Source organism: Gopherus flavomarginatus, chromosome 4, assembly GCF_025201925.1.
Source record: "Gopherus flavomarginatus isolate rGopFla2 chromosome 4, rGopFla2.mat.asm, whole genome shotgun sequence".
NCBI classification, from domain to species: Eukaryota; Metazoa; Chordata; order Testudines; family Testudinidae; genus Gopherus; species Gopherus flavomarginatus.
The window spans coordinates 204,581,677-204,725,855 of record NC_066620.1 but is presented as its reverse complement, the minus strand read 5'-3'; the positions used below and the strand labels follow the sequence as shown (position 1 = coordinate 204,725,855).

General features: G+C 44.3%; 4 protein-coding genes across 5 annotated transcripts; 3 read left to right on the top strand and 1 right to left on the bottom strand.

The window, feature by feature from the left end:
- Positions 1-1,562: 1,562 nt before the first annotated feature.
- On the top strand, positions 1,563-17,643 carry LOC127048872 (serotriflin-like). 2 transcript variants are annotated; one of them, XM_050948947.1, is made up of 9 exons: positions 1,588-1,633; positions 1,903-1,965; positions 6,881-6,939; positions 9,342-9,461; positions 10,804-10,894; positions 12,678-12,823; positions 13,563-13,657; positions 15,542-15,630; positions 17,389-17,643. In XM_050948947.1, exons 3-9 carry the CDS (start codon positions 6,883-6,885, stop codon positions 17,514-17,516), a joined length of 726 nt encoding a protein of 241 aa, XP_050804904.1. In that variant the 5' UTR covers positions 1,588-1,633; positions 1,903-1,965; positions 6,881-6,882; the 3' UTR covers positions 17,517-17,643. The 2 variants fall into 2 exon arrangements, with proteins under 2 accessions (XP_050804903.1, XP_050804904.1); XM_050948946.1 differs by lacking the exon at positions 1,903-1,965 and having other exon boundaries at positions 1,563-1,633.
- A 45,209-nt stretch (positions 17,644-62,852) lies between these two features.
- Positions 62,853-88,076, top strand: RHAG (Rh associated glycoprotein). The gene is made up of 10 exons (XM_050948881.1): positions 62,853-63,062; positions 72,505-72,688; positions 73,614-73,764; positions 74,946-75,093; positions 75,904-76,067; positions 77,379-77,516; positions 79,148-79,269; positions 82,627-82,712; positions 84,283-84,356; positions 86,632-88,076. The coding sequence occupies exons 1-10, from the start codon at positions 62,915-62,917 to the stop codon at positions 86,707-86,709; spliced, it is 1,293 nt and encodes a 430-aa protein (XP_050804838.1). The 5' UTR covers positions 62,853-62,914; the 3' UTR covers positions 86,710-88,076.
- Positions 88,077-89,188: 1,112 nt separating this feature from the next.
- Positions 89,189-96,951, top strand: LOC127048856 (uncharacterized). The gene is made up of 2 exons (XM_050948919.1): positions 89,189-90,622; positions 96,088-96,951. The coding sequence occupies exon 1, from the start codon at positions 89,513-89,515 to the stop codon at positions 90,434-90,436; it is 924 nt and encodes a 307-aa protein (XP_050804876.1). The 5' UTR covers positions 89,189-89,512; the 3' UTR covers positions 90,437-90,622; positions 96,088-96,951.
- Positions 96,952-100,586: 3,635 nt separating this feature from the next.
- LOC127048826 (cytochrome P450 2K4-like) lies at positions 100,587-143,929 on the bottom strand. The gene is made up of 9 exons (XM_050948848.1): positions 143,640-143,929; positions 140,119-140,281; positions 137,423-137,572; positions 131,397-131,557; positions 121,033-121,206; positions 115,033-115,174; positions 110,981-111,165; positions 110,606-110,747; positions 100,587-107,056 (listed from the first exon to the last, which is right to left on the bottom strand). The coding sequence occupies exons 1-9, from the start codon at positions 143,823-143,825 to the stop codon at positions 106,869-106,871; spliced, it is 1,491 nt and encodes a 496-aa protein (XP_050804805.1). The 5' UTR covers positions 143,826-143,929; the 3' UTR covers positions 100,587-106,868.
- Positions 143,930-144,179: the final 250 nt, after the last annotated feature.

The following is a 144,179-nucleotide window of genomic DNA, read 5'->3' as shown; positions in this document are numbered from 1 at the left end:
CTAGCTTGATTTCAGTAAACTGTTCCTTGATTAAAGATAGTTCTTTTTAAAAGAATGCTGCACTATGCTGATATATGTCATCATGTGCCAGCAATGCCCCTCTGCCATGTACATTGGCCAAACTGGACAGTTTCTACGCAAAAGAATAAATGGACACAGATCAGACATCAAGAATTATAACATTCAAAAACCAGTCAGAGAACACTTCAACTTCCCTGGACATTCAATAACAGAGTGGCAATTCTTCAACAAAAAAACTTCAAAAACAGACTGTTATCAGATGCTACCAGTGTGGTGCTCTGCTCTATTCAATGTTGGTATCACTTGGCTGCGTGCGTGTGTTCCCTCTGTGTGCTGCCCCAACTCTGCAGATAGCTGACACAGCAGACCCGAAGAGAGCCCCCAATGATCAGAGTCTAGTAAGGTGCAAAGGCATGTCAGCCAGGTTTATTGCCATATTGGACACAATGATAGTTCCCTGTAGATTTTTACTCTAGTTCAGGGCATACTACAAATATTTGCCCACGGTAAATGGACTCAGCTCAGCCAGTGGCGGGACTTTCCACTGCCCCCTTGGCCAGACATAGACACCACCCCAGAGATACCTTCTTATACACAGGTACAAACAAGTTACACATCACTCCTGACGTATTGAGGTGCAACCCCTCTACGTAGCCAGGTACAACCCCTCTACATAGTCAGGTGCCGCCTCTCACCTTGTACATGTTGGTTCGAACAAAACAACTCTATCCATCATATTCCCCTTTTGGCCTTGTCATTGGGATGGGTCAGCCTGTTCCTTGTTATCTGTGGAATGTTCCAGTACAGGGTGTTCTGGTACCGTGTTTATACTTCACCACACTAGGTAGATATATGTTTATGCAGCATCAGCCCTTTCCTTGCCAGCTTCTGTGAGTAGGGCCTGCCTCTAGCTCACAGCTTAACTTTGCTTTATGATAACAAAGTCTTGACCATTACTTTAGCTCAGGCCTCAGGCCTCATACTGGGCCTTTATCAGGGCTTTACTTACTACACAGACGACAATAAGAAACTGCAGAACTGGAATTAATTTGCAAACTGGACACCATCAAATTAGGCCTGAATAAAGACTGGGAATGGCGGGTCACTACAAGAAATTTTAAAAAACCCCTAATTTCCCTATGCTAATTTGCCCCTACTGTTACTCACACTTTCTTGTTAATTGTTTGAAATGAGACACCCTGATTAACACTACAAAAGTGATTTTTCATCCTGTTGATAACAGCCCACTTTAATAGATTTCTCTCGACCCCCACTGGGCAAGGCAACTCCCATCTTTTCATGTACTGCTATATCTATCTTCCTACTGTATTTTCCACTCCATGCATCTGATGAAGTAGGTTCTAAACCACGAAAGCTTATGCCCAAATAAATTTGTTAGTCTCTAAGGTGCCACAAGTACTCCTCGTTGTTTTTGCTGATACAGACTAACACGGCTCCCCCTCTGAAACCTATGGTGATATTGTAATTGTTTTTAAAACCACGTGTTTATAAAACAGGAAGTAGGCATGCTATATATACACTTCTAGAGTGGAGATAACTTCAAACACTTACAGCCTTTCCAAAGATACAGAAAGACTCAGGCTGGAGAAAGGTAACAAATTCTTTTTTTTACAGAAATTATATTGGAGAAAACACTTATTCAGCACTGTCTCACAATGGCTATTTTATTCAGAATCTGAATAGTAGCAAAATGTCTTTACTTTTAATTGTACAATTTTAATGTACTAATCCCACAGGGAAATTATACTAATAAATAATATTGTCTGTCTATATTATTTGATCTAAATTGCACTGGTGTAAATAAGAAATGACTCCCCTAAAATCAATGGACTTAATCTGATTCCCACCATTATAATTTAGATCCAAATCTGGCCCATAATCTCAAGGCATTTTCCATGCAAGGGTCTTAAAGCATTTTGCACAGTGGGTATCTATTATCCCGCTTTGCAAATGGTTAAGCTCAGTCCCTGAAAGACTGATTCTTCTCTCTTGTACATTGATTTTATGCTGGTGTAATTTCAGTGGAATTATCCCTGATTTAAACCAAGGTAACTGAGCATAGGTTTTTCTTCTCTAGAGAGACTGAACAACTTGCCCAAGGTCTCATGCATACAGTATATTAGACTGTATATTAAATATTTCAGTGAAAAACAGGTTACTTGTATATTCTTAGTGAATGGGGGAAAAAAACTAAAAGGCATAAATATAAAACATATAAAAAATAGAAAATGTATTACAATGTAAACTGAATAAACAAACCCTACCAATGACTGTTAGTTACAAAATTAACAGAAAATTCCCAGCATTAAAAACAGGTCAGAAAAATTTCTCAGTTAAGAAAAAAAATAGTGTTGGGTTGTAAAAACGCAAATGTATGAATTTGTTTCTAGCTTTGTCGTTTAATAGATTTTTTTATAATTAGGAATTTTTAATATATAATTACAATTTGCATAAAACAGCTACAATTTTCAAATCTGGGTACCTGATGTTAGAGTTCTAGAGCTGGAATTTTCAAGACCACTTAAGGCTCAGATCCTCCAAGGTGTTTAGGCACCTAACTCTATTGAAATTAATCCCATTTACTTGGTATAAAATTGTATTTGGGAGCACAAATATCTATTTAAGAATCTACCTTCAATGCCCACATTTCAAAATGTTGGATAATATAGTTTGATAAGGACCTATTTATTAATATGGGTGGGCTTGTCAGATCTTATTGAGTGCAAATGTATATTAGTATTTTAAGTTTATGAAACAAACATGTGATTCAAATCTACTGCTAGAAATGTTTTGTATTCCTTGCCATACATTTATCTGGGGAATTTCAAACACTATGCACTAACATGTTAGAATGAACTTTGTATCAAGCCTTGAATCATCACAAAAATTCAGCCTCCTTTGTTCATCTTTTTAAAAGTGTAGATAATGTGTGTACTTAGAGGGAAATCCAGACAACACCTCTGCACCCAAAGATTTCCCTCCCTCTGCAGGACTCAGACTTCAGCCTGCATTGTACGTCAGCTTTGCCACTAGCTTTATTTAGCATAGTCCCAAATCCCTGGTGTGGTTTTCTTATGTAACAAGGGGGGAGGGAGAGCACATGGGCTATGCATATGAGAGCGACAGGGAGCCCTGTTTGGTGCTGTGTGGGCTCTGTGTAGCAAGATACATGGAATATGGAAGGACAGAGCATGCCAAGGCAGAGATTCCGACAGTGTAGTCCCTCCTCAGCATAGCCAGGCTAAACTAGAGGTGCATGTGGGAAAGTAGCCTCCATGAATGGCTCCATGAGCATACCATTGGCTGGTAGGGAAGGGGACAACATTTCCCCAGTGCCTAGACCCTGGCTACTCAGTGTGGGCGCTGGGCAGATGATGGAACATCTTCTCATTGCTAAAAAACAAGACCATATCCTGCTTGCCTCACCCACACAAACTGAGCCTTTGACTTCAGTGTAGCTACTTCTGCATACGCAGCAAGCAGAGCTTCTCCTGTGAGCAGACTTTAATATTAGAAATGCACTTTAAACCAAAATAATGTAAAACCTTTGCCTTCCACTTGGTCTGGCATTTTCTGTGCTACAGGTAATGGGATCACTCATGCCTGCAGTGCAGGGAACTGTAACCATCATACTGATTGTACTGTTGGTCACATCATGAAACTGTAGAATGGGAAACAGAGAGTCCTGTGGGGCTGGACTTCAATCTTGGCAGGTAACAGGATGCTCCGTTCACATTTAAAAGCTATTTATTGGTAATTCCTCTGCAGAAGTTGGACTCCTTTGTCACATCATAATCATTCACTGCAGCAGTTATAGATTCCTGGCAGGTCAGACTAGAAGAGATCCTTATCATCTGTTCTGATCTCCTGTTTACCACAGGCCATAGAATTTCTCCCAGTTTCCCCTGCATTGCATCCTAGCTTGTGTTTGACTAAAGCATAGCTTATGTTTACTTATTGATTTTTATGTTGACTAGTAGCAATTTGTGTTAATAGCAATCTGGGGGTGTTCCTCACTTACACTGATGTAAATCAGGAGTAACTCCACTGAAGTCAATGGTCTCAATCTAGTTTAAGTGAAAATCGGGCCACAAAGATACAAGAAATTTCAGACTTTTTAGACAGGAAATTGCTTTCTGCTGTATATCAGGATCATATAAATATCAGAGCCTCCCACTCCTGTTTCAAGGAGTAGGAGAATACCAGTTGTCCACACATTTAAAGTAGATTGTTGTGTAACCCATCTTTGCGGTGTAGTGTTAACTTGCCGCTAGCTCTTTGCCAGACTGCAGCAGCAGAACTCAGTTCACATCAGGGGGGAAAGTTACAGCTTTTCCTAATTCTTGCTTCTTACCTGTTATCAATAGGTGTAGTTCATTTATTCATCTGCTAAGAATTTACATGTCTGTTTTCTACTTTCTTCTTATGTTTACACCTTTAATAGGCCTTAGAATCGTAGCATCCAAGTCAAACAGGGTTTCTCAGATCTCTGCCATATTCTTGCCCTGCCTAGTTTTTGTGATTATACAACAGGCTGAAGCTCATATTTATTGTTATGTATAATATTGCTCTATGAGCTGAAATTTTCTCTCAATTGGCTATTGTCCTGTGGAAGTCACTTTATCAACCCAAGGGGCAATAGTCTGTTTTCATAAGCTGGGCACTGTGAGGGCAAGCGTCATCTGCTATTTAACTCTCAACATCTGGAGCAATTTTAGCTCATGTATATGTTCTGGTATCACAGTGACCTTGTACTGAGTTATCTGTTTGAAGTAACCTGGTCTTATGACCCAGTTTCAATCAAGAGTCACAACAAATACATTGGCCACCTAAAAAAGCAATAGTGCAAAAATAATCTCACATTATGTATGTATGTATGTATGGTACAAATGCACAGAAGGAATCATCGTTCCATCTGAAAGTGAATAGAGCTTTATTAAATCCTGCAAAAACACGTCTGTGAATATTCACTCCAATTCTGGTCACAACAGAAAAACAACAAACTAACAAGCACACAGACACATGCACATTTGGTTTTAGCACCATAATGCAGAAGTTATCAACCCCACACCCAGCTTCCCAGAAAAGTCTGAACGGCTGCTCTGCAGGAGCCATGAAGAAACCTGACATCTCCAAGAAGTCAGCTGGTGTGAAAAAACAGATTAATAGGCAATGTTTCCTAACTTGGTAACCTCTGCTACTCATTGCACCTGCATTCAGGGTATCCCTACTCAGTATTAGGAATATATTTTTAATGTGTGACTGTAGCAGGGCTGATCAAATCTAGGAGATGGTGGGATATTAAGAGCTTGATTTTCCTTACACAAGTTTTACCTTTCTGTATCATCACTGACTTCAGTAACATTAGAGTGAGAGCAGAATCAGGCCCATAGAGTCTAGACATGGAAAAGATTCAGTACGAGTCATGCAGCCAGTCTCCCTGTCAGTGCAAGCTAATTAAGGGATCAGGGAAAATATCTAGTAATGGGGAGACAATGAGTGTAGAGACCTGATCTGCTTGCCTGCTTTCTGATATGACACCTTCTTCCCCAACACATGACTACAGCTATGTGAGAATTTTTTGTGAAAAAAAAATGACAGAAAATGCAGTTTTCACAAAATCAACATTTTCTGCAGGAAAATATCAGTTGTGTCATATTTTTTTTTCAGTCAGGAAAATCAAAGAAGTATTTTGTTTTGAGTCAGGTTGACCCCAATCAAAAAATATTGCTTTGTCAAATTGAATCAAATTGTTTCATTTCAGGTAAATTCAACATTAATTTATGTCCACTTAAGATGCTGCACTGCCTCGTGGGGGTTATAGTTTGGGTGCCGCATGCACCCAGTCTCTTCTGTTGATTGGGCTCCCTGGCTGGATTACATCTTCCATCATGTATCCCAATGTCCCCTCTGAACTACCATGGTCTATCATGGGAGGTGTAGTCCCACCAGGGAGCCCAGTCCATAGAGGAGAATCTGGATGAAACACCCTAGAACTAAAACTTACATGAGGCATTGCAAAAGCTCAGATGGAGTTAGTTCAGTGTTGAACTAAAATGAAATGTTTCAACATTTCTGATTTTTTTTAACTTTCTGTTCAATAAGAAATGTTGATATTCTAAATTTTCTACCCAATTCAAGGTGGGGGGGGAATCAAAATATCAGAACTTCCCATAGGGAAGAAATTATGTTTGTTTCTGTTTTTGTTTTTTACCAGCTCTACACCTCACCCACCTCCCTGCTTCTGATTTCTGACTTCAGAGTTAGGGAAGGCAAGTCAGCCATGATGGCATAGGGCCAAGCTAGGAAGCAGTGGGGAGTTTGAGCAATCAGCAGTAAGGAAGCAATACAGAAAAAAGGCAACTAGCAGAGCAGGAGAAGGGAGTGGAAGAACATTAACAAGGAATGCAGTGCTATGTGTAAATTGGTGGAGGACTGGGTCACCTGTGGGAGTTGATATGGGAGAGGAAGAGCAAGGAACCAAGGACTAGTATATCCATCTCAGTGCAGCATGCGTTAAAACAGCCCCTCTCTCCTGCACACAGATGCTCAGTGCTATGTTCTTTGAGGAGAGCAGTGGTGAGATCCTGATCTACTGCATCAATGAACGAAGGCGCCTTTTATAAAGTGAAGAGACGACAGGCAGAAAACTGCTGCACATTCAAGTTATTTCAAATAAGAGAAATGGAGACAAAAGAAGATTTTTCTCATTAAAATGTTAGAACCCAAGTTACCTTCATCCCAAATCACCCTGTCTTGCTCCAGAAATATATTCCACTAACAAAAATGCTGCTTCAGAAAAAAGACTAAATGACATGGTGTTTATTTTTTTCCTCAGAGATGGGTCTGCTAACTATGATCATGTGCCTTGCTGCACTGCACCAAGCTGTTGGACAGGTATGAACCTTTATTTCTATGCAGAGGAATAGAAATGGGCTGAGTTTTGTACTAAACCACCTCCAAAATAGTTAGTTGCCCTGAGTTCCATAAGTACAGATGGCATTTGACCACCAGTACCCATTACTTCAGCATGTACTCTAAGCATCTCCACATTTTTCCCTACCCTTATTTATTTAAATACTTTCCACAGCTAAGGTCTGCTTCTCCTCTCACATTTGTCTTATACTGGTGTAATTCCACTAAGTTCAATGGAATTATATCTAATTTAAACTGGTGCAAGCAAGAGGAGAATCGAACTTTGTCAGTATGGAAATGCTGATGCAGTTGTGATCTCACCAGGAACCACTGTTTTCTGGAACTCCTTCCTAGCACTTTGCCATCCTAATGGAAACAAGCAGGGAAGCAGATAGCTTACTGCTGGCTGCTTCTAAAGGCACTGCTTGTTCACAGAAGACAGACACTTCATAGCTATTCACATATGGAGCACCTTTATTTATCTGAATCTCAGCTATCCAAAACTCCCTATTGTCCGTCTCCCCTGTCATATCCTCTGACACCTATTAATAACTTTGGAATTTCCCACAATGATCTGTGTCATAAACAGATAGCTAAGGGTTAATGTCTCTTTCACCTGAAGCACCTGACCAGAGGACCAATCAGGAAACCGGATTTTTTCAACTCTGGGTGGAGGGAAGTTTGTGTCTGAGTCTTTGTTTTCTGTCTGGCTGCTTTCTCTGAGCTTTGGAGAAGTAGTTTCTGCTTTCTAATCTTCTGTTTCCAAGTTGTAAGGACAAAGATCAAATAGTGAGTTATATGATTTCTTTTCTTTGGTATTTACATGTCTATAGTTACTGGAGTGCTTTGATTTGTATTCTTATTGAATAAGGCTGTTTATTCAATATTCTTTTAAGCAATTGACCCTGTATTTGTTACCTTAATACAGAGAGACGATTTTTATGTATTTTCTTTCTTTTTTATATAAAGCTTTCTTTTTGAAACCTGTTAAAGTTTTCTTTACTGGGAAATTTCAGGGAAATTGAGTCTGTACTCACCAGGGAATTGGTGGGAGGAAGAAATCAGGGGGAGATCTGTGTGTGTTGGATTTGCTAGCCTGATTTTGCATTCCCTCTGGGTGAAGAGGAAAGTGCTTGTGTTTCCAGGACTGGGAACGGAGAGGGGGAGTCACTCTGTTTGGATTCACAGAGCTTGTGTCTGTGTATCTCTCCAGGAGCACCTGGAGGGGGGAAGGGAAAAAGGATTATTTCCCTTTGTTGTGAGACTCAAGGGATTTGGGTCTTGGGGTCCCCAGGGAAGGTTTTTCAGGGGGACCAGAGTGCCCCAAAACACTAATTTTTTGGGTGGTGGCAGCAAGTACCAGGTCCAAGCTGGTAACCAAGCTTGGAGGTTTCATGCTAACCCCCATATTTTGGACGCTAAGGTCCAAATCTGGGACTAAGGTTTGACAATCTGAAACATCATTTGCATGCATTCAGCATCTCCATTGAGTGCTGATCCAGATGTGAGCTTTTCCAAAGTAGGGCAGTGTTTGGGCCCCAGCATTTTGTTCAGCCCAGTCTAGAGACAGAGACTAGTTGCAAAGTTTGATATTGGATCCATATCTGTGCTTTCCAAACATTCAGGGATGTTTGGATCCGGGGATGCAGTTCTGGCCCATCTATGCATTCCAAAAACCAGCTCTGGGATTGAGAGGGGCAGTTAAGGAGGAAAGGGAGAGGGGCAGGACTTCAGTAACTGTAGGAACAAAAGGGAATTCACCAGCAGGTGAAAACAAAATGGGTCACCACTGACTGGTGAAGTAGAAGAGGAGATATCAGCAAGACAGGGACCACTGAAAATAACACACTAAGGGACTGTGAGGGAAGGTACTAACTAGTGGGAGTGGCAGACAGAGGTGACTAGATGGATGGTATAGGAAAGAAACAGTGTAAAGGAGCCGGGGAGCAGGGAGTTGACTAAGTGGTTGAATGGAAGGGAAGCAGGAGGTAGAAGGAGCCAAATATGTGGGTATTAGGATGGACAGTGGGAGGGGGCAGAATCAGAAGAGATTGACTGGGGCACCAAGAGACAGATAGGGAGTTTGGGAATCTGCTGACTGGAGAAGCAGAAGGGAAGGCACTAAATGGAGGAGATGGGTTTTCTGCTGCTCATTAAAAAGACAGAGGAAAGAGAGCCATTTACTGACAGTGCCCCATAACCCAAGGGGATGCTTCCATCACCAGTGTGAGCCAGTTAAACAGAGCCTAAGAACATTGAGTACAGTATAATCATCAAACAGTAGTTAAAATAGTCAACTGGGATTATAGGTTAATGCATCGAGTGTGGTGAGATTTGGCAAACAAAAATGTGACAATTTTTCCTGTGATTTTTCTCTTTATAAGCCAGGTCCGGGATTTCCCGCTTTGTCTCATCTCAATGTGATTAACCAAAGAGTGATTGTCAACAAGCACAATGACCTTCGGCGTGCAGTGAATCCCACTGCCAGAAACATGCTGAAGATGGTAAGCTACATGGCATTGCTTTTCCTACAGATCTGAAATGTTTCCCTTTGTCACAGAGTGGCAAACTTGGCCATCAAAATCCTTCCATGATAAGGTGCAGTTTTCGCGCTAAGCTGGGGGAGTTTAAACCGAGTGGGAGAGAAGCATGTCCTTGTGGTTGGCCATTGGCCTAGGCACTGGTAGGCCAGAATCTACTCCTGTAATTGACTTGCAGCAGAGCAGAGGAAGTTTTTTCAAAACCACTGAAGTGACTTAGGAGCCCAAGTGCTATTGAAAACCCTACCCTTCAGCTCTGTGCCTCAGTTTTCCCATCTACAGAACTGAATTAATAATATTCACCTACCTCCCAGGGGCACCGGTAGGATGACCGGATGTTCCGTTTTTAAAGGGACACTCCCAGTTTTGGGGACTTTTTCTTATATGGGCGCCTATTACTCTTAGAGTGACCAGACAGCAAGTATGAAAAATTGGGACAAAGTATGGAGGGTAATAGGTGCTCATATAAGAAAAAGCCCCAAATATTGAGATTGTCCTTATACAATCGGGACATCTGGTCCCCCTAATTACCCCCCACTCCCTGTCCTGTTTTTTCACAGTTGCTGTCTGGTAATCCTAGTCACCGGGAATCTTACCTCAATAATATTTCTATATTGCATGGAGATCTTTGAATGGAAGGAGCTGTAGGAGACAAATTCCAGTTCTTGTGCAGGAATCTAATACATGGGTTCTGCATCACTTATGTCCCATTTTAAGCCCTCAGAATAAGGCCTAAGTGGTGCCTAGGAATGGAATAGCAGATGCTGTCCCTCCAGAACCCCTTTACAGGGATTACCAGCTCCTGGATCTTTGTGTGCTGCAACTGTACAAAAAAGGTTTGCCTCATCATATTTCTAATGTACAATACAGGTTTCATGTCCTTTATGACTGCCAAACTGTTATCAAAGCAGGCTGGAAACTGGTTTACAGACCTTTCCATTGGACTTGGACATTGCTACAATCACAAACCATGGCACTTTTCAGGGCTAGGCTCTAAACTATAGAGATTTTGGTTTATTCATCCATAGTGACAAGAGGGTCCCCTCTTAGGCTGTGGGGCTGAGGAGTTTTCCTCGAAGGGAACACTCCACTTCAAATAGATAGAAGAAATCTTCAGGATATTATAACATTCAGGATCCCCAGCTAATATAAACTAGCCTAGCTGCAATGACTTCCATGGGGCTGTTTTGACTGACACCCCCTGAGTAGCCAGGCCATAATTTCCAGATCTGAATTTAGTTTTACGTTCACTATTGGATTGGTTTTACCAAAAGGTAAATATGATATTTCTCCTTGTTTCCTTAAGAAATGGAATCCTGAAGCTGCAAGCAATGCTCAGAGATGGGCAGATCAGTGTAAAATGTCCATCAGTCCTAGAAATGAGAGAGTTGCAAATGGTAAGTGAAGAGTAACTATAAAATTATGAGTGATTGAAATAACCATCTGGAGACTTACAGGTATAACCATTTTACTGCAAAAGTGTTATTTTAGCAGGGCAGGAGCACTGATATGGGACAAGTTGAGATTTCACTTCCAGATCCATATAAAAAACCCACCTGAGTTGAAACTTGACACACACAATCTCAGCCAGAGAGTGAATGTTTTCTTCACCATGGAAAAAATTGCTTCAAACTTTTTTTTCTTCCCATTTGCCCCCACCAAAATCCATCGGGGAGAGGAATCCATTAATTCTGTGGGCAGTGTCTTGACTGCTGAGACATGAAGCTCTTTGGGGAAGAGACTGTCTCTTACTATGTCATTAGAGTGCCTAACACAATTAAACCCTAATCTCTGTTAGGGCCTTTAACTGCTATTGTAATACAAATAATTAGTAAAGTGGGACTTAGAGTGATGCACAAGTTTTGAGTGAGTCTTCTGCAGAGGGATGAATTTTACAAACAAAGAAATTTGCACAGGTGGTACGTGCATTATAATCAGTTATTGGAGGGGGGAGATTATTTTAATCTAATATTTAATGGTAGCTTGTTAATCCAAGAACAGGTGGTATCTTTTAACTAGAAATTGTTGTTATTTTTAATCTGCTCTTCTCATCTAGTATTTTAATGAGGTGCTTCTAGTTTAAACAGTCTGCAAACGAATATCTCTGCGTATACAGGGCCTGCTCCAAAGCCTATGGAAGTTAATGAGACGCTTTCTGTTGTCTTCACTGAGGTTGGATCAGGTCAATAATTCCCTTCTTAGAGGTACTGGCTTATAGGTACAATCAAACCTCGCAATAACGCGCCCCACTATAAAGCAAAATCGCATATAACGCGATCGTAGGTTGGCTCCCCTTTAAGGCATAATACAGTACTGTACCAGTCGTCCCCAACACCACGGCAGGGGAGAGACGCTGCAGCCCCGCCTCTGCCGGGGACAGAGAACTCTGAGGCTGTGGGCGCCAGTGCTCTCTGTCCCCAGTAGGTGCGGGACCCCAGCTTCTCTCCGGCTTCTCCAGGGCTGTGGACGCCGGTGCTCTCTGTCCCCTGCAGGCGAGGGGACCGCGGCTCCTTTTGAAGCCGGAAAGAAGCCGCGGCCCCCCACCTGCCAGGGACAGAGAGCACCGGTGCCCGCAGCCCCGCAGTTCTCTGTCCCTGGCAGGCAGGGGGCCGCGGCTCCTTTCCCTTGGTGGGCACTAGGCACTAGAGGCACTAGGCGGTGCACATCAATGCACCACGTTGGGGACCACTGACAAACTGACTGGTTTGAAACCCTGCTATACTGCAAGCCCCCATTTAGCATGATGGAAGTTTTTGGACCCCAAACATCACGTTATAGCAGGGTTTCACTGTTCTGCTTTGTTCAGACTGGAAATAAGGTGTACATTTTCAACAGTGAGGTTAATTAAACTTTGGTACACTTTACCAAGATTGTGGTGGATTTTCCATCTCTGAAAATTGTTACTCAAGATGAATTTTTTTTCCCCTAAAAGATCTGTTCTAATTCAAACAGGAATTACTGAGGGGAAGTTTTCTGGCCTGTGCTATACAGGAAGTCAGACTGGCTGATCACAATGGTCATTCTGGCCTTGGAATCAATGAATCTCTGATTAGACACAATGTGTAGGGTGGAAATATGGTGGTTAACCTAACTGTAGGGTGCAACTCACATCTCTGCTATTCCTACAGTCTCTCTACTTGTCCTCACACTGTCTTGAAACTGCCTCATTTCTATTTTCAGGTGTCTTCTGTGGTGAAAATGCCTTACAGGCAACTTATCCCCAGTCTTGGTCTGATGCAATCCAAAACTGGTATAATCAAGTGGCTAATTTCAAATATGGTACTGGAGCAATCAAAGACAATGCCTATATTGGTAGCTACACTCAGGTATGGAGATTAATGACAGATTTCCAGCTAATGAAATATTGTTTTAGGAAGAAAAGTGATACCGTCTGGAAATAAAATATATTTATGTGAGCACCCATATGTCCCCATCAAAGTCAATGGAACTGTGTCTGTGTAATTAAGGAAAGTTAGGAGTCTGTACCTTTAGAAACTTATTACTATCTGTCATTCCCTGCCTGATCCAAAGTCCACTGAACTCATTCAGAGTCTTTCCATTTACTTCAAAGGGCATTGGATCAGATATTTAATAAGATATATTCCAGCAGAAAATTATGATATTTTGATATTTTTCTTCTTCCCAACATGGGACCAAATGTCAAAGTATCTTAAATTACTAATAATATACTGAATTGTGGAATGACAATGTCTGAAAAATGTTGATTTGGAAATGTCAAAGCAACACATTTCAAAACATTGATTAGAAACAAAACATTTCTTGTTTGAAAAAATCATATAGGTGCTCTACAAAAGATGGTTGGACATATATTTCAGTCTCCTCCTTCTCCCAACTGCTAAATTGCATTTTTCAAAAAGCTAAACATACAGAAATATTTCCTTGTTATTACTTTTCCAGGTAAGCAATTGCTACAGTTCCCACAGTGATGTTATGAGTTCATGAACTGAAAGGCTGCTGTTCTGGGAGCTCATGAAGAGGCTCTCAAATAATCCATGATTGAAACGAAGCCTTGCTGATTGAATGTACTTATTTTCATGCCTACAGATGGTTTGGTATAATTCTTACAAGATTGGATGTGCAGTTGCCTACTGTCCTCAGAATAAGTGGCAGTACTTTTATGTTTGCCACTACTGTCCCGCGTACGTACCAATATAGATTTCCTTTAAGTTGAAACACTTTGTAAGATGTTTTGAAACCTTCTAGGCAGGGCTGTCAATTAACTGCTGTTAACGCGTGCGATTAACGCACAGCAAAATTAACGCGCATTTTTTTAAAGCACATTAATCGCAAACCATCTGGGCAGGAGGGCAGCATGAGCGGCCTTGAAGCGGTCTGGTAAGGTACAGTAACGCAAGGTGCCACCAGGGGTTGGGAAGAGAAGAGGTTACAGAAAGTAATATAGTTCTCATCCCTGCATTTTTAAAGTAAAAACAGGACTGCCAGGGGCTCGCCAAGCCGCCTTCCTACCCCTTGCAGGGCTCTCCTGAGCTGCTCTCCCCATGCCTCCCAGGGCTGGGACTAACTGCCCCCCACCCTGTGCCACTAGGGTGACCAGATGTCCTGATTTTATAGGGATAGTCCAGATATTTGGGTCTTTTTCTTATATAGGCTCCTATTACCCCCCACCCCCTGTCCCATTTTTTCACACTTGCTGTCTGGTCACCCTATGTGCCATCCACCTCTGGGGCTGAGCTCCATGCTGCCCGCAGTTGGGGCTGTCCCGCTCAAGCTCGGCACTGCCCATGGTGGGGTCTCCCCTCCCAGCCCTGTGCCACCCACAGCTGGACTGACCCCTCCCCCCCCATGCTGCCCAGGGCTGGGAGTGTCCCCCATCCCGAGCCCTGTGCTACTCGCAACTCAGGCAGAACCCTCCCCCAAGCTCCGCACTGCCCATGGCTGCAGCTCAATCCCCCCTGCCCTCTAATCCTGCACTACCCCTGGCTGAAGCTAATCCCACCCCCAAGCTCCACGCCTCCCCTGGCTGTGGCTGATTCCTCCCTCCCCATCTCTGTGCTGCCCAGGGATCAGTTCTGAAGCCAACACTGCCTGCCAGCAGCAAATTTCTCTGCTTTCCTGCTGGCAGGCAGTGTTGCCTTCAGATGACACCCGCCCCCAACACTGCCGCCTCAGGACAAATGCACAGTGTTGGCGAAGAAATAGGGACGGCTGGGACAGAGCTTAAAAAGAGGCCTGTGCTGGCCAAAACGGGACATATCGTCACCCTAGCCAGCCCGGGCCCTATTGTTCCTGGCCAGCCCCTCATTCCCGGGACCAACCCCCCTGCATCATGCCCCATTGCCCCTAGCCAGCTGCTCGCTCTGGGGGCACCCCATAGAGAATGTGGGCCTGCCTCTCCTGCTCCTCCCCTGAAGTACGATGAGTCCCTGAGGTAAAATCCACCCTTCCTTGCAAGCAAGGGCTCAGTCAGCTGAAGGGAGCCCAGCTAGCTCAGTAAAAGGAGGTGAGCCCAGTACCAGAAACCACCCTTCCAGAAGCAGCAGCAAGACACCTCCCTCCCCCTCCTCCTGCACAAGTTATTACTTGCTCCTCCCTGTTGTCAACCCCTGTCCTGCCAGACCCTCCTCCCACACAAGTTATTGCTTACTTCCCCCCACTTTTGATTTAGTTATAAATGTATATTCAGAGGAAGAAGGGGGTATTTTAATATTTGTACACTTCGAATACTGACCTACCCCAAAGGGGTGCTGTAAGGGTTATTTCATTCCTGCCCACAGCATATTTGGAGGTCTTTGAATGGAAGGTGCAGAGGATTAATTGTGTTACTGTATATTCTATACAAGGACCAAATTATTATATTGAATTAAAAAAGAATTATAACCACAGAAATGTATGTCTTTCTTTCCTTTCAAATAGACTGTCCTATATCCAAAGCATCATTTGAAGTAAAACAGGATTGTTTAGGAGCAGGTTTCACACAATCTGGGGAGTTAGTTCTACGTTATACAATACGTTAACTTTATTTTAAAGGGATATTTCATGTCTGAGTTGCTTTTTAATTTCAGAGGAAATAATGCAGCAGACTTATCTAAGCCATACAAACAGGGCCCAACATGTGGCGATTGCCCTAATGCCTGCGACCAAGGACTCTGCAGTAAGTTAATGGGTTTTTTGTTCTTTCCATATGTTTCCTGAAGAGAGAAATACAATGCTAGATTACCTTGGACAATAACGAAGGTTAAGATTGTCACAGTTATTTTTAATAAATGACTGTACAGGTCACCGGCAACAAACAAAAATCACGGGAGCCTGTGACCTATCTGTGACTTTGCTAAAAATAACCAAGGGGCACAGTTAGGTAGGAGGGAAGAATGACAGCTGGAGTCCCATGGGGGAAGACTGACAGGCCCAGCCCCACAACCATGCGGGTGGACAGCTTGCCCCCGGCTCCAGCAGCCTCAGCCATGGAGCAGGTGCACAGCCCTGGCTCCTGAGCTGGTGGCAGCTGTGGGGCAGGGGCACATAGTCCCAGCTCCAACCCCAGCCACAGGCACAGAGCCCCAGCCCCCACCGCAAACCGTACAATAAAACCCTCTGGTATCTCTCAGACTATACAAGTAGCTATTCTGGACAATATTTAATAAATAAGAGTCCCTTTAAAACAGTCATGGGTAAAGTAAATCCCATCAGCTCTGTCCTAGCGCTAGACACGCATCAGTGGGCCATGTAATCTAGATAGTGCTAGCAGTGCCCTCTGTTGGAGACCTCAGTACCCTATATTAAGTATTCAGTATAAAGTTTTTCAGCCCTGTATACTTAGGGAGGGACACAAACACCCATTATGCACACGAGCTGGTGGGTTACACATATGCATAGAACTCTGCATAGGTACTAGAGCTTTGCAGGCTGCAATTAAGTGTGAGCAAAAGTGTGTATATGGTTAAGTGTGCAAATAGTTTCACCTTCCAGTTTGCATCCACCCCCTCCCTCCAGTCTCTGAAACTGAGAAAAATAATAATTCTCTACTTCACTGTACCTTGCTGTGGAGCTTAATCTATTAAAGCTTAAAGAACACTTTGAGATCTTCAGAGGAAAGGTGCTTATTATTATACCAACGACGATTTGTGTTCAGAACAAATTCCTAATAAAAAGGAAAATAAACTGTCCTATTCTTGGTGCAACCTTATAGTCAAGTCCTTTTGTATCTCCACTAACTTCAGTTGATTTGTAACATGGTTAATTTTGGCTTGTTACACTGTATGATATGGCTGATCTTCTGTTTCAAAGTGATAGTCAGTGAATGCCAGTGACTAAAACCTACCTTGGCCTAAGCACAACTTTGATTCTACTTTCACTTACATCAGTGTAATTCCACTGAAACAAGTTTAATGGAGCGCAGATGAGGCCCACCAGGTTATTGTGGGTACAAAAGCAGAGAGCCAAACAAGACTACATAGGTTTATGAAGACAGTGGATTGAAAAATACATTTTGAAAGGGAAACAATTAATGGATCAGGGCCAGCTTTAAGCCGATTCCCCTGAATCCCTGGAATTGGGCCCCACACCTAAAAGTTAATTTAAAATTTTTTTTTACGTGCCCGGCGGGGGGGAGGTCTACTGCGGGGCTTCTGGGGCATTTTGGTGGCGGTAGGGGAGGGTCCACTCCGGGATTTTGGCGGCGGGAGGTGGGGGATCCATTCCAGGTCTTCAGGGGCATTTCGGCGGCAGGCGGTCTTTCATTGCCGTAGAAGACCCAGAGTGGACCCCTTACTGCCGAAGTGCCGCCAAAGCCCCAGACCGCCGCCGGGTATTCAAATCAGGCCCCGTCGTTCATAGAGCCGGCCCTGTAACTGATTTAGGACTGACTTATCCATTTATCATCTAACTCTGTTTACCATTTGGTTTATTTCAGCCAACCTTTGCAAGTATATGGATACATACACAAACTGTGCCGTCTTAAAAGAGCTCTTTGGCTGCACTCATTCTCTGGTGAAGGAAAAATGTCCAGCTTCCTGCAAATGCACCAATGAAATAAAATAATATCCTGCTATCCATCACTTTCTCTTCCTTGAGATTGTTTTATTTGATAGAGAAGAGAACCCAGGATAAAACAAAAACAAAAACATTCCCAATATTTTCATATCCGCTTGAATTCTGGATAAAACAATGATTAAGTTGTGCTCTGCCTTATGTGTTAGATATCCTGAATATTATTCAGTAGTTGAAACTATTTCCATAATTACTTTAGATTATTCAAAAATCTTATTTTAGCTATTAATGGGCATAGGTCTATTCCAGGAGTAGGTGGGTGAGGTTCTGTGGCCTGCAATGTGCATGATAGGTCCCTTCTGGTCTTAAAGTCTATATGAGTCTACTTCAAAGCATGGAACGGTCGCTGAATTTTATTCTTAAACAGGAAATAGAGTCATAATCTACTTGACTATTTTTTTGTATTGCACATTAAATTTCAGTTGATTTGCCACTGACTTTTTCTTTAGTTATAAAATGAATGTAATCCTGCTAAATAAAAGCATTGTTTAACACCCTCATTGCAAAGTAATTCTTGCCTGTAATTCTTTGCCACTGTGCGTGTAATATTCCACAAAAAATTTAAGCCAAAGAATGCTTTCAATTAAGCTTTACTTATGCAAATTACCTCTCCTTCATAACAGCAACCGATTCACCGAAAATATTATGTGACGCCATTGAAAAAGTAGCAAACAGGACAAATACATGTATTATTCATATACATTTAAATTATAATAAGGATCAGACTTCAATGTTTCATGTTCTTTGTGCACCTTCTACAGGGCTGGTGCAACCCATGAAGCAACCTAGGCGGTTGCCTAGGGCGCTAGCATTTGGGGGGCAGCATTTCTGGTCCTTCGGTGGCTACTGCGGCGGCCGGATCTTTGGCCACCCCACTCGTCATCGGCATTTAGGTGGAGGGACCTGGGGCAGGGGGGCGTGGGGAGGGCCGCCTGCAGGAGAACAACTCCCCGCCCCAGCTCATCTCTGCTCTGCCTCCTCCCCTGAGCATGCCACCCCGCTCCGCTTCTCTGCCTCCCAGGCTTGCTGCGCCAAACAGCTAATTGTCAGGAGCAACTTCACTGACCTCAATTGAATTAAAACCAATGTAAGTGAGAGCCACCTTGTCGGATAAGAGGCCTAGACTTTCAAAAGCAAGTCATGATTTGGAGTGCCTCAGTGTTTGGCACCCCCCTTCTGTACCCTCAAAAGGTTTTAATGTTCAGAAAGACTGAACCCCTGTCCTCTGAAAAATCAGACCCCTTCAAAGTGACTCAAATTGAACACCCAACAACTGATACACCCAAAATTGCTAGTCACTTTTGAAAATGCTGGCCAGAGTCTAAGATTAATATCTTAAATCTGATAGCAGATTTGTCCATCCAGCTGGTTTTAAGGGCTAAAAGGAACATCGGATCCAGTCATATGAAAAATCTCATCCCAACATGATCAGGGCAGAGATCATCCCCAAAGGGTGAGCAGTAAGGTACGACACAACACCGTCCGCTTTCCATATTAAAGACAGGAGAAGAGACTTAATCATTAAAATAAAATCTCACGGGAAAATTTGTTGAGACTTAATCACAGACTTGCAGAAAGATGGTTAATGGGAACAAAGGAGGGATATTCACCCCCCACCCAGTCTGTTCAACCCAAAACAGAGGGAATATTACATTGATCCCAATCTAATCATCTTTATTACTCTGTTACTCGCCTGCTCAGCTTACCACGTCACTGAATAGATCTTTTGGGAGGATACAGTACCGAAGATATTCAGAAATCTTAAGGCCAGAAAGGATTATTATTAGTTCATCAAGCCTGACCTCCTGTACCATACTCTGACAAAGCCTGAAGCAGACAGAAAAGCGTTAAACACCAGATATGCACTTGATTAGCTCTGTTCTGCTCCACCTGTGCTGGGCATTAGGCCTAGGAGATTGACTTAAAAAGAGGGGAGGCCACTAGCTGGGGCCTGATGGGGAAGGAGGGCAGACAGGCTGCTCCTGTGTGGGGCAAGAAACACGGCTGGGTCTAGGAGCTTTCTAAAGATTGCAGCCTGCCAGAGCCCCTGCGTAGAAGGGTGGGCCTCGCCAAGATTCACTGGAGTCCAGGAACTTGTTAAGTGTTAGGACAGGCTGTTGCAACTGGGGGCCTGCCTGCCACGAAGGGGGTTGAAAGCTGAGCCAGGCTGGGCTCAAGATTCTTTTTGCCCGGTGTCTCAATTGGTTTTTGACTGAGGGACCCAGATAATCTGCAAGGGGTTGAATTCTCTGAAGCAACTTGGCTGGAGGGCTAAGCCACTTCTCCAGTGCAAGTGGGCTGAAGACTATGTAGAGAAACTGAGGCAGATCTTCTGTATCACCACTCCAGGAGGGAGCACATTAGGCTGGCATCTCTGCTACACACTCACCACAGAACTTTGCTATTCCTGTACGGAATTCAATAACCTGTGACCGACTAAAGCATATCACCCAGAAAGGCACCTCGTCTTGATTTGAAATAGGGTGGAATACAAAATGTGGTTGGTGAGTAGGAAACTCTCTCTCTTTCCCCAGCTCTATTCATGTACTACCTCTGAGAGTGTACATTTACCAGTAGGATCCCTGGTAGGGAGCTGTGTAGGATAAGGGTTATGTGCAGGATGCACCACGTTTCCCAAATTTTGTCAGACATGTTCCTGCTACATGCAGTGCCTGATAAAGTTACCCCAATGCAAAGCGTTTAAGATTCCAAAAGTGGATGGGCCTCCTTTCCTCACAAAATATCATAATTAAATTTCTGGAAAATTAGAATAATTACAAAGGAAACAAGACATCCCCAGCAAAAATTGGTTCAAATTTTAAAAAAAACACACAGAAGAATGTGAGGGTCCATTAGCAGACTTGTGAAAATGGGTAATTAGGAATGAGACTGAATATATGCTCGTGGCTCTAGGTAAATCTAAACAAATAAAAAATATAGAGCAGAATTTTGGGACCTAGTATAAGGCTGGTGGGAAAAAAATGAGACAATTAGGAATGAAATAGAATAGTCCAACCACCAACAAGTTAGGGTCCAACAAATTCTCATCCAGCAGACTGTGACCACCCACTTCTAAAACATTAGTTCTCCATTTTATCCTGTGTCATTGAGTAAATCCCCTGGTTGAGTGCAAGTGCAGACGATAAATAGATATGTAGGAAACACAACACAAATCCCAACTCTCTACATCAGGGATCGGCAACTTTTGGCGTGCGACCCATCAGGGAAATCTGCTGGGTGGGCTGGGATGGTTTGTTTACCTGCAGTGTCCACACGTTCGGCCAATCGCAGCTCCCACTGGCCGCAGTTCACCATTCCAGGCCAATGGGGACTGTGGGAAGTGGCCCGGGCCAAGGGATGTGCAGGCCGCCGCTTCCCGCTTTGAACCTTGGCTGGCTTGAGCGGGGAAGGGCTGCAAGAAGGAGCCATGTTGCATTAGGAGCCTCTGGGAAACTCCTAGCTGACACAACCAGAGTTGTTCCTGAAGCTGTGGGGGCAGCATACACCGTGTTTCATTAGCAAACAGTGAAGCAGAATGCACTTTGTGTTGAACAAGTGAAACTTTATTAAAAGCTGTGCACTACTCTGTCCATGTGGCCAAGTTAGTTCCAGCTTAGCTACACCCATTCCCCTGGTGTCCCATCAAATAACAGCCCCTCCAGGGAACATGGGCTTTCTGACTCCAGTTCCACAGATCATTGTACAGGTGGCAGCAGAAGGAGCTCTTGCAAGACTGCAGCATGCATTCTCCCTCGGCTCCAGGAAGAATTCCACCGAAGCCAACATGCATCTCCCATGAATTTCTGCAGCCATAAGGCAATTCTTTGTCACCCTCCAGCACAATCAGCTTCAGAAGGAGGAGCCATGGCCCCAGTTGTTTTATGTACCACATGCTGGGTAATAACATGAGAGGACTCAGTATTTGTTGAACTGAACTGGCTCTTTATTAAACAAATGACTTCCCAAGCTGCTGCAGCTGAACATTGTAATTATCTGCATGCAGACTGATTTCTTGGTGCCTTTTCTAAACTCTTCCATCCAAGTTCCATGTGTAACTTACACACCTTTTGAGTGTGGTGTTCTGTCCCATCTGTTGGAGGGGCTCTTAATCTCACCTGTTGGAGCTGTTGCACTCTATAACTCATTATGTAGTCATTAGAATAGGGACTTGACGTGCGGTCTCTCACTTTGCCAGTGAGGGCCACAAACACCAAGTTAAAGTAGTTCTCACTTGTGTGCTCTGACCCAGTGACTATTCATTGTCATTATAAATGACTATGAATTGCTACTATGAATGACAGTGAATAGTAACATAAGAGATATCTTTTTTAAACCACAAAGTGTGAAAAAATGCCAAAACATCTGTCCCACAAAAAACACATTTCCTCAACCCAGTCATGATGAAACAAATACAAAAACATCTAAGAGGGTGAGATCCAGGTTTCATCTCCACAGCATCTGTCTATGCCAGTACTCTGAAATTCCTACTACAAGCAGCTGGGGGCAGATTATGCACAGAGAGTGAACCTTGTTGGAATTCCCTGACTGGCATCTTAAAGAAGGCCCTTCCTATAATTTAGAATTGCAGGTTTATTGCTAACTGATTATAATACTTTGTGGCATTGAATTACTTAATTAAAACTACATCAATACAGCATAATCTAATCAGTGCGGAATCCTTTGTTCCATTTCATTATTTTCATTCCCTCTTCTTGATCAAATTTAGCTATTTTGAAGCTAGTGTATCTTCTATCAAGGGTGCTGAAGGAGTTGGCTGATGTGATTACAGAGCCATTGGTCATTATCTTTGAAAAATCATAGTGATTGGGGAAAGTCTCAGATGGTTGGAAAAAGGCAAATATAGTGCCCATATTTTAAAAAGGGAAGAAAGAGAACCCAGGGAACTACAGACCAGTCAGCCTCACTTCAGTCCCCAGCCAAAATAATGCAGCAGGTCCTCAAGGAATCCATTTTGTAGCACTTGAAGGAAAGGAAGGTGATCAGGAACAATCAACATGGATTCACCAAGGGCAAGTCATGTCTGACCAACCTGATTGCCTTCTATGATGAGATAACTGGCTCTGTGGATATGAGGAAAGTGGTGGATGTGATATATCTTGACTTTAGCAAAGCTTTTGATACAGTCTCCCACAGTATTCTTGCCAGCAAGTTAAAGGAGTATGGATTGGTATGTATGGCTAGATTGTTAGATGGCTAGATGTCTAGAGAAATTTGAGGATTGGGCCAAAAGAAATCTGATGAGGTTCAACAAGGACAAGTGCCGAGTCCTGCACTTAGGACAGAAGAATCCCATGCACTGCTACAGACTGGGGACCAACTGGCTAAGCAGCAGTTCTGCAGAAAAGGACCTGGGGATTACAAGTATCAGAGGGGTAGCCATGTTACCCTCGCCCACAGGCAACCTGCCAACCTGAAACACATTCTCACCAGTAACTGCACACCGCACCATAGGAACTCTAGCTCAGGAACCAATCCATGCAACAAACCTCAATGCCAACTCTGCCCACACATCTACACCAGCGACACCATAACAGGACCTAACCAGATCAGCCACACCATCACCGGTTCATTCACCTGCACATCCACCAATGTAATATATGCCATCATATGCCAGCAATGCCCCTCTGCTATGTACATCGGCCAAACGGGACAGTCACTACGGAAAAGGATAAACGGACACAAATCAGATATTAGGAATGGCAATATACAAAAACCTGTAGGAGAACACTTCAACCTCCCTGGCCACACTATAGCAGACCATTCTGCAGCAAAAAAACTTCAGGACCAGACTTCAAAGAGAAACTGCTGAGCTTCAGTTCATCTGCAAATTTGACACCATCAGCTCAGGATTAAACAAAGACTGTGAATGGCTTGCCTACTACAAAACCAGTTTCTCCTCCCTTGGTTTTCACACCTCAACTGCTAGAACAGGGCCTCATGCTCCCTGATTGAACTAACCTCATTATCTCTAGCTTGCCTGCATATATATACCTGCCCCTGGAAATTTCCACTACATGCATCTGATGAAGTGGGTATTCACCCATGAAAGCTCATGCTCCAAAACGTCTGTTAGTCTATAAGATGCCACAGGATTCTTTGCTGCTTTTGCTGGGAATTACAGTGGATGAGAAGCTGGATATGAGTCAGCAGTGTGCCCTTGTTGCCAAGAAGGCCAACGGCATATTGGCTGTATTAGTAGGGGCACTGCCAGCAGATCGAGGGAAGTTTTTATTTCCCTCTGTTAGACACTGGTGAGGCCACACTTGGAGTATTGTGTCCAGTTTTGGCTACAGAAGGTATGAGACAAACTGAAAAGAGTCCAGAGGAAGGCAACAGAAATGATTAGGGGGTTGGGGTACATGACTTAAGAGAAGAGGCTAAGGGAACTGGGCTTGTTTAGTCTACAGAAGAGAAGAGTGAGGGGGCATTTGATTGCAGCCTTCAACAACCTGAAGGGGGGTTCCAAAGAAAATGGAATTAGGCTGTTCTCAGTGGTGGCAGATGACAGAACAAGAAGCAATGGTCTCAAGTTGCAGTGGGGAAGGGCTAGGCTGGATATTAGGAAACACTATTTCACTAGGAGGGTGGTGAAGCACTGGACTCGGTTACCTAGAGAGGTGATGGAATTGGACTAGATGACCTTCTGAGGTCTCTTCCAACCCTAATCTTCTATGGTTCTATGATTCTTGAAGGACATTTAGTCTATCCAGAAAAGACTGTACTCTGTTCACTAGCTAATGCTGCTTATACTTAGTAGCAATGATTTTCCTACCCATCTGAAACCCAATTTGAACCTTGAGACTCCTGTGTAAGAATCTAGTTTCTATATTTACTTGTAGTAGGAGCAGAGGTGAAAGTGGGCTGGTACAGGCCAGAATGGTGTACTGGTAAGACGTGGCTGCCAGTACCAGCCCATACGCAGCCCATGTTAAAGCGCTGCCACAGCAGTGGCTGGAGCCCTGGGCCCTTTAAAATCGCTGCCTGAGCCCCTAGAAGCGCTGGACAGGCAGCATGGAAGGGCTAGCTGCGGGAGGCTGATCCCCAGCCCGTCCCTTTCTGCTCAAGGCCCCATCACTTCCAGGGGGCCAGAGCGAGGCCCCATACAGCTAAGTAATTCATCTTACTTTCACCCTTGTGTAGGAGGACCTATTTGAGGGTGCCAGTGGTGGCATGAAGATATTGCCATTATAGTTCTGCTTTACCATGTGCAGAAAGCCATTCTGGAGTAGGTAACCATAATATTCTTACATCGTAAGAGATTTTTGCCTCCTAACTCAGACTTTTGCACATGGATCATGAATTCTGTGTTGTAAGTTCCATACTATCTCCTGAGTGTCAATGCCTTGTGCTCATTTTACAGGGAGGGGAACATGGGAGGCTAATGCTCTCAACAAACTATGAAAAACTTCTGCCAAAAATTAATCTTGTTTTCCTTTGCAAAGTCCCTTCAGAGCTGTTAGACCCTATTCCGATTGGTCTGATGCCTGATAACTTTTAATAGTACTAAATGCTACCATCTTCTCTGTTGTTATAAGGGCTCTGGACAGCTTACTTCCTCCCCAGAAAAATGAATCCTTTAGGATGTGACTTTTAAATTAAGTTCTTATAATGACTGAACCAGAAAACTGTTCAGGCCAAACCCACCTCGTCTATATTTTATCTGGCTTGTATCATTTAACAGCTTCTAAAATGTATGACTTTTCCCCTCCAGCTACTTGTTTTTTTGATATTTTCTCTGGACTCTGTTATCTACAAGCAAACAAAAAGCCTAATGAACTAAGAGACGTCAATGCCAAAATGTCCCATTTACTCATTTTTGGCATGAAACATTTAGCATTTTCATTTTGAAGCCACTTGTTGTTTTGAATGTTTTTTTTTTATTACCTCATCTGTCACTTTATCGGGCTCATGTCTCTTAATGCCTTCTAAAATTTATGACTTTTTCTCTCCAAGCTCCTTGGGTTTTTTTAAATCTTTTTTCTGGACTCTATAACCTAATATTTCATTTGTATCTCCTCCATGACCCAATGACAAAAAGCGATCCGGGTGGAGCTCTGCTTTATTTACCTTTCCTCTCGTTTGGATTGTGATGTTGGTCGTATGGATGGGCTCAAGCTGTGGAAATCAGAAAATCCCCTGCATTCAGAGTTGTTCAGATTCAGGATTATATTTCGGTCTGTTATGGAGATAGGGGCACAACCATGGAATCTGGATGTGAACATTCAGACAAACTGGGAAAGCATCTGTATTGTTTCTTATTTAATATTTCATGTGACCCTGTTCAATTTGGTATTGTTACCTGTATGAATGCATAGTCAAATCAAAGGCGGCTTTAAAGGGTTAAGAAACCCAGGGAGGGTAAATGATGACCCCGCTTCAAAGGAATTAAGATCACCATGGCTGGGCCATTGAGGAAGAACCTACCTGGCTCCATCCAAATGAGGATGTTTTTATCTTCCCAAGATTTGGGCTGAAAAAGACCATAAGTGGTTGAAAAGATGCCCCTGGCAGGAAGGGATGAGGCAGATGGTCAACTCAGTAGGAAACTGACAGAGACACAGAGTCAGCATGCAGTGCGGGATGATACGTAGACTTACTGGTTGAAAATCAGGTTAGGTAGCAAGCAAGCTATAACTTCAAGACTAAGTCATGTCTAAGTAGGGGCTGGAGAGGACTGCCAAGAATCGGTTAAAGCAGGGATCGGCGACCTTTGGCATGCGGCCAGTCAGATAAATCTGCTGGCGGGCTGGCATGGATTGTTTACCTGCAGCCTCTGCAGGTTCGGCCAAATCGCAGCTCACACTGGCCGTGGTTCACCATCCCTGGCCAATGGGTGCTGCGGGAAGTGGCCTCAACTGGCTGCAACCTCAATTGGCCAGGGATGGTGAACCGTGGCCAGTGGGAGCTGTGATCAGCTGAACCTCCAGGTGCTGCAGGTAAACAAACCATCTTGGCCCACCAGTGTGTCAAAGGTTGCCAATCCCTGGGTTAGAGACTATGGCTATAGGTGTGCTTGTTATTTTAAATCTGCTTTTCTGAGCTCTGTGTACCGTTTGGGCAAAATAAATCACACTTTATTTTGGAGAAACTGCTTGTATGTCACTGCTTGCTATTACTGACCACAGGGTTCAGGCCCAATTGGACCTTCTAGGTAACATGGTTGTCACCCAGGTAGGTGTAACACACAGACCCAGTTGGGGAGAGATTGGATTGCACTCCAGGCTCCTTCCACCCCCACCCACCAAAGATAAATGGAGGCACAGGCCTGTCACTGGAAAGGAATGAACTCGGGTGACTGGAAAAGGGTCTCAGAAGCGGAAGACTACTCAGGGACCATGACAAACATAGGTTTCATTTTAAAACATTCCTCCCACCATTACAATCTCAAGCACCCAAAGACATCCCAGGAAGCTGCTTTAAAGTTGGAAGTTACATAGGGAGATTCCTTCTACAAATGAGTCCATAATATCTCCTAAACCAACGAGTTACATCTTTGTTTTGAATTTTTTTTTAAACAAAATGGACTATGGATGGCATTTTAAACACCTTTACACTGAATGGCCTTAATAAATCCTTTAAAAAACTGTAGCTGTGTTAAAAAAAACTTACTATGAATCTGCTGCAAAGTTAAACATAATACCCACTTAACAAGAGTTGTTTGTACACCAGAAAAGGCTTAGATACTTTTGAATACGAGTTGCCTGTAGGCAGGTAAGATTAAAAAAACATTCTTTGAAACATTAGATTCAGTATAGCATCTTGAGAAATAGAGTTCCAGGGACTTTTTTCTCTGTTCATTGTTTACTAGACTGTACTTTTATGTACCTACTTTCTAAATAACTGCATGCATATCATTTTTCATGTGGATCTGTGATGTATGCATCGGTATGTGTCAAAATTATGACTACATAATTCTGCCTCCTACGAGGCCCTGATTCAACAGAGAAATTAATAGCACCGAGACTTTCCTATATAGTTCTGTTTTGGCTATAGATACATTTACACCAGGCACATGTGCTAAGAGATAAGAGCAAGTATGGGAGAAAACGAAGTCTTATCTGTGGAAGCTTATGGATGAGTTCTTAAGTTTTGTGGGCTCTTAAACTGAATAAGTAACTCACTTAAATTGTAAGAATTTTACATGTCAAGTTTTGAATATATGCCTTAAAGTAACCTACAAGTCTGATGGCTTATGTCCAATAAGAGCATTTTGAATTTTTAAAGTACACCAAGGACTGTGCCAACTCCCCTCCTAAAAATCAAACAAGCAGAAAACCCAGTGATCTGAGAAAGAAAACTATTGGGGTTTTTGCCGTAATTTCCAGTACGAGTTCCTTTATCCCTGTCTTGGGAGCCAGGAATTACTGAGTTCTAAATCCATCTCTGACTGGGATTTCTGCCTCATGTCCCATTCCTTTTTTGTTGTTGTTGAATTAGTTAGATTTTTTGGTTCATTTCTACATTGGTGTGTCTATTTCCATCTATTTTGCCCTGCCTCTTAACCCCTACCATTCCTTATGTAACGGTGCACTGCACGCTTTTGGGTAGGGGATAGGTAGCAATGTTTAAGAAAATGGAATTAAAACCATGATTTTTGTCTGCATTAGCACTTACTGGTTCCCCACTGCCACTGTAATAGATGCAGACCTAATGTCACAACAACAAACTGACTCACTGAGAGTAACCCAATGATCTACATGCATCTGACAAAGTGGGTATTCACCCACGAAAGCTCATGCTCCAAAACGTCTGTTAGTCTATAAGGTGCCACAGGACTCTTTGCTGCTTTTACAGATCCAGACTAACACGTCTACCCCTCTGATACTTGACACCAATGATCTTGATATACCATCTAATTACCATATATAGTATCAGAGAGTGCTCATAAATATCCACTTTGAATACATTTGAGCATATCATGGTAGATAGTAGAGCTGAAGAAACATCAATGATACCATATTCCATTGGAATATGCACGTCTGCTGAAGTCAAAATGCTTTATAATATCAAGACAATTTGCCAAAATTTTGGTTTAAAAAGAGGGAATGTGGGGGCAGGACCTGCAGGGGGATGCCGACAATGTCAAGAACTCCCGGTTCATCTTTTTTGTATTGCCATATTTAACATTTCATTTTGAAGCTGCTTTTTGTTTTGAATTTTAGTTTTTAAATTAAAAAGCCAAAATCAAAACAAAACATTTTGATTTTTCATCCAAAGAAACAAGACTCAAGACAAATTGGTGGGTGGCAGGGGGTGGAAGGATTTTCCTTCATGGAGAATTTTGAAATTTTTGGCTTTAGTGCTGGTTTGGAACTAATCCAGACTTTAAAATCTTGAAATCCTTTGCAAAATAGAGCTCCCATTCTCTGGTACCTGTCCATTAGAGCTGTGCAATCAGGGAACAAATTCCAGTCAAGTAATAGCAGCAGAATATATCAGTAACACAAATGGCTGAATTTCAAGAGTGGGAGAGGTGAGCATTTGTGTGTATGTGTATATATACAATTGACAAGTTTTTGGCATCCTCCCGGGTAAAGACTTCACAGAAAGCATGCAATAAGGCTGAATGTACAAAACCTTAGAACAAAACCACCTTAGCTGAATATATACTCCACTATTGTGGTAGTGATCTCAAACAACTCCTCCATAGTTTATTATATCTAACTTTAGTAGAGCCTTTTGTTTTATAGTGAACTTTAGCTTAGTAAAGCTCAGAGTACCATAAACATCTAGAATTGTTCTGATCTCTGTCACATTGCAAACTATTTTTCTGGATATAAGGAAGCTGCTCAGTAAAAAGAATTCTATAGAATGGGTTCACTACATCTTTTTAAAAAAGTAATGATAGAATCGTTCATGTGTTGTATAAACATGAACCGATTATCCTCCACACACCCTTGAGCAGTAGTTATAATGTCCCTATGAGTTCGTCAGTGAGGCTTGCATTTGCTTATGTAAATTTAAAATCCAGGATGTGGTAAAATCAACCATTTGTTTACAGAAAACTGACAAAAATATCCAAATAAACCAACAGTAGTCCACAGCTGAACTCTCCAGGAAGCTTAATACTGCCATGCATATATTGTGTGGACTTGAGAGTGATAAACTCCAACATTGTGATGGATTGCCATCTTCTGCCTAACCAATTAAATGCTGCTTATCTTGAAGGAAGCAAGAGTCTTTATGACCCTTGATTTATCCTCTGTGTACCAGTTCCCCTTAATGGAAGGATCCCACAAGCATGCAGCTTTCAGCATTTGAAGGTTTGTTCCAATTCAAACGGATGCTGTGTGGACTAACCTCTGCAGTGTCTGTATTCCAGTGAATGAATGGGTTTTGAGAATTATTCATCTTGGGTCTACACTTCTAAAAGAAATATTGATTCACCTAGCACATGAAGGACATCTAGGGACGACTTTAATGAAAAGGCAATTGTGACAAGACTTCTGGTGGCCATGGATGAACAAGCAAGTTGAGGAAGTAATCACAAATTGAATGGCTCGGGCTAATAGTGATAAGTCATAGAAAACCTTCAGCATCTCTCTCATACCAGTTGACTATCTCAACTGTCCATGGGAGAAACTGCCTCTCAATACAATAGGACCTTTTGAAGATCATTCTACTATGCAAAGATTTTCCATAGTAATGGCAAAGTGGCCAGAAGTTACATTCACTGGAAAGGATACCACTGAAATAGAGATTATGTTCATGTTATCAATCTTCACCTGAGAAGCATTCCCCAAGGAACTGGTAACTGACAATGGAATGCAAATGACCTCTGCTGAAATGTAGCAATACCTCAGTAACAATGGTATCAAACACAAAATGGTTTATTTATACCATCCAAGAGCTAATGATCTAGTTGAGAGAATGAACAGAGCGCTGAAAGATGTTTGCAAGTGACACCATGGAAAGAAGCTTTACATGAACCACGGTTTGCTTACAGGACCTCCTCACACTCAACAACAGGAGTCTTCCCTTTGAACGGTTAAGATGGCGCAAAGCCTATACTCGACTTACTAACTGTCAAGGGCTTACCAGTTTCCCTTTTTCAACCAAACCTTCAGATGAAAGTATTAATGAACATGTTAAGAACAAACAAGAGCATAGCTAGAATGAAGATCTCAAGAAAAGTGGTAAACCTCACAAGTTTCAAATTAGAGATTTTGTTCATGTGAAGCTGACATATAGAGTAAAAAAGGGACATTTAAGATATTCTTGTCCTTTACAGGTAAGGGAATTCTGAGGAGATTCTGCTGTGTTAATAGATGGAAAGAAATGGAACACTTCAAGATTGTCCGCAACTTATCAATGAGCAGTTGAAGAAGAGAATGCTGATTTCCACGTTGGAAAGGATAACATCAATGACTCCAATAGATGATAGTCAATCTATAGTAGTCGGAATTTCTCCACAGCTTACTCTTATTCCTGCCTCTTATGGTGTTAGAGCTATGAGAAAAAGGAGACTGCCTAAAAGGTTGGAGGACTTTGTTACTCAAGTGATACAATGGTTGCTCTAATGGTGGAGATTGTGTTGTATCTAGCTAGGTACAGATACCTGCAGGGCCGGCACTTCCATTTAGGCATCCTAGGCAATTGCCTAGGGCACCAGGATTATTGGGGAATGGCATTTTGCTGGGGTGGCGGCAGGCGGCTCAGGTTGATCTGCCGCAGGCTTGCCTGTGAAGGGTCCGCTGGTCCCACGGTTCTGGTGGTGGACCTGCCGCAGGCATTCCTGCAGAGGATCCGCTGGTCCCGCGGCTCTGGTGGACCTGCCGCAGGCACGCCAGCGGCAGGTCCACCAGAACAGCGGGAGCAGCGCCCGGGGCTGCGAAATGGCCATGCGCCTAGGGCACCAAAAACACTGGCGCCAGTCCTGGTTACCTGCACTTGATTTCTGTTCTTGCCACTGGCCTACTGGGTGACCCTTCATAAGTCTCTGTACCTCAATGCCCCAGTACAGATAATGATACTGATTTCCTTTGTAAAAGGTCTTGAGGTCTGTAGATGAAAAGACTATATAGAAGGTTTATTATTATTACTCTGTTTATTCTTTATTGTACTTGCATTTGTCTTTAAAATGCAAGCTGTTTGGAGCAGGATTTGCTATTGCTTGGTACAGGTTTTACAATGTCAGGTACTCTTGTCGCACTATCTTGAAAAAAGGCATTATCAATTGATGCAATCAAGGCAATTTTGTATTCTATCCATACTTCTGAAAACTGAACCATGGGGTGAATATTTCTTTTAAATGTCTACTGTACAATCACAGTTATTCTAAAGCCTGTGCTGACGTCTACAGCTTTAACATAAATAGTGGAAGTTGGTGATCTGTGCTCTGCGTCTCCAACCCAAAGGCGCGGTGCACAGAATACCTTTGGCTTTATGATCAGGTCTAAAAACATGCACAACTTGGGATTATGAGTGTGCTGCCTTTACTCAGCCTACCTGCGAAACTGGCTAGTATTCATATTCCATACCACCCTGGAAGACATAAAACTCTAGTTAACCTGCAATTTCACTTAAGAAGAGTTTGCCTATTGTGAGTTGTACTGTATTAGAAATTTATTTTTAAAAAATAATTAAGCAATTGGTAAAAGGTGAAAAGTTTGTATAATCAAATGAGGTTCTCAGACCTTTTGAATCATTCTTGTAAGTTTCCACGGTAAAGTAGATTGTGTGTTATAACCACAGGATCTGGAATTTTTAGCATATATAAATTTACACGGCTTGGTTTTGTGCTCTTTTCTACAGGACAGACAGGATACCGAAGTTGCAAAAAAAAAAAATCATATGCTCATTACTGTGTGTTTTATTATATAAATTAAAAATAGCTAATCAGTGTATGAATAACAAAGATAATTAGGTTTCCTTCTGACTTTTGATTAAAACCGAACATAAGGTTTCTAGTCTCTTTGTTTTGTTTTTCCTGCCTTGCCCTGTAAGATGATTGATTTCATGTTGCAACTTCCTGGCTTTGTAGGTCACAATGTTTAGAGATACTCGTTTACTCCCCAGTGGTCTCATTCCTGCAGTGCCTCTGCAGGCAAAACTCACAAGGGCTTCAACTCTCCCTGACTGAACTAATTTTGATCATCAGGTCATCACTTTGCAGAAACATGGGACTCACATAACTCATTTCTAAGTATGATATGTATCCCTAATGAAAAAAGAACACAGTTCAATATACATGAAGTACACTAGATCATTAAAGGTATCCATAGGATATTACACTGGGAAAGGATAATGATGCCTTCACCCAGTGGTTCCCAAACTTTAACAGCCTCACGAACCCCTTTCACAAAAATATCAAATCTTGTGAACTCCCTCCTAAACGTGAATATTTCCAGGGATTTTCTCCCTTACTCCAGCATAAATTATAGAAGCAGTGATCTTTGAAAAATTTGGTTTTTTTGACATGCTTATTGCACACTATTTATCATTACATTATTATTTATCATTATTAATTTTATTATATTATGAAAACCGCAACACTCTTCCAAGATTTCACTTGTAGCTCATATCACTTTCATTAAGCCTGTTACAGGACATGGCTCCTACACATTTCATCAACGAGTACCAGACATGAAACAGCATGAAGGTATTTAAGAAGCCAACTCAAATAAAGAGTTCCTCCCACAAGCATTAGGATCTTAAGCAGTCCAGGCAAACAACACACGACTACAACAAAGCTTAAACTTGTTCTGCCAGGAAGTCATGGTCAGGGGGGTTGGTTGCTGGCCCCCGCGCCCTGGGTCCCTCGGGACAGCTCTGTCCATCATTACAGATGTTTTTTTTCTGAGAACCCCCTGATACATTTCACAAACCTCCAAGGGTTCATGAACTGCAGTTTGGGAACCACTGCCCTAACCTATTCCCACTGTTTTAAATAGAAGGTGGATTAGGTCCTACCAGCATACCTAGGAATCTCCATCTGAGACTGAGGCCTCTTTATACTAGACATTGTACAAACACTGTAAAAAGTAAAGTAATACAGTGGAACCTGTCTCAAACTAAGTGCGGAGTCAGTCCTATTCCCAGCCAAGTTAATGGGAATGTTGCCATTGACTTCGGTAGCCACAAGACTGGATCCTAAGCTTGGGGACTTTCCGTGAAGGGTTGCTAAGGTAACTGTTTGCCCTCGGACAAGTTTCATCATATTCCTTTACAACAGAGGTCTTACCACCTCAAAATGTTGCTCCCATGTTACTGTAAGGGCTATACTGTTTTTTCCGACTGTAACAGAGGTAATGCTCATTCAAATCTGCGCTTGATTTAAGGGGGGAAATATAAATTGAAAGGTTGACTTTACTGTGCCTATTTAATGGCCTGAACATTATCTGTAGTAATTTACTACACAAGGCAGTTTAATAACTCAGGTTATGGATATGCTTTATAGTACAGTATAATTTAAGAGTTCACTGGGTCTCCAACTACTGCAGAGAACTAAGTTTCTGTTTCCGAAGATCAAAGCAACATAACTGTAAAGGAGGAGAGATATCTATAGGGATGAAGGTTTCAAAATGCTGGTCAAATTCTTCTGTCACAAAGGTGCAACTCCATGGATTTAAGGGAGCTGCGTGGGTGTTACAGGTAGCCGAATTTGGCCATATGGATCTACAGTAGGGAGAAGGACTCGTTAATGCAGAGGTTAACTGGAGGTGGTGATGGTGTAGATCTTCATAGCTGTTTTCCTCACTGTGTGCAGGATTGTGTTCCAGAGTTGGTAATCTGCCAGATTTTTCCAACATTTCACTCTGTGATTATCATCATAAAAGATCCATTGTTACTGCACTGTTCCAAGTTTTATTTACTGCTTAGCATACTCAGAGGAACTTTGAACCTCTGACTTTTTCTATCCCCCAGCATCCCAAGCTAACTGGATTGCTCACAGTAATGAACAACAGTAAATAGTGTCCTATAATCTTGGCTGATCTCTGTGCCTAGCAGTCAGACCATCCAAGATACAGCCTTTTTGGACTTTCAAGGGACACTACTGATGAAATGATTGAATCTCCCCAGATAAGACTATGCCCATATGTGAAGCTACTGAGTGTCTTGTTTAGTCTAAAAAGCTGTGTGTCTTGTCTAATTTTGTACTCTAAATTTCACTCTGCAGCAGCATCATTTGTTTGGCATTTTTTAAAAAAAAATGTACACAAGTCCTTGCCCCTTACCTAGGCTCTTTACTTTAAAGCTCTAGGGCTGCTTGCATGACTAAAGACTTCTCTCTGAAGGGCTGGGCTCTTGGTTCCCTAGGCAGTTATTCTTTTAAAAGAAATACAGCTGCAATCTGCCAAATCCGAAAGAACACCCTATGCAATTACACCCGTCCTGTATATGTTTTCTATTGTGTATAACCGGGAATAGAAACATTTCTGCCTTCTATTCACAATGAAATTTTCCCATGAGGCTGTTTTATATCTGAATGGAGCCATGACTTCAAGAATTTAGGAGTAGCTGGAGTCTGATATTGGCATGACAGTATTTCTTGCAGATGGAGACCGGTCGAAATATAGAATAGCCCTTTCTAGCCCCGTTTACCTCTGCAGGGGAAAGATGGCCTTTTGGTTAAGGCACTGAACTGGGATACAGAAAATTAGAGTTCTGGTTCCAATCGGCTCATCTGACTTCAAGCATGTCACTCAGGGCCTGGTCCACAGACTAGTGAAGTCAGTATCTGTCTGTGCTTCAGTTCCCCCTCTGTGAGATAGGAATAATGCTGCTTCCCACCTTCATGGGGGTGTTGTGTGGCTAGATTCATTAAAGCCTGTGAGATATTCAGATATTACAGAATCATGGGAATGTATGGCTGGAAAGGACCTTGAGAAGTCTTCAAGTCCGGGCAGGACCAAGTAAACCTAGACGATCCTTGACAGATGTTTGTCCAAACTGTTTTTAAAACCCTCCAATACTGGGGATTCTACAGCCTCCCTTGGAACCATATTCCAGAACTTACCTACCCTCTTAGTTTCTTAGAAAGTTTTTCTTAATATCTAACTATAATGATAGCAGCCACATAGAATTAGGAGTTAGGAGCCTCCTGGCTAACTCTTTGCTTTGAATACTGTGTGATATTGTTGGTATAGTGCTACCATCAGTAACTCTCAGGGAAAGGTTTATCACAGCGTGATAGCACTTATCTAAGAGTTGTATGCAGCCCCAATAGAAGAAATACCAGAATAAAATCTGTCTCCAGTATGGCCTTATTGTACTTGTTGGTGGTGCCCATTGTACTTTATATTCAATTCCTTTTACCTAGTGATGATTTTGCCTTTCCTGTATGTGTATTTTGCTCTTATAAAAACAAATTACTAAAGAAAACCCACAGCTGTTCAATCTCTTTTGATTATTTCCTTCTGACTGTATTTTAACCATTCATAATACGCATAGATTCACAGCCTGTTTGCTCTTCATCTCATCATTTGGACCAGCAATCTTTCAGTTATTTATAATATCTTTAGAATAAAAAATAAAGACAGTATATAGGACAAAAAGGTATCTGTCTCATCCCAGTGTTGTGTGGTACACTAGTCACTATACTGGGGGTGTGTGAACTGCACCCTTCTTTCAGTGGCGTGTAGGGTACATACACATGTAGTCCCCCTAGCACTAGCAATAATAACAGTGTTGACAGTGAGAGACAGCTGAAGCAAGCAGAGTAAAGACAGGCCTGAAGGGTGTGGGTATGTACTTGTGTACACACCCCACATGGTTTTCTACTCACCCAAGCTGTGACTCCCCAGCTATTTCTAGCAGTGCAGTGTCTTGCCCCCTCCCTGATGCTGCTGCCTTTACCCACCACAGGAAAAGACTCCAGTCATCGGGAAAGGCTCTGTGTGATGGACTATTTACCCCACACTTGCCCAGAAAGGGTTCATGTGAATTGAGAAGGGGGCTAATTAACCCAACAAGCCACAGCTGAGGGGAATCAGGTGGCTAAGTAATCCCCTGACTGAGTGAGGGAGCCCTGGTGAGGGGGAATGAGCTGGCCTGGGATTTATAAAGACAGGAAACTGAGGGGAGAGGGGCCTGCAGGGAAATGGGCCACAGTCACTTTCTGGGGGAAGTGTTGGGAAGTTATAGCTTGTAGTTGCTTCCTGGGAGGAGGGAGTGGTGAAGCTGGCAAACCAGGAAGTCCCAGGTGATAAGGAAAGGGCTCAGGGGAAAGCAGTAAGGCCCAGGAGGGAAAAGACCTTAGCTGCTGACTAGAGGGGTCCTGAGCTGAAATCTGGAGTAGAGGGTGCACCTGGGTTCCTCTGCCAGCCACTGAGGGAGTGGCAGTGAATGGGAAGACTGCCTAGGATGGCCAAAGGAAGACTTTGGTACTGCAGAAGGGGAAAATATATATAGTGACCTAGCCAGAGGGCTGAGTCATGAAGAGGTAGCAGCAGTTCATGGAGTGAGACAGGGGTTGCAGACCCAGAGAGAGAGGTGGAGAGATGGAGTGCAACAGTGGGAAAGGTCATTGACCTTGTGAAACTAATCCCTAGCATGGGGAAGAGGGAACACCATCCTAGCCGTGAGTGTAGCATCCTGTCACACCCCCAGCGGATGGAAAAGGCTCTAGCAACAGGTGTCTCCCCCAAGTTTCCCAGGTGTCTCCCCCAAGTCAGAGCCTGTTGCTACACACCACTGTGTGGGTGTGGTGTGCTTTTCACTGCAGCGTGTGGCTACGCATATGCTATGTACCACCACCAGTGGTGTGTAATGTAAACATAGCCGCAGGGTAAGCAGTTACAAGCAACTTCAGGTCAGAACCTATGCTGTTCTGAAACTATTAATACAAAGTAAATTCTCTCTTATTGTCAGAAAGAGGCCTGGTCTAGCACATGAGTGGGAGCCAGGAGCTCCTAACTTTTAACCCCAGCACTAACTCATGTGATCTGGAGAAAGTCACCTACTCTCTCTGCCTCAATGGTAAGGTGGTCTCCCGGTAGCTCAGTGGTTTGAGCATTGGCCTGCTCAACCCAGGGTTGTGAATTCAATCCTTGTGGGGGCCACTTAGGAGGCTGGGGCAAAATCAGTGCTTGGTCCTGCTAGTGAAGGCAGGGGGCTGGACTCAATGACCCTTTGGGGGTCTCTTCCAGTTCTGTGAGACAGGTATATCTCCCTATATTAATGTACAGGATCTGTCTGCTGATAATATGCACAAAAATACTTGTCATGAGTGTTGGTTGAGTTGCTAGAGTTTTACAATTACAAGATTTGCACACCTGCTCCCATTTGAGTTTTGCAACACAGCTAATGGGAGGTTTACATTCAGAGCAATGGCTGCATTAAGAGCTAGATGATGACACTACACAGGATAGGAGGGAGTACAAGGAGTTCATCTTTTCCCACACCAAATGGCTGGCCCAAACTGTAATCTCTTCCCCCTCCTGACTCTCTGGGGTGAAAGCCTCTCCAAGAAGGCTGGGTTTGCGGTCTGCTGTGTAAAGAAGCATGTGCTGCACTGTAAGGAGGTGCAGCAAGCAAGCTCCTCTTGAAGAATAGAGAGCTCCAGCACATGCCTTGATGCACAGCTCTTCCCGGGGCTCTTACTCTCCACCACTCTTGGGGAAGGGCAGTATCTCTGAAGCAGGGTTTCTCAAACTTCATTGCACCCTGATCCCCTTCTAACAACAAAAATTACTACGTGACCCTGGGAAGGGAGACTGAAGCCCAAATCTCACCACCCATGCCAGGGAGGCCAAAGCCAAAACCCAAGCCCCATCTCCCTGGGTAGTGCCAAAGCTTCACGGCTTCAGCTCTGGGCAGTGGGGCTTGGACTTTGGCTTCAACCCCAAGCCCCAGCAAGTCTAACACCAGCCCTGGCAACCCCATTAAGATGGGGTCCTGACCCACAGTTTGAGAACCCCTGCTCTAGAGTACAGTAGAGGCTTAAACTTGTAGTTTAAATAATGAAGAGAATCACTGTTGACATGCATCCAACGAAGTGGGTATTCACCCACGAAACCTCATGCTCCAATACGTTTGTTAGGCTATAAGGTGCCACAGAACTCTTTGCCACTGTTGGATAGAGGCCAGTTCCTTGTCTCTGGCATCATTCGCCTATATTCTGATGATGATGATTGTTCATGTCTATTACAATAGTATCTAAAGGCCACCCAAGAATGGGACCCCACTGTGCAAGGCACTGCACAGACACTTGATGCCCTGAAGAGCTTACAATTTAAACTGACAAAACAGACACAGGGTGAAGTTGGGTGGGAGTGTGGGGAGAGGTGGAACACACAAGCAGCCTGAAAAATGTCATGGGGCACACATGTTAGCTTGACATTGTTGCATTCTGTTTTGGTGTGGGTTTGTTTTTTTGGTGGGAAGGTATCAATTAGGAAAGAAAAGTGAAGTGAGACAAGGGACACAGGCCAGGGAGAAAAGTGAAGCTCAGGTGAAAAGATTTTGAGGGAGGGGAAGAATTGGAGCAAAACTGTAGACAGTTCTGGGAATGTCCAGAGGGTCCCTCTTTTGCCATCTTCTGCTCCTGCCAGCTGGCATTTGGCTGTCTCCTACCTGCCATTTATCTCCAAGGCCACATGGGAGGGGAGACAAGTGAAGGTGAGGCACCACCTGGGCCCCGTCTGTCACCAGAGTATGCAAGCTCACCTGCTCAGCTCTGGGTTCATAGAATCATAGAAGACTAGGGATGAAAGAGACCTCAGGAGGTCATCTAGTCTAACCTCCTGCTCAAAGCAGGACCAATCCCCAACTAAATCATCCCAGCTAAGGCTTTGTCAAGCTGGGCCTTAAAAACCTCTAAGGATGGAGATTCTGTGGGGATACTGTGGGGACGGTGATGCAGCTGAGCTCCATTTTACCTCCTCCTGCAAGAGCAGCAGTCCTTGCTTTGGCTGCTACTCCGGCGGGTTCCCGCTTTGCTGTTTCCCCCCAGGGTCAAATGGAAGGGGGAGGACAGGCACAGTCTGAGTCCTATTTCCCCATATTGGCAATACAATAAAAGTTGTTGGGTCATCACTTGGGATTGGACCCTGAGACCTCCAGAGATAAGGGTCTGAACCTTAAGGATTATGCCTACCTGGTAACTATAGTAGATTTTTTTTTGTCCTGTGTGTATCAGGCACAGTGGGGATGTGTAATCTGCAGTGAGCTGGGGTTACACCAGCCAGCAAAGTGAAATCATTGGGTGTTTTACATGAGGAAGAATGGCAGGATTTAGCCCTATGTCATTAAATTTGCCTCAGTTCCTATACCATGAAATGCTTCCCCTTTGTGTGATCTTTCCTAATGCCAAGCTGTAAACTAATATCAGGGTTGCAGATTCATCTTGTGAGAGACAGTTGGCTGGTTATCAAGAAGCCTTTCTGAGATAGGAGCGGTTCTAACAAGCAAGAGGTCACAGCCTGAACTGGAGAAAGGGTCGTTCAAATAAACTTTAGTCATCTGTTTTGTTTATTTGTTTTAAATAAAGCCACACACAAGGCAATTTGCAATGCAGAGCACAGTCTGTGATCGGAGTCATCAACTCAGGAGGGAAACAGATACATCTGGGGGGAAGGAAATAACACATATCATTGTTAACTAGCAGTCTGAGATAAAACAGGTTTTGATTAGTATTTGGGGTCATGAGCTTTGATGCACCCTGAACCACCATCTTCTTCTTCTGACTCTTGCTGATCTTTCTGGGACCCGTACAGAGAGCCATTAATTTGCCCTTGTATTTTTGTTGGCTTGCCGGTTAATCCAACCTATCAGCATAAAAACAGATAATTGCTGAAATTCAAGTTATTTTCAGTTAAAACATTTTTGTGGCAGGACAGAGCTGCCTCCTTCCACAAAAAAACTCACAGACTCACAGACTTTAACTCATGGGGCACAGGTCTCATGGGGAGGAATCATCATGAGTTTCCTCTGCATTATTCCTTTGGGGTTGAAGTTAAGTCACTTCTTCTCAAGCAAAACTCTCTCTGCCTTCATGGATGGCAATGGAACGTTGGTCTGAGTCAGAAGTGCAGGATTTGGTACATACATTTTCAATTGGCATCTCTTATTCTCACAGTAATTTTATACACTGGTGTAATTCCACCAGTTTCAGTTGTCTTATTCCTTCCAGTGCCCAGAGTCTTCGATCTCATTGTAAAATGTGCTGACTGGAGGAAATACAAGGATCCTGAATAGGAACATGTCTCCTAATCGGTTATCTTTTTCCTTCCCCCCACCTCTGACCACCACCACTTCTCTTATCCCTTTTCTATGTTATTATTTATTGTTCATCTTCTATTTTGCACATTGCGTAATGAATTGAAAAAAGCTGTCCAACTGATAGGCCTCAAAATGTAACTTATAAATGGGGAATCATTGAGCAGGTATGTTCTTGGGATCAGTTCTTGTCTCTATGCTCTTTAACATTTAATATATCGATGAGCTGGAAGAAAACATAAAATCATCAGTGATAAAGTTTGCAGATGACACAAATTGGGACAGTGGTAAATAATGAAGAGGACAGGTGGCTGAAACAGAGTGATCTGAATCACTTGGTAAGCTGGGCACAAGCAAACAATCTGCTAAATGTAAAAGTCTACATCTAAGAACAAAGAATGTAGACCTTACCTACAAAATGGAGGACTCTACCTTGAAAAGCAGTGATTCTGAAAAAGATTCGGGGGTGCTGATGGATAATCAGCTAAACATGAGCTCCCTGTGCGATGCTGTGGCCAAAATGGTGCAATTCTTGGATGCATAAACAGGGGAAATCTCAGGTAGGAGCAGAGAGGTTATTTTACCTCTATATGTGGCACTGTTTTAATCACTGCTGGAAAACTGGGTCCAGTTCTGGTATCCACAATTCAAAAAGGATGTTGAAAAATTGGAGAGATTTCAGAGAAGAGCCACAAATATGATTAAAGGATTAAAAAACATCCTTTATAGTGACAGCCTCAAGGAACTCAATCTATTTAGCGTAACAAAGAAAAGGTTAAGGGGTGACTTGATCATAGTCTGTAAGAAGCTACATGAGGAACAAATATTTGATAATGGGGACTTCAGTCTTGCAGAGAAGGTATAACATGATCCAAAGGCCGGAAGTTTATGGTATACACCATAATAGAGGCCCAACTTCAATGTATATCCCAAATTAAGAAACACAGTAAAAGAACTAAAAAAGAGCCACCGTGGCTTAACAACAATGTAAAAGAAGCAGTGAGAGATAAAAAGACTTCCTTTAAAAAGTGGAAGTCAAATCCTAGTGAGGCAAATAGAAGGAGCATAAATACTGCCAGCTTAAGTGCAAGAGTGTAATAAGAAAAAACAAAGAGGAGTTTGAAGAACGGCTAGCCAAAAACTCCAAAGGTAATAATAAAATAACAATAAAATGTTTTTAAGTACATCAGAAGCAGGAAGCCTGCTAAACAACCAGTGGGGCCCCTTGACGATCGAAATACAAAAGGTGCGCTTAAAGACAATAAAGTCATTGCGGAGAAACTAAATGGATTCTTTGCTTCAGTCTTCACGGATGAGGATGTTAGGGAGAGTCCCAAACCTGAGCGGGCTTTTGTAGGTGACAAATCTGAGGAACTGTCACAGATTGAAGTGTCACTAGAGGAGGTTTTGGAATTAATTGATGAACTCAACATTAACAAGTCACCGAGACCAGATGGCATTCACCCAAGAGTTCTGAAAGAATTCAAATGTGAAGTTGCGGAACTATTAACTAAGGTTTGTAACCTGTCCTTTCAATCGGTTTCGGTACCTAATGACTGGAAGTTAGCTAACGTAACGCCAATATTTTAAAAGGGCTCTAGAGGTGATCCAGGCAATTACAGACTGGTAAGTCAAATGTCAGTACTGGGCAAATTAGTCGAAACAATAGTTAAGAATAAAATTGTCAGACACATAGAAAAACATAAACTGTTGAGCAATAGTCAACATGGTTTCTGTAAAGGGAAATCGTATCTTACTAATCTATTAGAGTTCTTTGAAGGGATTAACAAACGTGTGGACAAGGGGGATATAGTGGATATAGTGTACTTAGATTTCCAGAAAGCCTTTGAAAAGGTCCCTCACCAAAGGCTCTTACGTAAATAAGCTGTCATGGGATAAAAGGAAAGGTCCTTTCATGGTTTGAAAACGGGTTAAAAGGCAGGGAACAAAGGGTAGGAATTAATAGTAAATTCTCAGAATGGAGAGGGGTAACTAGTGGTGTTCCCCAAGGGTCAGTCCTAGGACCAATCCTATTCAATTTAGTCATAAATGATCTGGAGAAAGGGGTAAACAATGAGGTGGCAAAGTTTGCAGATGATACTAAACTACTCAAGATAGTTAAGACCAAAGCAGATTGTGAAGAACTTCAAAAAGGTCTCACAAAACTAAGTGATTGGGCAATAAAATGGCAAATGAAATTTAATGTGGATAAATGTAAAGTAATGCATATTGGAAAAAATAACCCCAACTATACATACAATATGATGGGGGCTAATTTAGCTACAATGAGTCAGGAAAAAGATCTTGGAGTCATCGTGGATAGTTCTCTGAAGATGTCCACGCAGTGTGCAGAGGCAGTCAAAAAAGCAAATAGGATGTTAGGAATCATTAAAAAGGGGATAGAGAATAAGACTGAGAATATATTATTGCCCTTATATAAATCCATGGTACGCCCACATCTCGAATACTGTGTACAGATGTGGTCTCCTCACCTCAAAAAAGATATTCTAGCACTAGAAAAGGTTCAGAAAAGGGCACCTAAAATGATTAGGGGTTTCAGAGGGTCCCATACGAGGAAAGATTAAAGAGGCTAGGCCTCTTCAGCTTAGAAAAGAGAAGACTAAGGGGGGATATGATAGAGGTATATAAAATCATGAGTGATGTTGAGAAAGTAGAAAAGGAAAAGTTATTTACTTATTCCCATAATACAAGAACTAGGGGACACCAAATGAAATTAATAGGTAGAAAGTTTAAATCAAATAAAAGGAAGTTCTTCACACAGTGCACAGTCAACTTGTGGAACTCCTTATCTGAGGAGGTTGTGAAAGCTGGGACTATAACAATGTTTAAAAGGGAACTGGATAAATTCATGGTGGCTAAGTCCATAAATGGCTATTAGCCTGGAAGGGTAAAGAATGGTGTCCCTAGCCTCTGTTCATCAGAGGATGGAGATGGATGGCAGGAGAGAGATCACTTGATCATTGCCTGTTAGTTTCACTCCCTCTGGGGCACCTGGCATTGGCCACTGTCGGTAGACAGATATTGGGCTAGATGGACCTTTGGTCTTATATTATGTTCTTATGTAAACTAGATGGATTCAGACTGGAAAGAAGGTGTAGATTTTTATCAGTGAATAATTAATCTTTTGCAACAATTTACCAATGGTTATGGTGGATTCTCCATCACTGGCAACTTTTAGAAAAACATGCAACCTTGATTTAAAAGATTTTCTCTAAGAATTATTTTTGGGGGGTTTCCATGGTCTGTGTTATAAGAAGGTCAGAGCTCACTTTGGCATCTACAGATATATGTCATGTTAGGTGACTGCACCATAATCTCATGGGGAGGCTGATGGAGTTCATTATCATAATTCATGTTTTCTTTATGTCATTCTGCTGAGTATTATCATTTTTCAATGCATTTATAGTCCCAGGAAATGCCCTTTTAAATAAAACAGTAAACAAACAAAACACTGTTAGCTCTGAATTTGGACACGGTGAATGATAACATTAGTTTTACATTATGGGCAGATGCTTAAATCTATGGCACTTCAAATACTTCAGTGGGGCCATACTGATTTATACCTATTGGAGATCTGGCCAAATATATCTAGCTAAGGATCCGTTATGAGAGGCCTTCATAGAACTTTTTAGAAGCTATTTAATGTTAATGAACATTTACTCTCGAGGCATCTGGAAGATGTCTGAAGTCGATGTGGGTGGGATAGACCCTATCTGAAGGGATGTGGGATGGAAACTGTATCTTTCACAGACTGGTGCAACTTGTTCAGAAAACAGATTATTAATTGAAATACATTAATGTTGAAAATAGCTTATGTCTATGTACACATGTACCCATATACAAGGAAACATTCCAAGATGTTTTTTTTAATCTGTTCTACAAATGTCAGTTCAGCGTAGGAAAATTCTAAATGGCTGTGTTGCAGGTTTTAAGCATGTTTTGAAAGCAATAAGGTTAAAGATTAATAGAAAAGTTGTCAGGTTATGGTTAGGTTGACAATCTTCTCCCCACTTCTGTGTTGTTTCCTGGAGATCTGATATAAACTAAAAGGTTCCATGCCAGTCTCTCTCTGAGGTGGGAGTCAAACTATGGGGATCACTCTCTGTTTTCTATAACCTTCAAGGATTGTAACAAAACTATTCTGTGCAGTGGAGATATTAGTAATGAATATTTAAATAGAATGAGCCAATTCTGGCATCATTTAAAGAAATTTCAGAATGCTAAAAACAGATCCTGAGACAAGTAGCCAGCATGAACTTTAAAACTTCTATGTATGTGTTCTTGTGTATCAAGCATCCTCAGAAACACTTACAGCTTGTGATTAATCACTGGTTGCATGTCGGAGGAATTGACCCCTTTGTCCAAGTACCTCCAGTTTCAGTTTGGGCTGGAAGAGGTCCTGTATTTTAGCTATTATATTGGATTACTGTCGTGCAAGGAATCTGTGCCTGACCCGTTGCAAGGAAGTAATAAATTCATCTCGTCAGTTCAAAAGAACTAGGCCACTACTGAATATTCCATGATTTAATATGTACTTCCTGATAACTAAGAAAAGTGTTCTAAATATATTTTGCAGCTAGGTCTGACTTCCGTTTTGTCTGCACCCAGCTACAAACAAACAATTCTCTGCATGCCCAACATTGAGTCAGCTGAGTAAAATACAATAGCTGAATCCACCATGTTAACCATCTACACTTTCTGTAGGAAATTTTTTTAAAAAGCGAGGCAGTTCCATGTACTCTTTGGACACAGGTCAAACTTTCTCAGTCTTGATAGCCATCCCGGGTTAACAGTGAAGTCTGTATAAAATAAATAATTGTACTTTATTTCAATCACATGCATCTCATGTATGTGGCCTAAAGCCCATACTACCCAATGACCTGAGACTACAAGTTTGGAAGATTAAGGGAATAGCACAGATGCAATAAACTTAGATGTCTGTAAGGCATTTGATTTGGCACCACACATGATTAAAAAACTAGAACTATTAAAAAAAATCAAAATGGCACATATTAAGTGGATTAAAAACTGGCAGAGAGGTCTCAGAATGTAATTATAAATGGGGAATCATCAAGCAGTTGTGTTTCAAGTGTGGTCCACGGGGTTTGTTCTTGGCCCTACACTATTTAACATCTTTATCAGTGACATGGAAGAAATATAAACTAATTCCTGATAAATGTTGCAGAAAACACTAAAAATGACAGAGTGGTAAATAATGAAGAGGACAGGTCACAGATACAGAGTGATCTGAATTTTTGGATAGGCTGGACCCAAGCAATCAATATGCATTTTAATATGGCTAAATGTAAACATGTATACTGCTAGCAATAAGGGCTGTCGGCTATACCTACAAGATAGGGGACACTATCCTGGGAAGTGGTGACTTTGAAATGAACTTGAGGTTCTGGGTGGATCCTGGTGGATTATCAGTTGATCATGAGCACTAAGTGAAATATTGCACCAAAAGGGCTAATGTCATCCTGGGATGAATAAACAGGGGAATCTCGAGTAGGAGTAAAGTCAATTCACGAAGGATGTTGATACATTCGAAAGGGTTCAGAGAAGAGCCAAAGAATGATTAAAGGATTGAAAAAACATATTTTATAGTGCTAAACTCAAAGAGCTTGATCTGTTCATTTTAACAGAGAGAAGGTTAAGGAGTGTCTTGATTGCACTCTATAAGTAGGTACATGGGGAACAGAAATTTGATAATAGAGGACTCTTCAATCTAGCAGATAAAAGTATAAGAAAGTCCATTGGCTGGATGTTGAAATTAGACAAATTCAGAGTAGAAATTAGGCATATGTTTTTAACAGAATAATTAACCACTGGAACAATTTACCAAGCATAGAGGTGGATTGTCCATCACTGAAAATGTTAAAGATAATTCTGGTTTGAACTAAAGCATAATTCAGGGAGTTCCTACGGCCTGTGATACAGAAGGTCAGTTTAGATGATCACAGTGGTCCCTCCTGACTATATAATCCATGAATGCCAACATCAGTCTATCTATATTTAATATTCTGCTTGCAGTGCACACTTGTAGGGTTTATCAGTATTTTAATGTGTTAGCATTTAGCTGCCATGCTTTCAGTTTTACTATCTAGCTGTTATTCCATTAAACATTTTGATTCCAAGTGGGTGATAGCAATGTAAACCGTTATAACAACACTCTCTTAGAAGGGGGTCTTCTGGGATCCACTCCTTGGACCCAAGCCTCATGGGCACACAGGGGCGGCTCTAGGCCCCCGCACGCCAAGCATGTGCTTGGGGCGGCATGCCGCGGGGGGCTCTCTGCCAGTTGCCAGGGGGGGTGGCAGGCAGGCAGCCTTCGGCGGCATGCCTGCAGAGGGTCCGCTGGTCCCGTGGCTTCATGCCTGCGGGAGGTCCACCGGAGCCGTGGGACCGGCGAGTGGCAAAGTGCCCCCCATGGCATGACGCCATGCTTGGGGCGGTGAAATGTCTAGAGCAGCCCCTGTGGGCACAGCATGAAGAAACCATTTTAGGAAGTAGTTTCTAGGGATGGATTATTCTCCAAAGGTAATATCAGCCTCAGAGAGACATATGAAGCCAGACAAGCTGAAAGCAGCATGTATTTGTGATGGAAATATCCCCCTAAACATTCACCTTGACTCCTCATGCATGCATTGCCACGATAGCTTCAGAGTCAGGATTATTTAGCTCAACTAGAATTTAGCACACTCTGTAAAATGCCAGGGAAAGGAGTTTAGAGAGATGCTAAAGACTTTCACATGGGAGGTGCAATGAAGTGGCTGCGATAAAAACATGCTCTAATCACTGAAAAGCAAAAAGAAGTAATACTGCCATAACCATTACTCCAGCCTTTTAGCCATTTGCTATAGCTAATGGAGCAAATATGCACCTGTGCAGGAAGGTAGTGGTGCAGAGTAGTATTGATTAAGAGAGGCTTGGCTGTGGCATCTGCAAAAAGAGAAAAGTAATAAACCAGGATAAGGCAGCCTCTGTGGACAAGGGAGGAGGGATCTAAGTGACAGCCAAGCGACAAATGCAAACTAGCTCCCTATTTTACAGAAGGGTAGCTTGAGGCCTAGAGAAATTAAGTGACTTGCCCAGTGCCATGCTGCTAATTAGCAGCAGACCTGAAGCTAGAAGTCAGACTTTCCTGAGCCGAGTTCACTAAGTCACATTGCTTCTCTCAAGTATTTTCCTTTGTCTTTCATCCTCCAAGATCAACAGCTCTCCATCTCCAAACTTAATTATGTAGTAAAAGAGACAATCTTGCACTGGGAGGGAGGTGGGCTGGAAGACCAGGTTTTTTCCACTCTTAATTTCTATGATTCATTGTCTGTCATATTTCACAATATTTAAAAGCACTCCTCCATCCACAGTTTCTTGTAGACCCAGCGGCTGCTTCTTGGCCGTGATTTTCACTGCCTGTTTCAGAACAGGACTTGACTAGGACGCTGTCCACTGATGACAACATAAGGAGTTTCCTTGTCACATCCAACTGAAGAGTTCAGATAAGACTCAGCACAGAGGCGTGGTGGGGAACTATCTGGGGGTACAGTAACAAAGGGAATATAAGCCTGTAATTTTGCATGAGCACTTATGGCAAAGTGCATGCTAGACTTTAGACCTGATTCTTGTTTACATTCAACACACGTTACGCTGCTCTGGCAATATGAAGGGGCCTTAATGTGGGAGTCAGTTGTATTTGCATTCACTTTTAGGCCCCTTTCTATGACTAAACTGTTGCAAAGTGGCCCTTATGTAAATGAGAATCGGAGCCGTTATCTCTGGTGAACAGCTTGCTAGATCTCTCCCAGTGGCTTTGCGATACTCCTCTGCCTATGCTTTTGTTCCGTCTGCACAGTTCTAACTCAGCAAGAGCAAAATGCAGGGCAGTGACCTCTTTTAATGTTTGACAAAGCTCTAGGATCAGGTACCAACAAACAGTAACAGAGGAGGAGCCTTGAAACACCAGGAGCTTCTTTTTCTTAATGTGAATAAACATTTTCTGGAATTGCAGCATCAGTCCATTATCCATAATCAATATTTCTCAGGAATAAAACAGACCGTTCCTGCTGTCATTGAAGTCAATGGCAACTTCCGCTGACTTCTGTAGAAGCAAGATAATACTGCCCAGCTATTATATAAAAATGTTCAGCAGTAGATTCCAAAGAACTTTACAAAGGAGGTCAGTTTGATTGTTGGGAAACTGAGGCACAGGCAGGTGACATAATATGCCCAAGGTCATCCAGCAGGCCAGTACCAGAGCCAGGAATAGGACCCAGATCTCCCCAGACCCCTAGTGCTCTATCCACTATGTCATATTGCCTCATGTTGATATGCTGCAATGCTAATTGGGTCTCAAATGCATGAAGTGTCCTATGACAATGCACTGCTGACAGCTACAGGTCTCAGCTGCCAAAGGCTGGAAACAACTTGAAGTGATTTAAGTCCTTCCTCTCAAACCCAGTCCAGAGACTAATTAAGGTCAGCTGTTCTTCCAGAGCCCTCACCTGTGGAGTCCCACCAGGGTCAGTTCTGTCCCTGTTCTTATTCAGCATGTAAAGAAAGCCTCCGGGGAGCTGGCTGAAACCCAGCTCTGTACCCCCTCCCTGAGGCTAGCACCTGGGCAAAGAGCAGCTGACTAAAAATGAGCCCAGGCAGGCTGGAGGCGATGCTGGTATGAAGTGAGAAGCAGATGGAAGAACCCTCCTGCAAAGTCTAACATGCACTGTAGTCCAACAAACACAGACATAACAAGCACCAGTGGCTGGAAGTTAAAGCCAGACAAATTCAAATGAGAAATAAGGAACAATTTTTTCACAGTGAAGGTGACAACATTGGAACAATCTCTGAAGGGAAGTGGTGGATTCTCCAACTCACAGTGTGTTTAAATCAAAGCTGGATACCTGTCTGGGAGAGATGATTTAGCCAAACCCACGTTACTGGGCTCAATGCAGAATAGCTGGATGAAATTACATGGTCTGTATTATGTAAGAAGTCAGACTAGATTATCTAATGGTCCCTTTGAGACTTAAATCTACAACTCTCCTTCAGATTGTTGGGGGAAGTGCTAATCAAGAAATTACCTCTACAGACTGAGAATAGAAAGAAATATTATTTCTGTTCTTTAAATAGGAAGCACTCAGATACTTCCATGATAGTGGCTCTATATTACTTAGATTAAATAATGGTGTATTTACCAGGGAGGCTGTGGTTTGTGTTTATCCATCAAACAATAGCATTTCTCTCCATTTGTGTTGAGAATTTTGACATTGGTGATATCTTCCCTGTTAAAAATATAAAGACATATACTGGTGGGTGGCTTGATACTCATAATTCTGAGGAAACAGGAATCCAGATTCAATACACCTTTCCTTTCCAGGCCAATTGAGTTCAGGGAAGCTGCTGAAGTAAACGAGTGAAAGAATTGCCTATGCTCACTCGAGCCTTGCATCTTAGACTGAGCAGGTGTTTACGGGACTCACTGGATGATGGTAGGATTAACAAAAATTGGAAATAGTTATTTCTCTATAAAATGTGTATTTTCTTACATTACGCAAGAGGGAAAAGGGATCAGAGCATGAGTCATGCTGAAACACTCCAAAAAGTTGTTCTGGTACTGTAAAGATCCGGTGTGGGGGCTTGGTCCTCTCAGGCCTGGCTGGGAGCCAGGCCGCCTCGCTATACGAGTTGATTGAGCTGTTGACTTCACCTGGTGAGGCAGGAAACAGTCAGGAGCTCAGGCCCTTAGGCACGGACTGAGCAGCAGTTCAAACAGTAAGTCTATAAAGCCTAAGCCCTGGCTCAGGGCAGGGCAACAAACAGGTACAGAGCTCAGACCCTCAGGCAGCAGTTCAAACAGTAAGTCTATAAAGCCCAAGCCCTGGCTCAGGGTGGGGCAACAAACAGGTACAGAGCTCAGACCCTCAGGCAGGGGCTGAGCAGCAGTTCACATAGTAAGTCTATACAGAAGGCCTCCTCAGGCCAGTGAGAGGGGGAGTCTGCCACCCCTGGAAGGGTGGTAGGGGGGACGCAGGCCCTCCCACTCCACTGCGTCCCAGCCCGGGGCCCTAACAGTGGCAGGCAGTCTGCTGCTGTGTCAGTGGGGATCCTGGCCGCAACACACTGACATTGGTTCGGGATCTCCCAGAGCCAGACTAGGGTCGGCTACCCCCAGGCCACTTCCAAACTCCCCTCCTGTTGGTACCAGAGCATCACCTGCGTCTTCCATCGTGTCCCACACCATGGGTTCCTCAGGATACTGAGCGCTGGGTAAGCGGGGCTGGTCCTCAGGATACCGGGCAAGGGGAAGTCAGGCGGCTCCTCAGGATACCGGGCACTGGGTAAGCGGGGCTGGTCCTCAGGATACTGGGCACGGGGAAGTTCAGGCGGCTCCTCAGGGTAGCAAGCCCAGGGCAGGATCAGCCCAGCGGGAGCTAGGGCACCAGCGTCTGTCCTCTCCGGTGGCCAGCGGTCAACTGAGTTCTGGGACCAGGCCTTTATACTTCCTGTCCCGCCCCTTGACTTCCGGGGGGCGGGAACTGGCAGCGGTGGCTCCTCCCACTTCGGTGTGTGCCCTGGCTCAGCCCTCTCCGGCACGGCTGGGAGCCAGGCCGCCTCGCTACAGGTACTTTTTGGAGAGTCAGAATGGTGTTCCGGTACTTCTGGTACTATCACTCAGGTACCGGAAGTGCCCTTTGGCACTTCGTTTTTTACTACTCAAGCACTGAATGTGATACGTGTGGAGGTTTCCTCAAATAACGAACGAGCCCTCAGAGGATATGGTCAGGGTGATCCAAAGAACATATGTGTCACAATTGCAGGGCTGTCTGCATCTCAATCCCTTCCCTGCTCTCTTTGAGAGCACCCGCTCAGGTCTTAGGCCTCTTGTCATTATCTGTCTCAGGGATTCTTCGTAGGTGCTCAAACCAGGGGTGCAGAGGGTGCTGCAGCACCTCCTGGCTTGAAGTGGTTTCCATCATATACAAAGTTAACAGTTTGGTTCAATGGCTCTCAGCACCTTCACTATACAACTGGTTCCAGCACCCCTGGTATTCTTCCACTCTTAGATCAGGGCCTGTGTTTTCCTTCTGTAAATATAGTTTCTATCTTGTTATTAATGTTGTTCATGCAAAGTTTAACTTTTAAGTCTAACATCTTAACTTTTAGACCTACACATACACTGTCTTAATTTCCCTCACCTCGTGGCTAGTGTTTCTTAAATAGGAACAGTCTTGTTAGGAAGGGGTAAGCCTAACATGACTGCTGACTGTATGTGTGACTATTTATTATATCATATGAATGGCTCATGGAGAGAGCCCTGAGCATTTCATACAGATAGGTATTATTTTGCAGAAGGCATTAAAATGGTAGACAATTCCCACTATCTCCTATTTCTCTTATTCTGGCTTGTCTGGGGGGCTGGAGGAGCCATAATATACTTTTAAACAGTGTTTCTCAAACTAGGATCACCGCTTGCATAGGGAAAGCCCCTGGCGGGCCGGGTCAGTTTGTTTACTTTCCCTGTCCCCAGGTCCAGCCGATTGTGGCTTCCACTGGCCACGGTTTGCCACTGCAGGCCAATGGGAGTTGCTGGAAGTGGTGGCCAGTAAGTCCCTCGGCCCACACCGCTTCCAGCAGCTGCCATTGGCCTGGAGCAGTGAACTGCAGCCAGCGGGAGCGGTGATTCGCCATACCTCCAGATGGGGCAGGTAAACAAACTAGCCCGGCCTGCCAGGAGCTTTTCCTACACAAGCAGCATCCCCAGTTTGAGAAACACTGATGTAAGGGATATTTTCAAAGGCAATTACACAGCATGCAATGTGAAAAAAAACATTACCTCCTGCTTTACATTTTATGGAAAGGAAAGATACAGCTACAGTCTCAGCTTAAGGGCCCCCACAGTTGAACTGGCTCACAGGGCTAAGCACTTGGATGATTCACTTTGAACTTAACTTTTCCTCTTTAGAACCCCATCTCCCAGTGCCTCTTCCCCACCTGCCCCCAAGTACAACAGGGTCCCAGTCAGAAAGCCTATGTTATGTTGCCATCATTTTGTTTCAAGACTCCCAAAAGAACAGCAGTGTTGGATTATTTCTGGAGCACAGCATTACGGAATGTGACTAATAGTGGACTAGTGGAGCATACGTTACTGGCCAATAAAGCTATAAAGTGGTGCATGTTCCTTCACAAGAATCCCAGATGGAGACCTCCTGCTTGACAATTTGCATAGCTTCTCCAGACACATTGTTTCAGCTTTGTTCTCCCAACACTCAGTTTATGCGAGATGCCAAGGCTAATGTCTGTCTATCATTTTAAATTGTGCCAACTCGCAGCAACAGGATGGTTTTCTCAATGGAAGATTTATGCAGAAGACTGCAGTGGAGTTACTCCTGACTAACACCAGTGAAAGTGAAAAAAGAATCAGGCCCTCACTTTTTCTGTGATTAGCCGAGAAATGAGCCAACAACGATCATGTTTTATATTGTTGCCTCTTTTAGGCATCCTAGTGCATCCTGTGTCCTTGTGACTATCTTGTAAATTGCATGCTCTTTGGGAGGGGCTGTCTTCATTTTTGGGTCTGATCTAATGTTCATGAAGTCAATGGATGTCTTTTTTTTGACTGCCAGGAACTTGGTCCCAGTCCCTGTGTGTCTTGTGCAGCACCAATCCTAGCGTTGATGCTGAATGAAATAGCATTTGTTTCCATTTTTCTATATGAATTATTGGCCATGGAAGATTTTCAGTGTGTCCACACTAGCTCATTGCAGCTACCCACGTCATGAAAGTAAATGTTGGTAGGCTATGGTATTGTAGGATATGTAGCCATGTAATTGTTAAATGACTTAAAGGGACACTGTCAAGGTAGGCTCATTTGAACATTTATTACAGGCAAAGGCAAGGTCAAACATCTAAGATCAAAAAAATGTAGGTCACACATATAGGATGGGGGACTCCGTCTTGGAAAGTAGTGACTCTGGAAAGGATTTAAGTGTCCTGGCAGATAATCAATTGAACATGAGGTCCCAGTGAGCTGCTATAGCTAAAGGCTTAATGCAATCCTTGGATGTATAAGCAGGGAAATATCAAGAAGGGGTAGGATGACGGCATTGATCATCTTCGCCTTGTCCCATCAATCGAGGTGAGTTGTTCTTGTTCTTCATCTCCAAGTGTTCTTGACAAGTGTGTCTTCCAAGCTGGTATCAATCTTCTTCAAGTCCTCCTTTGGTACCTCAGGCCACCTTTTTCTAGGTCTTCCTTGTGGTCTTTCTCCCATGACTACTAGCTTTCATACTTCACTGGTCAAAATATGTTCCCATCTCATATTACCCATCCATCACAGTCAATACAGATGTTCCATGATGGAGGCTACCTGTATCATAGCTCATACTGTTTCATTACATAGTCAATCAGCTCTCATCTAAGAATCATAGAATATTAGGATTGGAAAGAACCTCAGAAGGTCATCTAGTCCAACCCCCTGCTCAAAGCAGGGCCAATCCCCAGATTTTTACCACAGTTCCCCAAATGGCCCCCTCAAGGATTGAACTCACAACCCTGGGTTTAGCAGGCCAATGCTCAAACCACTGAGCTATCCCTCCTCCCTTACTCAGAATCTGCCTGAGCATTGTCATTCTGGCAGTGTGGAGTAGTTTTTCTATCTTCCTCATTGGCCATCATTCTGACACATATGCCACGGCCAGCCTAGTAATAATTTTATATACTTTGCTCTTTAGTTTACTTGGCATATTCTTGTCACAGAGAATTCCCATCAACACCCTCCATTTACACCAAGCACCCTGCCTGTGACTCCTAACATCCGCATCCATGTTCCCATCAGGGATCAACACTGAACTAAAGTATTTAACTCTATACAATCTAGTTTTACTGGCTTCTTAGTGTCCCTCTCAATGAAGCATCGCATGTATTCTGACCCCTCTCTGCTGATTTATAAGCCATTTTCTTTTAATGCAGCCCTCCATAGTTCTAGGTCCCTTTTCAGTTTGTATTTATCTCCACAGAACAAAATAATGTGATTGATGAAAAGAATGATTCATGGAGCCCCATCCCTAATTTCCGTATTAAGGTGTCCATTGCAATCACAAACACAAATGAGCTTTCGGCTGATCCTCGATGTAAACCTATCCTCATAGTGAATGACTCATTGTAGTCATAACTACTATTCACTCCTCTTGTGCTACCCTCATACATGTCCATGACAGTCTGAATATGTGTCTCTGGAAGATTACATGGCTGCTGACTCCGCCATAACAATTCTCTAGGAACTCTGCCATAAGCCGTCTCTAAATGCACAAACACCAAGGGCAATTCCTCGCATTTCTCCCTATACTACTCCCGCAATAGTCAGACCACAAACATTGCATCCATTGTTGATCTTCCTGGCACAAACCTGAATTGGCTGTTGCTTGCTTGATGCTCCAACTCCTCTCTACGTTTTTTCTGGATGATTCTTCCCAGTCATTTCATTGTGTGATCCATTAGCTTGATAGGTCAGTAATTACTACATGCTTTCACATCTCCTTCATGCTTGAAGTTCAGGACCAATTTGCTGCTCCTTGTCCACTCATCAGGCATTTTCCAGTCTGGAGACATAAGTTGAAAAAGTTTGATGTCTTCACCACTTCTTCATCACCTAATGCTTTAAACATGTTGATTGGTAAATGGCCTTCCCGTGTTGCATCACCTTTAGTGCTGTCTGAGCCTCCATCTCGGCTGTGGTGATAAGTCTTGTGAAGCTGTACATACTGCCCTCAATTGTTTTTTTCACGTGCTCTCCACTGATATAAAACAGCTACCTCCTAATGAGGGGTAGTTCAGTGGGTAGAGTATTGGCCTACTAAACCAATGGTTGTAAGCTCAATCCTTGAGGGCACCATTTAGGGAACTGAGGTAAAAATCTGTCTGAGGATTGGTCCTGCTTTGGTCAGTTGGACTAGATGACCTCCTGAGGTCCCTTCCAACCCTGATATTGTCTTTCACCAGCACTCCTGTATTTTCATCTTTGACACACTTTACAGCTCCCTAGTCCTCTGTGCTTCTTTCCCTGATTTTGGCTAATCTATATATTCCTTTTCCTCCTTCCCTCATTAGTAGTCCTGCATGTAAGATATCTGACCTTTAACATCTACCATTACTCTTTTCACAGTTTTCTTTACCAGCTTGTATTCTGCATAACTTTCCACTGTTCTCACTTTCTGCCATCGCTTAAACATTTCCTCCTCCTTCTCTGCTGCCACGTGTACATCTATTCCCTCCTTTTGTTTAATCACAGACAGCTTGTAGACTTTCTTTAATATGTTTGGATTTTTTTTTCACATCTTCCTGGTATCATTGTGGCTGGTTTGGTCATTGTCCAAGCTCCATGGAACCTGATCATTAAATCTCAGACTAACTTCCCTATTGGAGAACCTCCACTGTTCTGTCCTTAGTTCCATAACTCATCTCTTCCCATTAAAAGCAATGTCTATAAAGACCTGGTGAGGCCATTACTAGAATACTGTGCCTGCTGGAATCCACGCATCAAAAAGAATGTTGAAAAATGGACAAGTGTTCAGAAAGGAGCTACAAGAATGATTCAAAGTCTGGAAAACAAGCCTTTTTTTAAGAGGCTTGAGAAGCTCAGTCTGTTTAGTTTATCTAAGAGAAGATCGACAGGTGATTTGATCACCACAGTCCACAAGAGCCTGCATGGAGAAGATATTTCTGACGGAGATTTCTGGAGCAGATGGCTCTTAAATCTAGCTGAAAAGGGCATAATGAGATCCAATGGTTGTAAATCATAGCTAGACAAATTCACACTAAAAATACGAAGCTACTATTTCAACCAAGGCTAATTAACCTCTGGAACAATTTACCTAAGGATGTGGTGGCTTCTCTATCACTTGATATCTTTACATAGAGACTGGATCTGGTAGTCTTCTGTCCATCAGACATTATGGGCTTGACAGAGAAATCACCAGGTGAAATCCTCTAGACTAGGTTATTCAGGAAATCAGACTAGATTATCATACTGTTCCCTTTTGACCTTAAAATCTGTAAATCTATGTTGCATGAAAGCTCCATAATGGACTCCTGGCATCCATCCTATCACCTCTCTCAGTTCCGTTCAATCTAGCCTCTCATTTATTAAATCTTCTTCAGAGGCTGATTTTCTCCCAAGCAGCAAGCTTCCACTCTGCTGCAGAAGAACAATTGGAGGATACAGTGATTGTATTCATGGCTTTAAAATGTTTGGCATATTGTACTGTTCACAAAGAGTGCCTACGGAAGCCATTAGAGTCAGTGGGAGTCTTTCCATTTAGTGGGCATTGGATCAGGCCCTTATTTCACATTACAGTAGAAGTGACTCTCCCCTCTCCCACCCGAAACATGCAGTTCACTTCATGCTCATGTAGCCATGCTCCTATCTTGAATGCCCTCACAGTGTATATGGAGAGCTCTTTAAGCTGACCAAATACTGAATTAGGCCAGGATTCAGGAGAGGACTTCAGCATGTGCTTAAAGTTAAGTGGTACCAGTGGGTAATCCCCACTCTGGGGGCAATAAATGAGGCAGGAGCTCTTCCAGCACCAGGAGTGGGGCAAAAGAGAGACCCCCAGGCGGGGCTGTGCTACCCCCTGACAGCCCCGAACAGTGCAGTCTGCACTCTAGGAAAACAACCTTCTCCTGCTGGTAGCTAACCTGGTTAGTGCTGTAGCTCAAGTAGTAGCTGTGCATGCTGAAAGTTTAGGGTTTTAACCATAGGGATGATTTATGAATGGGAGGGGTTTTATGCATAAGCATAAATATATTTTTGTTTGTTTTTAAAAGCAATCTAGGAAATAATATGCAAAATCTCCTTCATTACAAGAACTTTATTAAGGTTGCAAAGCCCATCAGTCAAAAGTCAAGATATGCCAGATTTACGGTTGCCCTTATGCATATGCATTATGATACAGTCCTTAACTGGCATGATCATGTGCTTGTTTTAAAACAAGACCCCGTCTTATTCAATGCACAGGTTGGACACAGAAGGGACAGAGCTAAGGTTGCATAGGCAATCATAAATCTGGCATTCACTAACTCACAAGTGCTTGATTTTGCAATCTACATAATGCTCTTTTAACATATTTGTGTGTGTGTATGTGTCTGTGTGATTTAATATATACGTTAACAATAATAGGTACCTGAAGAATATTGGAAAATCTGTAAATTTCATCCCTGGTTAAATGAATCAAATCTGATCAATATTTTTCAAATAAACTCAATAAATGGCACTTTTAATAAATAAATCACAACCAATAGCTTTTTCCCTTTTGAAAGAATTTAGCAATCACACAGATTGTAAATACAGGTATTTAAAATGAGACCTTAGCTAGAGGAAACACTTAGATAGTAACTGGCAGGGCCAGTGCAACCATTTAGGCTAACTAGGCGGTCACCTAGGGCGCTGGGATTTGGGGGGTGCCATTTTCTTCGGCAGCAACCGTGGCAGCCGGCTCTTCGGCCGCCCCTGTCGCCGCCAGCATTTAGGCAGAGGGAACTGGGGCAGGGGAGCGAGGGGAGGGCAGCCTGCAGCAAGTAAGGGAGGGAAGGCAGCACCAGGGGAACTCCCTGCTCCAGCTCATCCCTGCCCCGCCTCCTCCCCAGCACGCTGTGGCTGCTTCACTTCTCCTGCCTCCCAGGCTTGCAGTGCCTAAGCTGATTGGCGCCGCAAACCTGGGAGGCGGGAGAAGTGAAGCAGCGAGGGCGTGCTTGGGGTGCTCGTGCTCGTGCACGGAGCAGGGGTGAGCTGGGGCGGGGTGGGTGCCTCAGGGCAGAAGGTGGGGGGCGGGGAGCTGCCACAAGTGAGGGGGCGGATAGGGGGAGCTGCTGCGGGCGGGGCGGCGCCTCAGGGCAGGGGCGCTGGGGGGCAGTGCTCAAAGTGGACATTTCACCTAGGGCACGAAACATCCTTCACCAGCCCTGGTAACTGGATGTATTTAGGTTTCAGAGTTAGAAGTTAGAAGTTTCAAAGTTTCTTTTTGTGGATGTATTTAGTGTACGAATTAGAAGGGGAAATGGCCTTCATTTCAGAATAAGTGATGTTTACATAAAATATAGGCATGATAAAAAGTGAACTTTGCTCTCAATTTCATAATGCTGCTTTTGTATGATTCTTTCCTTACTGGAACCAATAAACATGCCTCTGAATGACTCTTAATTCTCTCTCTACTAGGAGAGTGTGCTCACTGCTACCTACAGTAACACTGTAGTTCCTGACTTTCCCCCTCTCCTCACCATGATGACCAGTGGGTATTCAACAATGTTCAGCTTCTCTTCTTTGCACCATTAAAATGAAACAGACGGTTATTCAAACCACCAAAGGATGAATTTGTTCAACCTAGCTATGCCACACTAAAGTTTAACCGTTATATCCTCATGCTCTTTTCTTTATGCCACTTGTTTTCAATTCCAGGGCCACAGATCAATTGTCCACATCCCCAGTTAGTGGCTAAGATCACTCTAAATCACCCTACAGCATATTTACAGCCTTGAAATCATAGTCAGATTGTGACATTCTTCTGAGAAAATTCCATCACTCAAAGATGAGTTGTATCGAGACAGCCACTTTTCCCCTCCCCATAAGCACAATCTGACAGACCTGCTGATATCTGAAAACTGAAGAATCTGAAGATTTTTTTTCTTTGATGTGACATGCCACACATACAAGAGGAGAGACCCCCAGCCAGAAAGGACCCATGTATCTTCTGCATGTGCTGGTAATTACAGACCAGGATTAAGTGCCCTCTTAACCCTTTCTTCAATAAGCTTAAATAAACCAAGTTCCTTAAGTCTCTTTTTGTGTAAGGTGTGTTTTCCAAACCTTGAATCAGTCTTGTACAACTTATCTGAATCCTTTCCAATTTATCAGCACTCTTTTTGAACACTAGACAGAATTGGACAGATTATTTCAGTAGTGCTATGTGCAGATGCATATCAGCTTCCTACTTCTGCTCAGTATTTCCCTCTTCATACATACAAGAATTATATTAGCTCTTGCATCACGTCAGCATCACACAGGGAACTCGTGTTCAGTTGGTTATCTACCATTGCCTCTAGATATTTTTCAGTCACTCCTTTCCGGGATGTGACAGTGGATGAGAAGTTAGATATGAGTCAGCAGTGTGTCCTTATTGCCAAGAAGGCTAATGGCATATTGAGCAGCATTAGTAGGAGCATTGCCAGCAAATTGAGGGACGTGATCGTTCTCTTCTATTCGGCACTAGTGAGGCCACATCTGAAGTACTGCAACCAGTTTTGGGGCCCCCACTACAGAAGGAATGTGGACAAATTGGAGAAAGTCCAGTGAAGGGAAATTAAAATGATCAGGGGGCTGGAACTCATGACTTATGAGGAGATGCTGAGGGAACTGGGCTTGTTCAGTCTGCAGAAGAGAAGAGTGAGGGGGGATTTGATAGCAGTCTTCAACTACCTGAAGGGGGGTTCCAAAGAGGATGGAGCTCAGCTGTTTTCAGTGGTGGCAGACGACAGAACAGGGAGCAACAGTCTCAAGCTGCAGTGGGAGAGGTCTAGGTTGGATATTAGGAAACACTATTTCACTAAGAACACTGGACTGGGTTACCTAGGGAGGTGGTGGAATCTCCGTCCTTAGCGGTTTTTAAGGGCCAGCTTGACAAGGCCCTGACTGGGATGATTTAGTTGGGGATTGGTCCTGCTTTGAGCAGGGGGTTGGACTAATCTTCTATGATTCTATAATCTACATATTTTTGTTCTTAGATGAATTTAGCTGTATTAAATGCATTTTTGATTGTCCCCAGCTTACCAAGCAATCCGGATCACTTTGACCAGGGAACTCTCCTGCTCATTATTTACCACAATATTTTTTGCAGACTTGATCAGCAGCGCTTAATAAAGTGGTCAGTTTTTAAGTTTTATTTCCTCTAAGCTTTAAAGAGTTTGCAGAGAAGCAATGGATATTAATGGAAATAACTTTCTACATAATACTCTATATTAGATTAGTTAAATAACACTCTGCAGAGCAATAAGAGCTTTTTCATTTTCTTGCTGATTATGCTGCTTTGGTCTTGATTCTGTAAAAGGTTAAAGCTTAGCACATGGTTAAGTGTTTTGCTGGATCAATGCCTTTGTGTCTGAGGAGCTCAACTTGAACAGCTGCTGCACTGTGCGGAGTAAGAGGAACCATCTAGTGTTTTAAATGGGCGTTATCTGGCTAAGAAATATTCTGTTCTTGGTCAGCCAAATGCTGAGGGCTCATTCAGTGCCATGCGCTATTCCTGATCTTTAATCAGTGTTACACTTTCAATGGTTCAAATCAAGCATGAAGCCTAACTTCACTTTCTCCCAAATAGATTGTTTAAAGGGACACTCCGAAGTGTTAATTGGTCCAAAAGGCAAATTTTGAAAAAAGAAAAACAAGTTTTTTATCAAATCAGAGACCAACAAAAACAACTCCTAAAGGGTTTTTGTGGGTGTGTGTTTAAAACGTTACATATGGCAACAGGAAAACCCATTCCTTTGATGTGATTGCAAGCCAGACATTGCAGAATTGTTATAAAGCATGAGACCCTGGAAGTATAATGGACTGGTATCAAAATATAAACAGAAGTAGCAGAGATACTCAAAACACTTGTTTCAAATCCTGCAACAGGGCTTCATGGAGGAGCAGCAATGCATCCATGTAAATCTAATTGTATGGTGAGGGCTGATGTTAGCCACATTGGTGAGCTGATCCAGACTTTCTTTAAATGTGTGAAAACAATGAAGATTACTTGTGGCACCTTAGAGACTAACAAATTTATTTGGGCATAAGCTTTCGTGGGCTGAAACCCACTTCATCAGATGCATGGAGAGGAAAATACAGTAGCAGATATATATACACAGTACATGAAAAGATGGGAGTTACCTTACCAAGTAGGGGGTCAGTCTAATGAGACAATTCAATTAACAGTAGAATACCAAGGGAGGAAAAATCACTTTTGTAGTGGTAATAAAGGTGGTCCATTTCAAACAGTTGACAAGAATGTGTAACAGTAGGGGCAAATTAGTATGGGGATATAAGTTTTCCTCCCTCACAAGTAGGGAACTTTCTAGGTTGTATTTTCATCCAAATAAAAGTTTGCACTAAAATCCATAAAAACTTCAGGACTGCCAAACAGTTTCACAAATACTCTGGTAGCTGTCTGAATACTCTTGAAGGAGTAATATTACCCCCTCAAATTCTAATGAACCTCATCTTTTATCAAGTAAATATTCACAAATCTGTATTTTTGCTGTTCCGACAGCTTTACTGACTGATCTATTTTCTCTAGCTGAGCGAAGAGAAAAGCAAAGAGCAAATAACTATAGATTCCTACATTCCAAAGCCAGAAGGGATCATTGTGATTATCTAGTCCGACTTCCGTATAACACAGGCCACAGAACTTCCCTCTAATAATTCCTGTGTGAACCAGAGCATAATTAACCTAAATATTGAAATGTAAAGTAGGGTTTTAAAAATCCTTTGGTGTTAGACATCTAAGCCTTATTTTTAACAAATAAAGACATTGATGTTTTTTTAAAATATGGTGTTTAACCTCTTTCCCTTTAAACAATTATTCATTAAAAAGTTTTTCTACTTTATTCTTGTATGCTTTAAAGATTGTAAAACAGGATCAAAGACTGCTTCTTAGGACTTAGTAAAACTAATTCTCTGTGCCAAGCTAGTCTTAGTGCTAAGAGTTAAGTGGTTTCTCAGACTTCATACCGGATAAAGGTTTTTTCTCCTCTTTTTTAATGAAAGCAATTTATATCTTGGTGAAATGACTAACTGCTACTATATTTTGAAGTTGATAGCTACGTGAACCAGATTTTCAAATTGTTGTTTTCCTTATTTTTAAAGTACCTTAGTGACAACTTTATCTATTACTAGAAAATAACTAGAAGAGAAACTTTGTACTACAAATTATATGAAACATGTAAGTCACCCGGCTTGCTGTAGCGTTTAATAACATTGCATACCCAGAAGCAGCCTGTGGAATAGGAATCGACTAACTGAACCCTATTACACCCCTCCCTTGCTGGGTGTGACACTTGGGCCAGTCTCTCATCTTGGCAGTATCATCCAGCCCCATTGAAGGCAAACAGCAAGCCTCTCTCTTTATCAAGCCCTTGCAGCCTTGAGCAGTCTCACTATGCCTTCAGCCTTTGCTACCAACATGAGGTTCAAATTCTCTATCCTGGCAATTTTTTTGGAGGTGTTAATTATTGTTTTATTTGGGATATTTGTAAGATATGAAAACAACCAGCCCAGCAAAGAGGATAAACTATTACTATATCCATGTAAGTATTATTGTTTGTATAGCAGGTAAGATTTGGAGACGCTGAGGTTGCAATAGTCCTTTGAGTGATTGTGCAGGAATTCAGGCTCATCTGTTAAAATGAATTGTATTGCTGCTTATCAACCCTTCTGTTCAGTTTATTCTATAACTAATGGCACCAGGGGTTGGGCAGGGTATGCAGTTACCACTAACCAGAATTCTAGTTCGAAGGGTTCCACTTGCCGAATCATGGCATTTGGGAAGTTTATAACATACAATTCTTATGCATTTTTGTTTGTTATGCTGTAAAAGTCTGAAGCTATTTTGGGAGGTTCTTTTGCCTGGACAATAATATTGCTGTTTGCCTTCTATTTCTCTCCTCATGAAGAGCTGATCCACGGGAATAAAATAATAGCAAGGACACTTTACAAATGGGGATTGTGTGATTTGCTCACATCAGCTGAGATATTCTTTTCTGAAACTGCAATCTCCAATGTTTATTTTCGACTGAAAGGGCCTTAGTGTGGTAAATGTAGTAGGCATCATTCTTGATGCATTATTTCAACTTGTCTTTTAGTGATTGTTACAGGAAGGACAGAACTATGGGCTCTTTTCATTGATTCCACTCTATTAGTCATGTGCTGTTAATTTGCTGCTCGTATAGTAAATGGTACATTCTCCATGTGGGGGAGCTGGGAAAACAGTACATTATTCAGATGTGAATTGGCCAACATGGAGGGTCAAAGTCAGCTACATGGGGGCAACCCTAATGAAGTCAATGCAGCAGTCACTGGGAGAAAAAATTTTGCCCTGAGCCCTGCGTATTCTCTTTGGAACAGAAATACAGGAGTTTCCGTCCCAGAACAGAGCAATTGTCCTTCTAGTTCAGTCTCCCATCTCTTATTTAAATGTATCTCAAGTGTTTTTAACGAACCCATCACTGATATCTAAGCACCAGGGGCCTGATCCAAAGAGCACTGAAGTCTGAAAGTCTTTCCATTGACTTCAAGGGGCCCATGAAATCTCAGTGCCTGCAGCTAAGAACCTAATCCTGAACTGTACTGAACACAGGACCCAGGGGTGGAAAAAAGTAGCGTTATACCACCTGGTTCCTCTCTCAATTCTCAGGGCTGCCAGGGCCTTGCTTGGACCCTACCATCAATTATGGCAGTTCTGAGGGTGCTCCGCTTTATATAGGCTGGTAACTCACCCCAAAAAATGCTGTTACGTCCACCAGGGATCGCTAGAGTTCAGCAGGGCTCCAGCCATACTTCCTCTCCCTGGCAGGCCCCTGGAATGCTCCATATAATGGGAGGCCTGAAGAAGATAGTGTAGAACCAGGAATCCCCCCATTCTAGGAAGCTTTATGGTCCCATTGCACTTCCAGAATGATCTTTGGGCCAAGACTCTGACCCCTATACCTGATTCTCCACTGCCCAGCTCTTTGTGTAGTCATTTATGCCCGTGCAAAGCACGGATTAAGTGTTGCTATTCAGATATTATATTGTTCAACTCTCACCTTGCACAGGTATAAATGACAGGTACAAGGCTGTGGGGAATCAGACATAGTATCATGTAACACATGTGCTCATATACTATACTATAGAATTGGATTTTAATTGTACACAGATTTAGTATATTATGTAAAAACTCTTGTCTGGATTTTCCATACAAGTTATAAGACTACTCAGCATTATCCTAATGCCTTTCTTCCACGGACCTCTACAAAGAAAAGTGGAAGCAGACCGAGGACAAGCGACTCATGCAAAGTCACACAGAGAGGCAATTGCAGAGTGGGGTGAAAACCCCAATCACCTGACTCCATGCTTCCTCTCCAGTATGTCTCATGGCCAGGGAATGTAACTTCCGATTTGCACACTATCTTGGTCAGAACTTCAAGCAAGCAATGTGTGAAAAGCCTGTAAGCCCTGGGTCTTAGAAGGCTTGTTATTTGTGAAGGAGAAAAGTGCAGTAGAAGAGCACTTCTGCAAACTTAGGGCAATTGTGCCAAGTTGAAAAATATTGTAACCTGCCTTCAGCTAGAACCATAGGGAGTATGGTTATTGTCATTATTAATCATTAGTTTCATCTATCCTTTTGTAGTACCTACAAGGGGGCTTGGCACATCCTAGAAAACACAAAGCAGATAATTTTCTGCCTCAGAGAGCTCACACACGAGGTGAGTTAGTATTGCAGTTAGCCCCTTCTCCCTCCCCCGCCAATATTTATAGGCTAAAAGTATTTGTTGAATCTGGCTTTAAACTTAGATTGTAAGCGCTTCAGGATAGAGACAGAATCTCACTACCTATTTACAGCACCTAGCACAATGGGGCCTTGATATGCTTTAGGGCTTCTAGACTAGTTTAATATAGATATTAATCAGATCTTCTAGTGTGAACTGCTTCACCTATCTGGAATCTCATTGGATCTGTCTCAGGATGTAATGTAGAATAAGATATTGTGGATTTTTAATTAACGTATATATTCAATCGTAAGCCAGTTTGTTTATAGGCAAGTCCCACAAGATGGATAAGTAAAAATGGCAAATTTTTATGACCAATTCATAAGCTGACCCTATAATTCAGGGGTCAGCAAACTTTGGCTCCCGGGCCATTAGGATAAGCCACTGGTGGATCAAGATGGTTTGTTTACCTCGAGCATCTGCAGGCACAGAGGTAAACCTAAGTAAACAAAGTGTCTCGTCCTGCCAGCTGCTTACTCTGACATGCCGGGACAGCAACTAGTGGGGAAATTTGGGGGAGGGGAGTTGGGGGTCAAGGGAGTAACCCCTGTGACCACCTCCCACATGACCGCACCCCTAGCCAGGGACCCCCACACTCTCCCCATCTCATCCCTTCCCACCTTAGCTGGGGCAGGCCAGGTGAGGATGTCTCTGGCTAGGCTGGAGCTGCTCTGGCAGGCTGGGCCGCACATCCGCAGCCTGCTCCGGCAAGCCAGACTGGGCGGCGTGGCCACAGCATGTTCCAGCAGGCTGGGCCGGGCAGCACAGCCACAGCATGCTCCGGTGGGCCAAGCAGCGCAGCCGCATTTTCCAGTGGGCCCGGCTGGGCAGCACGGCCGCAGCGTGCTCTGGCAGGCCAGGCCAGGCAGCCACAGCCTGTTCTGGGGGGCAGGGCCTAGCAGCATGGCTGCAGCCTGCCAGCCCCGGAGCTGCAGCTGCTTTGCAGGCTGACGGGAGAGCAGCGTGGCCAGAAGCGGAGAGGCTCTGGCCCTACCTCTTCCCTTCTGGTTCTTATGGCTGTGCTGTCTCTCCTTGCCCTTCTGTTTGGGGGAGAGGCTGTGTCCCACCTCTCCCTCTCTCTATACATGTTCATAAGCCGACCCCCTTGTCTAATGCTTCCCTTTTTTACTAAAGATTTTGTCTTACAAAACGAGTATATACGGCCTAAACTGAGGGAGCACGTATGGTTCGGTTGGCTCAAACATTCTGTTTTCCTATCGTGTTTGGTTTTATACGTTAAAGTACAGACATGCTCGTTTCTGCAAGTGATGCCACAGAAGTGGAATTTCAGAAGCGATTGGAATGAGGTGACGGTGGAGACTTGTCTAATTGATTTTGGGATGGTGTTCCAAGTGTAAGAGCTTGCAGAGAAGGAGGAGGGGACAAAGGGGCTATCACAGCTGGCATCCTAGATGACATAGAAAGGATGTCTGAGTGGAGGAAGGACATGAAAGCAGAACAGGCCCATGACATTGGCAGAGGCCCCATGACGTAGGGTGTTGAAAACAAGAATAAGAAGTGTAGAAGTCTCCATTGTTCTGAGTGCTATAGAAACTCTTCCTACAGTTCCTAGCAGAACCTTTTTGGCTGGGGGCTGGAGTTAGGGCAGCACAGGACTACATAAAGCTGCCCTGCACCAGGGGAATTTTCCCCCAGCTATTTGCAGCACCTTCATCGCCTCTGTATGCTGTTGAGCAGAGAATAGGTGCCTGACTCTACTTTACAGCCTCTAGGACAGATGCTCAGCAGGTATAAATTCACTTGGCTGTGTTGACACCAGTATTTATGCAACACTGTTCTCTCCTTGGTCTCAGCTGAAGTCACTATTAGTCATTTTACACTCCAGAGAATCTTTACGGGACTGACACATTTCCTGCACGGAGATCAACAGTCATGCAGAGCGACCTGGCAGTGGAACTGCTAAATCAGCATTGGGCCGCACTGGCAGAATTGCATGTGGTGGCTTTGAACAGCACCTGCCTGTCTCACATCTTCCTCAAGATACTGCTTACAAACTCTGCATTTCACAAGCCCCTTAGTATCCCTCCAAAACAGTAGAGGGCCCTGCACATACTCCAGACGAAGTTCTACATGGAAGAAATGGGCCAGAAGTATAGGCTGGTGTGGGTCAGCTTAGCACCATTGACTTTTAGGAGGTGTTGGTCCCTATCAGAGTCTTGATGAAACAGTGGTCCAGCCAAGTCTGGTTTTAAATTATGCAGACCCTGGGCTTACTACACATCCCCAAGGGGAGGAGCCAAGGGAGGGCAGTATTGAGGTGGGATCTGCCCCAGAATCTCACAGACTTGCCAATCATTGCAATGGCCGTGTCTGAACTAGGAAAATGGGAAGTGTTTCAAACACATATTAATTAACACCTTTGAATGAGTAATTTAATTCATAGTCAATATGCTTATTTAACATTAACACATTTTAATGAATAAATTTTAGCAGTGGGGGCAATTAACCATTGGAACAAATTACCCAGGGATGCCGTAGAGTCACCATCACTTGGAATCTTCAAATCAAGACAGAACGTCTTTCTCAAAGGTATCTCAAAAAGTAGCTGTGGCCTGGGGACAGATTCTGGGTGAGTTTCTTTGGTCTACACTACGCAGGAGGTCAGATGAGATGATGATATTGGTTCCTTTAGGCCTTAAAATCTATCAATTGACAAAATTTTAAACAGGGCATTGAACCTAGTGTAGACAAAAGACAGATATGCTTAAAACTTGTTAGCTAGTCTTGGTCAACCTTTAGGAGTGCCTAGGATAAGCACCAACCAGTTAACTTGTTTTTAAACACAATTGTACTTGTCCGTACTAAGGGCTAGGGGGATTTTTTTCAAAAACAGCTACATCCCATTTTCAAAAGAAACTTAGGAGCCTCAATGAAAGGCAGTGTGACGCACCAGGGAGTCTAAGACAGCTTTGAAAATGGTATTTGGACTCTTAAGAAAATACTACCCTAGATCATGTTTAGTGTCATTTTCATTAACACTCAGTAAAACTTTCTAGCATAGACAGAAATGCAGGGCTGAAGGGACCTTACAAAGTCATTAAGTCCAGCCCCCTGCACTGAGGCAGGACCAAGTAAACTTAGACCATCCCTGACAGGTGTTTGTCTAACCTGTTCTTAAAAACCTCCAGTGATGAGAGTTTCACAACCTCCCTTGGAAGTCTATTCCAGAATTTATTGTTAGAACGTTTTTCCTAATATCTAAGCTAAATCTCCCTTGCTGCAGATTAGGCCCATTGCTTCTTGTTCTCCCTTCAGTGGACATGGAAAACAATTGATTGCCATCCTCTTTATAACCATAGGTGTCGACTCCATGGGTGCTTTGGGACTGGAGCACCCATGGGGAAAAAATGGTGGGTGCTCTGCACCCACCGGCAGCTCTCCAACCCGCCTCATCGGCCCAGCTCACCTCCACCTCCTCCTCTGAGCGTGCCGCTGTGTCCTGTTTCTCCCCTCCTCCCTCCCAGCTGTTTCACGGGGCAAACCTGGGAGGGATGGGGGAAGTGGGGGAATGCGGCACGCTTGAGGGGGGAGGTGGGGCTGGGGCGGGGCAGGGATTTGGGGAGGAGTCTAATGGGGTCAGGGAGGGGCAGAGTTAGGGTGGGTTTGTTGGGGCAGGGGTGGAGTCGGGGCGGGGTTGGGGCAGGGCTGGGAGTACGAGCACCCACCAGCGCAGAAAAAAGTTGACACCTGAGTTTATAACAGCCCTTAACATATTTGCAAACTGTTATCTGGTCCCTCCAGTATTCTTTTCTCAAGCCATGGAGTACTGGGATGCTATACATAGACACAATTGATTGTTTAGATTAAACAGACTTCTTTGTTTTGTTTCTGTGGTGAATTAAGCAACAGATTGCAAACAATAGCAAGTAACAGTCTGATAGAACAAACCATAACCTCCACCAGGAGGGGGAAAAATGCTGTTCAGGGCTGTTTTTGTGAGGGACATGATTACTGCCCTAGCTGTTTCTCAGAGAATATACATGGCTAGGTTGAGTGAGAAAAAATAAGTATTCAATTGTGTTGTGATGCAACTGTCACTGCAGTGTATCAAATTCATGTGTGATGTAACTGTTGCAGTCAATGGAGTTATACCAAGGGTTAAATCCGCTCTATCTTCTTACACCCGCAGTGAGTTTGACCAAAAGAAATGAAGAGCTGCATCACAACATGTTCAAATACTTACTTGTAGAGAAGCTTCACGTTCATTTCTGTGGAAGCAGAGCAAATAGGCTGTTTCTGTATAAAAGCCATAATAGATGTTTTCATACAGCTTTTACAGATTTATCCTCTGTAGAGATTTCATGGAATGGCTTTGCAAGGCTCATAACACTTCATAAATTCTGTGCATTGTTTTATAATTACAATTTCAGGCCCTGATCCCACAAACTGTTGGTTGCAGGGATGGAGAATTGACAATAATAAAATATAATAATAATAATTAGTAATATCTGTAGAGCAGCTATAAACTTTTTTTTCCTATTGATTTTGACCCTTGCGTCTCCAAATGAGGGGGAAACAGGAACTGTCACTTCATTTGATTATCTGGGAATATCATTCTGGCATGAATCCAGAACCCATCAATTTACTTTTGTCTCTTTCATTCAAAAGAAAAGGTCAGTGACCATCTGTGCTGGAATCCTTCTAGGCTGTTGTACCCCCTGAATCTGGGGGAAATTATTGTTTTAGTGGTTTGCTCTGAAAGATCCTGGTAATGTCATTTTAACTGAGGGATTAAGATCAGATCAGGGAGGTCTCTGGTGCTGTGTGAGGTGTTTAATTCACTACTAATACTGGCTACCTGGAGGCTGCTGCTAGATTTTCTATAAACAAGTGGGGGATGTTTCTCTAGGCTTGTTATTCAGCTATGGAAGTTTCCAGTGGAGAATGGGCCTGAAACTGTAGCTGCAGAAACACAACCAAGAATATGCAAAGAGTAGGGAGGATGCCTGCTCTGTCCTTGCAGTGGGACATTTTGGAGATGGAAATCAGCTGGAACTGTTTGGCCAAAGCACTTGGTGAAATTCTATGGCCAGTGCTGGGCAGGAGGTCAGACCAGATAATTATAATAAAGGTCCCTTCTGGCCTTAAAAATCTCTGAGCTTAATGTTTTGCCTGTAGGAGGTTAAGGGTGTGCTGCTGAAAAGAGAGAGACTTCAAAAGGATTATGACCTGGAGAAATAGGCTTGATGACGAACTCATTCACACTGAGGCCACAGAAGAGTGCTTATTCCACATGAAGTAAAGCATTTGGATCCTGTGGTTGAGATTTTCAAAGCTAAATTCGAGGGGATTTAACCACACAACTTCCATTGAAACAAATATAAGTCATGTAGTTAAATCTGCCAGCCACCTTAGAAAATAACAACCTGTCACTAGTCCTCAAAGGAAAAGAATCCTCTAGGATTTGCAGGGTCACCCGGGGGACCGGGGGGAAGTGGGGCAATTTTCCCCAGGCCCTGCAGGGGCCCAATGAGCCCTGGCCGAGAATCCCTTCCCTGGCTACTCACCTGGTGGCGGTCCAGGTCTTCGGCAGCACTTTGGTGACAGGTCCTTCAGTGCTGCTGAAGACTCGGAGTGAGTGAAGGACCCACCACCGCTGCAGACTCCGAGCACCGCCTAGTGAGTACAAACACCACAGATGGTGGTGCCTTTTTTTATGTCCGCTCCCCCACTTTGCCCCAGGCACCCTGAATCCTCTGGGCGGCCCTGAGGATTTGTGTGTTTTCCATTGTGGTCCATGCATATGTGTTAATTCTGCCATTTCAGTTTGGTGAAACATTTTATGTGTGAAACTCTATTTGATCTTCTTTCATACTACCCGAGACCATTACCGCAGCCACCCTACCAAGCAGAGAGAATGACCAGAGAACCTGTTCTTTATTTCAAGATGTTCTGAGAAACACAGAATGGATAAATATATTCCATTGGCATAACAATAAAATTCACTATCATGGAATCATATATATACTTTATACTATACACAGCCAGACATTGGGGTCATTTCAACTTGCCTTCTTACAAGGAAGGGAAATGTTTTGCAAGCAAAACAAGATGAACATTTTTTTTTAAATCGCAGTCAAAAATTCAGCTGTAAATCAACGCTCCAAAATGGAAAATCTAAGATTATTGTGTAACCTTTAAAAATAAATAGTAACCACAACCGTGATTGTCAGAAAGGTTTGGGTGCAGTTCTGGGGTGTGGGAGCGGGAGATCCCATACTGATGTCAGGAGAGGATCCTATATTATAAAATAAATCTGAGAATGTCCAGTCTGAAGATAAGGCTTTGCATATAATCTGCATATAGACCCCCTTCCTGTGGTGAGAAGAGTGCAGGTCAGCATCTCTGCCCTATTGACTTCAGTGGGGCTCCCTGGAGGTCTGCCTGTGTGCATTCCATGCAGGATCAGGACCATAATATGACAGTACATATAAAATCCATAGAGCACTTTGATTAGGGACCTCATCTAAGTTGTTTATAAACATTGTTTCATTTTAAGTGTTCACCAATGTAATGTTGACTCGCCTATCTGCAGACAATAAGCAGGCTTCTCACCATATAATGGCTTCGACTGTATTAGATCTCAGTGAATGCACTTTGCGCTCTCTTGTGGCATAAGGTGGTAATGCAGTATAGGTGGTAGTTCTAATAGAAATAGTGTGCAAAATAATACTCTTGGGGAATGGATGTTCAAGCTCGGTATTCCAGTTACAATGTCCACGGTCCCTGTTGTTGCTAGACACCTTTATGTGATTGGGGAGACTGAAAGAATAAGTTATTCCTAGTAATTTTCTGACTAGAAAGTCAAACTCAGGTTGAAACATAAATTATTCATATTCATAAAGGGACTCAGATCTTTTGGGAGCAGAGCAATCCTTGAGAGGTATGTAAGGCACTATAGAAGAGTGAAGGGTTTTTTTGGAGGGAAGGGGGCGCTTGTTTTTTGATTGGTAAATGTCCACATTAATATAATGAATTTAGGCTGCAATTTTTTAATAAAATTTTAAAAATAACATTTTCATTAACTGCAGTACAAAGATCTCATCTTTCAGACAGCAAGAATGTTTGGGTGGCTTCTATCTATATCTTGGCTGTCAGCACTGGTTGGGTGCATAATTCTCTGCCAAGCAGCTAGGTAGGAAAATAATTGCCTATCCTTTGCCCCAAATACCTCCACTTTATCGGCCCATGGTCATTTCAGTCTTTCAGGATGTCCATGTGATGATATTTGTTGGGTTCGGTTTCTTAATGACCTTCCTGAAGAAATATGGATTCAGCAGCGTCAGTATCAATATGCTCATTGCTGCACTTGGTCTCCAGTGGGGTACCCTGATGCAAGGATTTTGGCACATGAAGTATCAAACAATTAATATTGACATCGAAAGGTAAGTGTAACTGGCGTTCCCAGTTAATTTAACACCCAAAATCCCCTGACTGCAATGGCTCATATATATGTGTGTGTGTGTGTCGCGGTTTTAACAGGAGGCATTGCATGCTACCCACCCCGTAATAGCCCAAAGCCTGGTGTTAGGATGCTCACTGAGGAAGGAAGGAGATTTGTATTCAAGTCCCTGATCCAGGAATTCAAACCTCTGTCTTCCACATCCCAGGCAAGTGCCCCAACCATAAGGCCAATGGTTAGAGGAAGACACTTTTCTGAAATTTGCCTTTTTCTGATTTGCTGACAAATTCCAAGTATTTTTTGAGCCAAATATGTTTTCTGAGTTTTGTCCAGGCCAAACTCAAAATCAGTTATTCACCCAGCTCTATTTAACATACTTTTATTCCATTCCAATAACCAGTTAACACTAACCCCCCCCCCCCCACACACACACACACACACACCTACCCAGGCAAATCTATCCCTGATGACAGTGGGAGAAAGGCACATACAGGAGGGGTAGAATTTCAGAGCTGAGCTACACCAATGTAACCCAAGGGAGTTACTCATCTTACGGTTGCCTTTGGAAATATCAGCAATGACAATAACAATTAGATAATAACAATCTTCTTGTGTGTCCTCAATTGCCTTGTTTCATCTGACTTTTTCTTCATGATTTAATTCTGCTTGGCAAGAATGCAGTCTGTGCATGTACGTAACCTTCCTTGGGACCCACTATTTGTCCCACAGCATATGTTGGGCCCCATACTTTGAAAAAGTCGTAAGGAGTTTTTTATGTATAATTAGCAGAACTAATATCTCACTCTTTGAGTATTCTAGCTTTATGGATTGTGTTGATGCAAGTTTGGGGATCCAGTTCATTTCTAGTCAGATTAAACTGGTTTTTGTTTTTATTTTCTTAAATACAGTATGATCAATGCAGACTTCAGTACAGCCACCGTCTTGATTTCATTTGGAGCTCTCCTGGGGAAAACAAGTCCAGTCCAGATGCTGATCATGACCATTCTGGAGATCACCATCTTTTCATGCAATGAACATCTTGTTGTGAACGTACTGAGGGTAGGAAATATACATTTACTGAGGAGGAAAAGCTACTATTTTCTCCATCCGTTATAGCAAACAGTTCTCTGTGAGTGGAAAATTCTATTTCCCATTCTTTTGCTCTGTCATAGGGTGAATCCAATCTCCCTCCTTGTTCTTCTTCACTTCTCCATCTGTCGTCTCCTCTCCGGATATCTCATTGCTTAGCTTCAAACTCAGATACTGCTTCAGTGTGTGTAACACAGCTTTGTCTTCCTCATCTCACTTGCCAGTTCCTCTGTCTTTGTCTTTGCTAACTCCTGGCTACAGCATAACTTGTGACTGCTGAATGCTTCAGAATCCTCTCCTGAAGTCTCTCCTTTGGGTAAAAGGTGATAGTAATATCTTGTATATAATTGACAAATGGCTTTCAAAGAGCAATGAAGAGCAGCTGACTTCTAGGTCTATAGGCATCATTCTGGTTTTCTGCATAAGAGAGCCCAGAGACCTGCTTTGAAAATAATGGCACCATCTAGTTTTGAGAGAAAGTATTGTGCCCAGTATGAAACTTGCTCATCCAGATCTTTGGAGATCTCCTGACTTCTTTTCATTGACTTTAGTTCAGACCTTACTTTGTTCCCAAGAAATCTTTGAGTCATCCATCCCTGACACTAAGTTATGTTTTTCCTCTTGTATCTCCTGTGTCTGTATATATCTGCCCAGCATCTCCTCTAGAACATTGTACTGCCTGGCTAACAGTTGGCAGATAATTCTCACAGCATATAATATATAAGGTAATTTAAAAAAAAAACAGAGATGCAATTCGAGCCACAGAACTCCAATCCAAACCCCATGAATCTGAGGGTGCTCGGATCTGGAGTTTTGATTCACTCACTAGTAAACGAGGAGCAACTTGAAATTTGGGACTGGGATTGTGTGAACCCTCCCAAGTTTTAGGGATGCTGGGGGGCAGAGTTTAGGTTTGGGTCAATCTCTGTTAAACAACAGAACCGTGAAGCAGTGTTAAAGAAGGTAACTAGAGAAGTGCCTTGTTTAAATGGTGAGTAAGAGTTACTGATCCCATTTTAATCTTTACTTGTGTCTTTCTGTAGTAGCCTGAACTTCTAACTCTGGTCTCCACCATGGAAGGAACCCTACTCCTTCCCTGTTCCCAGTATGGATGGTGCCAGTTTTAGGTTCACATTTTTTCCCTGTTGCAGGCCACTGATACTGGAGCATCAATGACAATCCATGCTTTTGGAGCCTATTTTGGATTGGCTGCAGCGCGAGTCTTGTATCGTCCTGGTCTGAAAGAAGGACATAAAAATGAAGAGTCAAGCTACCACTCGGACATGTTTGCCATGATTGGTAAGTAAGAGAAGTGGATTGTCAGAATAATGGGTCAGCTGTTCCTTCCTGCGGCTGATACAGTCTAAATACTAATGTTGCTATGTTAGAGACTTGTGTTTCTCTCTCTCCTTGCAGCACACTTCTTTTTTTCTGCTGCAGATGTGTTTTCAATGCAACCGAAAATGTTTTGGTTTGTCATTGCAAAAAAGAAAACAGAAAAGTTCAGTGATGGTTCATTTTTTGCTAAAAAAATTACTTTAGGGGGAAAAAAGTCAATTTTCTGTTAAAAATAGGTTCAATGGAAAACTATCAACCAGATCTAATTAATGAGTTAACATCATACTAAGTAGGTAAGTACTAGTATGATGCTCATTTTACAGCTAGAGAAACTGAGACAGAAAGATTTTACGGGCCAGATTCTGCCACCTTTATTCATGTTGAGAAGTCTTTCTCTGTGGGTTTCGCTATAAGTTACTCTGGGAGTAACGTCCTACTCAGAGTGACTGAGCATTACAGAATCTTACTCTAAGTGACTTGAGCAGGGCTACACAGTGAGTCTTTGGAAGAACTAGCACCTGACCATTCTGAATTCCTGTCCACGTCACAGGAAGGTAATGGAGCTCACATGGGCTGGGGGGTTTCTTTTGTCTTCTCTTTCATCTCTGGTGTCAAAAGCTTCTGGATAATAGTCCATCATTTTTCCAATCATCTAATCATTTCTTATTGCACTTCCCCATTCTCCTGCTCTTGGCGGGCTTGTTCTGCTGAATGGAATATCTGACATTGAAAACCCTCCTGCGATTTAATGTATTTTTTGCATTCATGCAGGTACCCTTTTCCTTTGGCTGTTTTGGCCCAGTTTTAACTCTGCCATTGCACACCCTGATCTCCAGCAGAGAGCGATCATTAACACTTACTTTTCTATGGCTGCATGCACACTCACAGCCTTTGCCCTCTCAAGCCTGGTCAAACACAGAGGCAAGTTGGATATGGTAAGAGTCACGTCAAAATCCCATGTCTGGCATTAAATCTAGAGTAGAATTACAATGATGGAGGGCTGTCAATGAATGAGCTGGTTCAGAAAATATAAGAACTAGCTGGAGCCTTTGCTCCGAACTCAGACCAAACTAGGACCCTTGTTTATGGTTCAAAAAAATTTAGGGTTGTATTGTGGTGTGTGTGTGTGTGTAAAACCCATACTATTCTGTGCATGTTTCCCCACTCCCTCTAGTGGCTATGATCCATTGAGATTTATGCGTCTGCTGCAGCTCCCAGCTAGGGGACTTAGTCCATTGACTCAAGCTGTAGTACTGAAGGGCCAGGGTTAAAACCCAACTGTTAATCCAACTGGGGTTGGCTACAGGGGTGGGACCACATTGGGGTCAGTAGTAAAGACAGTCCCTCCTCGTGCCTGCTAGGGGTACATACCATCTCCACCAGCAGTCCCTTAGGCAGGAAGGCAGTTGGAGCCTGGGTCCACTCTGCACCATTCTATTCAAGTGTTCCCTCAAGTGATAGTTTGAGTTGGACTCTTTACAGAGCAAAAAATCCCCCCTCAGTTGGCTGGTGTTGGGCACTAGTGGCCTAGGCCAATGCTACTGAAGGAGGGAAGGGGGGCTCAAGGGGGCAAGCCACCTCCTCCACCTCCCTAAAGCTGACCACTGGGCTGAGGGGGTCGCCGGGGTTCAATCCACATTGGAATGAGTTGTGGTCCCTGCTGCTGTCCTAGTAGCTTTGGTGGGGCTGACCTTGAAGAAGTGGATGTTCTTCTCCCCCACAATGTAATAGCTGACGGGAAGGGGGAAGTCAGATCCTGGCTAGTCTCCCAACTACTGTTGCTGTTCACTGTAGTGAGAGGATGTCTTTAAAGGGTATTGGAGTGTGACCTTCCTCAAAGCTGTCCTGCCTGCTGGCTAGGTTGGGAAGATGCATAGGAATTGCCTCTGAAAATTAAGCAGCCTAATTAACTATCTATGCAGCCTCCTCTTTTGCCAATAGATGGATTTAGTGTGGATCCATGGATCTACATATCCAGTCCCTGTGTACAGAAAGGGATCCTACAGAGCAGCGATTGTGCTGTAGAATCAAAACCAGGCCTCTGCTGGTTGTAATTCATTCCTTGACTGCCTCAGTCTGACATCAGTGTATTGGTGATGCACTTTTAAGTTTCACTGATAAATACTTTACAATGTAAATATCACATGTGGAGACAGAGGAGGCTTGTGCTATTAGTCATTCACATACAAACCTGGCCTCCATTCCCAGCTCTCATCTTACTCTTCAAGGTTTTCTGTCCTGCACAGGTTCACATTCAAAATGCCACCTTAGCAGGAGGAGTAGCAGTGGGTTCCTGTTCCGACATGAACATCTATCCATTTGGTGCTATGTTAATCGGTAGTATTGCTGGTGTCATCTCTGTCATCGGGTTCAAGTTCTTGACTGTAAGTATAAAATAAAGTAGAATATGCAGGACGTGATTCTGATCTCTCTTACACTAGCTTCACGGCACTGTAATTTCATTGATTTCACTGGAGTTACTCCTAATTTATTCATAGATTCATAGACTCTAGGACTGGAAGGGACCTCGAGAGGTCAATGAGTCCAGTCCCCTGCCCTCATGGCAGGACCAAATACTGTCTAGACCATCCCTGATAGACATTTATCTAACCTGCTCTTAAATATCTCCAGAGATGGAGATTCCACAACCTCCCTAGGTAATTTATTCCAGTGTTTAACTACCCTGACAGTTAGGAACTTTTTCCTAATGTCTAACCTAAATCTCCCTTGCTGCAGTTTAAGCCCATTGCTTCTTGTTCTATCATTAGAGGCTAAGGTGAACACATTTTCTCCCTCCTCCTGATGACACCCTTTTAGATACCTGAAAACTGCTATCATGTCCCCTCTCAGTCTTCTCTTTTCCAAACTAAATAAACCCAATTCTTTCAGCCTTCCTTCATAGGTCATGTTCTCAAGACCTTTAATCATTCTTGTTCCTCTTCTCTGGACCCTCTCCAATTTCTCCACATCTTTCTTGAGATGCGGTGCCCAGAACTGGACACAATACTCCAGTTGAGGCCTAACCAGCGCAGAGTAGAGCGGAAGAATGACTTCTCGTGTCTTGTTTACAACACACCTGTTAATAAATTTACTAGACAGAAAGATCAGAATCAGGCCTGTATGGACATCGAGACCTAGTCAGAGGGCTACATGGAAGCCAATAGGACTAAAACCTGTTCTTAATTGCTATCCTGAATAAGGATCCCAAACCCTGGGGAGATGAAGGGATTGGGTAGGCATTAGAGGTGGCTGAAACTCAGGATTTTCATTCCATAGGTTTCTAAATGTAATTTCACCAAAATTGATACATTCAGTAGAAAGTTTTGATTTCAGTGAAACAGAATTTTCCAACAGAAAAACATTCCTTTGAAAAATTTTCAGCCAGCTTTAGGTGGCATGTAGATATCACTCAGCCCTCAACCTTCACATCCGTGGCTGAGTTGTTTAGAAGCATCATAGAGCAGCTGTGTTCTGTGCCATAATGCAGATAATATTTGGATTCGCTTCTCCATAATTACTATAACTATGATGGAGAAGTCCTCTGGGTTAGATCAAATCCTTATCTATACATAGGGGACGGCAAATCGGGGCGACCACTCGGGGCCCTGCACTTTGGGGGGCCCCATGGGCTGGTGAATTGGCCAGTGCCACATAGGCAGTGGGTGAACTGCTGGCTGGGGGATCCCCGCCCTTTCCACCTGAGGGAGAGCATGCGACAGCATTACTGCAGCCCCTCCAGCCCCAGAAAGGCAGGTGCTATGGCCCCAAAGCCCTGGAGCCCAGTAGTGCCGCCTCCCCTACCAACCCCCAGTGTGGTCAGTCCCAGAAGTCACCGGTCACTTCTGGCCAGGAAGTCTCATCACTTCCGTCCCAGGCCCCACACCCTACTAGGGATGGCCCTGGAAACATATTTTGATATTTCACGTTCTCCCCCAGTTAATTTGCCTAGCAAAACTGGTCAATGAAACCTGTAGCCCATACCCTGACATGAAAGTGTATTTCTCTCTCCTTTCAGCCATTCTTTTCTTCTAAACTGAAAATTCATGACACGTGTGGTGTCCATAATTTACATGGTTTACCTGGATTACTGGGAGGTCTTGCAAGCATCATTGCCGCTGTGACACAAGTCAAATTGAGGTGAGTGAAAGAAAGAAAGAAAGAAAGAAGGTGGAAGTGAGTCTTCTTTAGTGAAGTTGCATTCTACTTTGTTTTCTTTCCATGTTTTATATGGAGTCTCTTGTTGAAGTATTGGATCTAGAATTACTCGACTATGAACCAAGGCAATTCCCAAGATTGCCTTTATTCCCCTTCACCACTTTAATGGGGGGATCAGACTGACTAAACTGAATCCTCTCCTGTAGCTCTGCATAAGAATTTTGTATAATAGATTTCATACAGTTTATATTAAATATAAAACCCATGGGCCTGGTGTTCTCCTCGCTTATACCTGTTTTACATCCAGTTAACTCTGTAGACTTCCATGTGGTTGCTGCTGATTTACCCTGGTGTAAATGAGAGAGAATCAGGCGCTGTCCTGTTGCAAACTTAAGGTTGCAAGTTGAGTACTAAAAAGTGAGGAAGTGTCTATTCACAGCCTTACCTCTGCCCCTTAGGTCCATGTACATGCAATGACAGTGATCCTGGGTTATCTATTTGCATCTTTGAATCAAGTTTCCAGTGCAAATCCTTTGGATTGAAAATTTGAATCCAAAGTGACATTTTTGGTCGCTATTTTGAACAATCACTTAAAAATTCTGTTTCAAGGAACAGAGAACCCATTTGTTAGAGAATGTGCACAGGAGAAACACAAAAGGAGCATGAACACTGATAGAGTGACTGTAACAATGCGGTTCTGGCAGAACCCAACTGAGAATGCCAGTTCAGGACAAATTGCTTAAAGCAGGGCAGTCACAGCCCAAGGCTGGGGTTTTTCCACCTCTAAGGCAAACCAAACCAGCCAGACAAAGAGGACTTTGGTCTCACTCCACTGGCTAACCACAAGTCACACAAGCAATTCCCTCAGACACTCCAGTTTCCCAGTATCACCACCAGCACCACTCGTCATGGGGATGAATGGTTATGAAAACCAATACCCCAGTAAAAGAAAAAGGGTCTCTCGATCCCAAAGAATCAAACCCCAGACGCAGGTCAATATACAAATCTAATCTCACTCACAAATCACACGGCTGCCAATCCTTTAGAATCTAAAATCTAAAGGTTTATTCATAAAAGGAAAAAGATATAGATGAGAGCTAGAATTGATTAAATGGAATCAATTACATACAGTAATGGCAAAGTTCTTAGTTCAGGCTTGTAGCAGTGATGAAGTAAACTGAAGGTTCAAATCAAGTCTCCGGAGTACATCCCCAGCTGGGATGGGTCATTCAGTCCTTTGTTCAGAGCTTCAGTTTGTAGCAAAGTCCCTCCAGAGGTATGAAGCAGGACTGAAGACAAGATGGAGATGAGGCATCAGCCTTTTATAGTCTTTTCCAGGTGTAAGAACACCTCTCTGTTCTTACTGTGGAAAATTACAGGAAAATGGAGTCTGGAGTCACATGGGCAAGTTCCTGCATACTTTGCTGAGTTACAAGGCATAACTGCCTCCTCTCAATGGGTCAGTTGTATAGCTGATGGTCCTTAATGGGCCATGAAGCAGGCTCAGCAGAGCTAACACTAACTTGTCTAGGATGTCACCCAGAAGCATAGCATAAGTTTGAAGTACAGTATCGAGCCAATATTCGTAACTTAAACTACAAAAATCATACATACGTATAGACACCATAATTATAACCAGCAAACCATAACCTTGTCTTAGACACGTCATTTGACCCCCCGCCTCCTTATACAAGATTCGATGCCACTACAGGACTTTGGTTGCAACCATGTTTTATATGGTCCCAGATTATGTCAATAACATCTCAGTGACCAAACAGGAAGTGTGAAAAATCAGGACGGGGTGGGGGTCAATAGGCACCTATACAAGAAAAAGCCCTAAACAGCGGGACTGTCCCTATAAAATCAGGACATCGGGTCACCCCACCACTATTTATTTTCAGAAGATGCACCTCTGGTTTGATTTCAGACCTTTTTAAATACTGCTTCGATTCTGCAGTTAAAACGTGATTCTTACAGGGGTGCCCAAATGTAAATATATTTTTCCATACCCAAATTGTCCAAAATTAGCAGCTTCTCTGCATAAATACATCACAGCTAATCACATACATGACACACCAGGTATAAGATTCATGGTCTTTGACACCAGAACTATAGGCCTCTGCCAGTGACCTAAAAGAACAGCCTCACTAGTACACAACAGAGCTGTGCAAAATCCAGTGGGTCCTACAAGCCACTTCTTCCACTGTAGTCATATCTTAGGCATTTTCGATGCAATCACACCTGCAAAGCCGAACATACCTAACAATTCAGAGTAAATCTGTCAACGCCCTGATACATATCAGAATCATAATAGCGCCCTAGGCTTGCTTGAATGCATGGTGTATTGAGCTTTGTAACTGATATGATTTTCTGTATACTGCACTTTTAAACCTCTAGAAGCTTTCCTCTCTGCAGTCACTGGCAGCTATTTTGTATTTTATCCTGAATGGTCATAAATCTTGAGATTGGCCTTAAAATAGTGAGATTTTTAAAAACCTGGGGAAGAGGCATTCTTTTTATTTGTCTTCTAGTTTCTGAACCTTTAGGGTGCACTCAGGTCACATTTTCATTCTTTTCTTTTCTTTGCACCCACAAGAGCTAGAAATGTAGGCCTTGTCTACACTACAGGAGGAGATCGATCAAAGTTACACAACTCCAGCTACATGAATAACGTAGATGAAGTTGACGTTCTTAGATCTACTTATGGCGGGGTCCACACTACACTATGTCAACAGGAGATGCTCTCCCGTTGACTCCCCTTGCACTTCTCATTCAGGTGAAGTACAGGAGTCGACAGGAGAGTGATCTGCAGTCAATTTAGCAGGTCTTCACTAGACCCGCTAAATCAACCGCCGATGCATCGATTGCCACACGTCTAACCCCGGTAAGTGTAGACAAACCCTTAGTTTTGTTTTCTAATGACAGAAGAGATTCTCACAAACTCAGCTGAATCTAGGATCCGCAGTCTGAATTGAAAAAACCTACTACTGCAATAAAATCATAATAGTTGACATCACCATACACTGTGCTCCCCTTTTTCTCTCATGGAAACTTTACATGAAAATATAGCATTGCTCTTTTTGCATGGAGGAACTTCAGGCAACCTCTCAACTAGTCTGTGTCACGCTCTGAGTTTGAAACAAAACCCGAAGTGAATAAATTTTACATGGTTTCAATTTTTGTGATGAAAGCACAGCTCTCCTGCAGATGAACTTCCCTAAAAATCACACCCATCCAGTAGGGGATGATGATAAACATGTGTATAAGCTAGCAGAATACCAGCTCTGGAAACTCAGTGGTATTTTAATATTTTGTCATTTGCCTTCTTCTCATTTTCAGGGAGACTGACTCTCCTTCTGCTCCCATGCAGGCTGCTGCCCTGGGTTGTACTGTTGGGATTGCTTTGGTAGGAGGAGCATTTGCAGGTTAGTAAGATGCAAACAGCACCCAAATGCAGGTCAGAAAGGTGCAAACTATAGAGACTTCCTCAGGTAGCACTTTGTGGTGCAAACAATGTCAACCAAAAAACAGACTGATAGCTTTAAAGGCCAGAAGGGACTGCTATGATTATCTAGGCTGACTTCCTACCTTACCCACTGATAAACCTTCAATGAGAATCGCATTGGGAATCTTCTTGTTTTCTTGAAGCTGTTGCCATTGATATATGTCACTTAGCAGTTGGATTATTTATTTTTTTATCCATAATTAAGGAACCTTCAATAAAATAAAAGTTTGGAACAGTGAATAATTTAATAGCTATCTATCTGTTTGCCGGTGGGTGTAAATCAGGTATGTTAAGGAAACAGTTTTAGGCTGGAATGCCTGACCATGTAGCTGGATACACACAGAGAATCTTCGCAGGCATAGGGATCTGATTGTGGAATTGTAATAAAAGCTTCTGGTTTGTTTTCCAGTACATCTGTGGGTGCTCAATAGGAGACACGTAACATATCATCTCCAAACCATCAACACTTCTAAGAAATCTTGCATGGAAATCCAAGAATCAGGCAGCAAGCTTATATGTATATATGATCTTAAAAAAACCAAAAACCTATGCTGTAAAAGAGGTTAAAGTTAAAAAGTGAAGTACTCAGATGTTAGGAAATGGCAGAATTAATTCATTATACTTATATACTTAATTAATGACATGCACTTCCCACTCCATCTGCAATGGGATGGGAAGTATAAGAAGTAGTGGGAGGGTCAGGACAGGAGCTGGGGTGGGTGACAAGGGAGAATAGAAGCAGAGATGGACAGGGACAGGTTGGAGCAGAAGGCTCTGTAGTCTCCCCAGAAGCTGGAATTGAACCCAGAATTCCTGAGTCTCAGGTAGGAACTGTATGGGGATGGACCATGCTCAGTAAATATGAACTCTTAAGAGAAGTTAACTGCCAGCCTCTACTAAACATGTGCATACTGATTGTTTCAAAGGCTTAGAATTTGACCAAATTTCGGCTGATTGTCACAAGCACAGTCAAAGGCACGTCCCTAACACCCGGGCAACCACATGCCAAATTTCAAGTCCTGAAGCACAGAGGTCTAGAACTTCTCAATGAAACAGCTGTAAGAATTTTTTTAACATGAGAGGGAAGGGAATAAACAAATTTTTCCCTAACCTTATTCTCAGAAGTAGTGTGAGCCCTTTTAGCTGATACTTTCCAAAAAAAGATTTAGCCCGAAGCAGACCCTGAGCATGGAAAAGTTCAGTCCAGTTTATGTTTGGGAAAGCTATAAGCAACTGAAATTAGGGTCTTATAATGGAAAGTGTTAACCTGCCCTGCCTAGACTATTGAGTGGCCTGATATTATATAAGGACTGATCCTTTGTGGTGCTGGGTGTTTCTGAAAGGGAGTCAGTACCTCTCCGGAAGTACAAAATCAGAGATGTAGGTAGGGCCATAGGACAAAGGCCATGATTCCTCCTCCAAGGCTCTCTCTTATGCATCTGTTATGGCAGGTTTGAGTATTGTAGTTCACCATATTTTCTCTCCTGCAGGTTTAATTCTAAATTTGCCTTTCTTGGGACAAGCACCTGATGAGAACTGCTACGATGACTCAGTTTACTGGGAGGTAGGATATAACTGCAGAGTAATCAGACCATCAGGAAGTGCAGCTTTCATTGCCTTTTATTAGAAGATTACAACACAATGCAATTCTGTTTTCCTAGTAGGAGAGGGAGGACTCAAATCTTTGTTAAACTGGGGACTCACTTACACATGGGAGCCAGGCTTCAAAAATCTTGCCTAATCTCAGGTTTAGGTTTTCTCAGGCTCGCCTCCAAAATTGCAAGACTTTCAGTGTGACAGCTGTGAAAGTGCATGGAGGAGGAATAGAGAGATGGGCCCTCTATAGGCGGGCTACAAAGGAGACAGTTCTTGAAATCCATTTCATTGCACAGCAGGAGATGATTAATACTCATGGTTTTAAAAACAAACTCTTTTATTTGTTTCATATGATAAAGAGAAACCTTGGGGACAGGGCTGCGGAGCAGAGGGGAGCCAGGAAGAAAATCTCAGGCTTTGCAGTGTAGGTGCAAGGAAGGTCTCATAGTAAAGACACTCTGCTAGGACTCATCAGATCTCAGTTCATTTCCTGGCTCTATCTTTGTAAAGCTGGGGAAGTCATTAACTGCCTGTATACCTCAGTTCCCCATCTGTAAAATGAGGATAATGTGAAAGTCACTTTACTTTTTCTGTCTGGTCTATTTTGATGGTAGGTGCTTCAGGGCAAGGACAGACTCTTACTATGGGTTTGTACAGCACCTAGCGCAATGAGGCCTTGATCTCAATTAAGGCCTCTCAGCGCTGGAATCTGACAAACAACAATAGGCACCAGGTCCTCCCAAGTCAAGAGTACACCAAAGATTACAGTTAGCTTTTAAAGAGAAAGGTTTCGGCACCAGGAAGCTTCTGGCCCCTTAGAAGCTGGCATTGTCTTCAGCCTGTCATGTTCTGGTCATGAGCGTTTGTCAGAGCTAAGGTCTCCAGTAAGTTATATTGTGGGGAGAGGGGAGCATCAGCAAACTCAGATGAAAAATGTGCTGGAAGAAGAGAAATATCTGAATGTTGTGTTTTAGTGTGAGCCTGTAAAGTGCAACATCAGAGGAGGTAAGTGAGGTAAGTTCTGTGTGAAGTAAAGGCATGTCTACACAATGGGCGGTAACACAGCACAGCTGCACTGGCGCCATAGAGTGGATGTTTCTTAGACAGTGGGCAGGGTTTTCCCATCTCCCCGTCCCCGAGTGACAGTAGCTCGGTTGATGGAAGAATTCTTCCATCAGTCTACACCTGTTTACACCATGGGCTATGCTGGCTTAACTACAACATGCAGGGGGTGAATTTTTTACACCCCTGAGCAATGTAGGTAGGTGAATCTCTCTTCTAAAACCAGGCCTAAACTGTTTGTACTGTATGTGAATCATGGCTATTTACTTGGTGAGAGGAGGAGAATGCAGTAATGCGCTGGGAAATACAAACCACTCCAGTGTTAGAAATGCAACTTGGTTGATCCAGTGGCCCAGGGAAGCTTCCTGCCTAAGGGTCAGCTGTGATCAAAAAGGATAGTGTCTGGGATGAATGGCCAGACACATGAGTCCTGTTGAGAGCTCTGTAATTGATTCTGTCTGATCTTGGGGAAATCATGCAACTTAGATTGCAGAAGTTCCAGAAATGTGTGTCCATAATATAAATATTCAACAACAATTAGAGCGAGTGGAAAAGTTTTGTAGTGTTGATGAAAGATTCACAAAGAAACTCAGCATTATTTTAACAATAAATACAGGCCTGCTCACCTCACCACAACAGAATCCTACTAGAACCAGTGCATCTACTTGGATAAAACCATGACACTAATTAGCCCATAACTCTAATAGAGCCTGGTATTTTTATAGGATCTTAAGGAAGTTTGGCATCCAACTCCTGTTGAAGTTCAGTGGGAATTAGGCACCAATCTCCTTTAGGCTTTTTTGAAAATCACAGATGGAGTCTTTATGCTATATAGATGGTTATAGCACATGTTATAAAATACTTCCTTTGGCATGGCTTTGAGTCAGTTCCAGTTTAAAAAGACAGCAAATAACTCATAATTGCTGATTTTAGTACAAGCATACATGGCAGGCTAGGTCATCTTGTTAATAGTGAAATGCATGAGCCAGATCTGGGAACTTCAATACATGATGCCTGATGCAACATCGCAAGCTTTGATCACTGTGGGTGGTATAACAGTCCTTAGTAGACTATGCATGTTTGACAATTGATATAAGTAGAATCACCTCTGTAACTTCTAGGGTAAAAACTGGACAAATATCATGATGTGGCATTAATCTCTTGTCTGGTTTCCATGCTAGGTTCCAGCAGAAGAGAGACAACCTGCTGATCAGTTTAGTGACACTGAGGATCACAGAACAGTCAACATCAATGTGTAGGATGAATTCTCCATCATTAATTCCTGTCCTCGTGGTGCAGTTTCCATTTTCTAATTGAAAGAGACAACATCTAAACATCCTGCACACCACTCATTGTTTTCAGTACGTAAAGGCAAGTGTAGATAGCTGTATTCTTTTTAAAACCCAAACAAACTTTATTTAGAATATCATCACTGACAAATGTGATACACACAATGCAAACGCATTTGAGGATCCTTGATATACATTTTATTTTTCTAACTGATATGCAGTATTCTTTTTATTTTAACCATCCGTCATCACTGAGGTTGTTTTAACATACAGATTTCCTGTCTATGTGTTTCTAATGTGCCTTTTACCCTGGTATCATATTTGACTGCAAAATTTCGGATTTGGGAATGTTTCTTTTTACACATTGAACATACTGAATCACGAAAGACTTACAAACATACCCTTTAACCTACTAGGTGTAATCAATTAAAGTCCGAAGGGGAATCAGTTGGTGTAGGTTATTTAGATTTCCAAAAGGTTTTCCACTAAAATGTCCTTAAATTGCAGCAAGGGCGGTTTAGGTTGGACAGTAAGAAAAACTTCCTAACCATCAAGGTGGTTCAGCACTGGAATAAATTGCCCAGAGAGGTTGCGGAATCTCCATCATTGGAGATTTTTAAGAGCAGATTAGACAAACACCTGTCAGGGATGGTCTAGATAATACTTAGTCCTGCCATGAGTGCAGGGGAGTGGACTAGATGAACTCTCAAGGTCCCTACCAGTCCTATGATTCTGTGAAACCTTCCTTACTTCACTCTGGGTCAAGAGATGAATCCTGCCATAGATTAAAAACTGGATAAGCGATAGGAATCAAAGTATTGGGAATTTATAGCTAATTCTAAGTATGAAAAATGGGTAACAGTGAGATGTCCCAGGCAGCAGTATAATAATCAGGTTGTGCTGCTGGCAGAGCAGGTGCCAGCTCTTTTCAAGACTTCAGGCATTAGCTAAGAACTGACAAACTCATAGCTAGAGACCAGATCATTTCACCTGTATGTTAGTTTTGTTCAAAATAGGTGTTAGTCATATAAGAATGTTTTTAGTGTTTAGACTCTACGAGATGCTTCTAAGTTGCTGCATGTCTGAATCTCACTCATAATGTCTATATTCCAGGCTATAAGAAAATATGTAAATTTTGCTTTGTAACTTTGAAAATGTTTGCTCTGAATTTGTGAACCCCTGCAAGGGAATTTCCCTTCCCCCAGTCCATCCAGAAGAGCTATCAACATTTAAGTGGGCCATTAATTGCCCCATCCACCCATGGAGAAGTACATGCAGAAGGACTTGCCCCATTCCTTTGAATGCTGGAAGAGGGAAATAAAAGTACTGGACATGAAGATTTTTCTTCTCTTTTGCTTTTTTAAAACTCAAAGGGCCAGAGAAACCAAACTGAAGCTGGAGACCCCCAGGACCTTCCTCCTGGGTCCGCCCTGAAAGATACTTTGGATTGACAGATCACTGCAACTCTGTCACTCTTAGGGTATGCAGCTTGCAGTTGTACAGCACTGGGAGTTAAACCTGTCTTCGTACAGCTAAGTACGGAAAGTGCTGCAGTCTGTCCACACTGACAGCTACCAGCGCACTGTCGTGGCCACATTTGCAGCATCTGCAGCGGCATTGGGAGTGGTGCTTTATGGGCAGCTATTCCAGCGTTCAAGTGCCTGCAATGTGGTTTTCAAAAGGGGGAGGGGGTGGAGTGTGACAGGGAGCGTGGGCGAGATAGAGAGAGTGGATTTTTGGAGCCGACAGTCTGTCAGCAGCTGCCTTGCAAGTTCCGACCCCCTCCCCCACCCCTCTCTCACTCCCTGAAAGCAAACAACAGCTGTTTGTTTTTTCCCTCTCAGACCAGATAAGCAGCCGCTGCCGAAATGGACCCCCTTCCTGCTGCACTGCTTCTCTCCTCAAGCGCCCTCCCTCCCGCTCTCCGCAAGCGAACACTAGCTGTGGGCGTTCCAAAGGGACCCCCCCCCCCCCGCTCATTCACAGCAAACAGGAGCTGTGTTTGTTTTTCTGATAAGCAGCTCCGGAGCCCAGAGTTCACAACAAAACAAAAGAGAGGAACCTTCACTTAAAAGGATTATGGGAAGCTTCTGGAGGTCAGTTACAGCGTACTAAGATTATTCCTTGTTTACACTGTCGGCGCAGCGCTGCAGCAGCAGTGCTATTCTCTTTATTCCTCTCAGGGAGGGGGAGTACAAGCAGCACTGTAGCCACGGAGATGCAGCGCTATATGTGCCTTGCCAGTGTGGACGGGGAGTGAGGTACAGCGCTGTTGGTGGGCGAACAGGGGCTGCTAACAGGGAGTTTCTCAAGGGAGTTCTCCAGGTGAAGGAGGAGCAAATACAGCATCTGTGGGGTAAGTGACTGTCTGTAGTGTGTGTGTGTTTGTGTTTGGGGGTTACTTGCTGTGTGCTGAGCTTGTGTTTGTCAGTCTGTTTGGTTGGTTGGTTGTGTGAAGGACCGTGTGCTATGGCTGGCAGTTGGAGGCCCTGAGCTTCAAAGGAAGGTTTGAAAGCTTGAAGCCTCTGGTAATTGGCTGAGCCTTAATCAGTGGGCGGGCATTCACTCAGGCCGGGGCTTTATAAAGCCGCACACAAGCGACCAGGGGCTGCTAACAGGGAGTTTCGCAAGGGAGTTTGGCGGGGGAGTGGGAGGGGAGCGAGGGTCCCTTCTCAGTCCTACCTGTTCCCCTGTATGCCCCTTAAAACCTATACTCCAAACCATATTCCAAAATCCCTTTCTTTAAACCCACCCTTTCATTAACTAGGAGACAATGCAGGCAGAAGCCCAGCAGCAGAGTGGGAGCTATCCAGTTTATTGCACTGAGTGTAGCATGTATGATTACCTGCCCTGTGGCCGGGTGGCGTATGTGTGCAGTCAGTGCAAGGAGTTCCTGGCCCTCAGAGACCACGTACGGACTTTGGAGGCCAGGGTGGCGGAACTGGAGGAGCTAAGACAGGCAGAGAGGTATGTTGATGAGGCTTTCTGGGACACTGTAGAATTGTCCCACCTCCACTCAGACAGTCTGTGTGCTGTTGAGAAGGAAGAAAGGCCCAGGGAAGCAGAGCAGTCAATGGGAGCAGAGGGAAACCTTCCCATAGTTGGGACCCTCCTTCCAGATGGTGCTGGGGTTGCTTCTCACACTGAGGTTACCTCTCCAGGGGAGGGAACTCCAGTTTCTAGGAAAAGACAGGTGTTAGTAATGGGAGATTCAATCATTAGAAACATAGATAGCTGGGTTTGTGATGACCAGGAGAATCGTATGGTGACTTGCCTGCCTGGTGCGAAGATTGCGGATCTCTCGAGGCATCTAGACAGACTTATGTGCAGTGCTGGGGAGGAGCCGGTGGTGGTGGTACATGTAGGTACCAATGACATAGGGAAGGGTAGGAAAGATGTCCTGGAAGCCAAATTTAAGCTGCTAGGGAAGAGACTGAAATCCAGGACCTCTATGGTGGCATTCTCAGAAATGCTCCCAGTTCCACGCTCAGGGCCAGGTAGGCAGGCAGAGCTTCAGAGACTCAATGAGTGGATGAGACGAAGGTGTAGAGAGGAGGGGTCTATGTTCATTAGGAACTGGGGACACTTTTGGGATGGGAAGAGCCTGTACAGGAGAGATGGGCTCCACCTAAACCAAAGTGGAACCAGGCTGCTGGCACTAAACATTAAAAAGGTTGTAGAGCAGTTTTTAAACTAGGAGATGGGGGGAAGCCGACTGCTGCAGAGGAGCATGTGGATCGGACACAGACTTCTCTTAGGGCAGAGTCTGATGATAGAGAATTTCCAGGTTATAGTCAGTGTAAGCGGGGGCGTTGCCGGGGCTTGACCCTCCCGGATGAGGAGGGGAGCCACACCAGCCTCAACCTGTCGTCTGAGGGTCTAGGTCCTTGGAACTGTAGCCCACTACCATCCGAGTGGCTCGGTCCCTGGGGATAGAACCGGGTGGTGGCACAGTCAAAAGGGGGCCTAGCCCTTGGTTTGGGTGGGGCACCAATACACAGTTACCTCAGCTCCGGCCCTCTTGGTTCAGGGATGGGCTGGCAAGGGTGCGGGTCGTTTGGGCCCTTTGGGACAGGACCGAGCAGTGGCACAGTCAAAGGGGACCCAGCCCTTGGTTCGGGCCAGGCACCAATACTCAGTTCTCTCAGCTTAGCTGGCCTCTTCAGGCCGAGGAGGGAGGGGGATTCTGCCACCCGTCCACGGGTGGCAGGGGGAACGCAGGCCCACCCACTCCACTGCGTTCCAGCCCGGGGCCCTAGAAGCGGTGATCACCACTGCGGGTGGTCAGTGGGGATCCTAACCGCAACACGCTGCCATGGGTATTGGGAGATCTGCAGCCTGACTCGGGTCGGCTGCCCCCGGGCTACTTCCAGTATCCCCCTCCGAGCCTACCTGGTTCGTGGGACCCGCTTCGGGGACGTCCCACCACGGAGGCTCCTCTCGGCCAGGGCTGGGCGGCAAGTCCGGCAGCTCCTCCGGGAAGTCCGGCCAGGCCGGTTCCGGGGGGTCCTCGAGGCTGCAGCAGGAGCGGGACGGTTCAGGCAGCTCCTCGTTGTAGTGGGCGCAGGGAAGCTCTGGCAGCTCCTCGGTATAGCGAGCGTCGGGAGGCCTCGGCCAGTCCGGACACCGGCCTGCGGCCTCAGCAGCTTCCCAGTCAGGAGCTCCCGCTGACAGGTCTGCTCCTGATGGTGGCTGGGCCCCAACTGAGAGCTGAGGGCCGGCTTTTATCCTTCCAGGTCGCCGCTTGACCCTTTGAGGGGCGGGACTTCCGCTTAGTGGCCCCGCCTCTCTGGGTGAGTGACAGGGCTCGACCCTCCCGGATGAGGAGGGGAGCCACACCGCCTCGTTACACACACACACCCTCAAGTCCGGCTCCCGCTTGTCGGGGCCGGGCGATTCCACCTCCTTGAGGCGGGAGAGGAAATCCGCGTTAGCATAGTCCTTGCCAGCCTGATGCTGGATGGTGAATGCATAGGGCTGCAAGGCCAAGTACCAGCGCATGATGCGGGCATTGTTGTCCTTCATACGCATGAGCCGTTGAAGGGGGGCATGGTCTGTGATGAGAGTGAACGGGGCGCCCAGGAGGAAGAACCGAAGGGCCTTGCAGGCCCACTTCACTGTGAGGGCCTCCCTTTCAATCACTGCGTAGTTCCGCTCTCGGGGGAATAGTTTTCGGCCTAGGTATAGTACGGGGTGGTCTCCTCCATCCCCTTCCTGAGACAAGACCTCCCCTAGGCCGACATCAGACGCATCCGTCTGGAGGATAAATGGTTTATCAAAATCGGGACTATACAAGACGGGTTCCTGGCACAAGCAGCTTCGGAGCATGTTAAAGGCAGCTTCACAGTCGGGGGTCCATTGTATCTGTCGAGGGCTGTTCTTAGTCAGCAGCCCAGTCAACAGTGTGGCAATGGACGCAAATTGCGGGATAAACCGCCGGTAATACCCCACGAGTCCCAGGAAGCGTCGTACCTGTCGTTTGGTTGTCGGGGGGGGACACTCTGCGAGGGCTTGTACTTTCCCCACGAGGGGTTTTACTTGCCCCTTCCCGACGGTGTAGCCGAGGTAGGTGGTCTCCTGCCAGGCTATCCGGCATTTCTTGGGGTTCGCCGTCAACTCCGCCTGCCGCAGGGTTATGAGGACCGCCGCGACCCGGTTTAGATGGTCTCCCCAGCAGCGGCTATAGATCACGACCTCATCTAGGTATGCAGCCACGTACTCCTGATGCAGCCGCAAGAGGTGGTCCATGAGCCGCTGAAAGGTCGCGGGGGCCCCATGGAGACCGAAGGGCATCCGTGTGAATTGATAAAGTCCCGACGGGGTTGCGAAGGCCGTCTTCTCCTTGGAGGCCTCCTCGAGCGGGATTTGCCAGTAACCTTTGCTCAGGTCCAGCGTGATGATAAATCGGGCCTCCCCAAGACGGCCCAGCAGCTCGTCGACCCGGGGTATCGGGTAGGCATCGAAGTGTGATATGGCGTTGACTTTTCGGAAGTCTATGCAGAATCGCCGGGAGCCGTCTGGCTTAGGCACCAGGACCACCAGACTGCGCCTCTCACTCTGAGATGGTTCGATGACCGCCTGGGCCAACATGGCCTGGACCTCTTCCTCGACTTCCTGGCGCATTCAATACGGTACCAGCCTGGCGGTTTCCCGTATGACCTTCCCGGGCTCGGTTTGGACCGTGTGGCAGGTTAAGGTCGTGTAGTCCGGTAGCGCCGTGAAGGTGTGCCGGAACGCCCGCAGGAGGCATTGAGCCTGTTTACGCAGTTCGTGCATCAGGGAACACCCCAGCGAGGGCTCCACCGAGTCCTTCGTTTGGACCACCTCTGGGCCTAGCTCCAATTCCGGCGGGCACGGGTCAATCAAGAGGCCCTCCCGGTCACGCCATGGCTTCAGCAGGTTGATGTGGTATAGCTGTTTCTTCTTCCGGCGGCCTCGTTGGTGAATCTCATAATTAACGGGGCCCACTTTCCGAGTTACCTCGTAGGGGCCCTGCCAACGGGCCAATAGTTTTGATTCCTTGGAGGATAGGAGCAGCAGAACCCGGTCTCCGGGGGCAAACTCTCGCACCTGCTCTTCTTGATTATAACTCTGCTCCTGCCTCTCTTGGGCTACCTTCAGGTTTTCCCGCGCCAGGGTCCCCGCCTGAGTAAGATGTTCCCGCAGCCAGAGAACATACTGGAGGAGGCCCTGGGTTGGGGAGTCCGACTGCTCCCACGTCTCCCTCATTAGGTCCAGGAGGCCCCGTGGCCTCCACCCATACAGGAGTTCGAAGGGGGAAAACTTGGTCGACGCCTGGGGGACTTCCTGGATGGCTAGTAGCAGAGGTGGTAGGAGTTGGTCCCAGTGGCGTAGGTCGTCCGGTGGGAACCTTCTCAGCATGTCCTTAAGGGTTCGATTGAACCGTTCTACCAACCCATCCATCTGGGGGTGATAGACGGAGGTGTGGAGTTGTTTGACCCCCAGGAGTTGGCAGACCTGCTTCAGTAGTCAAGAGGTGAAGTTAGTGCCCTGGTCGGTCAGGATTTCTTTAGGCAATCTTACGCGGGAAAACACCTTCACAAGTTCGCCCGCAATGGTTCAGGCCATGATGCTCCGCAGGGGGATAGCCTCCGGGAACCGGGAGGCATAGTCGACAAGGATCAGGATATACTGAAAACCAGCCGCACTTCGGGGCAGTGGGCCTACCAGGTCCATGGCGACGCATTCAAACGGCGTTTCGACCAATGGTATGGGGACCAAGGGCGCCTTGGGTAGCCGAAGCGGGGCGGCCAACTGACACTCCGGGCAGGAGTTACAGTATCGCTTTACATCCTCATCGAGCCTCAGCCAGTAGAACCGGGTCCGAATTCGGGCCAGGGTCTTCTCGTGCCCCAAGTGTCCCGCTGCCGGTATGTCTTGAGCCAGGCTCATCACGGCGCGTCGGTGGCAGCGGGGCACGAGAAGTTGCATCCGTGGCTCCCATGTGCAGGGGTCCTGCTTGACCTGATAAAGTCTGTCCCGCCGGAGCTCAAAGTGTGGCCACTGCGTGGTCCGGTGAGGGTCGACAACTGACCCATCGACTGCCACGAGTTGCTCGTAGGCCCGGCTGAGAGTGGGGTCGGCCCATTGGTCCCAACAGAAGTCCGTGTCAAAGACAGGCCTGGCAAGGGGGTCCCTCCCCCTGGCCTTCGACCTCCGTGTTTCCTGCCCCAACCTCCTTGGCGTCCTCTTCTGTCTCCAACAGGGGCTCCTGGGGCTCGGCCTCTAAGGCCGGTATGGACTGGAGGACCCCCTCAAAGGCAGGCCAATCGCGTCCCGGGGTCACAGGGTAGGCCAGTCGGGGAGCCAAGCCGACTACCAACGACCAAGTGAAGCCATTGACCGTCAATCGGGCCCGGGCGCTCGGGCAGGGTCGGATATCCCTGTGGATGCACTGCAACCGGATGGGCCCCAGACCAGGGTCGATCAGGGGCCCCAGAGCCCGGTGGACCAGCGTTTGCCCACAGCCCGAGTCTACTAGGGCCGTTGTGGCATGGTCCCCTACAACCACCAGGATCGTGAGTTTGGGGGGTTGGGGCCTTCGGGCCCAGCCTTCCCCTGCACAGACCTGCCCAAAGTCACATTCCACCTTGGGACAGTCCCGTTGTAAGTGGCCAGCCCTCCTACATCCGAAGCAGGGTCCGATTTCCGGGCGTCCGCCCAGGGGACCGGTGGCTCGGGGGCTGCAGGGGGGGGCTTCGACAGGGCCCCGACAGGCCCGCGGGGGAGGCCCTCGGGGCCGAGTGCGGGGCAGGGTCCAGGCGTTGGGCCCGGAAAGCCGATGTGGGGTCCTGCCCGCGGTTCGGGCGCCGCAGCCCGGACGAGGCGGATGCCCTCGTCTCCCCATGGAGTTGGTTGGGCCCCGGGGTGGGTGGCCAAATGGCGGCCCCCATAGAAGCCTCCGCGGCCAGGAAGTCCTCCATCAGGGAGACCGTCGCCCGCAGTGTGGCTGGCCGGTGGTGGAGTACCCAAGCCCTTCCCCGGACAGACAAAATATGCACAAATTGTTCTAAGACCACCTGCTCGGTTACCTCCTCCGCCGTATGGGTTTCAGGTTGGAGCCAGCGGCGACAGGCCTCCTTCAAGCCTTGGGCAATCAGCCGGGGCCAGGCGCCTGTCGGGTAGACTGAAGGTTTTGGGGCTGACATCCAAGGCGTCCAGGACCGCCGCCTTTACCCAATCGTAGTCCTTGGCCTCTTCCATCGCCAGCCCATGATAGGCAAGCTGGGCTGGTCCGGTTAGGTGCGGGGCCAACAGAGTGGCCCATTGGTCCCGGGCCCACCCCGCGACAAGGGCCACGCGCTCGAACGTGACCAAGAAGGCGTCAGGGTCATCCCCCAGGCCCATCTTGGTCAGGCGCAGGGGAACCGACGGGTGGAAGCCCCCGACGTCTTCTCCCGTGGCCCCGTCGACGGGGCGGGACGCAGGTCTGAGGAGCAGCTGCAGCTGGCCTCCTAGTTGCTGTATCAGCTGTTGTTGGTGCTCCAGTTGAGCGGCATGTTGCTGCTGTTGCTGCTGGAGGTGCGCGGCGTCCCGATGTTGCTGCTGTTCGAGATGGGCAGCCTGCTGCTGTTGCTGCTGCAGCAGTTGCACCTCCTGCTGGCGCTCCTGGCAGTCCGCCAGCAGTTGGAACAGCCATTCGATATCCATGTCTCCGGTTAAGGAGGGCTGGTCGCACTACCGCCCTCCTGCCGGCCCCTTCTCACAGGGGCTAGGGTTCAAGTCCCTGGTCAGGTGCCAATTGTAAGCGGGGGCGTTGCCGGGGCTCGACCCTCCCGGATGAGGAGGGGAGCCACACCGGCCTCAACCTGTCGTCTGAGGGTCTAGGTCCTTGGAACTGTAGCCCACCGTCCGAGTGGCTCGGTCCCTGGGGATAGAACCGGGTGGTGGCACAGTCAAAAGGGGGCCCAGCCCTTGGTTCGGGCGGGGCACCAATACACAGTTACCTCAGCTCCGGCCCTCTTGGTTCAGGGATGGGCTGGCAAGGGTGCAGGTCGTTCGGGCCCTTTGGGACAGGACCGAGCAGTGGCACACTCAAAGGGGGCCCAGCCCTTGGTTCGGGCCGGGCACCAATACACAGTTCTCTCAGCTTAGCTGGCCTCTTCAGGCCGAGGGGGGAGGGGGATTCTGCCACCCGTCCATGGGTGGCAGGGGGAACGCAGGCCCACCCACTCCACTGCGTTCCAGCCCGGGGCCCTAGAAGCGGTGATCACCGCTGCGGGTGGTCAGTGGGGATCCTGACCGCAACACGCTGCCATGGGTATTGGGAGATCTGCAGCCTGACTCGGGTCGGCTGCCCCCGGGCTACTTCCAGTATCCCCCTCCGAGCCTACCTGGTTCGTGGGACCCGCTTCGGGGACGTCCCACCACAGAGGACCCTCACGGCCAGGGCTGGGCGGCAAGTCCGGCAGCTCCTCCGGGAAGTCCGGCCAGGCCTGTTCCGGGGGGTCCTCGGGGCCGCAGCAGGAGCGGGACGGTTCTGGCGGCTCCTCGTTGTAGTGGGCACAGGGAAGCTCTGGCAGTTCCTCGTTATAGCGAGCGCAGGGAAGCTCTGGCAGTTCCTCGGTATAGCGAGCGTCGGGAGGCCTCGGCCAGTCCGGACACCGGCCTGTGGGCTCAGAAGCTTCCCAGTCAGGAGCTCCCGCTGACAGGTCTGTTCCTGATGGTGGCTGGGCCACAACTGAGGGCTGAGGGCCGGCTTTTATCCTTCTGGATCGCCGCTTGACCCTTTGAGGGGCGGGACTTCCACTTAGTGGCCCCGCCTCTCTGGGTGAGTGACAGGGCTCGACCCTCCCGGATGAGGAGGGGAGCCACACTGCCTCGTTACATCAGGAACAAAGGACGGAAGAGGATAATGTAAGGGCTGGATCTGATGATAAACAGTCACATAAAAAAGAATCTGGCACATCAGAAAACGGCAGACAAATAAACAAGGACAAGTTTTTTAAGTGCTTGTACTCAAATGCTAGAAGTCTAAATAATAAGATGGGTGAACTAGAGTGCCTTGTGATAAAGGGGGATATTGATATAATAGGCATCACAGAAACCTGGTGGACTGAGAGCAATCAATGGGACACAATCATTCCTGGGTACAAAGTATATCGGAAGGACAGAACAGGTCGTGCAGGGGGAGGAATGGCATAATATGTGAAAGTAAATGTAAATCCAAATGAAGTAAAAATCTTAAGCGAATCCACATGTTCCATAGAATCGCTATGGATAGAAATTTCATGCTCTAATAAAAATATAACATTAGGGATCCATTATTGACCACCTGAACAGGACAGTAATAGTGATGATGAAATGCTAAGGGAAATTAGAGAGGCTATCAAAATTAAAAACCCAATAATAGTGGGGGATTTCAAGTATCCCCATATTGACTGGGAACATTTCACTTCAGGACAAAATGCAGAGATGAAATTTCTCGATACTTTAAATGACTGCTTCATGGAGCAGCTGGTATGGGAACCCACAAGGGGAGAGGCAACTCTAGATTTAATCCTGAGTGGAGCGCAGGAGCTGGTCCAAGAGGTAACTATAGCAGGACCGCTTGGAAATAGTGACCATAATACAATAATGTTCAACATCCCCGTGGTGGGAAGAACACCTCAACAGCCCAACACAGTGGCATTTAATTTCAGAAGGGAGAACTATACAAAAATGAGGGGGTTAGTTAAACAAAAGTTAAAAGGTACAGTGATTAAAGTGAAATCCTTGCAAGTTGCATGGGCCCTTTTTAAAGACACCATAATAGAGGCCCAACTTCAATGTATATCCCAAATTAAGAATCACAGTAAAAGAACTAAAAAAGAGCCACCGTGGCTTAGCAACAATGTAAAAAAAGCAATGAGAGATAAAAAGACTTCCTTTAAAAAGTCGAAGTCAAATCCTAGTGTGGCAAATAGAAAGGAGCACAAACACTGCCAGCTTAAGTGCAAGAGTGTAATAAGAAAAGCCAAAGAGAAGTTTGAAGAACGGCTAGCCAAAAACTCCAAAGGTAATAACAAAATGTTTTTTAAGTACATCAGAAGCAGGAAGCCTGCTAAACAACCAGTGGGGCCCCTTGACGATCAAATTACAAAAGGTGCGCTTAAAGACGATAAAGTCATTGCGGAGAAACTAAATGGATTCTTTGCTTCAGTCTTCACGGATGAGGATGTTAGGGAGATTCCCAAACCTGAGCCGGCTTTTGTAGGTGACAAATCTGAGGAATTGTCACAGACTGAAGTGTCACTAGAGGAGGTTTTGGAATTAATTGATAAACTCAACATTAACAAGTCACCGGGACCAGATGGCATTCACCCAAAAGTTCTGAAAGTATTCAAATGTGAAGTAGCGGAACTATTAACTAAGGTTTGTAACCTGTCCTTTTAATCGGCTTTGGTACCCAATGACTGGAAGTTAGCTAATGTAACGCCAGTATTTAGAAAGGGCTCTAGAGGTGATCCAGGCAATTACAGACTGGTAAGTCTAACGTCAGTACCGGGCAAATTAGTAGAAACAATAGTTAAGAATAAAATTGTCAGACACATAGAAAAACATAAACTGTTGAGCAATAGTCAACATGGTTTCTGTAAAGGGAAATCGTGTCTTACTAATCTATTGGAGTTCTTTGAAGGGATCAACAAACATGTGGACAAGGGGGATCCAGTGGACATAGTGTACTTAGATTTCCAGAAAGCCTTTGACAAGGTCCCTCACCAAAGGCTCTTACGTAAATTAAGCTGTCATGGGATAAAAGGGAAGGTCCTTTCATGGATTGAGAATGGGTTAAAAGGCAGGGAACAAAGGGTAGGAATTAATGGTAAATTCTCAGAATGGAGAGAGGTAACTAGTGGTGTTCCCCAAGAGTCAGTCCTAGGACCAATCCTATTCAATTTAGTCATAAATGATCTGGAGAAAGGGGTAAACAATGAGGTGGCAAAGTTTGCAGATGATACTAAACTACTCAAGATAGTTAAGACCAAAGCAGATTGTGAAGAACTTCAAAAAGATCTCACAAAACTAAGTGATTGGGCAACAAAATGGCAAACGAAATTTAATGTGGATAAATGTAAAGTAATGCACATTGGAAAAAATAACCCCAACTATACATACAATATGATGGGGGCTAATTTAGCTACAACGAGTCAGGAAAAAGATCTTGGCATCATCGTGGATAGTTCTCTGAAGATGTCCACGCAGTGCGCAGAGGCAGTCAAAAAAGCAAACAGGATATTAGGAATCATTAAAAAGGGGATAGAGAATAAGACTGAGAATATATTATTGCCCTTATATAAATCCATGGTACGCTCACATCTTGAAGACTGTGTACAGATGTGGTCTCCTCACCTCAAAAAAGATATTCTAGCACTAGAAAAGGTTCAGCAAAGGGCAACTAAAATGATTAGGGGTTTGGAGAGGGTCCCATATGAGGAAAGATTAAAGAGGCTAGGCCTCTTCAGCTTGGAAAAGAGGAGACTAAGGGGGGATATGATAGAGGTATATAAAATCATGAGTGATGTTGAGAAAGTGGATAAGGAAAAGTTATTTACTTATTCCCATAATACAAGAACTGGGGGTCACCAAGTGAAATTAATAGGTAGCAAGTTTAAAACAAATAAAAGGAAGTTCTTCTTCACACAGCGCACAGTCAACTTGTGGAACTCCTTACCTGAGGAGGTTGTGAAGGCTGGGACTATAACAATGTTTAAAAATGAACTGGATAAAATCATGGTGGCTAAGTCCATAAATAGCTATTAGCCAGGAAGAGTAAAGAATGGTGTCCCTAGCCTCTGTTCATCAGAGGATGGAGATGGATGGCAGGAGAGAGATCACTTGATCATTGTCTGTTAGCTTCACTCCCTCTGGGGCACCTGGCATTGGCCACTGTAGCTAGACAGATATTGGGCTAGATGGACCTTTGGTCTGACCCGGTATGGCCGTTCTTATGTTCTTATGTTTATTGCGCTGTAACTCTCGAGTGTAGCCAAGACCTTAGGAAGTAGATGGTAACTCATTCGCTTGTATGTGTTTGCTTGCTTTAACCTGTAAATAGTGCTCTTATTTCTTTTTCCTAGTTAGTAAACCATTAGGTCATTTATTACAGGATTGGCTACAGGCATTGTCTTTGCTGTAAGATCAGTGCCAATTGATCTGGGGCGAGTAACTGGTCTCTTGGGACTTTTGTTGGCATCCTTTCGTCTGCGAGAGAGGGTGGGAATTGCTGCCTTGATGTGTATGGTTTGCAATGTCTCATGTGACTGAATAGTCCAGTCTGAGATTTGCATGATCTTTGGCAGTTATTGCAAATGTCTGTATCTTAGCTGGGAGCTGTTTGCTATGGTCTGAGTTTTGGTGTAACTAACCACTTTATCACAAAACAGACTGGAGAGTCTAAGGGGACTGTCTGTAACTCCATGGTAAAACTGGTATGGAGATCCAGGAGTTCACAATTGGCCATGGCTTGGTGAAGTCTAATTTATAGAACACACCACCCATTTGGGATGTCTGCCCTATTTCCTGACAGTCTGCCCTGAGGTAGCCACTTACAGTTATGAGAACTCCAGACAGCCTGGCAATTGGCATAGTCTTGGCAGGATTCACTTGCCACATGTCGACTGAGTTGACCTGTTAAAAGTTTAAATTTGATGGAGAGTTTTAAGGGTTAAAGATTAGTCACAATGAATGAATCACAGTCATATGAGGACCTTGACACAAAAGACCTTGGAAAAAAATAAAAATAGGGAAATATCCCACAAAAAGAAAGCCACAGTTGAGGAACTGAGAGCTTTGCACAGAGACTTTGACCAAGCAGCAGGGTTTGAGCAACCCTTACCTCAGCTGCCACAGAGATTGCTGCAATGGAACTGGTTCTGCTAAAGCTCCAGGAAGCCCAGAAAGAACACAAGCACCAGATACTGATGGTGGAACTCCAGATCGAGAAGAAAGAAACCGAGGAGGCTGAGAAGAGAGCCTACCAAAGCCGCCACTGAAATGGAGGAGGAAGCTCATATAAGACACATTGAACATCTAGAAGCTGAAACAGAGAGAAGTTCACACATTGCAGCTCAGTGTCCTGGAGCAGCACAAGGAGCAGCCTCAGACTGTGAGTACATCCCCTTTCACTAGAAAGGAGTGGGAGAAAGCCTGCGCAATTTATCAAGAGACTGACTGCACTGAGGAGTAACTGTCCATCTTTGAGAGACTGTGTGGGATCCACAAGATCCCAGAGAATAAAGAGGTGCCTATCATTTTAACCAAGTTGACTGGGAAAGCCAGACAGTGTGATGTAGTTTGTTGTTGTTGTTGTTGTTGTTTTTTCAATATATCATTTATTAATGACCCGGAGAAAGAAGTGAATAGTAAGGTGACAACGTTTTTATTGGCACCAAATTATTTAAATTAATCCAGTCAAGGCAGTATTTGATGAGCCAGTCCAGAAGGACCTACCAAACTAGGTAACCAGTATACATTGGAAGGAAAAAGTGAAGCCTGTTCAAGTACATTGACTGGTTCTGAGCTAAGGACTCTCTCAATAAAGAGATCTGTACCGTTGAGGAAAGGTCAGTAAGGACATTTGTTCAAGTCACAGCAGAATCAGAGGCAGAATATTAGAATGTCCTCCTCCTCTGGGGACACACCACATCTCAACAAACAGAGAGGGAAAAGTGCCAAGAATATCAACAAAAATTAAAATCAGAAGCATCCACAAAATTCCCTGTGAAAAGAGGTGCATAAAATAATAGCATAGAGAAGATCAGCTCCTGTTCACCATGTGTCATAATCCAGTGACAAGAGGGTGCCTGATGAACCAGAAAAGAAACTAATTTAAAAATAAGAGGAATTGTGTAATATTAACCTATGGAACTCATTCCTTCAAGCTACAGGTCTGACAAATAGTGGTACCAGAAAGATTTGAAAAGGTTAAAGCATGAAATTAAAACAATCATTTGTTACCTTGTTTTAGGGCTTGCCTCTGAGGATTGGAGAGAAAATGACCTCTATAATGTAGAATTACATAAAGTATATATCCCATTGGAGGTTTTACATGTTCTTCTGAAGTATCCAACATTGGACAATGTAGAACAGGAGACTGGTCTAGGCAGACCAATATGGCAAATCCTATGTGTACTGTTTTACATATAAGCTTTTATCTCTGAATGAAACGCCTGTTTGTTGTAACACATTTTATACTATTTTCAGAAACACAGATATGTTCACTTTTGCAGATGTTCCAGGTCCCACATTTTATTCCTTTGTTGAAATAGTCTGATGAACATGTAAAGATTTTATCAATATTCTGTGCATACTTTAGAAACACAAAGTTGCCATTACAGAAAAAAGGCCTGAGAGTAAATCCAAAGCTTTACTGATAAAGATCCCAAACGTAGGCCAGTTCTGCAAACCATACGCGCAATGGATTAAATTAATCTCTGTGCAGAGAGACAGCTGCCACTTAAGATTCATTAAGACCCTATTTTGAGGACTTAAGTAGGACTTAGGCTTTGCCTACACTGGACTTCTGTTGGTAAAACTTTTGTCATTCAGGGGTGTGAAAAAAAAACCACACCCCGAATGACAAAAGTTTTACCGATGACATGCGTCGGTATGAACAGTGCATTGTCATCAGGAGAGCTCTCCCGCCAACAAAGCTACTACCACTCGTTGGGAGTCGAATTTTTTTGGCGGTAGGAGAGCTGTCTCCCGCCAACAAAGAGTGGCTACACTGCGCACCTTTTAGCGGCACAGCTGTCTCTAAAAGGTGTGTAGCGTGGACATAGCCTTAAATTCAGCATCAGTCCAGGGGTGAATTTCAGACATTGTGAGTATTGATTTGAACTGAACTGCTTGCAAGTGCAATTCCTACTCGTGAGTAAGCCTTGCAGAATCAAGCCTACAGTAATTGCAAGAAAGCATAGCGCAGTGAATTTAAAGGAACTAAAATTAATAAACAAAATATTTTAATCTCCATCTCTGGTTTTGTTGACATGGATTCAGACCTATGGTATTCTAAGAGCTTGGACGAAGTACCTATGTGTATGTAAGGCATTGGTAAGACCACTGACTGGATGATGGGTCCAATTCTGCTGTCCGCACTTTTAAAAAATGTTGAAAAATTGGAGAGGGTTAAGAAATAAGCTTCAGGAATGATTGAAAGTCTGGACAACGTCTCTTATACTGAAAATCAAAATCAATCCATACAGTTTATTGAAGAAAAGGTTAAGGAGTAATTCGATCACAGTCTGAACATACCAGCACAGGGAGAAGTTATCTGATCTTAAAGAGCTCATTGTGTAGCAGACAAAGGCATAACAAGATCTGGCTGGGAGCTGAAGTCAGTGAGATTCAAGCTAGAAATAAGGCACTCACATTTCACAGTGAGGGTAAGTAACTACATGTAAGTTCTCCATCGCTTGGAATCTTTCAGTCAAGACTGGATATCGTTCTGAAAGAAATGCTGTAGGTCAACCACAAGTTGTTTGGCTTCAGCAGTTCTCAAACTGTGGGTTGGGACCCCAAATTGAGTCATGACACCATTTTAATGGGATTGCCAGGGCTGGCATTTGACTTGCTAGGGCCCAGGGCCAAAGCCCGAGCCCCATTGTCCAGGGCCAAAGCCAGAGAGCTTCAGCCTTGGGCAGAGGGGATCAGGTTACAGGCCTCCTGCCCGGGTCTGAAGCCCTCAGGCTTCTGTTTTGGCCCCCGGATTGGGGCTGTGGGGATCAGGTGGGCTCAGGGTTCAGTCCCCTCTCCTGAGGTCAATTTTTGTTGTCAGAAGGGGTCTTGGTGCGAGACGCTTGAGAACCCCTGGGCTAAATGAAGGAATCACAAAGTGAAATCTGTGGCCTTTGTTATCTAGGGGGTCAGCTTAGATTATCATAATTATCTCTCCTTGCCTTAAAAATTGATAAATATCAGAATAATCCAGCTTCACTTCCCTAAAAGAGGTTTGTTTGTTTTAAATTACCCATGTCCAGGAGATCATTGACTAGTGTGAATAACGTGTGCCATATACTTCACTAAAAGCTAAATGGTAAGTGTCCAGGTTAGCAGCAGCGTTCCGGTGTGTAGTTGGAGTTGCTAGTGTCACCTCATTTGTTGCTCTTGTTTATTAGATCCACTGGGCTGTAAAAGTTGTAGATAAACATTAGCAAGGAGGTACATCTATAACAGGTACTAACCGGTTCAGTCCATGCTTAGGGGCAGCTTTTATCTTTGTTTAGTTCTGCAGGTATTATGGGACTGATTCACTACAGCTGTACTCAGTTTCACACTCACATAAATTGAGGAGTTACACCATCATAAAATTGGACTGAAACAGCTGGTGAAGTATTTTCTTTCGTTGGCGCTAACAATGACTGACCCCTTTTGATACCGAGTTTTTGAAAGCATTGGTCACAGCTCCATGATTAATACTGAATAGAGTTTTGTAGATAAACAAGTCATTCAGCCACTTTGTTATGTATGAAGGTTGCCTACGTGCAAGTGTTCATGAACTAATTTCATTTGGTACGGGCAAACAGAAGACAGTCCCAATCAGTAACATATACCATTGCAGCTTTAAAAAAGCTAATTTCCTAAAGCTAAAGACAATCATGAAACTGACTGGGAGAAAAAAAAAGTAAACACAAGAAAGTATAATAATTGGGAAGTGCTTAAGAATGCTTTATTACCATGGCTCTCAACATTCCCAAACTACTGTACCCCTGGCAGGAGTCTGATTTGTGTTGCGTACCCCCAAGTTCAACCTCGCTTAAAATCTACTTGCTTATAAGATCAGACATAAAACTACAGAAGTGTCACAGCCCACTGTTATTGACAAATTGCTGGCTTTCTCATTTTTACCATATAATAATAAAATTAATTGATTGGAATATAAAAATTGTAATTACATTTCAGCGTATAGTATATAGAGCAGTATAAGCAAGTTGTTGTATGCAATTTTACTTTGCACTGACTTCCCTGGTGCTTTTTATGTAGCCTGTTGTAAAACGAGGCAAATATCTAGATGAGTTGATGTTCCCCCTGGAAGACCCCTGCATATCCCATGGACCCTTGGTTGAGAACCACTGTTTATTAGCTGCCCAAAAACACAATTCGACAATCATAGAAAAGGCTTTTTGTTTTGTTTTATTTTTAAGGGGGGGAATTATATATCTGGGTAAGAGGAGAGATGAAAGCAACCATAAAATATATATACAATATATATATATATATATAAAATAGAAAAATGGGGGATCTGATAGAAATGAGTACAAAGTAGTGGCTAAAAAATGCATACAATTGAAGGGAGAAGCTAAAGGTATCAAAGAAAATTCTGTGGCCAGTATGAGTATAGCGAAGAATGGGAGGCTTAGCTGAGGGTGGGGGTGCACACAGAACCTTTGCCCTAGGGAGAGAATGGAGGACCCTGGAAAGGTGGGAAGACAGCATGGGGGGCCCCCAATCTCTGTTGTAGGGAGATTGGAAGAAGCTGGTATGGGTGAAGGGGGGCACACAGAGCCCCGGCCAGGGAGGAGAATGGAGGGAATTAGGAGATGGGGTGCACACAGAGCCATTGTGGCAGGAGGAGAGAATGGGGGATCCTGATATGGGAGGAAGGGGAACTGAGATTCACAAAACTTCTAGCATGAGGGAGGTTGGCGGGAGTTGCAGGGGGTCCCTGACAAAGAAGGGGATGGGAGGGTGCACAGAAGGAGCTTGTGTGGGGACTGGAGAGATGCCAGGAGCCACTCATATGTGCAATGTGCTTTTCCTACACAAGGTACAACACGTGTGATCCCCTAGCATAGACATAGTCTCAGAGGTCAGGGCAGTCCTGGGAGTGCAGAGGTTCCTTTTTTGTTACTGAATGTCATCACCACACCTCCCTTCAGAGCAGACTCCTCACTTCTCCTGTGTCCCTCCCACCGAGTTGGAAATCACCAAAGTAGGGAGTAATAACAACTGAAGATGCAGGGTCAGCATCTGTGGAGATAGCAACATCCAGGGGATTTTGGTGCAGAGGACATTTCACTATGTGTTCTGCATCAGTCTATGCTGTTTCAGCTCTCTCTCCAGTGGATGTTGCCTCTTCATTGCGAATGGCCAAGTTCTGGGCTAGGCACGGAGGCTCCTCTGAGGTTGTACAATGTAACAGATAATACAAGGCTCTAGTCCCAGTTACACCTGTGCAAACTTGCTAACGTCATTGGAGTCAATGGAGTTGCCCATTGGTGTAACTGAGGCTAGGATGGGGTCCTAACAAATCATGAGCCAAACCACAGGCAAAGGCCAGTGCACGGCAGGGTACCAGGGAGAGTCTGCAGAGGGAGGGCTGACGATACACATGAGAAAGGATTAGTCTACACCACAACGGCTTTGATGATACAGCTATATCAGTGTAACTATACCAGCAAAGTCCTGTAGTGGAGACACAGCATATGCTGGCAAAATGAGTTATTTTGCCAGGACCTTAAACCACCTCCATGAATAACATCAAGTAGATCATCACAAAGACTCTTCTCTGGTATAAGCTGCATCTACATGGGGAATGCGGGGAGGGTGTTGCTGACATAGCTAGGTCAGGCATGTGATTTTCTGACCATCATACCTATATCTGCCAAACTGGCCTAAGGCAAGGAGCTCTAAGAACGTGGCTCAGCACAGATCTTATGGGGCATTGGGGATGTGGTAAACCCAACCACCGGGGTGAGGTCCAGGTCTGAGCTGGTAACTCCAGGAGGAGGATGGAAAGTGAACCTCTGCAGGAGGCTTGTAAAGAAGAGGAAGAGCTCCATTCTGGCAAGAGTCTCGCCTGCACAGATCCTCCGACCTGTCATGAAATGCACAACAAAAAACAGTTGCTTGTTTAACTCGAAGAAGGAGTAAAAAACACAGCACAACTTCTTAGTAATACAGGGTAAATCCAGAGTTTAAACATGGATTTATTTCAAGAATAAACAGGTGTGATTTAAAACTGGTCTTCGTATAAATACACCTACTAGTAAAAAAAAAATGGAAATTGATTATATTCTAAACCTTTCAATCGGAACAAATTTACTCCTCAATAAAAAACCTCAACCAAGTAAATAACCCTCCCACCCCCTTTTTTAAAAAAACATGTTCAGGGTTTTTTTTTGGTTTTATTTTTAATTTACCATTTTCAGGGTTTTTTCCCTCCTTCATTTTCAGTCTTAAGGTTGGATTGGCTTTTGTTCTCCATTGCCAGCTTTTCAGAATTGAATATTTTAAAACAAAGAATTTTGACTTTGTGAAAAATTTCATTTAAGAAAACTGCAACTTTTGAAAATAAAAAAAATGAATCAGTGCAAAATGTTGTGAAGAACAGTCTGCTTCAAGACTCCACAGCATGACGTTCCTTTCAAAACTTTTGTCACTTTGTGTAGCCTACAGGGCTAGCCTGCTTGCTTGCCTATATATCTTTTCTTATAGGTTTCTTATTTTCTTAGTGTTTTGATTACTTTATTATTAATCTGTATGTATATGTCATCTATCTGTACAAACATAACAGCCTACGGAGTAAGTGTACCCCAACATTTCAGTGGGTGAGGAAACTAAGTTTGGACATAGAAGAAGGGCTCAGGCACCCATGCCCTATGCAAGGGGTGACCCACCATGCCAAGGGAGCTTCTGGGCTTCTTTTCTAAGTGTTCAAAGATCCAAGCTTCTTAGTTCTTTGTTTTATTAGTCTGTGAGGTCTTAATTTTAAAGTTTTTAGTCAGTTCAGTAAAACTTTAAGTTAGCTTCAATAGCACTTAGCTCTAACTTCTTCTAACCTCTGCACCTCCCACTCAAAGAATTAAGAAACCTGGACCTGAATTCTTTTGGCATGCCAGAGGTGAGGCTAGTCAATATATTAATCAAAAGTTGTATAATATATAATACTATATGTATCTTTAGAATAATAGTATTGCATTTGGAACTTTGATTATTTTACCATTTGATTACTAGTTGATTATAATTCCATTTATCTCAATAAAAGTCTTTAAGACTATATTGGTCTTAGTGTGAGCATCCTGTCATACCCTAGAGGGTCCTTTGCAAACTCTGTGTAGTCTGATTCTGGCACAAGAGCCTTATTGTCTTCTGATTACTATCCAAATTAATAACATTAACCTCCTAAATCAGGCAACATTTGCAAAAAATATTTTATCAGCTCTAGTCAAAATCGACATCTTAAACTGCCCTCGCAGACCAATAGCGCATATCACAGCACACTGGGGCCCTATGATCAGGATGAGAAACTCCACTTAAGCAAACTGCCGAAATTTGCACTTTTTTCAGCTTCTGAGTTGATTTACGGTGTAACCTCAAAGAGGTCTGTCTACACTGCAATTAAATACCCATGGCTGGCCTAGCCAGTTGACTCAGGCTCACGGGGCTTGGGCTAAAGGCAGTTTAATTGCAGTGTAGCCTTAGCCTCAGGTTGTGGGACCCTCCCAACTTGCAGATTCTAGAGCCTGGGGTGCAGCCTGAGCCCAAACATCTACATCGCAATTAAACAGCACATTAGCCAAAGCCTAAGTCAGCTGGCATGGGCCAGCCATGAGTTTTTAAGTGCAGTGTAGAAATACCCAGATGGGCTTCAGTTCAGGACAGTGCTTAACTTTAAGCAAGTGCTTAAGTCTCATTGACGTCAACTGGTGATCACCTTAATCGGAGCCATAGAATGTATCCAGGTAGCCTAATAGTGAAGTGACAAAGTCATGGAGGATTAGCAAGATCCTCATTAGAAAGGAATGATTGCAATCTCCCAGCCAGATCTAGGTGGATAATAACCCATCCGGGTCACAGCTGCTATATAGAATCACAGAAATGTAGGACTCGAGATGTCATTGTGAAATTCTATACTTCAAAGCAGCACCCTGGAACCCACATATTCACCACTGTCTTATAATTAGGATAGGTTTTGTACACAGTATGCCTTGTGAGGTATCATTTTAAAAGTCTTGATCTGTTGAACATTAACATCCTGTTCGACTGGATGTGCTGTCACTCTATGTGACAATATGAAGTTTTTCTTGGTGTGGGTTACTGAAATATGTTGTGAGGTCGGGTACACCCACAACCAGCCTTTCAGGTAGAATAATGGAGTAGCCAGACAGAGGTTAATGGCTCATCAACACCCATCAAGGAAAGAATCCACTATCCCAGAAACTGTATACAATGGAGACTTCTGAGAGAGCACGTATGCAATGGAGACTGTTGACCAGTGGGGACTAACTGATCCCCAAGTCACAGCATAGGTCTTTCCAACAAGCTGGAAGAAACTATAAAAGAGGGGAAGTGACATCACCACTTGGCCGCACTCCCTCCACAACTCAACACCTGGAAACACATCTGGAAGACAAAGACCGAACTGGGGTAGGATGGTCCCAGGCTGGAAGGCAGTCCCAGCCTGTGTATTGACAATCTGTGACCTGCTTATACCATCTGTCAGGTTGAGACACTGCTTGATTCAAATCCTGTTTAGTTTGTAGAACTCAGACTATTTTTGTTTCTTAAGTAACCAAATTTGATTTCTATGCCTGCTATTTATAATCACTTAAAATCTATCTTTCTGTATTTAATAAATCTGTTTTATATTTTATCTAGAGCAATGTGTTTTGGTTGAAGTGCTTGAGAAATCTCAGCTGAGTCTACAAAGGCTAGTATGTGTCATTTCCCCATTGAGGGAGGGACAGACTGAATAATAAACTTACAGTGGTCAGGCTTCTGAACAGGGCAAGATGGTACAGTTCTGGGTAGCTGGGGGGAATTGGCTGGAACTTCTCTATTGTTGGTTCATGAGCGGCTGGGAGAAGCATTCATGTAACTCAGTTGGGTGTGTCCCTGCCTGCGGATGTCTGTGTAAGTGCAGTGCCTGCCAGAGGTTTGTGGCTTGACAACAGCATCACAGAGTGAGAGGGATACCCCAAGTTGGTGAGACAGAGGGCTCAGCGGCTCAACAGTCCAACTTCCTCCCTGGGGACCCCATCACAGTAATCTAGTCTATCCCCCACAACAATCAGGCAGGACCAAGTATACACAGACCATCCCTCACAGGTGTTTGGCCTGTTCTTAAAAACCTCCGCTGATGAGGATTCCACAACTTTATTAGGGAACATTTGAAGACAGTTATCAGGTTCCCCTTGATATATGATCATTTAAAAGCAGCTGGGACTCTAAATGCACCCTCAAATTGCAAATTAGAGTACCCAGTGGTACACATATGCTTTCAGCAGTAGCACAATCTAAAATGGGAGATAATACCACATAAGGGGCAAATAGAGGATGAGGTTTAAAGACCCACAAGTTTATGTTGCAGTCTGGTGAATCTTGGATATCTATCCCCACAGCAGTAAATGAAAATAGAAAGTACCTGCTGAAAAAGGCATGAAAGCCTCTTTCTTTACAAACTTTCCTTTGGGGTCAAGAAAATGCTCAGGATTGAATGTATCTGGTTTCTTCCACTGAGATTCATCCCGCAGGACAGAGGCCAGTAAGGGGATGATGTAAGTTCCCTGTAAATCAAGTCAGTGGAGTTATTCCAAAGGTCAATATGCTCTCTTGACTATAGCTTGATATAAGCATTTAAGCTACAGTAAGTAAGTGATGCTATGGCAAGTACTGCCACGGGACGTCCAATGCGATTCAACATTAATTAGTGAATCAGGACTTAAAAGGGTCAATCAGCTGAACCAGGGCTTTAACGATGTCGCAGAACACAAGAAAAGCAATACCACAAACTGTTCACCTTTGGAATAAAGTAGCCTTTAAGAGTAACATCCTCAGTGGTTTCATGAGGCAAGTTCATGGGCAGGATATTAGCGAACCTCTGAATTTCATGGATAACTGCATCCGTATACGGCATTTTAGTTCGATGTTCGATTCGTGGCTGGGCTGATCCTATAACTCTTGTGATCTCTTCTTGGACTTTGCCTGAGAAAATATAATAGAGATCAGGAATCAGTTATCTCTAAGAAATGCTGAGCATTGTGGCTTTGAGAGGTGCACAAGCGCATGTTAAAGTGATATTGTAAGGTCTCCAAAATCTGTCTCTGTTTCCAGAAATAATGGGGTACTGACAATATTAGAGCTTATAAACATTTATTTGTCAATATCAAAACTAAATAGAGAACTTCTGAAAACACAAGTAACCTATCCTATTACTTGGCTTGCCAAAGAATAATAGACAGTCATTTAAAGTAAAGCTGACTGCAGAAACTTTGACGGCACATATTCTGTTGGAACATGTCCTTCTGTTAAAACTGAAATGCTTCATGAAATCATGTCAAGCCTTCTGAAATTTTGTTCTGGAAGAAAACTGGGGAAAAGTAAGTTCTGGCAATGTCAAAAATGTCACATTTTTAACATTTTTGCAGTGAAATATTTTGATATTTTTTTCTGAAACTACTTTTTGTTTAGAAATTTTATTTTTTTGTATTACATGACATACATCTCTACCTCTATATAATGATGTCCTCGGGAGCCAAAAAACCTTACTGCGTTATAGGTGAAACCGTGTTATATCGAACTTGCTTTGATCCACCGGAGTGCGCAGCCCCGCCTCCATGGAGCACTGCTTTACCGCGTTATATCCAAATTTGTGTTATATCAGGTCACATTATATCGGGGTAAAGGAGTATTTTATATGATAATATAATACAAAATTAAAATTTCAACTTTTCACATGAAGCATTTTGATTTTGTTGAAACAAAATATTTCAATTGCCCTAAAAACTTTTTTTTTTAATTTTCCCCTATGTTGGAATTTCAAAAGCCTTCAGGAAATGGGACTTCCATCTTTGCACAGTTCTATTGTTAACCATCAGAGCACTTACAAACATTAACTAGTTAACTTCCCAGACTATTATCCTATTGTTTACAGAGGCTGGCAAGGCCACAGTCAGGTTCAGCATTCAGGAGTTCCTAGCACCCAGGCCTGCATCAGACCACTAGATCATGCCCTTCTTTACTTAATCAAACAAACAGGAACAGGCTGTGGGCCACTGTGACCTGTGATCAGGACTGGTCCTAGGGGTTTTAACGCCCTAGGCGCACGGCCATTTCGCCACCCTGCGCGCTGGTCCCGCGGCTCCGGTGGAGCTGCCGCAGTCATGCCTGCGGAGGGTCGTCTGGTCCGCGGCTCTGGTGGGGCTGCCGCAGTCATGCCTGCGGGTCCACCAGAGCCACGCGAGCAGCGGACCCTCCGCAGGCACGACTGCTGCAGCTCCACCAGAGCCACCTGCCGCCCCCTCCGGCAAAATGCCACCCACCAATAATCCTGGCGCCCTAGGCAATTGCCTAGGCCACCTAAATGGAAGTGCCAGCCCTGCCTGTGATTAAGAATGGATTTTATTTCAAACAGTTTTCAATGCCTTTGCAACTGAGGCTTTCCTGTTGACTCTGTCAATTTCTTGCACAGAGGATTTTTCCCATGGTGCCCTGAAGCAGCCTTCAGGCAAGAAGCCACCAAGTGGAACTGGAAAGGAATGATCCTGTGAATGTCAGAAACAGAGTTTGAGATGTGTAGGCAATGGTTTTGTGTGTGGTTATTTTAAGAGCCAAAGAGAAAGGAGTTAGGAGAAGCAACTGAAAAAGCATAAAAGTAAAACCAGTCACACACACAAAACAAAACCCTTGCTTTATTATAGAACCAAACTCTGGGTCCTCCAGAACATAGGTTGCCAGAGTTTGACCTCACCTAACTGTAATCAGGAGTAACTCCACTGAGACCAGTGGAGCTGTACTGAAGTAAATGAGAGCTGGTGGTGTGTGTTATATCTATGCAAGTCATGCCCAACTTACTGTGTGTTGCCCAGCTGGCAGGCTGAATCTGGCTTGTCCAGCCCCCATGGAGGATTCTATTTTGTAGAACAAACCTCTGCACAGTGTGACCTTGCATGTGCCTCCTATGAGGTCACACCGTATGGAGTACACCATTTTGTACAGAAAAGAGCACTCTGTAAGCTCAAAAGCTTGTCTCTCTCATCTACTGAAGTTGGTCCAATGGAAGATATTATCTCACCCACCTTATCTCTCTAAGGCACACAAGCAAGCTGTTGCATGGCTTACTAAAACTGCCTCAACACACCACAGATGAGATCAGTTCCTTTTTATCTTGTATTATTTCGCCTGTCTATTGAGACTGGAAGTTCTCTGGGGGCATGGACTCTGTCTTCTGTTTTGTTCAGTGGTGAACATACTACTGGGATTTAACAAGTAATTAGAGCTGGATGGAATATGAGAAACCACCATAGAAATCTTCAAAAAAGTTTTTTCTATTTTCTGGGGGGTGGGAAAGGCAAAGTTTGATAAAACACAGAAACAGAGAGGAGAGAAGAGATAAGAAAGGACACGTGGGGGAAATACAGCTTTTGTTGATGTCCTCAGAATGCAGGGCAGCGGGTCAGTCACACACAGATAGATGCTTTAGGCTGGTAGGTTGAGCCATGACAGCTGTTGCTCTGGACCCCAGCTTGTTTCCCCGACCAGGAACGTCATCTGGTTGGTTGGCTAAGGTCCCTCTCCTTCACTGGTCCTTCTTAGGACAACCAGAGCTGGCTGGGTTGTCTCACCTGGTCATGCTGGTGCAGTACAGTGCTGTTGATTTCAGGGTTAGGTGAAAAGCTGAGGAATACACACACACACACACACACACACACACACACACAGAGGAGAGGAGAAGAGAGGAGAAAGATTGTGCAGGATGGAAAGAGACACATGAAGGAAGGGAAGATAGAACAAGATCTCACATGTATCAGGTTGGGTCCTTGCTGGGGCAGTGATGATGGTCAAACATCCCTACTGGCGTATTAAAGTCTGAATGTTATGGTAAAAATCCTTCTGCTGCAACTGCGGGGGTTGTAGAAGTTCCTTTTTTAACTTCCCAAGTGTCTTTTTAAGGCCCACCCCAAAAGTGGTGGGTAGAATGGTCCATCCTTTCATTATTTTGTGCACCAATTAGGTCTAATGTCCAAAGTAACAATGTTGATCCATAAAAGTGGCAAAGAGTTCTGTGGCACCTTATAGACTAACAAATGTATTGGAGCATGAGCTTTTGTGGGTGAATACCCACTTGCATCCGACAAAGTGGGTATTCACCCATGAAAGCTCATGCTCCAATACATTTGTTAGTCTATAAGGTGCCATGGCACTCTTTGCCACTTTTACAGATCCCGACTAACATGGCTACCCCTCTGATACTTGAATTTTGATCCATTGATTTTGGTTCCCTTTTCCTCTTGTTTACTAATCATGCTCTTAACAATGTCCAGTAGACACCTCCTCCCCACTATTTAAATTAATTCCATTTGTCTCCTTCTTAAATCTTTTCTTAAACAATTTCCTATAACACGTCATTGTGACAATTCATGACCCTTCACCCACTTTCCATGGGTTAGGCTCACAATTCAAGTAGGTCTGTCTGCTCTCAATTATTACAACTGTGTTCACAGTCATGACCATTTAAATCCTGCTCTGTATTGTTCTGTTTCTCAAGAGCAAACTTCTAATGTAAGTCTGGAGCAATTCTAATGAGTAGACTGAAATAGCTCCAGGTTTACATAGGTATAACTGAGATCAGAATCTGGCTCTAAGGAAATAAAAGCATAACCCACTGGTACGTACATGTTCCATGTCCCACTCTGTGCCTGATCTACTGAGGATATGGATCTGTTACAGCTCTCTGCTGTCAGGCATGACTCTTTAGCTCTAAAGCTGTAGCAGTTTATGCTGTTAGCTCCCTAGCTTCCTGTTCAACCCTCCTGTGCCAGTCAAGCTAGCAGCCGTCACAAAAGCACTTACTCTGAATCTGGGGGTATTTCATCATTAGCAGAAGTCCCCAGCGCAGTGTGGTGGAAGTGGTCTCCATGCCAGCAGCAAATAAGCTGCTCACAAGTCTCATTAAATTGGCATTATGGAAATATCCATTGGCATTTCCCTTCTCCTGAAAAAAAAATTATTAACACATTAAAAACTCCAGTGGGCAGTTATAACTTAGAGAGCTAAATCATATTTACTAAATAATAAAGTATATAGTAAAAAATAAATGTAAAAGAACCAAGAGGGCTTTGATCAGATGCCCTCAGAAACATATAGGTATCTTCTCTACTAAGGATCAGTCCTGAAAAGTGCTGAGCACTCTCGATCCAATTCACCAAACCACATAAGTATGTGCTTAACTTAAAGCACAGGGATAGAGCCACTGATGCCAGGAGTCAGGAATATGCTTAAAGTTAAGCATGTTTTAAGTGTTTCACTGGATCACAGTCAGAGTGCTCATCACCTTCCACAATCAAGTTCATAGAGAAGTGTATTTTTCCTATGCAACCACCACCAACCTGAGTGCCATAGACTTGGGAAGCTAACATGCTGAGTGCAGTTCAATCTATGGTCTTCCAGACCTATCTGAGTCAGCTCAGGACAATTACTCCATATATGATTGAGTCCAATCTCAGACACACACATGTGCAGCTTGCCATCTTGCACAATCAACCACCTGTACTCATGCATCTAAGCAAACAATGGAGATCAGGACAGGTGATTATCGTAACACTATTATGGTGAAATATTCTGCACTGACTTAGTGCTGGCCAGTAAAGGCTACATATGCAATGCCTACTGGACAGTGATCCCGCTCTTCTTGGTGTCAGTTGTATCTGTGCTTGTCATAGTATCTTTCCCCAATCTGAAACTTAGAGTCCAAAAGTTGGGGTACCAGCATGAATTCCTCTAAGCTTTATTACCTGCTTAGATCTGATAAGCTGCCACCAATTAGGAATTCCAGTGACTGATACACTCTGGTCCCCCCAAAACCTTCCCTGGGGACCCCCAAGACCCAGACCCCCTGGATCTTAACACAAGGAAAGTAAACCCCTTTCCTCACCGTTGCCTCTCCCAGACTTCCCCTCCCTTCTCTTCCCTTCCAGGTGTTCCCTCCCTGGGCTCCTGGAGAGAGAGACAGATTCACGCTCCGTGAATCTAAAACAAAGGGATTCCACCCTTCTCCCCTCCCTTCCCCTTCCCTGGTGAGTACAGACTCAATTCCCTTGAGCCTCAACAAGGGGAATAATCAGATAGGTCTTAAAAGCAAAACTTTTAATAAAAAGAAAGAAAAAAAAGTAAAAAAGTTATCTCTGCAATTTAGATGGTAAAAGTTACAGGGTCTGTCAGCTTATAGACACTAGAAAGAAGCCTCCCCCCAGCAAAAATACAATTTAAAATACTTCCAGCAAATTACATATTTGCAAATACAGAAAACAATCAAAAGACTATAACCGCCTTTCTTACTAAATACTCACTATTCTGAATATATAAGAGACTGTAGCAGGGAGATTGGCAAGAAACCTGGCTGCACGTCTAGTCCCTTCCAGGACCCAGAGAGAACAAAGCAAAACCCAAAAAACACAAACAATGGCTTCCCTCCACTGAGATTTGAAAGTATCTTGTTTCCTGATTGGTCCTCTGGTCAGGTGTCCGGTTCACTGTTTGTTAACCCTTTACAGGTAAAAGAGACATTAACCCTTAGCTATCTGTTTATGACAGTGCTAGAGGCTTCAATGGCAATGCAAATGGACTCTTAATAACAGTAATACCTATTTCATAAACAATAATTAGTAGATCTCAAAGTGCTTATAGTGGAGGCAAATGTCATTATTATAGATGGAGAGATGGAGGCACAGAGAAGCTAAATGACTTATCTAAGGTCACCCAGGAGATGAGCAGCAGAACCGGCAATCATCCAAGTCCCACTCCATTTCTTGATCCATTAAGCCACAATCACGTCCTATTCTTTTTTCTCTTTTTATACTTTATTGTTATTTGTAGTTCATTCTCTCATTCTTTTGTGATGCACATGAATTGTATGCACATCTGGGCAGCTGGGAAATAATCCAGCAACAAAGAAAAAGTCCACAGGAGATTTGGCTCCTTTTGACCAAGTACATCAATCTTTCTGCAAATATTTGAGATATTGACTTTTCCTGGAAAGACTATTCATAGAACGGGGTAGGCAACCTATGGCAGGGGTGCTGAAGGCAGCTCATGAGCTGCTTTTCAGTGGCACTCACACTGCCAGGGTCCTGGCCACCGGAGCGTGGGGCTCTACATTGTAATTTAATTTTAAATGACGCTTCTTTTAGATTTTTAAAACCTTATTTGCTTTACATATAACAATAGTTTAGTTATATATTATAGACCTATAGAAAGAGACCTTCTACAAATGTTAAAATGTATTACTGGCACACAACACCTTACATTAGAGTGAATAAATGAAGACTCGGCACACCACTTCTGAAAGCTGGCTGACCCCTGTCATAGAAAGTGCATTTCAAAGTGGCCTGCTTGTCCCTCTGCCCAAGGAAAGATCCTTTTCCTAGCCCATTGTTTTGACCATTTCACCCCTCTCTGCATCCCTCCACTGGCTTCCCCTTCTGATTGCTTTCAATAGAGAATCATAGAAACGTAGGGTCAGAAGGGACCTCAAGAAGTCATGTAGTGCACGTCCCACGGCAAGGCAAGATTAAGTATATCTAGACCATCCCTGACAGCTGTTTGTCTAACTGTGTTCTTAAAAACCACCAATGACAGGGATTCCACACATAGGCGCCGACTCTCTGTGAGAGCTCCGGGGTTGGAGTTCCTTCCCAGCACCTCCCACCCACCGCGAAACACCTGTGATTCCACAACCTTCCTCCATAACCTGTTCTACTTAACTATCCTTATAGGTAGGAAGTTTTTCCTAATATTCAACCTAAATCTCTCTTGCTGCAAACTAAACTGATTACTTCTTGTCCTACCATCAGAGGACATGAAGAACAATTGATCAGTGCCTTCTTTATAACAACCTTTTACTCATTTGAAGACTATTATCATGATCTCCCACAGCGTCCTCTTTGCTAAACGTGATCAGTTCTTTCAACCTTTCCTTACAGGTCAGGTTTTCTAAACCTTTTACCATTTTTGTTGCTCTCCTCTAGACTGTCTCCATTCTATTCACACCTAGTGCCCAAAACTGGACACAGTGCTCCCACTGATGCCTCACGATGCTGAGCAGAGCGGGACAATTATCACTTGCCACTTACATGTGACCCTCCTGTTAATACATCCCAGAATGTCATTTGCCTTTTTCTCAACTGCATCACAGTGTTGACCCATAGTCAATTTCTGATCCACTATAACCCCCAGATCCTTTTCTGCAGAACTGTTGCCGAGTCAATGAGTATTTTTGCTTTTGATTTTTCTTTCCTAAATACAGTTTTTGTTTTTATTGAAATTCATCTCATTGATTTTTGGACCAATTCTCAAATGGATCAAGTCTTCACTCTCAAGGCCCTTCACCACCATTCCCATCCTGCCCATCTTCTCTCATTCACTGTTAAGATGTCGAGTCCTGGCTCCAGTTGACCAGTGACACCAGCCTTCATTGCCCATGTATTACATTTTCAAACAAGCACTCTGGTGTTTTCATAGAAGCATAGATTCATAGGACTGAAAGGGACCTTGAGAGGTCATCTTGTCCAGTCCCCTGCACTCATGGCAGGATTAAGTATTATCTAGACCATTCCTAATAGGTGTTTATCTAACCTGCTCTTAAAAATTTCCAATGATGGAGATCCACAACCTCTCTGGGCAATTTTCCAGTGCTTAACCACCCTGACAGTTAGGAAGTTTTCCTAATGTCCAGCCTAAACCTCCTTTGCTGCAAGTTAAGCCCACTGCTTCTGATCCTATCTGAAGAGGTTAAGAAGAATAATTCTTCTTCCTCCTACTTGTAACACTCTTTTATGTACTTGAAAAATGTTATCATGTCCCCTCTCAGTTTTCTCTTTTCCAGACTAAACAACTCCATTTTTTTCAATCTTCCCGCATAGTCATTTTTGTTGCTCTTCTCTGGACTTTCTCCAATTTGTCCACATCTTCCTGAAATATGGTTTACAGAGCTGGACACAATACTCCAGTTGAGGCCTAATCAGTGCAGATTAGAGCAGAAGAATTACTTCCCATTTATTGCTTACAACACTCCTGCTAATACATCCCAGAATGTTGTTTGCTTTTTTTTGCAACAGTGTTACACTCTTGACTTACATTAAGCTTGTGGTCCACTATGACCCCTTGATCCCTTTCCGCACTACTCTTTCCTAGGCAGTCATTCCCCATATTGTATGCGTGCAATTGACTGTTCCTTCCTAATTGGAGTGCTTTGCATTTGTCCTTATTGAATTTCATCCTATTTACTTCAGACCATTTCTCTAGCCTGTCCAGATCATTTTGAATTTTAATCCTACCTGCCAAAGCACTTGCAACCCCAACCAGCTTGTTATCATCTGAAAACATTATAAGTGTACTCTCTAAGCCATTATCTAAATCATTGATGAAGATATTGAACGGAACCTGACCCAGAACTGATCCCTGCAGGACCCCACTCATTATCCCCTTCCAGCTTGACTTTGAACCACTGATAACTACTCTCTGGGAATGGTTTTTCAACCAGTTATGTACCCACCATATAGTAGCGCTGCCTAGGTTGCATTTCCCTAGTTTATGAGAAGGTCATGAGAGACAGTATCAGAAGCCTTACTAAAGTCAAAATATACCATGTCTACCGCTTCCCCCCATCGCTAACGACTCAGATATCTCTTCAGACAGCTCCTTTCTCCCATGCTGCCCCAAACACTTGGAAGGAGCTCCACACAAGCATCTCTAAAACTAACACACTTTCCTTCTTTAAATACCCCCATAAAACTCTCCTTTGCTTTGATGTCTACAGAAAGCTGGACAGCAGTTAGGCCACTGGTCTAGTGAGACTATGGCTTATCATGCGGACCAATATTGTCTGACAGTTTCCTTGTGCTCCCTCATGCCCACATCGCTTCACATCTCCATATCCATCTGTTGTCTCTTGTCTTATTCTTAGACTGTAAATTCTCTGGGACAAAGACTAGCTATTTACTCCGTCTTTTGTACACTGCCTAGCACAATGGAGTCCTGGCCCACAACTAGGCTCCTAGGTGCTATTGTAATACAATAAAATAGTAATAGAAAAAATATTATGTGACCAGGGCCGGCTCGAGGCAGCAGCGAAGGAAGTAGGTGCTTGGGGCAGCCAATGGAAAGCGGTGGCACGTCTGGGTCTTCGGCGGCAATTTGGCAGTGAGTCCCTCAGTCCCTCTCTTCCTCCTTGAGCTGCCACCAAAGTGGTGCCAAAGAGGAAAAGAGGGAGCGAAGGACCCACAGCCTAATTGCTGCAGAAGAATGAAGCAGCATGCTGGAGTTGCCGCCAAAGTGATACCGATCGTCTTTATTTATTTATTTATTTCGATTCACTGCTTGGTGCTGCAAAAAATCTGGAGCCGGCCCTGATGTGACTAATCTGACCAATCACAAGTGACCAAAACAGTTAGAACTTTGAATCTTTATGGATTACTCCATCAGGTAAACATTTGGAAAGACGTTTGTCAAGCAAATTCCAACAATCAGTACATTTGAGGAAATTGCAATTAACGGAGGGATATTCAACTAGCAATGAGAGATTTTTATTCCTGATTGCTGCAAGAATTGCATAGATGGACCTCCTGAACTACTAAAACCAGTGGGACTCCATGCAGGCCAAATGTACCATTCATGAAATTCTTATTGCAAAGTTGGGGACAAAATTTGTTGTATACATTAGTCATTGCAAGTTATTTGCTCAATTCTGCTAGTTTGTTAGGTGCATACTTTACCAATGCTTGTTTTTCATGCAAATATGTTTTTAAATATAAAATATGAAAAGGAAACCTATAAGTCTGCAGCAATCATAATTACCTCCTGTTGTCTTACAAGGAATGCATCAATAAAACTTCTCTGATCATTTTTGTCCAGTTCTTTGAGGCGTTCTATGAAAGTAAGCTGTATAAAAGAGTGCAATTCACTTGTGTTCTGCAAAAGAATCTTGAAATTCTTGAGTAGAAATCCAAGGGCTGGGAACATGTTATATAGCTGAAAGAATGTAAGATGTCAGAGTAAGCAAAAATAAGTTATGAGAATACTTAACACCTATTATAGCACTTATCTGACAAAGATCTAAAAGCAATTCATAAAAGCAAGTGACTGTCGTTATGCCCATTTTGCAGATAAGGAAATTGAGGCACAGGAAGATTATCTGATGTGCTTGAGGGTATGAGCAGCTAACAAGCCCTCACTCCTCAGAGGTCCTGTCTTGAGGCACAGAATTGGGCAAGAATTCCTAGACTGCTGTCCATCCTGGTTCTTTTATCTGGATAGTGTGAATGCATAACTACTGCCCTCCACTGGATGGAATTAGAACTGCTCAACAGTATCTCAGAGGGTCTATATTGCTAACCAGAGCTGGTCAAAAATCCCTTGAATTGTCAAATTTGTACAGAAAAAACCACAAGTAAATGATTTTTTCCCAAAAGTCCCATTTCATTTTTGATCCTCTTTACTGCTAATACAGATTCTCTTTTAAATTCACTGTGACAGAAGGGAGGGATGAAATGGAATAAATGTTGTGAATCCTGTAGGAGGTGCTCAGTAAGAATCCATGAATACTGACGTGTATCCTAGTTATTTAGATGGGCTGCATAACACATATTAGTATAGGGGAATGCTTGTTATATACGATAATGCTTGAATTCAATAGTGGCTGTGGGAAGGGCAAACAAGGAAGCCACACAATGGCTTCTGAGATAAGAATAGCCTAGTACAGACTTAAGAGATCAACTGGGCATGTCCTACCTAATCATTTCCCGGCCACTGCAGGGGCCTCAAGCGTGGGTGGAACCTTGGTCTCTCCTGTTCTCTGCGTGTGGCATACAACAGTTTAGTCTCCTGGGGACTGAAAGGCTTTAGTCCAGTGGTTCTCAAACTATTTACCATGGTGGGCCACACACACAGCTCTCTATGTGTTATGTGGGCCACATCCACACAATATATAGACTACCTGTATGGCCCTGAGGGTGTCACATGGGCTGCAGCTGCATGCTGATTGGGTCACAAGCGGCCTGTGGGCCGAGAACTACTGCTTTAGTCTAACGCAAGTTATTGGGCTCAATACACTGGTAATTATATGAAATTTAATGTTCTGTGATACGCTGGATGTCAGACTAGATGGTTTTATGGTCCCTTCTGGCCATAAGATCTCTGAATCTCTGAAGAGGTTGTTAGTCACCAGGCGCTATCCAGTGGGTCACTACTCTAAGGCGGCAGGCTGACACTGACAGGTTCTGCGGAAGAGTCTGAAGGAATTGGGCTCCCAGGCCCAGGGCATGGGCAGCCTTAGGAAAGAATTAGACATGTATACAGGAGACTTTTCAACATTATTTTATAGTGCAGAATGCTGGGGAATGACAAAGTATGACACATGTTCAAATTGTCTTCATTCCATCTAACCTGCCTGAGAAAAACCCTCCGTATCTTTCAGCCCAGAACAATCTCAAAGCAGGATCTATTGACACAGTGCAAGCCAAGAAGATATGAGCACTATCATTGCCAGGAGGCCTGGAGATGTATTGGCCGTGTGATTTGGATGGAAACTGATTCATAGATTCATAGATTCTAGGGTCAGAAGGGACCAATGTGATCATCTAGTCTGACCCCCTGCACAAAGCAGGCCACAGAACCCTACCCATCCACTTCTATAACAAACCCCTAACCTATGCTTGAGTTATTGAAGTCTTCAAATTGTGGTTTGAAGACCTCAAGCTGCAGAGAATCCACCAGCAAGTGACCCATGCCCCACGCTGCAGAGGAAGGCAAAAAAACCTCCAGGGCCTCTGCCAATCTGCCCTGGAGGAAAATTCCCTCCCGACCCCAAATATGGCGATCAGCTAAACCCTGAGCATGTGGGCAAGACTCACCAGCCAGCACTCAGAAAAGAATTCTCTGCAGTAACTCAGATCCCATCCCATCCAACATCCCATCACCAACCACTGGGCATACTTATCTGCTGATAATCAAAGATCAATTGCCAAAATTAGGCTCTCCCATCATACCATCCCTTCCATAAACTTATCAAGCTTAATCTTAAAGCCAGATATGTCTTTTGCCCCCACTACTCCCCTTGGAAGGCTGTTCCAAAACTTCACTCCTCTAATGGTTAGAAACCTTCGTCTAATTTTGAGTCTAAACTTCCTGGTGTCCAGTTTATACCCATTCATTCTTGTATCTACATTGGTACGAAGCTTAAATAATTCCTAACCCTCCCTAATATTAATCCCTCTGATATATTTATAAAGAGCAAGCATATCCCCCCTCAGCCTTCTTTTGGTTAGGCTAAACAAGCCAAGCTCTTTGAGTCTCCTTTCATATGACAGGTTTTTCATTCCTCGGATCATCCTAGTAGCCCGTCTCTGAACCTGTTCCAGTTTGAAGTCATCCTTCTTAAACATGGGAGACCAGAACTGCACACAGTATTCCAGGTGGGGTCTCACCAGCGCCTTATATAACGGTACTAACACCTCCTTATCTTTGCTGGAAATACCTCGCCTGATGCATCCTAAAACCACATTAGCTTTTTTCATGGCCATATCACATTGGCGGCTCATAGTCATCCTGTGATCTACCAATACCCCAAGGTCCTTCTCCTCTTCTGTTGCTTCCAACTGATGCATCCCCAATCTATATCTAAAGTTCTTATTATTAATCCCTAAGTGCATGACCTTGCACTTTTCACTATTAAATTTCATCCTATTACTATTACTCCAGTTTACAAGGTCATCCAGATCTTCCTGTATGATATCCCGGTCCTTCTCCGTGTTAGCAATACCCCCCAACTTTGTGTCATCCGCAAACTTTATTAGCACATTCCCGCTTTTTGTGCCAAGGTCAGTAATAAAAAGGTTAAATAAGATTGGTCCCAGAACCGATCCTTGAGGAACTCCACTAGTAACCTCCTTCCAGCCTGACAGTTCACCCTTCAGTACGACCCATTGTAGTCTCCCCTTTAACCAGTTCTGTATCCACCTTTCAATTCTCATATTGATCCCCATCTTTTCCAATTTGACTAATAATTCCGCATGTGGAACTTTGTCAAATGCCTTACTGAAATCGAGGTAAATTAGGTCTACTGCATTTCCTTTGTCTAAATAATCTGTCACCTTCTCAAAGAAGGAGATCAGGTTGGTTTGGCACTATCTACCTTTAGTAAAACCATGTTGTACTTTGTCCCAATTACCATTGACTTCAATGTCCTTAACTACTTTCTCCTTCAAAATTTTTTCCAAGACCTTACATACTACAGATGTCAAACTAACAGGCCTATAGTTACTCGGATCACTCTTTCTCCCTTTCTTAAAGATAGGAACTACTTTAGCAATTCTCCAGTCATACGGTACAACCTCTGAGTTTACTGATTCATTAAAAATTCTCGCTGACGGGCTTGCAATTTCATGCGCCAGTTCCTTTAATATTCTCGGATGAAGATTGTCCAGGCCCTCTGATTTTGTCCCATAAAGCTGTTCAAGTATGGCTTCTACCTCAGATGTGGTAATATCCACCTCCATATCCTCATTCCCGTTTGTCATCCTTCCATTACCCCTAAGCTCCCCATTAGCCTTATTAAAGACTGAGGCAAAATACTTATTTAGATATTGGACCATGCCTAGGTTATCCTTAACCTCCTTTCCATCCTCAGTGTGTAGCGGTCCCACTTCTTCGTTCTTTGTTTTCTTCTTATTTATATGGCTATAGAACCTTTTACTATTGGTTTTAATTCCCTTTGCAAGGTTCAACTCTCTTGGCTTTTAGCCTTTCTCACTTCATCCCTACATGTTCTGACCTCACTAAGATAGCTTTCCTTGCTAATCCCACCCTTCTTCCACTCCTTGTAGGCTTTCTGCTTTTTCGTAATCACCTCTCTAAGATGCTTACTCATCCAGCTTGGTCTACAACTCCTGCCTATGGTTTTTTCCCCCTTTCTTGGGATGCAGGTTTCCGATAGTTTCTGCAGCTGCGACTTAAAGTAATTCCAGGCCTCTTCCGCATTTAGATCCACCAGTTCTTCAGTCCAATCCACTTCCCTAACTAATTTCCTTAATTCTTTAAAGTTAGCCCTTTTGAAATCAAAGGCCCTAGTCCCAGATCTATTTTTGTTTATCCTTCCATCTAGTTTGAACTGAATTAGCTCATGATCACTCGAACCAAGGTTGTCCCCTGCAACCATTTCTTCTATGAGGTCCTCACTGCTCACCAAAACCAAATCTAAAATGGCATCCCCTCTTGTCAGTTCTTCAACTACTTGGTGAAGGAATCCATCAGCTATCACATGCAGAAAAATCTGATCCCTACTATTCTTGCTAGCACTTGTACTCCAGTCTATATCTGGGAAGTTAAAGTCTCCCATGATCACACATTTCCCATTAGTGTTTACCTCCTTAAAAACATTAAAGAGGTCTCTATCCATATCCAAATCAGATCCCGGCGGTCTGTGGCACACCCCAAGCACTATCTCAGGGGAGGCTCTAGTAGCTTTCTTTCCCAGTGTGATTTTTGCCCAGACAGACTCTGTCTTGTCCATTCTATCACTTCTTATTTCTTTACAGTTAACCTCCTCATTGATGTACAATGCTACTCCACCACCTTTGCCTTTATTTCTATCTTTCCTAAATAGCTCATAGCCTTCAATACCTGTACTCCAGTCATGACTACTATTCCACCACGTTTCTGTTATCCCTATAATATCTGGTTTCACTTCCTGCACCAGTAGCTTTAGTTCCTCCATTTTGTTCCCTAGGCTCCTCGTATTAGTGTACAGACATCTTAATTTTTGCCATTTGGCTTCACTCACATTCTGTGCCCTGTTAGGCATGGATATTCTACCACCAACATCACCTGTTAGTCTGTTATCTACACTACCCTTCCTCCTTATGCCAATTCTTCTGTCCATGGCTGTATCCCCTCTTACTGTGTTTACTTCCCTCTCAAGGTTAAATTCCGGCATGGAGATCTCCCGGCGTGGAGATCTCCCGAACATCTCCCAACCATCTCCCCCAGATTTCTAGTTTAAAGCTCTCTTAATCAGGTCGGCGAGCCTCCATCCTAGAAGTCTATTTCCCTCCTTGCTCAGGTGAAGTCCATCCCGAGAGAACAGTCTTCTGTCCGTAAATGCTTCCCAGTAGCTGTACATCCCAAAGCCCTCCTTATAGCACCACTGCCTGAGCCATCTGTTGATCGCCATAATCTTGTCACACCTTTGTTGCCCTTCTCTAGGAACCGGCAGAATCCCACTGAAGATCACCTGAGCCTCGATTTCCTTAAGCGTCTTCCCCAGTCTGGCATAGTCTCCCTTGATACATTCCAGAGAGTATCTAGCCATATCATTCGTTCCCACATGAAGGACAATCAACGGATTCTTCCCTGCTCGCACTAGTATCCTTTTCAGCCGCAGGTCCACATACTGTATCTTAGCACCCGGCAGACAGCACAACCTTCTGTTCTTCCGATCAGCTCTAGTCACAGGCCTGTCTATTCTTCTCAGTAAGGAGTCTCCAATCACGTAGACCTGCCTTTTCCTGGTGACAGTGCGCTTCTCCAGTCTATCTCCCGCACCCACCGGCTGCAAGTCCTCTCGATTCCTATTCACCCTTGCAATCCTCCTGGGGCTTATATTTGGTGTTGCCTCCATTGACTCCTCTCCTCCTCTTGCAGGACTATCAGCTCTTCTCTTTTTCCTTGCCCTTTCTCCTTCAGCGACCACCTGCTGTGCCCCTTCTTCATTTTCCAACTCTGCAAACCTGTTCCTGAGTTCTATTTCTCCTTCACTGGCCCGTCTTTTCCTCTGCCTGGTTCTCTTAGTCACATGCTTCCACCGTCCACTTTCCTCCCCCAGCAGTCTCTCCTCTGAATTCTTTGGTCCTGCTTCCATCTGAGCTTATCCCTTCAGCCCCCTCGTGTCTGTGCTCCATCGTCTGCTCAAACCTCCTTCTGAACTCAACCAGAGTTTGCACCTGCATCTCCAGTCCTCGGATCTTCTCTTCCATCAGCTCTATCAGGCGGCACTTCACGCAGACAAAGCTCTTTTCAGGCGCCCCCTCCAGGATCATGTACATGCCGCAGCTTCCACATCCAGTCATCCTCATTGTGTCTTTCACTGCTGCCTCTGTATCAGTCATGGCCTTCCCACCTGACGCCTGGTAGTCAACACAACACAAGCCCCCAGCAGGCACCAGACCACCACCCTATCCTTGACTTGCTTGTCGGTTCCTCTGTCTTAGTCTCCCCTGCAACCTCCCCCCAGAAAACTCCCACTGAAACTCCCCTGTTTACAGCTCTGTTTGCTGGTCACTGTGCCGCTGCAGCTGTCTGTGCTGCTGCCTGACTGGCTGGCTACTTATTTAGGACCCCTAATCAGGTAAGCCCCGCCCCCTAATCAGGGCTCCGCTGCTTTCCCAGCACACTACCCCTAGCAGCCTCCACACACACAAATACAATCCACAAACTACAAACTACAAAAACCTGCTCCTCCAACAGAACTCCCACTGAAACTCCCCTGTTTACAGCTCTGTTTGCTAGCTCCTGTGCTGCTGCAGCTGTCCATCGCTGGAGTAGCAATAAGATGGACATCTGAAGGCAAGCGAAAACAAGGCCACCTGAAAACAACATAGTGAAGAGCTGTGGAAGCTGAGCTGAAAAACCTGGGGCACAGCTGGGGAACCATTGAAAGACTTGCCAAAACCAGACAGGAGTGGAGGAGGTTCATCGCTGCCCTAAACACCGAAGGTGTAGTGGGAACATCATGATGATGACAGGAGATTTGCTTGTTTTTAAGATTGGTTTTCTCTGAATTGCTTTTGTTCTAAATAAATAATACTTTCTTCTAAGGAGGCTTTTCGGTTGATAATTGCTACTGTCATTGCCCCGGAGGGAACAGAATAGCAGGGTATAGACGTAGGCCAGTAGGCACACCAGATCATCTAGTTTGATCTTCTACACATGGGAGGCCACTCTAAACCCTAGCCAGTTACCCCTATTTGAGCCCAATAACCTGGATGAGATTAAACTATTGTGTGCCATAAGCAGAGATATTGTGACAATTTTTAGAAAGGGTGAATGGGATGACTCAGATAATTGACATTGATCCCAGGTAAGATAGCGGAGCAGCTGATATGGGACTTGATTAATAAAAAATTAAAGAAGGGTAAATTAATTAATGGAAATCAACATGGGCTTATGGAAAATAGATCCTGTGAAATTAACTTGATTTTTTAATAAGATTACAAATTTGTTTGATAAAGGCAATAGTGCTGATGTAATAAACTTAGACTTCTATAAGGCCTTTGACTTGGTACAGCAAGACATTGCATTGCTTGGTAAACTGGGTGCAAGCAAGTGCTATTTGTTTTAGCAGAGCCATCCCTAGGGGACGATGAACTGGGGTAACCACTTTGGGCCTTGCACTTTAGGGAGCCCTGCAGGACGGCGCAATTGGCTGGTGCCACATGCAGAGCTGGCGCTTCCATTTAGGAGACCTAGGCAGCCGCCTAGGGCACCAGGATTTGGAGGGGTGGCATTTTGCCGTTCTCGGTGGCAATTCTGCGGCAGGGGGTCCTTCCGCGCTCCGGGTCTTCGGCGGCAATTCTGCGGCGGGTCCTTCTCTCACTCTGGGACCCGCTGCTGAAGTGCCCCGAAGACCAGGAGCGCGGAAGGACACCCCCGCCGTAGAATTGCCGCCGACTGGGAGCGGGAAGGACCCCGGCCTACGGCACCAAAAACCCTGGCACCGCTCCTGGCCACATGGGCAACATACTAACTGCTGGCTAGAGGAGGCTAGCTCAGTGGTTTGAGCATTGGCCTGCTAAACCCAGGGTTGTGAGTTCAGCCCTTGAGGGGGCCATTTGGGGATTGGTCCTGCTTTGAGCAGGGGGTTGGACTAGATGATCTTCTGAGGTCCCTTCCAACCCTAATAATCTATGATTCTATCTATGAAAAACCCCACCCCTTCCACCTGAGGGAAAGCTTCTGCATTTGCTCCAGGCTCCACACCCACCTAGGGACGGCCTTGCATTTTAGTATAGCTAAATGTAAATGTATGCATCTAGGAGCAAAAAATGTTGGTCATACTTTCACAATTCAAGAAGGATGTTGAAAAATTGGAGAGATTTCAGAGACGATCCACAAGAATGATGAAAGGGTTAGAAAACATGCCTTATTGACTCAAGGAGCTCAACTTATTTAGCTTAATAAAGACAAAGTTAAGAGGTGACGTAATCACAGTCTATACTTAGCTACATGGGGAACAAATGTTTGATAATGGGGACTTCAGTCTAGCAGAGAAGGTATAATATGATGCAAAGGCTGGAAGTTGAAGCTAGTCAATAAGAAATAAGTGGACATTTTTTAACAGTGAGAGTAATTACCACTGGAACAATTTACTGAGGGCTGTGGCGGATTCTCTATCATTGACAATTTTTAAATCAAGATTGGATGATTTTCTAAAAGATCAGCTCTAGAAATTATTTGTGGGGAGTTTTACAGCTTGGATGATACAGGAGGTCAGATTAGATGATCTCAATAAACCCTTTCGTCTTGGAATCTATGATCAATGAATCAAGATGTACCAATGCCCAAGGCCACTGCATAGGTCAGACCTGAATGATTGTGGTTGTTAAGGTGGGGAGTGCAACCCAAGACCTTGTCTGAGAGTGGGAGAATTCCCAGATTCCATCTTGAAAGGCAGATGATGGCCTAGGGTATGAGACCTAAAGAGGCTGTGCTCAGAGAGACCAGAGGGGATTAGAGTTGCTGTTAGTCTGGGAACTGAAACACTCTGTTTTTCTGGAGCAGAAGGATTTTACCTGCATTTCCACTACCACCATGCGGTGTAAAATGCTAGCAATTGACTGCCTGGAAGTCCTAAATCTCTATAGATTTGTTATAATACAAACTCATTTCATCTACATATATAAATATATGAACTACTAAGGAATTCATTTCAGAGCTAGTTTGGTTCATGTCCTCCAGACTTTATACACAACTGCCACTGAACTTCAAATGAATTATTGTCAGACAGTTTTTAATGGGTTTCTTATTAAGGAGCTATGTAGGGATCCAGAAGAAGTAGGTTCAATTCCCAGCTCTGTCACAGACTTCCTACCTTACCTAGGGCAAGTCACTTAATCTCTCCATGTCTCATTTCACATCTGTAAAATAAGGAAACTAGGGGCTTGGCTACACTTGAGAGTTACAGCACTGGTGGTGGCTCTACAGTGGTGCAACTCACTCCCCGTCCGCACTGGCAAGGCACATACAGTGCTGTATCTCCCAGGCTACGGCACTGGTTGTACTCCACATGGATGAGAGGAATAAAGAGAACAGCGCTGGTGCTGCAGCGCTGGCGCACCAGTGTAAACAGTGATTAATCTTACTACGCTGTAACTGACCTCTGGAATTTTCCCATAATGCTTTTAACTAAAGAACTTTCTTTGTTTTTTTGTCAACTCGGGGCTCCGGAGCTGCTTATCTAAAAAACAAACACAGCAATTGTTTGCTCGAGCAGAGGCAGGCAAGGAATGTCCACAGCTAGTGTTTGCTTGAGGAGAGAAACAGCATAGTGGGGAGGGAGGGAAGGGAGTCTGTCGGAGCAGCTGCTTATCTGGTCTGAAGGCTATTTGCATTTAGTGAATGAGAGAGGGGTGGGGGAAGTGGTCGGAATTTGCAAGGCAGGGAGCTGAGAACAGTGTCAGCTCCAAAAATCCACTCTCTCTGTCTCCCACCCCTCCCTGTCACACTCCACCCCACCCCCCTCTTTTGAAAAGCACGTTGCAGCCACTTGAACGCTGGGATAGCTGCCCATAATGCACCACTCCCAACACCACTGCAAATGTGGCCACACTGCAGCACTGGTAGCTGTCAGTGTGGCCACACTGCAGCACTTTCCCTACACAGCTGTACAAAGACAGCTTTAACTCCCAGCACTGTACAGCTGCAAGTGTAGCCAAACCTTAGTATTTCACATGGATGTTGTGAGGATAAATCCATAAATATCTGGCGGACACCCACTTACTATGATGGTAAGTGTAGGAGTGTATAGCTAGATAGACAGATGTATTATCCTCAATTTGTTGAACTATTCTGATTGGTATAAATGATTTGATGTCCTGTAAGTATACAGCACAGTTACTGTGGGTGTACTGCATGCATTTGAATAGTGACTTTAAAATCTCCAGAATTACCGTAATTGATGGACTTCCAAGCAGTCTGATGTTTTCATTTATCAAACTTAGTAGTCTTAAGAATATGGGATTTTTGTAGTCAAACCGTTCTCCAAGTAATATTGACACAATGATATTGGCAACTGCACCATTCATAATTGTAGCGATATCAAAGGGCTTTCCTAAAAACAGCATTCAAATACAAGAAGAGATTGTGCAAAGAGTGCGGTTAATAGTGAGTTATTACAACGTATTTCTGTTACGGTAGTACCTAGAGTCGGCAAATCAAGATCATGGCCCTGTTGTGATAGACACTGTAAAGACACATAGTGAGAAACAGTTCCTGCTTCAAAGTGCTCACAACCTAAATAGACAGGAAAAAGGGTGGAGAAAAGAATGATTATTAATTCCCATTTTACCGAGAGAACTGAGGCAAACAAAGATTAAGTGGCTTTCTTGAAGATTGGCAGAAGTAGGCATTGACCCCAGCTCTACCTGAGGTCCAGCCTAGTGCCTTAACCACTATCACAGGCCAATGGTCCTTTTCTGTGACACTATCCAAGCTGCTGGGTTTGGGCCCATCTGCTGGCTCTGTGATCTTTTAAGCTCACATGGGTCTGAGTAGGCTTCTGGAACTTTCTTCAGCCTCTAGGCTCGCTCCCTGGGCATAGATTGTCTGGTACCCATTCTCAGGAAGTGGGATCCTGTTAGGGTTACCATTCGTCCATGTTTTCCCAGACGTTTCCCTTTGTTTTTTTGTTGATCCTCTGCCCTTCATAGGGTTGCCAGCGTTCTAATGGCACAAAACCAAACATCTCCGCAGCACAGCCTGCCATGCCCCCTCATCCAGGCCCTGCCCCACTTACCCCATCCCACTCTGTCCAGCGCTCTCTCTCTTCCACCCTCACTCACTTTCACCAGGCTGGAGTGGGGGATTGGAGTTGGGGTGTGGGAGGGGCCTGAGGGCTCTGGATGAGGGTGCAGGCTCTGGGTGGAGTCAGAAATGAGGAGTTCAGGGTTTGGGAGAGGGCTCCAGGTTGGGCCAGAGGGTTGGAGTGCAGGGGGAGGGGAAGCGGGGAGGACTCCAGCTGGGAGATGCTGCTCTGAGGTGGGCAGGGCCAACTCCAGGCACCAGCAAAACAAGGAGGTGCTTGGGGTGGCACATTTCTAGGGGCAGCATTCTGGCACTGGCCATGATAGGTGCCAACTCCAGGGCATAGGGAAAAAGTGCCCCTGCAGCCACCCCAGCTCGCCTCTGCTACACCTCCACCTTCGCCTCCACCTGCTTCCCTGAGCGCACCACCGCAGCTCCGCTTCTCCCCCCTCCCTCCCAGGCTTGCTGCACACAAAACAGCTGTTTCACGAGCAGCAAGTCTGGGAGGGAGGAGAAGCCGAGCGGCGGGGCACTCGAGGAAGGCAGCACTGGTGGAGCAGAGGTGAGCTGGAGCGGGGAGCAGTTCCTCTACCCCGTTACTTCCTGCACCCCACTACTTTAGCTCACCTCCACTCTGCCTGCACCCCTGAATGCGCCACTGCTCTGCTTCTCCGCAAAATGTGGGGTTTGGGGTACAGGAGGGGGCTCTGGGCTGAAGGTCTGGAATGCAGGAGGGGATGAGGGCTCTAGCTGGTGGTGTGGACTCTGGGGTGGGGCCAGGGATGAGGGTTTTGGGGTACAGGAGTGGATTCAGGGCTGGGGCACGGGGTTGTGGTGTGGGTTCCAGGAGGGAGTTTACATGCAGGAAGGGACTCTGGGCTGTGGCAGGGGTTTGGGGTGTGGGAGGGGATTCGGAATCCCGGTGGCGCTTACTGCAGCTCCCAGGAAGCAGCTGCCAGGTCCCTGCAGCTCCTAGGCATTTGGGCAGCCAGGGAGGCTCCATGCGCTGCCCTCATGCCCACAGGTGCCGTCCCCGCAGCTCCCATTGGTTGCAGTTCCTGGCCAATGGGAGCTGTGGGGCAGGAACTCAGGGTGGGGGCAGCGCACAGAGCCTCCCTGGCCACCCACGAACCTACAGGTCACAAGGACCTAGTTATCGCTTCCAGGAGCCACACAGAGCTAGGGCAGGCAGGGAGCCTGCCTTAGCCCCGCCCCCCCCACCCACAAAGCCCCCATGCCACCAACCAGAACCACCAGAGTCCCTTTTTGACTGGGTGTTCTGGTCGAAAACTGGACACCTGGCAACTCTAGCCCTCTATCCAGGTGGATTTTTCAAATCAGAGGAAATGTCTGTTTTTGCGAAGCAGATATTGCAGCTGAGAAACAGCAGGTCTCTGTGCCCGGACTGGTCCCTGCCCTGCAGCCACAGCTGCCGGTTCCCACCAACGTAGGCCCTGGCTCCCAACCCTGGAGAAGGGGAGAGTTACACAAGGAGGTGCTGACTGGTGGCTGGTACTGTGTCCTGGATCTCAGCCAGCCACCCTGCCACCATGACAGGAAGCGACATTCCCTCCCATCTCAGGCATGAGACTGCAGATCTCCCTCCAGCAACCCCCATATAGCCTCTCCAGTACTCCGCAAATACCCCTTCCCAGTGCACACACACCCCTCCAGCTTCCCCAAACTATATCCTCCCTCCACCTCCCCATATGCCTCAGTTTCCTCACCACTCGAGCATTCCTTGGGATCTGTTCAATGTCTTTTAGGGTCCCAGGAAGGGTTGCCAGATGCCTGGTTTTCAACCACAAAGTCTGGTCGAAAAGGGGACCTGGCAGGGTCTGGTCAGATGCACTGACCAGACATCAAAAGTCTAGTTACAGCTGGGAGTGTGGTGGGATGCAAGCCCCTGGTCATCAACACATGCCAGCCCCTGTTCAGCCAATGCCACCTCCTCTCTGCAGGCAGGCAGGCTCTGAGCCAGGCTGCAACTCCTGTCCTAGTCCCATTGCAGAGTGAGCCCAGCTGAGAAGAGGGTGGGGGGTAGAGATGATCCAGTGATGAGGAAGAGGGAGGGAGGAGAGCAGAGAGCGACAGGGGAGGGGGAGAAGGAATGAGTGGGGTTGTGGCCTTGGGGAAGAGGTGAAGCAGGGGGTATGGCCTCAAGGGAAGAGATGGGGAGGGGATGGGGCCTTGGAGGTCTGGTTTTAGCAAACAGAAAGTTGGCAACTCTAATCGGTCCCCTCTCATAGACCTCTCTTCCCCAGGTCAGTTTTCTCTTCCTGTTCTGGTTGGTGTGACAGAGCTGCTCACAAACAGACCTGCTCCTTTTGTAACTTCTAATCCCTTTGGTCATGTGAACCTCCTGGTCAGCCTCAAAACCTCCCTCAGGTAACCTAAAACTTCTCTCAGGTGGTTACCATTGAACAGAGTCCACACTTGAAAAACTGGTTTTACTTAGGTTGCTACCATGGCATTGTTCTGCTAGGGGAAGGCTCATTCAACTGACAATCCTCAAAGACTGTCCCATTCAGAGGCAGACATCCAGACACCAGCCTGTCTCTCCTTAGCCCAAGAAGTATGATTCAAGAATACACCAGAGGGCAGCCATAAGGGCATAAATATGCAGAGAGCTGATAAAATCAAACAGCATTCACGAACGTATATAGATAAGTGCCACAGGTCATCACAAAAACCCAACTAACTCTAAGAATCTAACAGCTGTCTACTGCAATTCACAGAAATGGTAAAAAGCCAAGCAAGAAGTAATACTGAATAAAAAGAAAACTAATTGTATATTAGTGCCCAGATCCTCAAAGGTATAATGATTTCAGTTGGAATTAGACACCTAAACATCTTTGAGGATCTAGGACTATGTGTCCTATTCTAGGGTATCTTGCATTTCGGGCTCTATGTTAAACTAGGGAAGCAAACGTGTTTGTTTTATAAATATTCTGTTCTTGCAGTTACCTTTCATTTCAGTTCCTGGTGCCTCTGAACTAATCAAAGATTGTCACTAATGGAGGAACCGCACATGGAAGGACACATTTTGTCCACTGAAAATCTGGTCCAGTGTTTAATAGATCTGCTCAGGTGGCTCTGTCATAAACAGATAGCTAAGGGTTAATGTTTCTTTTACCTGAAGCACCTGACCAGAGGACCAATCAGGAAACCGGATTTTTTCAACTCTGGGTGGAGGGAAGTTTGTGTCTGAGGTCTTTGTCTGTCTGCCTGCTTTCTCTGAGCTTTGGAGAAGTAGTTCTGCTTTCTAGTCTTCTGTTTTTCCTTCTCTTCATTTTCTTTTTGTTGTTTTTCCATTTCTCAGCGGTGGGCCAACTCTTCTTCTGCTTGCTTCCTTCGGTGGGCCACCTCTTCTTCTTCTAGTTTTCTTTTGTGTGCTGCCTCTTTGGCTGCCTGTTCTCTTTGGTAGGCTGCCTCTCTGATCTGTTCTTCTTTTTTTTCATCTCCATCTCTTTTTGTTTTATTTCCAGTTGTCGCCTGTGTTCAGCTTCTTTGATTTGTTCTTTGGCCTCAATTTTTGCCTTAGAAGTCATGGTTCCTGTTTTCTTGGGTTGGGGTGCCCTCCGGTGTTTATTTTCAGAACTGCAGGTTCTCTGTTGCCTCCTGAAGTCTGCCTAGCAACAGTGCCTTTAGCTAATTTTCAATGTTAAGTAAACCTGAAAAACCACTTTATTTGCATTTATATAGTGCTGGTAATGACTCTCAATGGGAGTGCTATTGTGTGACAAAAGACTCTTAATAGCACCTTAATGATTTCTTGCTTAACATGCAAGCCACAAACTGCCAGAGAGAGCAGAAAAAAAAATTCTCTCTGGTTCCCTTTTAAAACCAAACTGTTTCTCTCTGCTAAAAAGCCCTTAGCAGAGAAAAGAAAAATATAATATTCCTACTGGCTTCTGGATTCTGTCTATATCCCACCGCTGCCACCATGTCATAACCTTAGTCCCAGATTTGGACCTTAGCATCCAAAATATGGGGGTTAGCATGAAAACCTCCCAGCTTAGTTACCAGCTTGGACCTGGTACTTGCTGCCACCACCCAAAAAATTAGAGTGTTTTGGGGCACTCTGGTCCCCCTGAAAAACCTTCCCTGGGGACCCCAAGACCCAAATCCCTTGAGTCTCACAACAAAGGGAAATAATCCTTTTTCCCTTCCCCCCTCCAGGTGCTCCTGGAGAGATACACAGACACAAGCTCTGTGAAACTACACAGAGTGTCTCCCCCTCTCTGTTCCCAGTCCTGGAAACCAAAAGCACTTTCCTATTCCCCCAGAGGGAATGCAAAATCAGGCTAGCAAATCCAACACACAGATCTCCCCCTGAATTCTTCCTCCCACCAATTCCCTGGTGAGTACAGACTCAATTTCCCTGAAATTTCCCAGTAAAGAAAACTTCAACAGGTCTTAAAAGAAAGCTTTATATAAAAAAGAAAGGAAAAATACATACAAATGGTCTCTCTGTATTAAGGTGACAAAATACAGGATCGATTGCTTAAAAGAATATTGAATAAACAGCCTTATTCAAAAAGAATACAAATCAAAGCACTCCAGCACTTATATTCATGCAAATACCAAAGAAAAGAAACCATATAACTTACTATCTGATCTCTTTGTCCATACACTTAGAAACAGAAGACTAGAAAGCAGAACTACTTCTCCAAAGCTCAGAGAAAGCAGGCAGACAGACAAAGACCTCAGACACAAACTTCCCTCCACCCAGAGTTGAAAAAATCCAGTTTCCTGATTGGTCCTCTGGTCAGGTGCTTCAGGTGAAAGAGACATTAACCCTTAGCTATCTGTTTATGACAGGCTCACAGTGCATGGGGCCTTACATTTCCAGGTCCCATAGATTGGGGATCAACAAGGGGAGGGGCTATGGTTGCACACTTTTTAGATCGAAAGGCTGGCTTCAGCAGGCCATGCGTGCCCAGCAGAAAGAGAGAGCAACAGAGGGGTGTAAAATCTCACTGCTTCACAAAACGCTTAGCAGTGCAACCAGTTGCTGAAAAAAAGATGTCAAAATCAACACAACATGGATGGTGACATTTCCTAAAAAGGTGGATGTTGGATGAAATGATGACAAATTTTGTCTGGGTGCCTCTTCAAAGGCACATGCAACAAAAATTAGAAGTGTCTATGGAGTGAAACACACACACACCTTTACGAGATTCAATATCCTTCATCAGAAATCCACACTCTTCAACAATCCGGTCCTCTGTGACCCTCTTGCCCACTCCAAAGTCTCGTAAGGTCGTGAGAGTAAATCTTCGCATCACTTTCCAGTTATTGCCATGAGAAAAAACAATACCTGAAGTGGAGGGACAGCTTCAAGTCAGCAGAATAATTAAAATAAATACTAATTAGAGATATAACCTTACACCCAGGACATTCATTCATTTTCATGCGCTATAGAGCTGGAGGAATTTGGGGGTCAAAATACAGACAAAAATTTTCATTAAAAATCTGATGGATGAAAATGTTTGCCCAGTTACACATCTGATAAAAGAACAGATTTTGGTCATGAAAATTTAATCTACATGTTTTTCTTTTTTTTCCATCCCAGTATCATGGACATTTTGAAATGAGAAACATTTCCTCCAGCTTTAAGACATACCATAATAAATTAATATTTTTTGATAGCCTACAGTAATCAGAATGGTTTTGGCATGATATTGATTTGCTATGTTTTGGCAGTGTGATAAATTAGATGAAAGAATTTATCTAAGTTCTTTAAATTGTAATTTTTGAAACATATTTATTGAGCTTTATAATCACTCAGTCTAGCAAAAACATCCAGAAAAATCACTATCTCAAGCATGGGCCAAATTCAGAGGTCATACGCAAGGTGGCATTAGTTACATTCCCTTCTTCTCGATCCCTTTGAACTCAGTGAGGCCCTGATTCAGGAAGACATCTCTGTTTAGTAAAGTATTCAGCACATGCTCAACTTTAAGCATAATTTAAGTCCCATTGATGTCAACAGAAGTTAAATACATGCTTAAAGTAAAGAATTTGCTTGCGTACTTTTCCAAATAGGGAAGATTGTCTGCCCGAGACCTATTTACAACCATCCTACCAATGCTTAGGAGAGGATAATTACTTCAGTTCTGGAATTAGCTCTGCGTGGGCATAGAATTCCATTGCATGGAGCTCATTGCAGGATTGGGGCCTATGATGGTGACTGAGGATCCAGGAGGAGAGGCAGGGGAAGGTGTAAGTGAAACTAGAGAGGATACCATTTCCATATTGTCAACCCCAAGCATTAAAAATCACCAGTCAGGTCTCAAAAAATCATAAGATTTTGAAAAGAAACAATTTTTTAAAAAACAACAATCTGTACCCGCCTTCTGGGTTTTCAGTCTTTCAGATTCATATTTTCAAGCTTTTACCTCAACCAGATCTAGTGTAACAGGGGCTTTCACGGCTGATACAGAGGGGATTAAATCAAGCACCTACAGTGCTAAAAGCACTAGCAGCTACTGTTTATGGCTACACTTACAGCTGCACAGCACTGGGAGTTAAAGCTGTCTTCGTACAGCTGTGTAGGGAAAGAGCTGCAGTGTGGCCACACTGACAGCTACCAGCGCTGCAGTGTGGCCACATTTGCAGCATTTGCAGCGCTATTGGGAGTGGTGCATTATGGGCAGCTGTCCCAGCGTTCAAGTGGCTGCAACGTGCTTTTCAGATGAGGGGGGTGGGATGGAGTGTGACAGGGAGCGTGGGGGAGAGAGAGAGAGTGGATTTTTGGAGCTGACACTGTTCTCAGCTCCCTGCCTTGCAAGTTCGAAGGACTGGAAGATACACAGCACCAACCTTCAATCATTTTAAAAGTTTTGACCCCTTCCCCCACCCCTCTCTTATTCACTAAATGCAAATAGCCTTCAGACCAGATAAGCAGCTGCTCCAAAACGGATTCCCCCCTCCCCCCTCGCCGTGTTGCTTCTCTCCTCAAGCAAACTGTGAACATTCCAAAGGAATCCCCCTGCCTGCCTCTGCTCGAGCAAACGAGCTGTGTTTGTTTTTTAGATAAGCAGCTCCTGGAGCCCGGAGTTCACAACAAAACAGCAGAGTGGCTGAACAGGCATTCTGGGATACCTCCGAATACCTAGGAGGCCAATTACAGCGTTTTTGGTGGCCACGCTTGCGGAGCAGTGCTGCATCACCAGCGCTGCAATGCTTATACCCCAGGCAGAGCAGGAGTACAGCCAGTGCTGCAGCCAGGGAGTTGCAGCGCTGTATGTGCCTTGCAAGTGTGGACGGTGAGTAAGTTGCAGCGCTGTAAACCCACCACCACCGCTGCAACTCTCCAGTGTAGCCAAGCCCTGAGCTAAACAGACACACTCTTGTAATTTGGGATTGTAACAACTCACATCCTCTGTGCAGCAGCACAGTGTGGAACCTGTAACACACTCACCAGCAGCTTCCAATAGAAACTTTAAAAAAAATACAAGTAGATGTTTTCACATGATTCCAGGAGCTGGGACTTTATGAAAAACACTCAGTATCATGAGGCTCACAACAATATCATGAAAGTCAGCTATTCTGCCATTTCAGTGTACATCTCCTTTTGCTTCTGCAGCATGGGACCTCAACTTAGCCTCCCTTAGACATGGGTACAGGGGTATGACTAGTTCTAAGGAACTCATGGCTTATTAAGGCTGTTTCTGCTCTCACTCACGCCACTTTTAGCCTCATGTCCATGGGCTTCTCTGAAGTTGCTCCTCATTTATGCTGATTGAAATACATACTGATCCAAATTGGAACGCCAGCCCCTAAGCCATTCGTTCCCTCTACAGAGAAACCATTCCACTTGTTTGAGTAAGTTAGGCTTATGAGTAACAAGAAAACTGTCACCATATCCTTTTGAAATCTCTTCAAATACTGGGACTTTAGGTCTCTCTGCAAATGCATCTGCCTGGTTCACAAGAGCCTCCTTCATCGTCTCATATCCCGACAGCACCACCATTTTCTGACATCCGATCTGAATGCTGAAGACTGGGCCATATTTTTTTGACAGCTTAAATGGGGAAGAAAATACAATGACTTAAAGAAAGAAGTGAAATTCACAGCTGGTGCAACACTATTTTGCCATCATGACTGTATGTTATTCCAATGTCAAATTCTTTCCTAAGTGCAGAGAAAAGGAACCAGTGGTTAGTAATAACGTTATCATTTGATCTTTTAATGATTAATTATGATGATAGGTATTTAAGTGTCTACAAACATAAAGTGTCCTCAAAGGTATTTAAGTGTCTACAGACATCCTGATATTAGCTTTGTCTTATATACACAATTTAATAATAACAAACAAACAAAAAACGTGTCCTGATTTTACAGACTTGCGGGCTGGTCACCCTATAGTTCCCAAAGTGTTCAGTCCAGACTAGAACTTCATTATGCTAGATGCTGCATAAATACAGTCACTGTGACAAAGATCTTACAGTCTAAGTCAATCTGTTCAGATGAAGAGCATGAAAATATAGGGACAGATTCTTGTTTGTACGCAATATCCACAGGGTGCAGCTCAGCAGGGAATAACAGAAAGTGAAAAGGAGCTGGTTGCACCTCCCTGATCATAGACACATAGAATCATAGACAATCAGGATTGGAAGGGACCTAAGGAGGTCATCTAGTCCAATCCCCTGCTCAAAGCAGGACCAATCCCCAATTTCCTGATCTGAGATCCAGTTCTATTGCAGCTCAGAGACAGAGTTTAGAGCAGTCATGGGGCTGCTCTAAAGTATGCTGGCTGGATTGGTTCTCTAGGTTCATTTGCACTAGTTAGAGATAGTTGGAGCACAGCAGCTCACCAGTCATACCCCTCCCATTTCTTTGCCAGATGCTATGTGGGGTGGTGACCCAGGAGCCAGAGATATTAGCTCTACGCAGATCTGAGGACTCCTCCATGGTGAAGGAGCTGCCCAACCTGTTAATCAGTTTAGCCTCATTTTGACCTTAAAAGCTTAACTCCATTTCTCATGTTACCGTTTTCCTTTTGTTTCATGTTTTTCAGATCAAATCTCCTCCTCTGCTGGCTCAAAGAGGTGAGGAGAGTTTGGTTTCAGAGTCTTTAGTTAGCATTGAAAATATTCTCATTGTTTATGTGTGCACACACATCCATAAGTCTGTTTGTAAGCCGTATTTCACAGGTTTGTTTGGTTCAAACTTGAAGTTGATTATTTTGCACTGCATATATATTTTCAGATGCCTGGACTTCTGAGTCATTTCATTGTCTGCACTCATCTTATAAAGCAATTGTATAAAAAAATACAAGTATTCAACAACCACAGGAGATTCACAGTTAATGAATCTAGCTAATTATAAGCAATACCATAGAGCCAGCTACACTTGTATAAAACCAGTGTAACTCCGTTGATGGTAATGCAGTAGGGCTGCCAACTTTCGAATCGAAAAAACCAAATACCCCTGCCCGGCCCCTTCTCTGAGGTCTCGCGCCTTCTCCAAGGTCCCACTCCCCACTTGCTCCAGCTCCCCTCCCTCCATCGCTCGCTCTCCCCCACCCTCACTCACTTTCACTGGGCTGGGGCAGGGGGTTGGGGTGCGGGTGGCGGGAGTGAGGGCTCCGGCTGGGTGGTGCGGGCTCAGGGGTGGGGCTGGGGATCAGAGGTTTGGGGCAGGGAGGAGATCTGGGCTGGGGCAGGGGGTTGGGATGCGGGAATGTGAGGGCTCTGGCTGGAGGCGCAGGCTCTGGGGTGGGGCCGGAGATCAGGGGTTTGGGGCAGGAAGGGGCTAGGGGCTGGGGCAGGAGGTTGGGGAGCTGACACTCTGTGCGAAGGCAAGTAGCAGAGGGGTAGCCATGTTAGTCTGGATCTGTAAAAGCAGCAAAGAATCCTGTGGCACCTTATAGACTAACAGACGTTTTGGAGCATGAGCTTTCGTGGGTGAATACATGCATCTGAGGAAGTGGGTATTCACCCATGAAAGCTCATGCTCCAAAATGTCTGTTAGTCTATAAGGTGCCACAGGATTCTTTGCTGCTTGTGCGAAGGCAGCGCATGAAGCCTCCCTGATCACTCATGTGCCTACGAGCTGTAGGAACCTGGCAGCTGCTTCTGGAAGCTGCATAGAGCCAGGACAGACAGGGAGCCTGTCTTAACCTCGGGCTCATGCCGCGTTGCCAACCAGACTTTTAACGTCCAAAACCAGATGCCTGCCAACCCTCTGATGCAATTACTCCAATGTAAGGCTGGTGCAGCTGAGAGCAGGATTTGGTAAAAAAAATATGTTCTCAAGTCAGGGTTCTGTATAATTTTAAACATTTCAGTTCAGTGTGAGTATAAGATTTCAGACTTTTTATCTATGTATCTAGTAGAGGCTTGAATACTAAATGATAAATATAGTGGGTGAAATTCATCCATTGAAGTCAATGGTGTTGCACCAGGGAGCTATTTGGTCCACTTTGCTTGTAAAATTTGTTGTGGCAAAAAGTAATTTAGACAAATATTCAAAGAAATGGTCAAACAACACAACTCTGTCCCCTCTGAGCCTGCTCTTTAGGGAAGGCATGTATGTTTGTGGATACGAACTTGCACATGCTGTTACAGTACTGAAACACATAAACTGCATAGTAAAATGTCTAACTTCTATTTGAGCCCAGAATTCATAGTGGCTAGACTTATTTGTTGATGCAAATGTGTGCCCCCAAAGTGGAATCTATTCAGATTCCGCTGAAAACCAGACCTTCGTGTCAGTTTCTAGCATGCAGGAGAATGACTAAGTAGGTCTGTAAAATTTATGCTAGAGGTGGCAAGTATAAGCATGTGAACATTTATATACAATGCTGGGCTCCTGAATATGACTGATGTTAGAGATCCATAACATTCCAAAGTAAATGGACACCATCGGTGAAATCCTGGTCATATTGAAGCCAATGGGAGTTTTCGTACTGCCTTCAGTTAGGCCAGGTTTTCACCACAGGTTTCTATCTCAAAGCCAGGGGTGGCTCTAGGCATTTTGCCACCCCAAGCATGGCAGGCAGGCTGCCTTCGGACCCTGCCGCGGACCCTCCACAGGCAAGCCTGCAGGAGGTCCGCCAAAGCCACGAGACCTGCAGACCCTCCGCAGGCAAGCTGCCAAAGGCAGCCTGCCTGACCCCTTCGCGGCGACCGGCAGAGCGCCCCCAGTAGCTTGCCATACCAAGCATGCATTTGGCCTGCTGGTGCCTGGAGCCACCCCTGCTCAAAGCTCTGTCTCTCTTGCTCAACCCGCACAGGGTGAGGCAAAATAATCCTATATTTAACATTGCTTTACACATCAGGGTAGTAACAGGTAGAAAGGATAGAGGATACCCTCTGATCTTGGGGCTAACAAGGTTTGGTGAACAATGTGATAGTACAAACATTAAAATAATTTACCTCCAGCATAGTCCAGTAGGGCCTCTTCAGGTCCATTATATGCAGATTTCCAATGATGGGTAAAGGCTTTGGTCCCGGGGGCAAATCCTCTCTGAAGCTGCTATTCCAGAATTTTTCAGTTTTCATAATAAACAGAATAGTCAGGACAAAAAGTAAAAATATGGAAATGGGATCCGTCCACTCCATTGCCTTTCAATAATCAAATTGCTGCACAGGGTAAAATGCAAGGGTGCAATAAAAATACGATCAGTGTCCGTAGACAGAAATTAGCAGCGTGAAGCACTAAAAAAAGTCAGTCCAGTTAGTGATTTAAGGAAAGAGTGAAACTGCAAACTCTGCAAAGTTTATTAACAGATTATCCCCTGAAGCCAGAGGGCTGGTCAAATGCAAGTTCCAAAGCTGGATGAATTGAGCTCTGAAGCTGGGATGTTTCCAAAGTGTTCAGCACTGGTTTAACTCTACTCCCTTTGAAATCTGAGATATTTACCACTGGCTTCAATAGGAACAGAATTGGGCCAACACTGAATAATTCTGAAAGTT

Bases quoted from the DNA above. Each gene is read 5' to 3' on its own strand.
- RHAG (XM_050948881.1), top strand. From the start codon at position 62,915: ATGCCTTCAGCCTTTGCTACCAACATGAGGTTCAAATTCTCTATCCTG. The intron at 63,063-72,504 runs GTAAGTATTATT...TGGTCATTTCAG, and splicing joins TAAACTATTACTATATCCAT to TCTTTCAGGATGTCCATGTG. The intron at 72,689-73,613 runs GTAAGTGTAACT...TCTTAAATACAG, and splicing joins ATTAATATTGACATCGAAAG to TATGATCAATGCAGACTTCA.
- LOC127048856 (XM_050948919.1), top strand. From the start codon at position 89,513: ATGCAGGCAGAAGCCCAGCAGCAGAGTGGGAGCTATCCAGTTTATTGC.
- LOC127048826 (XM_050948848.1), bottom strand. From the start codon at position 143,825: ATGGAGTGGACGGATCCCATTTCCATATTTTTACTTTTTGTCCTGACT. The intron at 137,573-140,118 runs GTGACAGTTTTC...CCTCCACTTCAG, and splicing joins AGAGATTTCAAAAGGATATG to GTATTGTTTTTTCTCATGGC. The intron at 110,748-110,980 runs GTGAACAGTTTG...CTTGATTTACAG, and splicing joins AAGGCTACTTTATTCCAAAG to GGAACTTACATCATCCCCTT.
- LOC127048872 (XM_050948946.1), top strand. From the start codon at position 6,883: ATGGGTCTGCTAACTATGATCATGTGCCTTGCTGCACTGCACCAAGCT. The intron at 6,940-9,341 runs GTATGAACCTTT...TCTCTTTATAAG, and splicing joins TGCACCAAGCTGTTGGACAG to CCAGGTCCGGGATTTCCCGC. The intron at 13,658-15,541 runs GTACGTACCAAT...TTTTAATTTCAG, and splicing joins GTTTGCCACTACTGTCCCGC to AGGAAATAATGCAGCAGACT.